At 42.9% G+C, this 132,309-nt stretch overlaps 2 protein-coding genes across 4 annotated transcripts in view; both read right to left on the minus strand.

The window, feature by feature from the left end:
* Positions 1-32,771, minus strand: part of DMRT1 (doublesex and mab-3 related transcription factor 1) — a 52,035-nt gene extending 19,264 nt beyond the window's left edge. The window contains exons 1-4 of the mRNA XM_065744183.1: positions 32,502-32,771; positions 30,583-30,757; positions 10,847-11,130; positions 3,236-3,398 (exon numbers count right to left, since the gene is read on the minus strand). Of these exons, the coding sequence (XP_065600255.1) occupies positions 3,236-3,398; positions 10,847-11,130; positions 30,583-30,757; positions 32,502-32,771 (892 nt within the window). The remainder of the gene's footprint in view (positions 1-3,235; positions 3,399-10,846; positions 11,131-30,582; positions 30,758-32,501) is intronic.
* Positions 32,772-46,521: 13,750 nt separating this feature from the next.
* On the minus strand, positions 46,522-94,839 carry KANK1 (KN motif and ankyrin repeat domains 1). 3 transcript variants are annotated; one of them, XM_065744162.1, is made up of 11 exons: positions 94,708-94,839; positions 70,028-72,673; positions 59,093-59,311; positions 58,174-58,282; positions 56,418-56,627; positions 55,993-56,080; positions 53,180-53,399; positions 50,354-50,496; positions 49,616-49,816; positions 48,145-48,243; positions 46,522-47,503 (listed from the first exon to the last, which is right to left on the minus strand). In XM_065744162.1, the coding sequence occupies exons 1-11, from the start codon at positions 94,742-94,744 to the stop codon at positions 47,441-47,443; spliced, it is 4,035 nt and encodes a 1,344-aa protein (XP_065600234.1). In that variant the 5' UTR covers positions 94,745-94,839; the 3' UTR covers positions 46,522-47,440. The 3 variants fall into 3 exon arrangements, with proteins under 3 accessions (XP_065600234.1, XP_065600236.1, XP_065600235.1); XM_065744164.1 differs by lacking the exon at positions 94,708-94,839 and adding an exon at positions 73,506-73,630; XM_065744163.1 differs by lacking the exon at positions 56,418-56,627 and having other exon boundaries at positions 94,708-94,824.
* Positions 94,840-132,309: the final 37,470 nt, after the last annotated feature.

Genomic DNA, 132,309 nt, shown 5'->3' on the forward strand with positions numbered 1-132,309 from the left:
CAGTGGTCAGCTAGCTCATCTCTCCTCCCTTTCAACATAACTAAAAAGGCAGTTAACTTAGCAGAACAAAATTAATGAAATGGTCTGACTAAAATACTGAGACAATATATGAAGTGGCAAAACCTCTATAAACCTGAAGTTACAGCTGAAGTGCAAGTAATAGACTGCATGTATTCTAAGACAATTTCTGACTTGTGGCTGGGAATTTAATAACCATTTGTGTTAAAGAGACTAGTTTCAGAAGCTTTAAAAATTTGGCTGCAAAATTAATTTATTTTTATTTTGACCTGTTGATTTTTCATATGTATTATTATATTCCCGTAAAGTTTCTCTGGGAACAGATGTTATTAAAAATAGTTTTGAGCTTGCTGCAAGAGCTATTAAATGAAGTTTTACAGTCTGCATTATACAATGTGTAAGATTAGATGCTCCTAATATTACATTCTGGTCCTAAAACCTATGCATACGAATTCACAGAAAGAAAACATGGTTCTGAGCATGGTCACCATTACAACTGCAGAAAATATGAGTTGCTCCTTTAAAACATGCTCTAGAGCTGTCTTAAGAAAGTAGCAATCACTAACCCTGTATAAAGTTCATATAAAGCAGTCAGGCATTGTACAAAAAGACCATCCAGCAATAAATGGAGAAAGGCGTTAAGCATGTGTCTTTTAAACGGGACGACATTTGCAGCAGAATAGTCAGTACTTTGGGGGATCTGCTGCTTACAGCCTGCTGGCTTATGCAGCATCCACACAAATGACAATGAAGAGGCAAAAAGCCTCACACTCTCTGAGGCCTGTGAAAAGCATTAGCGGGATATCCTGGAAGTGTAAATCATTGACTAACAGCCTGAGAATATTATGTTGTTTGTAGAGGGAAAAAGTAAAAGCAGTTATTTCCACCAAGAATGGGCATAATGAAAAAGAGGATGTCTCCAAGAAGCCCAAGAAACAGGTATGAACCTCCTCACGTGCTCAACTTTCTCACAAAAATATTTGTGCCTCTTTCACCCACTACCTCCCTGCTATGGAAAAACACTTCTTCAGAGTCTGGAAAATGCTGTTTGATCTCAGTAAATTACATCTCACTGCTTGTCGGTTTCTGATTGATGGTGTAACTTAGGGAACAATATCTGTGTGGGGAATATTGTCTGGAGAAGCAGTCAAGGATTATTGAAAATACAGTATTTATGCAGTTTAAAAATCAGTGGTACATTACGCACAACTTTTTTCTAGAGTGATGAAAAATTACTGAAGTGCATTTGGGAACAAAGGGTATAAGGTCTTTTGTCTATTTGTAAGAACACTCGACTGGTAAGACTTCTTAGTGAGTTAGTAGTGATGGATGCAAGAAAAAGTGTCAACTGCAGTTGAGCATAAAGCCAAATGGTTCTTTGACCAATCAGCAGAAAGAAAGACGTCATTGCTCAATGGTGGTCAGAGAAGGGGGAAGAAAATAAAACTGAAGAAAAGAGAAGGAAAATGAACCAAGGATCACTGATTTCTCTAAGCCATTTAGAACCACTGGAAAAGGAGAAAAAGCCTCAGGTTTTATCACACCATGTGTTGTTTCTTCATTTATCTGGTATGTCATGTTTAGTTGGAAAACTTTCAGAAATCAGCCACTCTGAAACAGCAGCCACCTCTTCCGCATAAATCATTCCAGAGTTACAGAATTCAAGGGCTCAGTGCTGATTTACACCAGCCACAAATATGACTTAAATACACTTCATCTTCCAAAACTTTTGAGTCTTTAAGGAGACACAACCACAACAAAGTTTTTCACCACAAATCAAGTGCACCAGGCACCAGCACATCAGCAACAAAATGGTCGTGACTGGAAACAGATAAGGTTTTCATCAGACATTAAAAAAGGGTCTGCACACATGCAGCAAGAGAAGATTCATACTCCAAGGGCTGTGTGCTCAGAGAAGCTGTGGATGCCCCATTCCTGGAAGTGTTCAAAGCCAGGCTGGATGGGCCTTGGGCAGTCTGACCTGGTGGGTAGCAGCCCTACGCATGGCTGGGGGTTGGAACCAAATGATCTTTAAGGTACCTACCAACCTAAACTGTTCTGTGACCCTATATGATTATCTTCACTGTCTAAATGCATCAAACAAGCAAATGGGTCTGGATGCTGTTGTCAACTGCTGCCATTCCATACGAAGAAAAAACACCACAAAAATTTGCCAGGTATGAAGCAAACCAAACAAAATACTTCCCACAGATCACATAAAGTTAAAACTGCCAAATTCACTGTTACAGGGAGACAAAAAGCACAAAAAGCATCTCGAAGGATTAGCTCATTTCATGGAGTGTAGGTCCATGCAGGTAACTGAAAATTATAGCTCAGAAGCAAACAACTCAGGACACCTTCAAATGCTGTAGCACAGAGAGAATTTTGGACATATGAAGTAGTGTCACTCTACTCTTTCTGTTTTTCTTCTCTCTCCCTATTATCCCTTACCAACCTGCTCCAGAGAGAAGGACGCAGCTACACAGAACTTGGTCTGCTCCAGCAGGGGCACTGTATTGGCATTTTAGTATTCTACCTGCTACAGGAGCATGAGAACAAGGAAGCAAGAGAAATTTCAGAAAACCACATTGTAAATTCACAAATTCTTTTCTAAAAACTAATGCAGATGATAACGATCTCAGAGATAGCCAGGACCACTAGATGTGAAAAGATACTTATCTGCTATAGTTTTAAGCAAAGCAGTATGATACAATGAGTTTGAAAGTAAACACAAAGGTGAGTCCATAAAGGGTGTAATGATACTGCTGGGATACAAGAATAGTTGTCACAAGCAGTTCAGAAGGCAGAGAACAGCAGAGGCTCTGTGGGGGGCTTGTGGATCCTGAGGGAGAAACTACAAACACAGTTTCTGAGAAGAAAAGAAAGACAACTTTTTAACTGCAGCATCTTTCTTGTGAGCAAACTGTGCAAAGCACGGACAGGAGCCATCTCTGGAGCCTTGTCACACAAATTGCAGGAACGCACACAGAACTACACCAACTAGATGCTCTATGCTATGAGACTTCTGAAATACAAGTTTGCCTCACCGTACAGAAACAGTCCCACTTTACCACTGCCATTCACAAATAAACCATCTGTCGTAGACTCCGTGGTACCTCCTGTCTGTCACCTACTTTCCTTCGCACCACCCACCCACTGTTTGTGCATGCCTATTCCAAGTCAAACTGGGATCTGAAGCCCCAGCAGATGCACCTACCTTTCACTTTCAGCTCTGAGTAGGAGGGGGTGTCCTCCGAAGTGAGCATCTGTGTGATGCAGGCAGGATTGCCAATCCCCTGGCCCAGGTGTGAGGCTGGCGGGTAGTAGGAGCACATCCGGTACTGGGAGCTCATGACATGGCAGTTCTCCATCTCTTTCATCTGTAGAGACAGAATTGCAACAGCTACCCATGAAAGCTGAGCCTCAGCACTGTGTACACACCCTTTGCCCTATGGGCACACATCTTCGAATGGGGCTACCATGAGGACTGCAGAAGCCAAATCCCTACACACTGACCTTAGATTTCTGCTGTATGTTGATGCCACCCAGCTCCAGGGGAGACGATCTGGTCTTATAAGAGATCAGCAGCATAGCAGTAGCATAGCCAACACGCAGACCCTGCCTTAGTTAAAGCTGCATCTGGCACATGGACACCTAACATCACAATGAGCTTCCTCACAAGTCCTCCACTTACAATGCCAGTGGCCTGCACGATGCTTTCCAAAGCCTTCGGTTATATGCAGCTGAGCAGTGTTCAGAGGAGGGGAGGAATCCACCCAGCCAGTACAGTCCCAAGGAGACCAAGAGGTCCCAGACCAGTGACACTCCTCCCCCAGGAGCTCACAGGACAGCTGAGACTGTTCTGCCTACCGACTTGTGTGAGACACCCAACTAAATCAGAGCACAGAACACACATAACCACCTGCTTTCCTTACAATTCAGTGAGACAGAGAAACATTTTCTCTGCTTACACAATGAAACTAAGAGGTGGAAAGCCTACAGAGCAGATCTGTGGCAAAGCTGTTACATGACAGAAGCTACCATGCTGGCTGTGTCAGCTCAGAGTCTGACAATGACCAGATAAGCCCACCTCCTTCCCAGACTGGCAGTCAAGTTGGCAGCACTCAGAAAACAAATCTTACTCCAACACCCTGCAATGATCCAAAGTGATCTCCATAAAGAGGTGGCAGTGCTCTTAATTTCTGTTTTACAAAAGACCTACCATCTACCATTATTTGTTCCAAAACTCCACAATGCAACATGGCCGCATAATGCTCAAAAAACAAAAGCAGCCAAATTTTTCACAAGATGATGTTTTTCATGAAGAAAGTTAGTGCTAGCTGATTATACCTCCATATGTTTTCTGTGCAGGGAACAACTGTAAGATGGGATGTTCTGTATCAGGCACAAAGGCAGCACTGCCAACGTCACTTCTGCAAGGCAAAGCCCTCTTTGCCTGCATTTCTACACACAATCCTGCCCTTGCTGGGGCAGGACGCTGGGCAGTATCCCTTTCTCAGATGTTCACCTCTCCCTCCTGCATGTTTACATACATACAGTTAAAAAAAAGTCACCTGATGGAGATGATGTTATCTTAGCTGCAACAAAATGGAGGGATGGCTCCCTGGCACAGAAACCATCACATACTTGCTTGCATTTTCTGTAGAGCATATGCAACGACCTGTTTCCTTTCAAACCTTTTTTTCAGGGTTTTTCTCCATTTCTTAAAAAACAACTCACCTAAAATCTCTGGATTCAATGAATTATTACTACTATTATTATTAGTGTGTGGTAGCTGGCTAGCAAGAGACATGTTTTATAATCTTATTACCCACACCAAGTCTATGAACCACAGTCCAACCGACAGTCAGAGACTTGTCTCTGCAAAGAATATGCTTGTGTATTAACCACTGAAGAAAATCTAAAAGCTTTAGGTTTTGTTTTATTAAACTGTTTAGAATACACACCACAGTAAATCCGAACCGTAAGGTTTCCTTTTTATAGTGCTTAGCAATCCTACTCTACAGTAACAATAAAAAAACAAGCAGACATAAAAATTCTTGACCTTAGTGCTGCATTAAAAAAGGGGTTTAGAAGATAATTACCCAGTGAGAAGGGGCATTTGATCTGTATTAACTCCTGCAGCTCTGCAGAGTCCTTGTGCTTTTTTTGAGTGCTACAGCCAGAAAGAGAATTAAGAAAAACCCAGAGGAGGCCAAGGGCTATGTGCGTCATTGCTAATTCAGGGCACTGCAGACTTCCAAAGGCTAGAGCTGGATGCCTTGTTGGGTACTGCTCCATGGGTCACTTCCTGAGAGAACACCAGGGTTTCAGCTCCAGATCGTAAGGCCTTAAAAAAAGAATGTGTACAGTGGAAATTCTTTCTCTGTCTGCTTGCAGAATCAATATGGGGAAACAAGAAGCATCAGCTTGTCAAGCTAGAAGCATGACTTGTCCATCATGGAGCACAACAGCCAGTGCAGCTCTATACTCTATATAGTGTGTATCAAGATAAAGCCTAGGAGGACACTCCAGAGAGTCCTGAAAAAAATCTTCTGAACAGCTGGTGGGAGAGCAGAGTGCTCCTCCTGGGTTGCTGGCAGCAGCTGCACAACCTCCGAACATCTTCCTTGTGAAGGAATATCCACAAGGAATAAGCAAAGACAGTGGTAGACTGAAAGAGAAGAGGTGAGGCAGGCACAGCTGTCGGCTTGCTTCTTCATCCAGCCCTGGCAGCAAGAAAATTGCCTACCCTTCCCAGATGGCAGTCTCTAGACAGTCTCTACCTGTGGCCAATTCTTTTATTTGTGGAAGCTGTGAGGTGCAACCTCCTTGCAAGTGAGCCAGTGCTACACCTAGTATGACCTGAACATTTTGCAACTGACCCTGACTACAGAGATTATTCTGAAGAAGAAAATGTGTGAGGTCACTAACCTAAACACACTAAAATGTGTAAGGACTCTAATCCAGGGTGACAAACAGTGCAAAGTATTCAGAACAGCAAAAGAGGTCACAGTCAATCTCTATCGTTTGGATGAGCTCTGTAAAACAAGCTGGCTCGAGCTTTCCTGGCACCTGCTTCACCCACAACTCATCAACAGCTGAGTTAGAACAAAACCAAAGATTATTGAAACACCACAGAAACTCTGTTAAGAGTTTGCACAATCTCCTCCTTGGTCTTAAAATTAAAGACAATTTTGGGGGGCATAAAATTTAATTTTGCATTTATTTCTAGTAATTTGCAAACAGATTCGCAGTCAATTTTCAGTGTGAGGTGAGAAGACAGCTGCTGGGGAGTGGAGCAGAAAGTCAGATGTCAAGGACTTCTGCTCCATCACCTGCTGCCTGTGTGACCTTGGGCAGGACAACAAACAATTCCCTGCCTCAATTTCCCAAACTGTGAAGGAGAGTCCCACTGCTCTCCCACCTGTAATGCTACTGCCTGTGAGCCGACCCCCTGCAAACGTGGCTGCACTCAGACTGCTCAAAGTGGTTTTTTCATTCCTAAAACCAACTAAGCATATTTTACAGCACGAGGAAAAACAGATTATGACACTCTGCCCTGACTTCCTTTGATTCTAGCATAGAAAATACAAGAGACATCTATATCTGTCCCTCCTTGATAGACAAACCTAATTAACCTTTGCTATTCTGTTCCAACCTATTCTTTGAGACAAAGGCAGTGACCCATAAACAATATGTTACCATCAGAATCTCAACTGCTGTGACATCTAGAGATATAGCCCTATCAGCAGTATCGGAAAACAAACTGCTTAGATTAGCTCCTCCAAGAAATATGGATTACATTCATGTCACACATGAGCTGTCAGAAACATTAGGATACTTTTAGCATAAATCTATACTGTGAAGGGTATGTTATGAATACAGTGTGTAATACACTGCTTATGCATAAAACCAGGACTGCATCGGGTGACTTGTACAATGTATACGTATGCGTACATGCACCAAAACACATTTTTAAACATTTTACATGTATTTGTGGAGAGTTTTTTTGCAGGACCAGGCTTACTGGAGGCAAAAACTAAGCTAGAAACAGGTTGCAGAAATCAAAAAGAGCTATCTTCCTTACAAGAGCAGATAGCTATTGTTAAGAGTTCAAATTGCTAGCTGCCCTTTCACAGACATGTTTCTTTGGACTTAGCTAAAGAGACTTTTACATGTCTGCTACTTTTTAAGAAATCCTTAAAAACAGTTCTTTAACTCAGCGATGTGAATTATTTCGCTTTCAAATGATAATGATATTAGAAAAAGTATTCAAATGTCTCAGTCCTACTCTCATTGTGTTTTTTATAGGTTTGCACTGAACTGGCTTAAAGAAAGAATTAAAAAACAGAGGTTCTGGAAGCAAAAATGCTGATTTGACGAAGTGCATTAAATAAAGACAAGAAAAAGAAACAACAAGCAACCAATCAGAAACCTTCAGCATTAAACATACTATATAAAATTCTGAAATTTGTCCAAACTTTAAGCCTTGCCCAAAGCAGGAATAACAGGAGTAATTACCAGAGTAACACAGGAAACTCCTGCAGTGCTGCCTAGGTGTGGGGGCACATTCAGCACTTGCAGATCTTTAGTGGCCTGGCTGCAGGAACCAGAACGGTTTCAACAGTTTTTTGGGGGGAACATCAATGCAGAAGGAGTCACAATGACCCTTATGTTGTTAGTCACACATCTCCAGTGCCACTGCTACCTCAGAGAACTTAAATCTGGTTAGATTTGGACTTGCCATACAGGTTTTCGATTTGTTTTTGTGGTTAAAAACAGACTGCAGTCACCTCAGTTTTGTTCCAGTTACTGCCCCCGTGTAGCTCAACAGACCAGTGCCAAAAGCATCAGCTTCCACTGTGTATTAATACACTGACTTACAATACTCATTTTAAGGAACTCATTTAACTCATTTAATTTAGTTAAGACTAAATGCAGGTAAAAGTCCTGCCATAATGAACAATAATTACAGATACATGGGAGGGTCCATGTGCTCACAGAGAATTAGAGGGAAGGGTGACTCACAGTAACCACACCTGCTACACTTCCCCTCACACCTCAGCCTGAGCTTTCTTAAGATGCAACATCAAGTATATCTGACCATCTGCTTTAGAACAGGGAGAAGCAGCAGAACGTGACTGGAAGGGTTACAGCTGAAGCCATCATATTCATTACATTTATCAAACCATGATGGATACAGCTTCTGGTGTAATTATATACAAACAAATAAAACCCACACAGAAATATCTCAAAAATGTACATCTCTATAAATCCACTGAAGTACATGAGCCTCTCTGCAAAGAACAAAGACTAATGAAATTTGACATTAATCTACATTAAAGATTCAGTGATTCAGTTTATTTGCTAAGGCTCAATGATGCATTAATCCTCATTCCTTCCCACACACGCTCACATGTTTCCTCCCTGACTTTTCTACCTTGCTCCTTAAATTCTCCAGCAGCAGACAGCCAGGCTGCTCAAGACCTGTCTGCACCCAGAAGTTACATTTCTTTAGGTATGCAATTCCCCTTGTGGCTGCAGCTGTTCCAGGACAAGCAAGCATCTGCCAGCTCACGTGGCTGGGTCTTGTCCACACTGCCTGAGACCTTCCGGCAAGCACAGAGCTGGTTTGTGCCAACACACACCTATTACAGCCCAGTAAGCCGCATGGCAGGCACTGTGCAGTGATGATTTGGGTAAAGGAGGAAAAAAACAAAAACCTTAATGAGAGCAGTCAGCACCAACAACCACACAAGCAGAATAATAACTAGAACAGGTTAAGAAAAGTTTTCTACCCCGAAACAAACCAATCAGTACAGGCAGACCAGAAAAATGCTCATGTAGACACACCTATGTGTTTTCTCTACCGAGAAGCAGCCTGCATAGGTTTGTCTGCAAGCCCCTTCAAGCTGAGAACAAGGTCTCCCTTTTCTTCATATATTGTACTTTGAGACTCTGGGAAGACCCTCACTGTACTTACATATCATATTTCTGCGATTTTCTTTTGTTAGTTTAATCATATGCAGCAGCTGAGATCTCATTCTTCTTACGACAAAAATAACTTCAGAACCACAAAGAGTTTTAGAATTTCAGCACTGCTGTACCTGCTGCCATCAACTATTAGCAGTCTAGCACTCACTGGAAAACTTTTAATAACTGTTTGTGAAATGCCATGCTGACACAATGCTATGCAAATCCTGTGATTTTTAACTCTTCCAGCATCAATAATATTTCTTGCAGATCAGTCTCTGAGAAAAAGCATGTAAGTGACAGGATACTGACCCTGAACTACACCTACTGCTACTGAGCAGCAGACGTGGGTTCTGGTTTGAGGCCACTTAGAATTCGGGGAGATAAAGATCGGACTACAATGCTTTCAAACCAATGATGAGATTACAGTAAATTTACATGAGTGTGTATGGAACTACATGATTTTTCCTGCAAGGTGGGAAGATGGGAATAAACACCCAAGGGTTGGAGACAGCTGGTGGAAGGAAATCAGTCCTCTTTGACAACAATCACATTTCTCCCTTATCATCTCCTTCATAAACCCCTAATTGGAATGGGACCCAAGTACAAGTTAGCTACAGGTTCTGCACAGTAAGAGTAAAATGCATGGAAAATAGGTAATTGCATTTATTTCTTTAAAGGGTATCCTCAAGAACAAATGTAGCTGTACATATATAATGTCTAGGATACTCAGTCATCGAATCACAGAGTCAGAAAACAGGTTATTTTTGAGGGATATGGATGACAATGCAAGATACAATTCATGGATTCACAGAATGACAAAATCCCTAGCATTGGAAGGGACCTTTGAAGGTCATCTAGTCCAACTTCCCTGCAATGAACAGGGACAACCACAGCTAGATCAGGTTGCCAGGCCCTTATCCAGCCTTGCCTTGAAAGCCTCCAGCAACAGGGCACCAACCACCTCTCTAAGCAACCTGTTCTAGTGCCTCATAGTCACATTAAAAGCTAATGGTAGGTGTCAAAAGTTAGGTAGGTGTCAAGAAACAGGCAGTCTCACAGTAAGCCAAAGGGCTCCAGGCCAGGGCTTATACAATTGCTTTATCTTTAGATTAAGTATAAGACAACAGAAGTGAGAGGACACGACTTTCAATCCTACACTTAGCATATAATAACATATCCTCAAGGGTCCCTATGCACAGTCTAGGATGTCAGTACACACTATTTACTTTCCTTTTTGCCAATCAAGTAAAAACACAGACTTTTCTATTGCTTGGAAGAATTGTGGAGCATGGGACTAAACCTGCAATAGCTTTCCTTTCACAACACAAATACACAAAAACAGCCCCTCATTTGTGTAGCGAGAATGTCTTCAAGCATCAGCATTAGTCTCTTCCTAATATAACATCATGTAAAAGCTTCAGAGAAATAACTTCTCTGAGTTACTTCAGTGCTCTGGATGTAAAAGCTGAAAAATTAAAAAAAAAAGACTGTTGAAGAGGAAAGCCTCTCCAAAATGATACTTGAAGCTCCCAGGATGCCATGCTGAGTAATTATGCAGGTTTTTTTCTTCATTTTTTGAAAACAGCCCATTCTCTACTATGATGTAAATAAGACAGAATCAACTGGGCGCTTTTCACCTGTGTCTGTAGTGATCTACCTAAGCCTGAACCATTGCTTTCATTGTACTGCATTAAACCCACCTATTTTGGCTAACTTTCTTACAGAGGGTCCCAATCCCACCCCACAATCTTGTTCTGGTGTTGCACTGCCATTAAACCAAATACACAAAGTCAGCTATCAGCTCATCATCCACTTCACTCCTCCGCACAACACGTCCATAACATCATACCTGCCATTGTTTTCCTGAGTGGCTTGACATGTATGCAGCAGGGAGGCTTCGAAGGCTGTTCTTCATGGCTGATCCTACAAACATACCCCCTGTCTCACTTGAGGAAGGCTCACTGGCCACCGCCATTTGGTACTGGGGGTAGCTGTACAGGTTGTTATAGTAAGGATACAGGGATTGCTGATAAAAACTGCTGCAGTAGGTGGAGTCCACAACCAAATCAGACGTGCTCTCCAAGTGCCCTCTGCTGGGGATGGAAGGGATGTCCTGAATGAGCATCTGCCCCTCTGGAAAAGAAATAACATAAAAACAAAACAAACAACAACAAAAATGCAAACAAACAAACAAATAAACAAAAAAACAATTATGAAACAGAAGGCTCCATAAAGAGCAAAGGTCCACCCTCTGGTATGCTACTGCTTCTCCCAAGGGCTGGACAGAGGGTGACAACTAGGAAGAGATGGGAGCTGAAACACTGCTGCATGTTTGGTGGAGGCTCAAGTGGTCTGATGCTCACTCAAAGCTTGAGCAGAACACTTTTACATACTCCAGGCCGCAAAACAAAACTGGCTGAAAGGTTAAGACAGCGCGCTGAGTCCTTAAGCAGCATTAAGCTGGTCTGATGATGATTTACACCAGCTAAGGATGCAACCTGCTGTTCTTTTTAAACAGTAACTGCATGCCACATCTCTGAATCCCTTGGAAGTAGATCCCTTGTTACTGCAGAACGCTTTCCCTACTAATCCCTCTCTGCCTGGCATGCTGCAGGGAAGAAGAAATTTTCTCAGTATGTCTTTAGAACTGGCAAATAGCAACAAAACCAAGCAAAACTGCAGCAGGAAATGCACAGCACCATCAGCCAAGGTGCCCCAGAAGCCCACATGCTAACCCTGAGCAGTGAGGCCCTCAGTTTTTGCCAGCCCCCATACCCAAATTTAGCTAATGTTTACCTACAAAATCACAAGGCAGAACAAGCTCCCACACCCTAGCAAAAGAGGAGGAGGGATTAAACTTGACGTGCTGCCTGCATTCTTCAGTGCCTCTGGACTGAAGGCCACACAGCTACACTCCCGCAGCCTGCTCAGCAAGGGTCTACTTCCACTGCCTCTCTCTAAGAAGGGTTGCTCCTTGAGGCTGACTAAAGTCCCATTTTCTTCATTTCAGTATCAGCTGGTGCCCTGTGATACTTCCAAAGATGAAAAAGAAAAGTACTCATGGTGTTGTTTAGCAGCCTAGTTTTGATATACTCCATCAGCTGCCCAGCCAAGCTAGATACAACAAACAGCAGCTACAACCTTAGAATGTCTAACCACATATTAAACACACATTTATAAGAACTCCTTTGAAAGCAATGCCTCCTATTTTATGATGTTGGCTCACCACAACAGAGGTGAATGTTGGCGATATGGCAGGAAAATCTGAACTTTCCCACCAATATCCCGTTACATGTTGCTGCCACATGACAGATGGCAGCACATGGGCACTCTGACAGAATGGCATCTGACAGGGAAGTGTGGATGAAGCCAAGCTGTGTCACTGAATTCCTTCATGCAGAATGCAAAATGGAACCTACTGACATTCACTGACACTTGCTGAATGTTTCTGGAGACCAAGCAGCAGATGTGAGCACAATGAGGTGGTGGGTGGTGTGTCTCACCAGGGGTGACAGCAGTAGTGGGTGACCTCCACTGGTGCAGGTTCTGAGCGCAGCATGCAGACTCTTGTTCACTGCTGACATAAATGAACAGCTAATGGTGGTGACTATGTTGAAAAATAGTGTTTTGCAGTTGAAAATTTGCTCTATCCAACAGTGTTATTATGCTCTTTGTATCTTTTGTAGTTTTCACGCAAATAAATAGGAGGCGTTACTTTCTGAGCGACCTACACATATGCTTTTCCTTGTCCAACTCTACCATGGAGGGAAAAATAATGTGGCTTAAATAAAGGCAATGAGATCTCAAGGGCTGTCAGTATCAAGACAAAGCAGCATGGAGAGCAGACACCAAACAAATAAAATCCCTAAGAGAAACAGATGTCAGTCAAGTGTCGTTTGTTTCCTCCTGTTCCTTACTCTTTGTATCTGTGTATCTTGGTTACTTACCTGTAAAAAGTCTTGCACGTTTACCAGACTCTCACAATTGGAATAACAGTTTCCATGGTACAGTGTATTAATCTGTACACTAGATTCAATAAAGCAGTTTTATCGATTATTTTATTATTCAACTTTTTTTCAGTTCTTCAGCTGTAATGAAAATTCTCTGCAGTCACAAGTAGTACCATCTCAGGTCAGCGACCCTGTTCAACTCTTGCTGACTTCTTACTGATGTCACTGAACTATGCATGTTTATTAGCAAAGAGTATCCTGTATCCGATTTTTCCACCACCCATCCCTAAGCAAGAGAACCTAGCAAGCTGGCTATTTTCAGAATATTTCTCACATTTGCCTGTGAGCCTGCAATGTCACTAAGGACTTCTTACAGTTTTTGCACTTTCATATAAAAAAAAATTAACATGGATATCATTCTGCTTCAAGACCATTTTGTCTGCATCTCTGACAAAATCAGAATGTAGAGTACTGTCACCTACAAACCAGCAATTCTTCCTCATAAATCAGGGCACCAGCCTGACGCTGCAGTATAGCTGTACTGCTCTTCATGCTGTAAATTAGAAGACAGAAGTAAAATTCCCCAATACTTTTCCTGCTGGGATACAGACTTCACATGAGATTGAGATATAAAGTCTGTAGGACTTACAGAAAGTCTATGTTATGCCTCACAGATGTGCAATCTCTTCTGAAATCTCTGCTAAGTCTTTGCACCTGTATCATTAGGAGGAATAACACATTCCCTCAAGAATACTGATACCAGAGATAAAAGCAAAACAGTGCCTCCATAAACTCAACCAAGGAGAGCTATCTTGAAATGCAAAGAGAAGAAAATGACGCTGTAGAAGACTTTGCTATGTTTGAAAAAAGCCTTTTGAAAAGGTCTCATAGAAGGGAGACCTGCCTATAATCATCACCAAAATCATAAAAGCGTTCTTGATATCCCTGTGATGTTCAGCTGGGTGGTAGTGCTGTGGTTGCTTCCTGCAGAAAAAGAATTAGTGGTAGTCCTTTGCTGCATTAAGTACGAGAAAAGTATGCTTTTTGCCTTTTCTCTCCCTCTCTACTTCCTACCTGTGGTTGGAGCCACAATTACTTGCCACCAGATGTATGTAAGCATTCAGTTGCTGTCACCCATTTTTCTTTTATCTCGTTATAAGGCAGCCCCCAGTGGCTCAGCAACTATAGAATCCACAGTCCTTGTATCATTCCTCACACATATCCACTCTTTTGTTATTCTGCTTAAATCCTGAGCCACATCATGATCCTGAAGATGGTCTGGTAACATCCACCAAAGAGTAAGAGAAAGTTGCTACATGCCACAACTCACATTTTCTTTCTGAACTTAAGAGATGAGTTTTTATTTTATGCTGTAAGTTGTGACATGTTTTTGCTTTTGTTTGGTAGCATCTGGAGCAGATTCAATGCTTCACTTGGGAGAAGGGAGACATTTCATGCAAGACAAGGTGTTTATGCAATCCACATAGCAGCCAGACAGGTCAGGCAAGTTCATCTCACTCCTGGCGTACTCTATGCATTCACAGTATTGAACAAGGCTGCCAGTATTTGCAGCTCTTCAGCAAGTACAGCACTTGTCAAGAGCCATGCTGCAATTGAGCCCCACACTTTTACACATTCATCCTGGCTGAATAATCTCTATTACCTACTATTAATGCACATATTTTACATATATAATGTGTATAGAACATACACAAATGTAAACATATTAAGGGGAAAGAGTTTTGTTAGTAAAAGAGTAAGCTTTCCAAGTCTTGAGGGTTTTTTTCTGAACCATATAATCTCAGAAAGAAGCGCAGATTGGAACAGCCAGTCCTGTAAGAGGTACCATCAAAAAAGTGCTAAGAAAAGGAAAAGAATTAACAGCTGAAGAGCACCACAAAACTGTCCTCTGAATAAAAGACACTCAGAGACCGGCTCCAGAAGATTTAGTTTTATTGTACATCCAATAGAGCTTTTTCTGAACCACACTGCTTCTTCACAGCTGAAGTCAGCAAGCTAGCAGGTGGAGAAAGTGTATTGCTTCAGGGCTACAACATCCACAACAAGGCCACAGCTTGGAGATCACAGCAGATCTGCTTCAAGCATTGGCTATAACTAAACGTGCAGCATGCGGCTCTTTGGTTTGTCTTTAGCTTGCAAGCAGTTCCAGACATGACACCCACCTACTGAGTGAACCTTCCCAGGGGTCTCACTTCCAACTGCTCAAGGAACAAACAAGGCATCCTACTGAAGGGACGCTGTTAGGCTTTGGCTGCATTTTCTGCCTGCATGGAGAGGATACCAAGGTCAAGAAGGCAGCTTTCAGCTGGCTTTTTTCCATGTGTAATTCAACACAGCTGAATAGCTCCACTTGCAAGGAAAGGGTCTTCCCCTGCTTCAGAGCCTGCCGCATTACAACACATGCACATGAGGGGTAGCCCTGAGGTTCACTGCTCTAAGGGGAGCAATTTTTGACAGGAATTAAGCTCTCAACAAGGTAACTGCTGCTGTGCCATGAGACTCCCACTCTGCCCCTCCAGTTGCTCTTTCAGAATAACAGGCTGCGCAAGACCTGAACTCTGGTCTCAGCAGCCTTCACTTTCCTTTAGGAAACACTAGGAAGGGGTTCTGGGTCTCTGAAGCAAGCAGGAGAAAAACGCCCAGCCACCAGACCCAAATATTACCATTTTTCAAGCTGTATCTAGGGTATGACTAAAAATATGGGGCTGAGCTTGTCTAAGAAGGAGCAGAAGCTGAATAGAAAAGCAAAGCTAGGGCTGTTGAAATTCTCACTTCACTTTTGGGACACTAAGTCTACAACGCAGGGATGTTGGAAGCCTTCCCTGTGTAAGTAGTACTCTGGCAATGAGATAATGGTATCACTTAATGCTTGTGCCTTTACACTTCCAGGCTCTTTTCCTTTTCTATATGTCTTAACTCCTGTAGAGAATCTATGCTACTTTTTTTGCACTATGTATACAGTATGAAATATGACCCACTCCTTCACAGAAGATCAATATGATGCATGGTAAATACTGCTATTGATCTTGCAGTGTTGTAGGCGACTCTCCAGCTCTATGGCATATTAATAGTAGTTAATCAGTAATTCATTTCAGGACAGCTAGGATTTTCTTTTAAGGAAGGTGAGCTCTCAGGGTCAGTCACAGATAAGGGTCTTACACGTTCAATAACTTGGGACAAGCTACTGCATTCGCTTAGTGCAGCACAGTGAAAAACAGTGGGCCAGTCCTCAGTTAATGCAAGCCAGTATCAGAACACTTCCAAAAGACAAGGCAATTTAGACAATCCGCAGATATACAAAGTAAAATCAGCAAAAAACCTGTGTATGATCATTCCTTCCCTTTTTAATTTTTCACCTGATACAGAAGACACTATAGGAAATTTTCAGGAATTTGTAACATCTCTATTTCAACTACGCAAATGTGTTTTTAAACATACAAACCATACACTACAAACACTGAATTTGTCTGTAACATGCACTCACCCTCACAGAGATCAGTTATACACTGTGCAATACACTGACATTAGTAATTTTAACACACTTGGGTGCGTTACTGATGCTGAGGACAAACACACAGGAGGTCTGTACTCAACTTCCTTAGCCTCTAGAGCATGTTGGCAGCTTTGCATTGCCCATAGGGCACAGTTACTGAACCATATTTAGGAATTCAGAGGACAGTACTAGCTTAAGACAGAAGCAAACTGGCAACCATTTTAAAAATCAGGACAGCACGTACAGTATAGTTTTAACGTCTGGGAGTGGACAGTAGCACACTTCAGCTCACTGATACGGCTGTAATAGCTGATTACACTATTTCTGACATGAGTTCTTTTATACATGAATGGTAACAGTAGTTCTTACTTATCCACCTGCAAAGAATCTATGCAAAGATGCACTGCTGAAAATGCAGAAGAAGTGCAACTATTCAGGTAGCACATTTACTCAAGGAATAGGAAAGCATAGCCAGGTTACAATGAGGAGAGTTTCAGCTTCTGGCACTCTTCATTTGCTGTAGGTTTCAATTCAGACTGATTGTACTCTCACAGCAGGTCTGCATCTATCTGCAAATCAGCCTCTGCTATGCTGTTAGAATTCCAAAAATCAATTGTTCAGCCAGGAAACACTTGGCTTCATACCTTAGGAGTCCTGGATTTGCACCCAACAATTTCCTCTTGCTCAGCGTATAAAGCACACTTACAGTCTATTAGCTGGCTTGGCAATACTAAGTCTTGCAAGGCCTTAATTCAATTCAGAGCTGGCTTTGAGGTTGGACAGTAGCCTTGAATAAGGCTGCTGTGAAATCACTCCCTAATGTAATAATCAGAAACACTGGAACAGTATGTTTCTCCCACCAGACAATCATGACAGAGCTATTTCAGATGTGAAAGAAAGCTGGCATCGCTACCTACTTTCTGTAGAGACATCCTTCAGGAAAAAAAATCACAAGCTGATTGAAAGGAGTTATTTCTCTTTTCTTTCCATTAGAAGTTGCAGATTATCTCCGGTTCCAGTGTTGAACTTTTAGCTTGCTATAAAGTTAATGTCCTAGACAATGTTCATTCCAGGCAAGGCTGTGGGGCTGTGTATTTTCTGCCACCCCCAAAAAAGGCCATTATCTGTAATTACCCATTACCATGCATAATTATTTCTTCCATTCTGGTCTATGGCCCCCAGGACTTTATGCTGTTACAGCTCACTGCATTATCTTATCAAATTTGTTAAGGAAGCTTTTTTGACCTTTTGAGCACTTGCCACAGCACATACAAAAGCTGGCAATAAATTGTCTAAGCATGTAATGTGTGATTTATTGTATGTACCCTGCATAGTGATACCATACAAAATATTACACACAGGTAACTCTTCTACTCTTCACTCCCTATAGCAGCTAAAAGAAAACCTCTCTAGGAAGAGAAGGGAAGGAAAGGGAAGAGGCTAGAGTCTCTCTGTGTGAATCTGAGGAAGGCAACAGCAACAAACGGCTAACCCTGACCACAGGCCTCCAGAGAAAGACTTGGCTTCCCTGTTGTGGTCTGTTTCTCACTCCCTTTCCCATGCTACCACCAAAGTACCTCCTCACAGCACTCTGATTCTTCACACGAGAAGCCCATTTGCTGACAGTTCAGCAAATGGAGAGGGAGCTTTAAACATGTTCTCTTCCCAATGCAGTATGAAGCCTTGAGTGTTAGAGACAGATTTGGTCCAATACTGGTTCTAGAGGTGTGTGTAGAAGGGACCAGGTCTTTTCCTCCCCTCCTCTCAAAGCTCCCAGATGGACCAGCTGCTGCCTTGCATGGCAGCATGATTTGCTTCTGCCAATAAGTCTCAGTGAATCAATGCACCATGTCACTCTGTTTTATTGAGACGGTGAGATCTGACCCTTGGAGAGAGACAGCACCCTCAAGAACAGGCAAAATGACTCCCTCTATCCCACATCACCTCTTTCATGTGACTGAATGCATAAAATTCTCAAGCCACATACCTATCTGAAAGGGATATTCAAGAAATTATCACTTAGGAAATCCCAGTGAAAACTATTCTGAAGATTGTGAATTGTGTGGTGGAAGAAACTTGTTAAGTATGGGATAATATGAAATACTTTTATGCCATTATGGTAACAATCAGTAAGCTGCAAGGGCTTTATACATACTTTCGCCTAAAGCTGTGCAGTATAATTTTAGCATAAAACACGCCTTTCTGCTTAAGACTTCTCCCTAAAAGTACAGCACAAAAAAAGGCAAGGGGACTTCCAGCCATGTCCCTGAATGTAGGCCTTAACAGATGGCTAGCTGAGCCTCTGCTGTGAGGAGAGAACTCTCCCCTGCAGCTTCCAATCATGGCTCTCTAACACTGGGGCACTGTGGACCAGAGCACTGGCACACAGAAGACATGGTGTTCTGGGCAGAGAAGGCACGAGCACAGCAGGTTGCACAGCAGCCTGGAGGACTGCACTGGACACAGTGCCACAGAGCCCAGCTCTGGTGTCATACTGGGCTGTATCACATTCATTCACCTATGGAAAACCAAATCTGCAGTTCTTCCACGTGTTGCAGTCACAAAGCACTCAAAAAAAATTGTGTTTTTTTCCCTCCCTTCCCTAACTGCCAACAACACTACAACCTTGTCTGGACCTCAGAAGCCAAATTAGCCATTCTTGCTCCTTCTTCCTGGGTATCACTCACCAAATAAGCTTGGATGCCCAGCTGTACTCTGAGCAACTTCTACCAGAGCAAGAGGTAAAAATATCTGTTACCAATTTAATCAGACACATGTACTGAAGACAGCTGTGTCTCCAGGCTTGGGAGATTAACCACAGCCAAAACAGCTTATTGCCACAGCAGCATCTAGGTACATCTCAGCCCATACCCAGGAACCCAACGAAGGCAGACACACTATTCTCTTTAAAGCTGAAATGCATAATAAAAATAAACTAAAGAACGGCAGTGCAACAACTCTGCCCATCCCAGGCTCCCTGCCCTTTCCCACACAGGGACACACCCCCACTCCCTCCTCTCACTCCCTATCAGGACACCTACCCCTGCCAGCCCCCTCCCACCCTCCCAGACACAGCAGTGGGCCGTGGCCTGCCCATGGCCCTGTTGCAGGTCTGTGTTACTGCTTGGCAGGCCTTATCAGCAGCAAGGCATAATGGAGCTCTGTCTGCAGCCCTGGCCTTATCCGCACAGACGTCAGTGGCTGGGCTCTCCTGCTTCTCAAGGTTTATTCCACTGCCAGAACAATACCCATCTTCACTCTATAGAAATAAATATTACTTAATTTTCCCCTCCTAAGGATGACTCTGGAGTCATGACTCAAGCAAGCACTGCCTGGAGCTCAGCTTTTCCAGTTCCACCTCCACAGGGCTACCAGTGCTAAAGGGGATAGTGCTTCTCCCACAAACAGCATTAGCCTGGAAGAAGCACTGCAGCATAAAGTTGATGCTGCAGAGACAGCACATTTCAAGAAAATTCAGGAGCTTCCAGACTTAAGGTTTTTTTCACTCTCTTGCTTGTGTCCTAACACACCATCTTTTCATAAGGTACTATTTTTGCTCTTAAAGTCAAAACCCATCTAGTGAAGACAAATAAAGCTCTAATTTGTGCTTGTCAAAGGCACAACCAGTTCAGAACAGTCACAGTGGGAATTAATTAAATCTTATGGGTTTGGGTCACTGAAGGGCAAAGTAAACTGCTATGTCTTCCTGTGTCTACACCCTGAGGCCTTCCAAGCAGCAGCAGCAGGTATGCTGGTTCAGACCATGGCTATGTATCTGTCCATAACAATAAACAGAAATCTAGAGGGCAAGCACCACCCTCACCCCCTCTCCCAGACTCCAACTTATTTAGCTCAGTGCTCCCGACCATGGAGTGGACTGGCTATTTAATATCCAAGGAGTCCCAAAAGTCCCACAGCCACCTCACCAACTTCAAGCACAGGAAGAACAATCATACATCAATCCTCAGCCATCCATTTCCAGCAGGAGCCACTATTATCCAACAGGCAACTGGCTTTTCTGCAGCAGCGTTACTGAGAAAGGACAGATTCTTCCACTTCTTAGTTCTGGTGAATGTTAAAATGCCTCTTTCCATGTGAATGAATATCTAACTAAGCTTTTCTGCATTGAAACTCTGTGTTCTGCGCTGCCAACAAACCCATGCACCTTTTTGTCACCTAGAAACACCACTGCAGGGATTCTAGTTTTGCTTACAAAGTGTCAGTGGAAGTGTTGCAGAGTTCAAAGACCAAAGCAGATTCCTGTAAGACTTTTTTTTATAAAGAATGCTGTGTTATGGCTCTCCATTGCCCACTCAGAACTACTATTTCAGACCAGCAGGATAATCCTTAAAACCGTTTAACTCACACAATATTTATTTTCCGTCAATTCAGTTTCCAAATTAAAACATCAGGAGATAGAAAATCAAATGCTTTACAGAATTTGACTGCATCAAAATATTTTCCTTTGGCAAGCAATTTTATAATGATAAAAGGTTACTAACTTGATACACTCTTTGACACACAGATTTCTGGCACTTCATGTTCTGAAAAGTATCCATTAATGGCTGTATTTCTCCCCCTACCACAAATTTCAGTCCACTGCAATCTGTTACACTGCTTCCACAAGAATTAACATCAGATTTACAGGATGTAGCCACTCAATCTAACCCATTTGCTCTTCTTTAATACTTCTATGACATCAGCTTTCTTCCAAGCCTTAGGCATTTCTTTAGTGCTAAAAGTCTACAGGAAATCATTATTAACAGATCAGAGAGATCCTCAGCCAGGTTTTCTACTTTTTAAGAAAAAAACTGCATAAAAGTTATCAAATCCTGCTGACTTTAGCTACTGCTGAGGATGGAAGCTGAATGTCACCATCTCTATTAACTGTGTCTTCCTCTCTTCCACATGTAGAATTATTGTCCCACACTGGGCCAAACTGCCATAAACTCCATGTGCGTGTGCTCCTGGCACAATTTTAAAACCTCACAATTTTAAGATTCTTACTACACATAAAACAATTCTTTCAAAGGAAAACTGAATTTGAGAGGGAAAAAAAATAGGGGGAGGAAGAACCCCAGCTAGAAGACTTCAGCTCAGCATAATAAATTTCCCGGTTATACACAAATTCCAATCCAACTCCAGCTAAGAGGAGTTAAAATACCACCACTGACTTCAGCAGAACTGGAAAAGGCACATTTTGTTCACATTTAGTGCGTACTCAATAAAAATGATCTGCTGCAAGCGTTTAGCAAGCAACTTAAAAATCCTCCTATTATGACTGAAGAAATAAAATCTACAGAAAGTAATTTTTATTTCCACACTTAAAGCAGACTTCAGGCCTTCAATAAGATGTCTGTGGCAGCAAATTCCACTTCCAAAATCTTCTGCAGCTAATCAGAGATAGGCAGCAGATCTTTCTAGGAAAGCTGGGGGACAATGTGTGCTGTTTTCTTACGTGCACTGTCTTTCTAGGACAGTTATGGCAACTACATTCAAAACTTTGCAAAAACGAACAAAAAAAAAAGGAAAGAAGCATTCAAAATCTTTGAATATTGTTTTGAATCTGTGAAAGTGAAACATACTTTCTGAATTCTACAGCCTATGTTTATTAAACTGAGACAGCAAAACAACTTAGAAATCTAATATTACATGAATGACAGCAGCACAAAAAACAAGCAGTTTTCAATCATCAGTGTAACCACCAAGAGAATATGTACATATATGTATGTATATATATATATTCCTCTTCATGTACAAACATTTAACTCACAATTTTACAGGCATACAACATACTACTTATGTGCATAAGAAAGCAAAATTTACGTTCAACTTTAGAAAAGAGTGGAAGGAATTAAAAGATAAAGGAAATCAGAGAAGGAAATCAGAATTCTAGACAGTCGTGGGAAAAAAAAAAAAAGAAAAACAAACAGCCCAAACACCTGCAGGTCCAAAGAAGCGAAACTGAGAGGAGGAGAAAGAAACTCAGTGTGGATTAAATGTAAAGGGATCTAAGTCATTAAAAGAAGATCAAAGAGACATGGCAAGGGAGGCAAGGCTTTACAAATATCTGAGATAGGAGACCTTGGAGGAAATATGACTGGGATAAAATCATTATGGCTCACACTAAAAAACTAAAGGGAGGAGTATGATGGCTGAAGTTAGCTAGTCCATGCTTGATTATAAGCTGTATGATGACAGAAACCCAGGTTTTTGCTAAGATCAAATAGAAAAGAAAAAAAAATCTTAAGTGCTATAAACTTCAGTATGGCAGAAAGACAATTGCTAGAGACACACACTGAGTCCAGCCTAGTGAACAAAAGCCATATGCATTCACATCACTACTGCACAGGATCCCTGCTTGGATGTAACACCATTTGGACCCAGAAAACCTGCCTTCATGAAAATGCAAGCTGATCACTGATTAATTTTCTTATGCTCAGCTGACAAAATGAAATGCACAGCAGTTGAACTACAATAGCTTACAACAGTCAGGGTTCTGGGATATCAGTAGCACTGTAGTACGGAACAGTTTGGTATCTCAGCTGTAATTACAGAGTTTCTACAGCAAATGGTAGCACAAGCTGTAAGCAATGCAAGTGGTATGAACAGAAACTAGAAGCAGCATTTAAAAAAAACAAAACAACTAAACACTTCAGCTTCCAGCCTCATTCCACAGGAAAAGAAGCTCAGAGCTTAACTGACCATTCACAAGCTCTTCAAGAAAAGCAGAGAAGTCCAAGAACCGTACTTGTTTGTACTTACATAACTGAACTATTAATAATAGTGATTCATGACAGAAGATACTAAAACACAGGAGAAAGTTTAGCAAAGTTTAGAGTTTAAGAATTTTGGAAATCTTCAAAACTGCATTTTTTGTCACCAGGTCATTAAATGATAAATCTTCTGAAAATGGCATGAGGCAGTAATGAAGCAAGTTTATAAATACAGCAAAATAATGTAGTCTTTAAGGTACTAGAAAGCATGTGAAAAAAGAAAGAAATCACACCACTGCTCAGTCAAGGAAGCGTGCAGTATGCCTTCACTCCCCACTTCTATCTCTTCTCAAAACAAGAAAGCCCCACACATTCAGATAAGCCATAATAACTGTTCCAAGGACACAAAAAGGAACAAGAGGATAGTTGTAGATAGCATTATAATATGCCCATGGATAGAAAATTCTCAGTACATCTATCACTTCTGCCTCAATCCTTATCTCAGTGCGTGCAATGACGAAAGGAAACCGCAAGACAACACAGATAATTCTGCAAATGTGAATGCACATATGCAAATATAAGTATTATGATGGAAGAACGTCCAAAGAACAAGGGCTTCCAACCAACCCCCTTGCTTTCTGCAGGATGAGAAGCCTGGAGAACCCAGCTCCTTGGACAATCCACATAGCTGCTACTGAAGTCAACTCAGTGCGGGCAGCTGCCACAAGCACAAGGTCTAGCTATAGCTAGTAGACATGGATCTGGAAACCACAGCCTCATGTGAAAAAAGCCAGGCAGAAAGATGCCACACACTCCAAAAGCCCTAGAATGAAAGATTCTGGAAAATGAAAATAGAAATAAAAACCTTCTATTTCCAGTTCTGTGGGGAAAACAACTCTTCTGAAATGTGGAAGGATGGAAACGCCTTCCAAGCTGCCTGCAGCACTCCACTTCCACTCCTACAGCCAAAGGCCTGCCACAGAAGCTCTGCTTCCAGAGCAAGCAGTCCTGTGGGGCAACTGCTGGGCCCCAGCCTCCTCTGCTCCATCCTGCCAAGACTCTCCCAGACCCTGACTGGTGCAGAAAGCCTTGGATGAGCCCTTAGATACCTCCTGCACAAGAAAATAAACACAAATGTTTCCGGAATTCTCACAATCCTTCCATGCTTCTACTTACACATCCACAAAAGTTCATACGCAATAGGGGAGATTCAGGCTGGATGTTAGGAAATACTACTTTTCCAAAAGAGTGGCCAGGCACTGGAATAGGCTGCCCAAGGAGGTGTTCAAGGAACATTCAGACATTATGTTTATGAACATGGTTTAGAGAGAACCACTGGTGACAGGTGGACAGTTGGACTGGATGATCTTGTAGGTCTTTTCCAACCTTGGTGATTCCACGACTCTGTGATCCTATGAAAAGCCTGAAGGGAAAAATAATTCATCATCTTTTAGTGGCTCGTCTCTGAAAATAACCACTAGCTTAATCTCTTTCACTAATACAGCAGAAATGCAGCACATTAGCAGTCTGTGCTTTGTTTAATAAGCATGTGTGACACTTCAGAAGTTAGTTCAGCGAAAAACAGGCACCTACACACATGGGAAGCTGCAAAGACAGTGAGAAATATTACCTGAAACGAGGAACTGCAAGCTTAGCAAGAATAAAGCAGAGAATTAACTGGAAACATCTAATCAGGGATGCAGAACCCTGCAACATAATGATTTATTTAACACAGTCAAACAGTGTCCACAGGCAATGCATCATGCAGGAAATGACAAAGCTGCAGGAGATTTCCGTCATCTAGCTTAACCTGCACATTGATCAGAATTTACCTTCATATTAATCACTTGAGAACGCAGTCTAACACTCTCTTAAACACCTCTCATGATTATGCTTCACTTAACTCCTTGTCCTTATGCAGGTCACTCCATTGCTAATTGCACTTCTAGTTAGGAGAAAAAGTGTCTACTGTCTAATTTAATTTTGTCTTTTTTAGTTTCAAGCCGTTGCTCCTTGTTATGCTGTCTCAAGCACTGTAAATAATCCTCCCCCTCCTTCATATTATTACCTCTCAAATATTTATAGACTGTTATATCCACCCTTAGTCTCCTTTTCTATGAGCCATACATCATTTCTGTCACCCTTCCCTCTATCCTTTCAGATTTATCTATGTCCTTTTATAATGAGATGCTCAAAACTCTTTTGTGGTGTTCCCAAGTAGGGCTAAACCGAAGCACTGGAGAGACAACCCCCCCCTTGCTTAACAAGCAATGCTTTTTTCAGGAACTCTGAGTAAAACACCTGTGATATCTATAGGAAGAGAACATACCACAGTCATGCTCAATGCACTGCTGAGTTCATTACAAAGCTACATCAGTCAGAAATGAAAGTAACTTTTTAGGGGAAAGCTTCACCCCAGACTGAAGAAAGCTTTCAGAAGTTTCCAGCCTGACATTTACACAACTGGGAAAACACCTTACAGGCAGAAGACCCTCTAGAAACTACTTCCCAACACAAAGCCTAATTTGCACTAATGTGAATGCAAGACTGCTGATGTTCATAAGCTCTTATATGACTGCCAAACAAACATTATTCCTTTTCTCTCATTTTAACCACCATCTTAACAAGTTAAGCTCTAGAAAAAGCAGATGTTATGGATAAAAAAGGTGTTACTCACAGTAAAATATGATTTTTTTTTTTTTTTGCATTTGTATGTCAGAATCACATTATCATTTGGGCTGGAAAAGACCTTCAAGATCACCAGGTCCAACCATGAGGAACAAGGGTAAAACATGCCAGCTGTTAGCAATGTAATTAGAGACATACCATGTTTCGTCTTGCTCTTTCATTTGAACAGAGATTTGTTGCCCATGGGAGAAACTAGGTAAAAATACCATGAAGCAATGGATGGGGCTTTGTGGCTCCCAGTGTTGAAGGAGAGTCAGCAGAACCAGAGAGCAGACAGCAAATGAAACTGGTAAAGTACTGGCAGCACACACAAGAGGAGAAAATGATAACTGGAAAGCAGAGGCAGCAATGATAACCAGAAAGCAAAGGATGAGGAAGCACTGATCACTGCGGACTCACCACGACCTGCAGCCACCATGCTAGGCAAAGCAGCTGACATCTTTCAGATTTCAGTATATTGACTTAATGTCAATAAGAAAAAAAAGTAGGCATTTTGAAGATTCACAGAATAGTTTCACTTGGAAGGGACCTCTGGAGCTGCCTTCACAGTTGGATTACGTGCTTAGGCATCATTCACTTGAACTTTAAGTCCCTCCACGGTAGAGACTTTTCAGCCTCTCTGGGCAGCCTGTTCCACTACTTGAGCACTCTTACTGGTGAAATGTTCATGGTACCTTCCTGATCTTGCTCATCAGTTGACCAGAATGAGACTTTTTTTTTTACAAAACTGAAATTCTGACTGCATATAACGCTATACTGTAAAGACTTCAAATTATTTTCTTCCAAAATAAAATTTATTGGTTTTTTTTATTAATAGACCACCACATCTTCCAATTATAATAGCTCATTTTTTCAACCGGTTACTTACACAGCAGTACAATGACCACGAGCTTTGTAGCAGCAATGTTTGAAATCAGAACTGTAGAAAAGGTCCATGAAAAACAGAATACCCAATTAGGTACAATCATGCTGAAAATGTAACAGATAAACAAAGGAAGAGAAAAGAAGACAAATTATCAAGACAAAACCCTCATCCACCCCTCACAGAGTTTCAACCTGAAGGGAGAAACTACATTCAACAAGGTAAGAACACTATTTTTTTTCAATCATGGTAAATGTAACAAAGGGAAATAACAAGTGAAGGGCTATTACTAGTACTTGCTGACAATACCTTTAACTTGTCAGCCAGTAATAGTACCAAGGCTTGTAAACAATGCTACAATTAACAGTGAAGCTAACAGGAAACAGGCCCCTGCAGAACAAATTAGAAAGAGCAGGTATGTAGGACCATACAGTAATTCTGTCTACACTGGATCCTTTGCAACTGGGCGAATAAAAGCACAGAAACAAAGAAAGAGCATTTTCCAGAATTCTCCGTCACCCATCTTGCAGCTACCCCACCTTGCAGAGGCCAAACACAACCCTCCACCTGTGATCAAAATGGAGGAAAGGCACAGCTCTGCATGTCTCCTTCATTCAGTGTGCACAGCCCTCATGTGAATTTCCTCCATGAATGACCACACTCTTTTCCTCGAGTGATATCTAAATAATTAAAATTGCAGAGATGGAAAACCAAACTGACGTGGATCTAAGAAGGATCCACTGAGACATCTTCAGGGCACATTTTAAGTACTGCTCTTTTCTCGAGGTTTCACACAGCCTAACCAAATATAGCAGCCCTGCACAAGGAAGGACAATTGCTTCAGATGCCCTGCAATCACAACTTGTCACTGCCCTATATAATTAGCCATTGTTTTCAAACAACCTGTAAAACACACAGAAACTGCAAAATGTGTTTTCAAGAGGTTCAGCTAATGCCTTGTCAGCACAGCCCATCCCCTTCCAACACCCAAAGATGCTCAGATTGCTGTTATTTCTCCTGGGGAACACATGTCCCTTCCAAAGGAAATGTGGTAGCTGAACCAGAGAAGGAAAATAGGCAAACCCCTTCATTATGACCGTAATAATTCATTTTTCCCCTCTTCAAAAACAGCGTGTCACAAAGGCATCTGAAAAACAGTCTCCAGCCTCTGCAGGTGCTGTAATATTTCTGATTTGCTGATAAAATGGATACAGTGAGGAAAGACTCTCTGCCTGGCACTGTGTCTGATTTGTGTGACTCCTTCACAAATTACTTCTCCTGTGCTCTGCGTGGTGGACTTCAAAAGACAAACGACTCCTGTGAAGCCGAAAACTTACCCAAGGAACAGAATTACCTCTGTCAAAATGATCTCTAACGCATATGATACAGGGATTGCATCTCTCCCAGGAGACCCTGACTTCCAGTGCTGGCAGGGAGCTGCTGGCTCCCACTGCAAAGAAAAGCTGGAGTCTGCCTTCATTAATTTCTGCCACTTCTTAGAAAATACACATCTCATCCTATCAAACTGAGGCACTATGAGACCTGCTCTGACATGAGTGTGAGACCTGCTGTGACTGAGCCACTTCTTGTTTCTTTAGTGTTGTGTCAATTTAGTTCAGTATATCCAAATAACCGCCACTGCTCCCTCCTTTCTCTGCTGAAGACTGGGTCTCCCACTTAGCCTGCCCATAGGGTGCCAGTAAAATGTCAGAGCAGCAATGAAAGAATAACAGAATCATAAAGGTTGGAAAAGACTTCTTACACCATCTAATCCAATTGTCAACCCATCCCCATCATGCTCACTGAAACATGCTCCTAAACGTCTTATCTACACTATTCTCCAACACCTCCATCAAGTACTTGGTCCTGAAACAGCCTGGTACTAGTAACTTATGTCACACCAAACCTTGTGGTTTCTCATCTGCCTCAGAAGATCTTTACATGACACAAAAACCACATGCCAAAAGGTATACGCAGATCTCTATGACTGAAAGAAAAGCACACCATACTTTGCAGATTCAAGCAGAATTCCACAGGGAAGAACTGGATTTTCCAATAACAATTCTGTATGCTGCCACCCAACAAAGCTACTCCAAAAGCCTGGCTCAAGCACAGTCCTTTCTGCCATCCAGTAGCATCACAGTGGCACTGAACCCACGCTCTCAAAGGAGTCAACAGGTGAGCCTGCCAAAACTACACAGTCCAGGGCTTCATGCACTGCAGATGGTCATAAGCTAAGCAAAATTTTCAGTTGCTACCTAGGTGTCTAACAGCAAAATTATAAACTCAATTTCGCATTCGTTCCCAGGTCCACGTGTTTCTGGTGAATAATGCTTGATTCTCCATTGGAATCAAGGGAGAATGAATTCAAGGTATTTTGAATGTCATTTATACACAGCTATTTAATAAAATGCTTGAGAAACGGAGTATTTAAGCTGATAAGAAAAATCCACTTTAATAAACTGATGACTGTAAGACACTTTTACTTTCATCTTTTCTCCCAAATTAATAATTAAAATGAACTTAAAATTAGCCATTTTCATGTTGTCAGGTCTCTATACAAGCATGCGATTGCCTTAAGCTTAATGAATGCTTCTCATTAAAATACTGTAACTTTATTAAATTTAATAAAAAATAGTATAGCAAGGCTAATCATTACCTCTGTTGATATTTTAAAATTATTATGATAAAATCTTATGAAAATAGGATGATTTCATTGCCTTGCCTTCCATAGTTAACTATTTACTGTTTTAACAGGTCTTCCAAAAGCTTCCCAAATAAATTTCTCCACATGGCCTGAAACGGCCTGTGAAGCAGGACACACATCCAGCTGCTGTGCTTTTATCACTTAATGCAAGGCACCGACCCCTTCAGAAGCACCCTTTAATCTCAAAAGAATATTCACCTATATAATTAACATCAGCACAGATGACTAAAAATGAATTACACTTCCCTTCCCTTTTTCTTTGCTTTATGGTTTGTTTTTATTTCTTTTCTTTCTTCTGTCACAGAACCATTAAGTTGGAAAAGACCAACACCAGCCCGTCCCCACCATGCTCACCAACCATGTCCCTCAGGCCCACATCTCCACAGTTCTTGAACACCTCCACAGGTAGTAACACCACAACCTCCCTGGGCAGCCCATTCTAATGCCTCACCACTCTTTGAGAAGAATTTTTTCACAATATCCAAACTTCCTATACAACAGAAGTCAATGACGGCAGTTTCATTTTCTTGTATGTTCAACTGCTCTACCTATCAGGCAGAAGCTCTGCAAGGGGAAAAGGATTTGCCTGGAGTCAGTACCTTTCTGTCCTGGTTGTACTCAGGCATAGTTTTACTACACCTGTGAACAAATGTAGTTTGTTTTTTGCTTTTTGTTTTTGCAAAAGTCAAACACAATACCAAAAGGCACAGGAGGGTGGAAGGACTACCACCAGCCCACTGTGGCTTAACACACCTGGCTGCACAGCACTGGGGCACCAACAGCTGATGGCAGCAGCTTTAAGCAGCTCCTGCACGACACTGCAGTTCTCCAGCTCTGCAGTCAAGCAGCAGGTCAACAAGTGGTTGCCAGGACTGGCAGAGGCACAGGAGGAAATGTGTTTGGGGAGAAAGGAGAAAACGAGTAAATCACTACCTGCAGGTCCACACCCTATGAAATTCAACACAATGCTGGTCTATTCTGAACTAATTTTATTTTTCGAGTGAAAATAACGAAACACGAGGGACTAATTTCCTCACTTTTGCTAACTGCACCAGAGAGGGGACACCAGCCCTGAGGCCCAGAGCAGTACGTGGAGCAGTAGTGCTGCCTAGGCAGTGAGGAGCTGCAGGTCCCTCACAGACACTGACCTGGTGGTGCTGCTGCTGCCACACTCATGGATTGTGCAGGACTGCTGCTGTCCTGCAGGAGACAGGAGCTGCTGCTGCTCCTCTTATTGACAACTGGCTCTGGGGCACTGGGCAGGGGCACAGGGTGGCTGATCCCCAGCTCCTCTTCCTGGGCTTGCTGCCTCCGCAGCGCAACCTGGGGACAAGAAGACAGACATCAGGCTCGAGCAGCGTGAAATGGCAGCAAAGCAAGGCTCAAAATTGAGGCAGCATTTTCTTCTCCATACTTTACAGTGCTGACATTATGATCCAGTCAGTGGGTATATGAAGATAAAAAGGCTACTATTTAAAGCTATTTAAAACCAACCCTTTTTCCATGCAAAAACATGTGAAGAAACCCATGAAATGCTGGGGCCACACATACAGTAAGGCTGACTGTACAGCTGCTTGTGGTTAGAGCATACGGTCAAAAGCAGCACTCTGCTGATAAACAGCTCCTGGGGACAAGAAAATGCTCTGATTCACTGTAACGCAGTTCTTTATGAGGGCTAATCCATGCAACCTGCTGCTCCTCCCTAGCCTGCTGGGCTGCCTTGCAGCTCCCTATTGGAAGCCACGGCAATTTGGAAACCAAGCACCCACAGACCTTGCTGGTACAAAACATGCTCTGGAGCAACACTAGTGCTGGGGAAGAAGCAGGAACTGCTGCTGCAGTGTGCAGTGCGTCTGACCTCACTGGGACACTGCAAGATGGCTCCCTGCCTCTTTCCTCCCTATGTGCCTCTGTATGCACTGTGCTCAGTACTCATTGAGGGCTCCCAGGAAGACCTCTGGGCAGCAGGGCAGTCCAGCGTGACTATGCTAAAGACAAGCCCCGGAACATGGCCTGGCAGTGTGCCTGCAGACATCTCCCCACATGGCTGCTGGCCTCCATCTACATCCGAATCCCAGGGGATCTGCCCCAAAATGCAGACTGCAGCCACGGGTTCCTTAGAGCTCTAAGTTCTCCTGGGTTATTCCCCAGGATTCCCCTCTACCCCCTGGCTATTCTCAACAACAATGCTGTTCTAACACGGTTATGGTGTACCACCAGAGAGAAATTAGCAACAGCTGGTGAAACACTTTCAGAGCAGACTGTGTAGGTGTGCATGCACTACAGGACTCAGCCCCTCTCCTTAGCCTGACTCCACAAGCTGACCTGTGGTGCAGAGGTACTGCTGCAGGGACACATCAAAAGGGGCACAGGCAGCACAGCTCCCGCTCCAACACAGCCCAGTGAGGGAGGGAGCGCCTCAGAGCCGCGTCCCAGTGATAAGCAAGGAGCAGCAACCGAGACATCACCTGCGTGGTGGCCTCATGGCCCCGTGACTGCAGCGTGGTTGTCTGATGAATACTCCTGCGCAGGACAGGTGGCAGCCTGCTCTGCTGCCCAGTGCCATGGGCTTGTCATTTAGACTATATACACTGAGCCTCTCTGCGTGACAAAAGGGCAGTTTTGAATACAATGTCCAAAAAAATCCGTCTTTTTAGAAATTAGCTCAACTAAAGCCACACAGGTTCAGGAACAAAACAAAACAAAAAGAAACAAACGGGTGTAGTAAGTGGAAAAGAGCTAGCAATAATTGGATGGCGAGACTACTGTCTAGCTAAAAGCCAGGTGAGGAGGGAAAGCCCAATGTGATGCTGATCAGAAGTCCTGCAACAGATGCAAGTGTGCAGGCGCACTGTGGTTTCGGCCGCTCTGAAAACAGAAGCGCGCGCAGATGCGCTCCAGGGGGCGCCGGGCGTGTCCCGCTGCCCCGCGGAGCGCGGAGGCGAAGCAGCCGCGACTTCGGCGTCGAGGAAACGCCGCGTTTCGGCGCGCAGACACAGACGGCGATCGCTGCCCGGGACTCCGCCGGCCCCGCTCGCCCCGGCCCCGCTCGCCCCGCGCCTCTCACCTGCGCAGCCATCACCCGTTGCCGCTCGGCGATCAGGCTGCACTTCTTGCACTTGCAGTCCCGCCACACGCAGAACCGCTTGTGCCCCTTCAGCGGCGAGGAGTAGCCGTGGTTGCGGCAGCGGGCACACTTGGGCAGACGCGATAGTTTCTTATCTGCCGCCGCCGGGCGGGCCGTCATTTGGGCCGCCGCTTTGACGAGGCCGCCCGCCTTGTGCCCCGGCTCGGCGACGTCCGAGGACTTGCTGACGGCCGGGGAGTCACCGGGCATGGCGGCCCGGCGAGGCTTCGGCGCGGCTCTGCCGGTCCGAGCCGCGTCCAGTCGCGCCCCGTCCCGTCCCGCCCCGCCACTCCCCGCGTTTTGGCGGGAGGCAGCAGCCCGGCCTCGCCCCACCCGCCACCCCCTCCTCTCCCCCCTCCCCCATCCGCCCCCGGTCCGCCGGCCCTCGCCTCCCCGCGAGCCGGGCTGTGGGGGGGGACGCCCTACCCGCCCTGCTCGCCCTGCCGAGTTCGGCCCTGCGCGCCGGACCCGGCCGCGCCGTCGGGGGGACCGTGCCGCGGAGCGCGGCGAGGCCGTCGGGAGCCCCCGCGAGCGGGGTTCGGCACGCGTGGGTCAGTGCTTCCGCGGGGCCACGGGGAGCCGGCCCGCTTGCTTCGTCCGGCCTCAGACGGCCAAAGCCGCGTGCTGCGGGGAGCCGGGGAAGACGCATTTCTCTTTGCCATAGGCTCCCGCTCAGCCCGGTGCGACGTGATTTACAGCTCCAGGCAGCTCTACAGATATTATTTACAGTATTAATATTTTCTCTGTTACACCTTTAAATCTTTCCGGCCTCAACCGTAGATGACGCTATCTTCATGCTGAAATGAAACTATTAAATTACATCTCCATCTAAGATGAATGACAACTGTCACAGGAGTGACTCGACAGAGATGAAGCAGAAAGCGCCTGAGATTACGCGGGGCTGATTTATAAAGATTGCATAAAGATTTCTATAACCCAGCTTCATGACTCAGCATATCGGATGGTAATAAGTTACAGTAGGTAGAAATTTATTTCTGCTGGAAGAAGCCAAGGAGAGCTTCCCCCTCCGCTCCCAGCAGCCCTCTCCTGCTGGCCCTGCACGAGCTCAGCCCGCAGACCGCCAGTCACCGGTGCCAGCCCCTCCGGGGAGAGCTGCGTGACCTGCTGCTTTGCAGCGCCGTCCGTTGAGCAGATGGGAACGTTTTATTGCTTGACACAGCGGTAGCTGATGCTTGCGGCAATGCCATCCTCACGCTGATGTGCCCTGGGTCAGCACAGCCGCGCCCCGCAGCGCGCGGTGCCGCCGACGGAGCGCCTGCGGGCGGTGACGGCGCAGGGAAGCGCCGGGTTGTGGTGTGACTGGGTGAGCGCTGTGCGGGGGCTCAGATGCAAATCGTCTGGAATGAAAAAGGAGGTGAAAAGGAGGCTTAAGTCGTCGGAAAAGGAAGCAAAACAAACGAAACGTCAGCAACAAAAAGTCGAAGTGTGGGAAGGTAGAAGAAGAAGAAAGAGGTCCGCAGAAATGACGGGGGGAGGAGGAAGAGAAAAGGTGGAAGGAGTGAAAAAGGAGAGAAGAAACACGGTTTGTGAAATGGGCAAAACCAGGCAGTAGCAGTAGTCACCAACTATAGAGGTTTTTGTTCTGTTTTGTTGCACTTAAGAACTATGCGAGACAGCTGAAAAATGACTCACAAGATGCAAGTAATGCAACAGTTCCCATAAGAACACAAATCCCCCTGTCCCTCATGTAAGTATTGCATACCCCTGCTTTCCAGAACGACAACACAGATTCCCACTATCCATGTTACATCACCTATTGGTGAGGAGTGAAGCATTAATTGGTTCTAAGCCAGTATTTTGTTTTCTGGGGGAATGGCACCGAGATGGTGAGGTGCCTGCAGAGTTCAAGGACACAGCCGAGCCTCCAGCTACGCGTCCCTTTGTTTTAGTTCTTTCATGCCACAGTTTGAATATAGTTTTAGCGTGTAACATTTGTCCCTACTTTTTTTTCACGAGCGTTTGGTGAGGATGTCAATGCATCCCTGGGCTATCTGTCCACTGATTTATGTGGAAGGGGAGATGGTTGTCACCTGCCAACAGCTGTAATACAGACCTTAGCAGTCTCACTGCAAGCCTTCAGGAAATGAGATTCGGTTGTTCAGTGCAAGTCTGGGTGGTTCTAATTTGATGCGAGCAGTGATGTCAGTGACTTAACATCACTGCTATTTGCTGACACATTTGGAAATAAGGACCTGTAAGAATTGTTTAGGATGAAGAATTGTAAGAAGAACCTTTCTGCTGTTCTTTGATGCTCTTGCACGAGTCTTTCAGGTACAAAATGTCATCTGTTTGCAATGATCTGCCTGATCTCGATGTCTTCTGATGATCTTCTGCACCTAGAAAAAGTTGCATTTGCTAACAGAACCGTTGACTCCAGGGGCAGCTGTGCCTGCACTATTTCATTTGACATGCCTGAGCAGCTGAGTAGAGACAACGCAAATTAAAAAGGTCCTAATTCTGACAATGTTGCTGGCAGAACAGAGACCACTGTTTTCACCAGCGTTAGCAGGTTGAGTGCATTCAGTTTCTTGCAGTGCTTGTCTCCCCCATAAAAAGTTTCCAAAAAGGTTTCTCTGTGTGGGTAGGAAACTGGCAGGAGACTGTATTGCTCCTGTATGTTCTGTGCCTAAACCAAGAGTGCTTCTTTCTAACGCTGTTCTGAAAATTAAATTCTTTTCTGACATTCGTAATCTGGAATTCTGTACTGAGTAAAGAATACCAATAATTCCTTATTTAAAGTAGCTGGAAGAAAGAATGCATCAGTCCGTGGCCACAGAGGTGTAGAGTTCTCCCCTCTCTTCTCAGTTCCTCCCTCAGACCCCGACCCTTGTGCTACAGCAAAGTGGTCATTACTTTCAGTGCAACCGTTATACGTATGTATGTGTTTGTTTGCAGGTAGTGGGTCAAACCAGTGGCTTTTTCTCATTTCTTTGCAGCAGATCTTCTTGACTCGCTTAGGTCATTTTACAGACCAAACCATAGGGGTATGTGAGGTCTCCTCCCTTAGGGAGTGGGAAGTGACAGAAATGTCCATAAACTTTCCACACACAGAGAACAAAATACCAGGAGATAGCCAGGCGGAGCCAAGAGAAGGAGAGAAATGCGCCGGCAATCCCTCGAGGCACTGGCTGTGACGGTGCGGCTCCTTGCTAGCTGGTTCCCGGTGCTGACCCCCAGCTTTCATCTGCAGGTGCAGGACTGTGAGTGTCCTGGTTGCCGTGCAGCCATTGGTCAGCAGAACAAGCAATGTACAAGCTGCCCCACCTCCAGTGCTCGAGCTGAGACAACCCTCACATGTCTGTTACATGTGGTCTTCTTCCTGTGTCCGTAGCTTCCCATGCACCCGCTGCAGGGATGGACCCCAGCAGGACTGTGACGACTGATACGAGGTGTACTTAAGATATCCCAAAGATAGTTCAGGAAAAATCCAGTAGGTGGCATAAAGAAGCCATGCATTTTTTTTATAATTTTTTTTTTTTTTTTGCTGTTTCACTTAATTCATTCATTCCTTATTTTAAACCTCCTGATGGTTTGTCTGCTGGCTCTTAAAACAACCCTGTGAGCAATGCTTTGTATTACAAGCACAGAATTTTCTTGATACTTTCTGGAAGTATATATATTTTTTGTGTCTTTACTTGTGCTTTGATAGAGGTTATGACTCCAGTACAGGTTGCATCAAAACCTAGAGGCGAGGATTTATTCTCAGAAAAGGCAGATCCAAACCTGAACCTTGCACTGAAATGCTCAGTGTCTGAAAGGGTTTAAAATCAGCTCTGGCATTGTCAGCTCAGACACCTCTCCATTACACTATGATATAGAGTTAGCTCCAGCAGCATCACTCAGCGTCGCTGGAATCTGGCAATCCCACTAACCACTTTTGCATTAATTTTAGCAAAATTAAGCTGTCTTTCATTCAGGCATAAGCTTCTGAGAGCTTCATTCTTCCTTGCTCCAAAAAGTGCTTCAATATACCTGCAGTGCTTCTCAATTGCTCATTTGTGCACCCAATCATCGGGTTTTTCCATGACTGAAAGTCAGATGTTGCGTTTATGTTTATAGGGCACGGTGCCTTCATGTGCCTGTAATCCCAATGTGCTGCTGGTCTTTAATATCCCATCTCTCTGCTGTAGCCAATTATTAGATGGTTAAAGCTAATTATTAAATGGTTAAAGCTAATTATTAAATGATTAAATTGTCTATTTGCAAGCATTATTAGGTGCAACTTTTTAAATACCCATGAAAAAGTGAGTGTGGGGAAACCACAGGATTGCTTCTTCTCAGTCTTCATTGCTCATTTTCAGCACACTTAAAAATTAATTGGATCCAGTGGCTTAGAACATTGAAGACTCTTGCATGACTCATTAAACTGACACTTCTAACGTTTGTAATTCACACTGTAAGAGTGATAGAATCACATAAGCCATCTATATGTTTGAGCTCTTTCATCAGGGTAGGACTAGCGCCGGGAATGCCCTTAGTTTTGACTGTCGGCATCAATTCAGCTCTAAGACATCTGTAATGGAGCCGAGTTTGATAGACTGCCAGAGTGTGACAAACCAAGCTCCAGCCTCTTAAAATCGCCAACACGATTAATTACTATTTTTTTTATTTATAGTCTTCAGTCTTTTAATGGATACTGTTAAATTCCCACTTCATTGAGCAAGTCCGTTGGTATTTAAAGGAACAAATAGATCATTTCAAATTATAAAGCACTTGCTTTATTACCTGCCTTCTTTTTTAATTGTGAAAGATTTAACATTAGATGTTGTAAAATCTTTAAATAAATAAGCAAATAAATAAGCTGACGGAGATCCAGGTTTCTAGGGATGCATTTAGCTGTTTTTCTGAGGTGACTGGCTGCCTGATTGTTTGCATTTCCCATAATTCCTGTGCTTGATAGAAGCAAACAAATGGTTACAGCAGCTTTCTGTGCATTTATTTTCACCGGGTGGTTTGGAGGAAGGACCCAAATCCTGACCCAGACCCCCATCCCTGGTCCCTGGAGTGGGGATCCCGGAGATACGAGCCCACCTGTCCATGGGACAGCCTCGAAGGGCGCTGTCAGGATGAAGATAACTACAGCACTCAATTGGCTCCCTCAGGTAAAGCTTTTCTACCACTATATGTCAGTCAGCATGTTGGGGTTGGTGATATCTGCACATCTTATATGCACGCTGGCTAATTAGGAGTAATTGAGTTTCTCCAGTTCTATTGGCTATAAGGTGCTAAGGAAGCTGGCACATTGTTACTAACAATTTAAACTGCCAGGCTATTAATCTTAATTAGGCTGGCTTTGTCTAGGTGTGAAGCTGCCTTGTCAGGTGATGGGGACATCCTGTGGAAAGTAATTAGGCCAACATTTTAATTTTCTGTCACCTCTATGCAAATAAGCTCCTGTAGATGCCAACATATAAGTATTTGAAGCCCAGCACTGTGATGCTGGCCAAGTTCACACAAATACTCATGTAGCCCAAATAAAATCTATTTGAATATGCTCGAATTTAGAATTGTATCAGATAGCCCACAATAAGGTTGAGAATAAAGAGCATCTTTGCAGTGTGATGCTTTAAGATGCCTGTTTTTGAGAAATGCATGGAGATTGCTTTCCCGATACTGAAAGGCTCCTTCCCTGAGCTCAGGGTGCCTGAAGGTGGGTGAGCCACAGCTCTAAAATGGCCCAAGCGTCCATTAACAACACAGACCCCGCTGTCGATGGGGACTCTCTACATTCAGAGTTCTGCTGCCTGTAAGTTCCTTAATCAGCAGCCGATCAGCCTTGTGTTCTGCTCTGCTAGGTTAGGAATACAGACAGTAGCCAACTCCAGCGATTGACTCTTAGGTGCTCCAATGAGAATTTTCTTGTCATTTAAAGCAAACAAAACAGACAATTAGAAACAAAATGAAAATTAACATTCCCCCCCCCCCCTTTTATTTTTTTTTTAAATACTTGCCTGTTCAGATGTTGACTTTCCCATTTGTTAATACAGTTGTCATAGTGTCTGGCAATGATGTTTCAAATAATACCTTGCATTTACCTTGACTTCCTATTCAGAGAAGGTCCCTAAAATTATTCCTGTTATCATTATTAAGATCTAACGGTCATGACTTTACCAATTTAATGAACACTAAGAGAAGACAGTGGAAATAACTTGTACCAGACAAGTGAGAGGTGACTGCACAGGTAGTTGTAGCTCACAGGTGGATGAGTACAAGTGATGGTGATGGGAGCAGGCAGCGCAGTCCAGCACCGTAGTTAGGAGCTCAGATGCTGTTTTGCACAGCCTCCTCCTGGTGGGAGCTGGAGGAGCAGCTCTCACACCCTTGGCAGTGTTGTTACAAAGCAGTGGGAAGGACAGATGCACAATGGTGAGAGATTCATTATTTTGCTCACAATTGACAATTGTAAAAAGTAGAGGAGCCAGAGTTGCATAATTCCTTGTTAATCTTCAGCCTGTGTTACATTTTGAATAAAGCTGATCTAGTTCCTCAGCTTGTTTGGTTCTGGAGCAGCATGTGCAATCCTACTGATCCTTATGTCCCTCAGTATTGCTTACCAGCAGTGGACTACAAAATTTGCTGAACAGTCCCAAGATATGCAGCCTGGTTTACGCAGCCTGTTTTCTTGATTTGTACCTATCTTTGAAGAACGTTTTCCTTGCAGACTTCTTCAAGAGGATTAGACACAAACTTCTATTTTGTTGGAAGAAGGCTTCAACTTTGTTCATCTGCTGCTATAAATTATAGCACTAGCTCTTTTGGTCTGGATGCTGGTCAGGGATCATAGAATGGCTTCGGTTGGAAGGGACCTTAAAGATCACCTCAGTTCCTCTAACTCTCCTGGAGTTATAGTCCTTGAGGACGTCATCATGTTATGTGAGGGAAGCTTCAGTTCCTGGAGCAGAGGTGGATTCTAGAGCCTGTCTTGTGGATAGCCTTACAAATCTTGTGCAGGCCAGTTCATCAAAAGCAAGAAAACACCACCCTTAGGTTTCCACGCAGGTAACACCAGGCTCACAAACCTCTTCCATGGTGAGCTGATGGGACACCTGCAGGGGCTTTGCAGCTTAGCACAGTGTTACATGGCATGGGCCTTTCTCTCTGTGGAACTCACACTTCTTGCAGCTCTTTTGCAGCTCTCTTCACTGCTTCCAAAGGCAGTGCTGGGACACAGGCCACAGCTTATGATCCTGTGTCTCAGGATAATGTGCCTAGGCAGAAGGAAAATAAATGGGAGCATAGCACAGCACTACAGAGCACGCACTCCTGGTCCAGTGGCCACTGCCAGAGGTGGCTGTGCCCAGGATCCCAGCCCGCTGCCATCTGCAGAGGTCCTCCCCGTAGTGCTCCTCCTGGCTGCATGTGTTCAGAGGCACGCAGACATACCTCTCATAGATACATTTGTCTGCTTGATCTGCAGTTCTTGACCCACCCTGGTGAAACACAAGTTGTCACATGAAGGCCGGAACATGCAGTCATCTTACTGTTACGGTTTTATGATTTTTGTTGTGTTGCTGATATTCCACATCATGACATCGTGTGGTGTATTGGGAGTTAAAGAGTTAATGCTCCAGCTCCGTGGATCATCGATTGTTCTGTCTCAGAAGAGAAGAACTCCATTCCCCAGAGGACTTTGCGATGCTTTGCATTTTTACATATTTCCGCCCAGAGGGAAAGATAAAAACTGTCTGCAGTCACGGGACTCTCTCTTCCCTTCGGGACCGAGCTCGGCAGTGGCTGTTTGTTGCAGCCATCTGCCTTCAGCGTTAGCGTAAGGCCTTCGGTCTATTGGACACTCTCTCTCTCTCTTGCTCATTTTATTTGATTCATTTGCCTCAGTTCCAACTATTATATATTATATTGTGTTTTTTTTTTTCCTTTCTGATATCTTATTTAGTAAATTAGCTTTCCTCCTCAGATCGTTGCCGCTGTTTTGTTCTTAGGCCCATCTCCCTTCTTCTTTTTCCCTTTTCCCCTTCTCCGGGGTGTGGGCCTGTGGGTCCCCTGCCTCAGTTGTCACAGTACCGGGTCAAACTGTCCCACAAACCAGTGACACAACAGCTAGAGATGATGGCAAGTTCATATTCTTTCAAAATTTTATCCATCTCAAGAGATAAACCCTCCTTTTTACAGAGCTAACCTGAGGAACTTCCCCACCTTTGGTTGTCTCTTAAGCCTTACTGCCCCTTTGGATATTGCCTGTACTGCACATTACTTCAGTAGTCACGTTCTGGGGGTGCGTTACATCCCTCATAGATAGGAGTCACCTCTGCAAAACAGTCTCCTTGTGAACATCTTGCAGAGGGCTGGGTGCAGAGATACTCTTGGGCTGTTTCTGCTCTCATCACTGCCAGCTCTTCCTTAACTTGCCCTCAGGCAACATCTCTCCCCATGTTACAGGTTTCCAGCTTTCTCCCACCCCCACAAACTTGCGCTATTTTCCCCTCAGTTTCAGTCTGATTTTCCTAATTCTCATTTCCAAATCGTTTTCTTTATTTTATCAGCCCATGTTTCTAATCTCCCTCAACCTCTTCATGCAGCTGCTGCGCTCACACCCCTCCCAAATCTGCATCCACCACAGAAGACATGAACCAGCTTCTTGCTCCTCCTGCTGCTAAACCACCTCCTGCAGGCTAAGCCACCACGAGTAATACATGTGGTCAGACTGGAAAATTCCCACAGCAAACTTGCAGGAATAGCTTTTCTCTGTGGGGAATATGTTTGCTGTCCATCTGCTACCTGCTGACACCTCCCCAGAGCCATGGTGCTCTGCAAGTCCCATACACCTCAGGACTGGAGAAATGTGGCTCCTCAGGCCCAAAGTGCCCAACAGCAGCACAGGCACATCACAGCTTGTTCATCACGGGCAGCACGTGGCTTGTAGTTGTCTGCAAGACACAGTGATTGACTTCTGCTCTTTGTGTCTGAAGGTGTTTAATAATACTCTGCTTAAGAGTATATTGTGTCCTTTATTTACAGATCTCCACTGCAGAGGTCTCTGAAGGGCGGCTTTATATAAAAAGGATTATTTAAAAGGCAGTGTGTCTTTGCTGGGGCTGCCTGTATTGGCTGACCAAACAGAACATGCATGGAAACGGAGCTCAGCAAGAACTGGCCAAGGGAAAGTGTATCACTCACCTGGGCAGTGGCACACGGGGAAGGAGTGGGTGGATAAAACAGCACTGGGAGATAAAGCCCATCGTGCTTCCCTGTGCCCCGCAGTCCCTGCAGAGTGCCAGCGGGTGCTGTCTGGAAGCTCCCATTCTTCCTGATGAACATCTCATTCGTGAGAGTCTGACAGGGACATGCATGAAATGGGTGTGTGCGGAAATAGGCTTATCTTTTCCTTTTAATGTGCAAAGCTGGAGGTGCGTATCATGATGGAAACAGAACACTTCCAGCAGAGCTCTTAAGGCACTGGATTCATTAATCACTCCTAACAAAGAACTGTCTGATGCATTGGCCAATGTATGCATACATTGCTTGCAAGGCAAGTGCTACTCCCAGTGTGACTGAATCTAGTGCATTGCTCCACTGCCTAAAAACCTGTCAGGAAACAGATGTGCTGTTCCATACACACTTTTAAGAAATTGCCACCATCATCTCTGTAAAAAAGTAGTTGCAGTGTTTCCTGCAAAATACCTTTTACAGGGGTTCCCAAACAGTTGCCATTCTGCAGCTGGTAAGAGCGCATTCCTGCCCAGTGCTACTCATGGAGAAGCAGCAAGGTATTGATGTGCTGGGTGATATCCAACCGAACTGTGCAGTAACTGGCAGAAACACACAGCAATTGATGGCTGAACTCTGACCGGGCACTTAGCTTCAGCACAGATGTGCAGAGTCACAGCTGCCAAACTCAGTGGGAGTCAGCAGGGATGTTTTCATTGACTTCACTCTGCACTACACCAGGCCTTCAGGAGTGAAGTCAGACAGTCCTGCAGTCCCCCACTGGAGCATGAAAGAAACCGAATCTGGGAGCCCCTTTCCTCTAATCTCATGGTCACCTCCTGGAATGTTTTACCCCAAATACCCCTTACATGTCCTCTGGCAATGCTGCCTGATCTCCTGCCTCTGCTCCCCTCTCAGGGGCAGACCCAGCACCCACACTTCACCCACACCCCAGGGATGCAGACCCAGTTTTGGCAACTTCTTTTCAGGGGGAAGGGTTTGTGGTTAGTCCTTCTGTCAGCGGGTCTGGATGCAGGCACAAAAGCAGGAAAAGGATGAAGCCTACAGACCCGCATGCAGACAGAGCCCAGCAGAGAGCTGCGCACAGCCAGTTCTGCTGCTGCTGCTGCTGCTAAGGCATGAGGATGTCTGTAGCCTTTGGGCTGCTTCCATCCCAGCAAAATGAGCCAGGCCTGTGCCAGGGACTGACGCCAAGCCTTGCGTTACTCACACCGGGCTCAACTGGACTCAGAGCAGCCCGGCTTCGCAGCCAAAAGCATGAGATACCAGGAGGAGCAGACAGAAGTCTGTTTCTGAAATAACATCAGTTCTTGCAGTTCCATCAAAATAAAAGCTCTCACAGTGTGCCTTGCAAAAATGCATTTAGATCAGTTGCCAGCATGTAAAGATTGGTACAAGTAACTCACTTCTTGTCCCTTAAGAGTGATTGTAAGCAGCATTCAGCTTCACTTCACGTATAACAGTGTAACTGGAAAAGACAGTAAAGTCCTTTACAGCCTTGAAAAAGTGGTAGGGATTTTATATATTTACTAAGGCTTGGAGTTCAAAGTCAACCATCATCTCATCTCAACTGGAAAACAAACGGCTGGGAGGGTGTGTGGGGGGAGTTCAACTGAAAGCTGGTATGCATGGTAAACCCTTAATCCCAGCACCTGTGATAAATGTTCTCCAGCACTAGTGGGTGGAATTCAGCTCGCCTGCACAGGGCCCTGGAGGATACAAGTGTTCTTGGGAACCTCCCAACTATTTCCTGGGGAAGACACTGACATTCACAGCGTCAGCTACTTCATGTGCCAACCTCCTGGGGACAAGAGATCCATCAAAGAGAACAAACGCTGAAGGAAGTAACTATTATGTGAAGGTATATGTATTAATAAATTACTATTTTTCCTATTTTAGACTTCTCAATACACTACATCTCCCCTAATGGGATTTTGGATCAGAGGTAACATTCACTGGCTCACTGAACATCCCGCGTTGGAAGGGACCCACAAGGATCATCAGGTTTGTCATGGTTTTATGATTTTTGGTACTGGTATTCCACATCATAACATCATGTAGTGCATTTAGAGTTAAAGAGTTAATGCTCCAGCTCCGTGGATCATCAATAGTTCCAGGTATACCTGTCTCAGAAGAGAAGAAGAACTCCATTCCCCAGAGGACTTTGCGATGCTTTGCGTTCTTACGTGTTTACGCTCAGAGGGAAAGATAAAAACTGTCTGCGGTCACGGGACACTCTCTTTCCTTTGGGATCGACTCAGCAGTGGGTGCTCGCTGCCGTCCGCCTTCAGCGTTAGCGTAAGGCCTTCGGTTTATCGGACACTCTCTCTTGCTCATTTTATTTGATTTATTAGCTTTAATTCCAATTATATTGTATTATATTGTGTTATTTTGCTTTCTGATATCTTATTTAGTAAATTAGCTTTCCTCCTCAGATCGTTGCCGCTGTTTTGTTCCTAGGCCCATCTCCCTTTTCCCTTCTCCCTTTCCCCCTTCCCCTTTCCTGGGGCGTGGGTCCGTGGGTCCCCCGCACCAATCGTCACGGAACCGGGCTGAACCTGCCCGTAAACCGTTGACATGGTTCAATTCCCAGCTCCACACAGCACAATGCAGATTTCATGCCCTCTGTCTGAGAGCATTGTCCAAAGACTCTCTGAACTCCATCACTCAGAGCCATGCCCACTGCCCTCTGGTGAGAAACCCTTCCCTAGCCCCAACCTGCTCCACCTTGAGGTTTATGTATGCCCTTTGTTCCATCCTTTTCACTTGAATCCACCAAAACATCCAAAGCTATGGTTACTTTTCACAGTTCTCCTGAGGTGGCATTGCACAAAGGACTACTGCAGCATAATGATACAACTGGAGGCACTTTGCTTTCCATTTTAGTCCAGGACAATGAGTCTTTGGGAAGAAACTGGACTGTGCACGGAATGCAGAATCCAGAGCTTCCCCTAGAGGTTTTTAAGCTCTTGTTGGTCAATTACAGGCCAACCCTATTGCTTCTGAGAGTGGCACCTAGATAAACCTCAGGCTATGTGATGTAGAAATAGGCATGTATCCACAGTAGCAGTATAGTAATGCAGCATGAAAAACAAGGTTTGAAAAACTTTTGGTGACAGAAACCTGTTGGACATGCTGCTGTGCTTCCAAAGGTATCTGCAAGAGCAAAACAGACACTATCCAAGAGGATATTGCCAGATGGCTCAAGAAACTCTTGGAGAAAGTCAGATCTTGGAGTGATCTACAGGCTTTAAAGCTGCTGTCACGAGATGAAAGCCAGAGTTAAGGGCACAATTACTGATTTCCTTAAGGAAGCACAATGAAATGGCTTCAGCACTAAATAGAAGTTATACTCATGGTAAAATAGAAAGCAGGAGCCTGTCCGTGGTCCAGATCCTGTCCTGTTGATAGAACATCTTTCCACTACAGAAGAATTTAATCCATTAGATTCAGGCAGGCATGTATAAAGAGCGAGCCTGGATTTTCTGTGAAATCAGAAACATGTTGATTATAACGTGTTCTGGAGGCAGATTAAATCAGTCACCCTTTTTATTTTTCCATTTTACCTGGATGATTTGTTTAGCACCATCACAGCATACATCGTAAGCTCCCAAGGACAAGAGCAAACCATCTTGGCTCTGGTGCATTTCCCAGTCAGCTGTCCAAATGGTGGCAAGAGATGGCAGACCAACAATTCTAAAAACAAAAGCTTGTGCCTTGCTGACCCAGCCCAGCTCTGGCAGTGTCTGCCCTCATGGCTCATTCTCTTCCACCCCACTGTCAATGATGCCTGGTGTTTTTGGCAGGGGATTTTGGCAATGTCCAAGGGGACAAATGCTTTCTTTCTCATGCTCCGACAGGAGAGGGCTGTGGAGGGACCCAGCTTCCACTACTTTTGTTCAACTAGGTGCTCCCCCAGTGCCAACACTAGCATGAAATCTGTAAGGAAGCCCATGCTGGTGTCACACACTGCACGTGCCCCATTTTCAGGCAGAAGCACTGCTACATTATGGATTGGAGGCAGCTGCTTTGGAGGTCCTGCTGACAATGGGTACTGCTTTGTGGCACCACTGGCGGCTGCACATGTGGGGCACACCTCAGCTCTGGCACACTGCATGCACCAACTGACTCCAACCGAGTGCAGCTGGCAAAGCAAGGGGCAGGTATTTTTCTTAAGTGCTGCTGCTGTTTGCTGTTGGTGTGGTGTCAGACAGGAGATCTTGATTTCACAATCACTTGGCTAACTCGTGACATACCTCTGTAACTAGCAGAGAGATAAGTCAGGTAAGAATCCACACAAAATTGGATGCCAAGAGGAATGAGAAGTGTGACATCCAGAGGGTGCAGCAGCAAAAACTGACTGATCATGAAATGGAGGAGCTTTTGTGGGACTACTACATTGAGATACGTACTCTTGGAAGATAAAAGCCCAAGGGCTTTCATTTCAGTTGGTAACTGCTTTACAAAGAGCTATGTGAAATCACCTGAGCCTCCCCACAGTGCCTCACATGGACAGCACATAGACCAGGTCTCTCCATCCAGATGTTCACAAGATAGTGAAAGCAGGTATCTTAGGCAAAGCTTTTCACTCTGCCAACGTGGGCATTGATGCTGTCTGCATTAGCAGTCCCCAAGGGTTGAAACGATCCAGTCCTCGCTGCCTTGACTTACCACTCCATCCTGTTTTGCTGCTGCCTGTATGACCTGCAGCATTTCTGGATGATGTCAAAACACACGTAAAACAGGAGAGGGATAAAACAGCATAATGAAATTTTATTCTGAAAATATGGCAAGAGTCTAAGGCACTTCAAACATTTAAATACACATGACTAAAGTGAATGTGACAAGGTAGTAGCATTCCATAAATATGCACTGAGAACTACACTCATTTCCACTCACGGGGAACATACAGCTGGTACCTCTAATTTTACTCTCCAATAAACATGAATGGATCTTATACACTGACACAGTTAATAAAAATATGGTAACATGACGTAATTCTTCATGTAGTTTTTAATTACTAAGGAATATAAAATGTTGAAAATACTGTGCGAGTTAACTTTATAGATATTATCATCTTCCATATAAAAGTTATACATTATCCCCAATTAGCAACAAGTTACTTAGTGAACTTCTGAACTCACGGGAGGATCTATCCCCAACATCTAATTCAGTCACCCACCAGCTCAAGCTTCACGGAGCTCACTATATAAGCATCTGCAACTTCTCAATTTTGAAATAATTAAAAATATCAAAATTGTGTTGGAATGAAATTTATGAGAAGGTTACTGTGATAACGTTTAGGCACAGTAAATGTAAATGTTTTAGAATGATTTAAAACAAGCCACCAGGACCCCCCTGCAAGGACAGCTTTAGACCTCTTAGGCAGTACATAACACAGGGAAAGACAATCTAAAAGAAAAACAGCATTAATGCCAGTGTATGGAAAGATGAGCAGAAAGAACAGTTCTGGCTAAGGCTCTCAGCTGAGTACTACCTAACTATACGCTTGCTTCAAGTTTAAGGTTTTTATCTTTAGCACTAGGTCTCTGCTTTCACTTTGCTGGTGAGTTCAGGCACAAGACAATTACATTCAGTATCTGTCTCAGTAAAACAGTAACATTTAGCAGCTTAAAGATGGCATTGCGATTTTTACAGGTATTCATGCAGCACTACTCAAACGTAGCTCTGTGGGTAGGACCGGGAGATGTCTTTCTGCTAAGTCTAGGAGTGCCCTAGGAAAAAAGGAAAGAACAATTAATCAAAAGGAAAATATGTTAGCCTGCCCAATGCAGCACTCACAAGCTCTCTGTTCAATTGCTTCCCTTCTACTGCACAATTCATCTTTTCTTTCTCTCCCAATTTTTGGAAGAACAGTACTAGCTATCATACAACCAACTAACCAAGAGTAGAAGTTGTTTGCAGTTGAGCACTTAGCAGTAGTTTATCAGGAGATTGAGTCAGGCCTCTAAGAACAAGTGGATATCTAGCAGAACATTCAGGACTATTTTAACTCAAAACAGCTTTGTTTTCATGTCCAGGTGAATAATCACAGGAATTACACTGTATTACACTGATGCAAGAGCACCTCTGCATGCTAGCCAGATTTGTGAACCCCAACCATGAGCTGCTTTTACTGCTACAACAGGGTGGACAGTAGTATACTTGGCCAGGAATCAGGCTAATGGAGTCAGTCTGTATTTAAAAATATACATTTCTTACCAGCATAAATTTTTCCGACAAATAAACCTGAAATTTCATGTGCTGTACAGATCAAGTGGGTTTTGTTTTTTGCTCATGCTCTACTAATGCAGTCAGGAACATCAAGTTAAAACGTAAAGTGCATCTGAAAATACTCAGTAGGCTGTGTACCTACCGGTGACTGGGTTTTGGAAAAGTTGACGTGTGCATAAAGGAGAACTGCTATGTCCTTATGTCCAGCTTCCAGGGCTATTGAAAGTGCTGTGCTGCCATCCTGAGAGAAAAAAAAATAGTGAAGAAATAAGACAATTACCTCTTGTGTCCTCTCAATGGTCTCTTAAAAGCCCCAGAGCTCACAGAGAAGCAGTGATCCTACTTTTGGACAGCTGGGTTAATTTACAGCCTTGTTCTATTTCTTATATTATAATTAAGTGACAACAAACCTTTGCATTGCTGTTTTATGAGACAATTCAATTGTCAGAGGCCTCATAATTTCTCTCAACAAGGAGAAAAGATTACTGCTGAGCAGGAATGAGCATGCCATTATTGCAATGTTACATGTAGTGCTCTGAAAGAGTTGTGATTTTGGGAAGTCTGGTCTGAGAAAAACTGCTGTATCAAGCATGTAATATAAGAGAGGGATAAATGCTTATGAAGTATCATGGTAACTGTGGTGTTATGATAATCATTGTTATGTTCTAACTGCCATTAACACTCTGAACACTGGCATTCATAGATCCAAATGCATGGCTCTCAATGACGGCAGTCTAACAACACCAACACATGAACTGGTCAGCTATGCACCTCAGCTTCTCAGGAACTACTGTTTCTTTCAGATACCACAGTCCTGAAGCTGCTAAAAGCAGAGTGCTGCTCTCCCAGGGACCGCTGCGTATGTTGGCTCCCTGAGTGCAGCACTATTTCCAGCCACCGCTGTAGCTCTGCTATTGAAAAGGTCACCACCAGTTTAGGGAAGACGTAAACCATTTCTCCAGCCTTGGACATGAATACACAGCATCCAAGTAGAAAGGTTCCACACGAATGTGTGCAAGAACTTCTTTACGGTGAGGGTGACGGAGCACTGGCACAGCTGCACAGGGGGGTGTGGAGTCTCCTTCTCTGGAGATATTCAAGACCCGCCTGGACGCCTACCTGTGCGACCTGGTGTAGGGAACCTGCTTTGGCAGGGGGGTTGGACTCAATGATCTCTTGAGGTCCCTTCCAGCCCCTATGATCATAGTATCATAGAATCACAGGGGTTGGAAGGGACCTCAAGAGATCATCGAGTCCAACCCCCAAAAAGCGTGTTTGAAAACTGGAAGACTCCTGAGAAACAAGGACAGGAAGTGAGAAGGATGTTTTATCATAACCTAGCAAATGGTTTCTCTTCTGGTCACTGTGCACCTACAGCTACCCACAAAAATGGCTGCCAGGAAGGTCAGTTGTAACAGCAAAAGTAACAAGCAGGCAAATGATCAGAGCAGCTCACAAAACAGGATTTACACATTTGGTATTGTGGTGCTGTGAGTCAAGGATTCCCCTCAGCAGACTTCAGCAGCTTTTCACAGAGCCCAAGAACTAAATCAGAAAAACATTTTGGAGTGGAGAAGCTATCTAATGAAGCACTATCTGGAAAGGCAACTCACATTGTCCTCCAGGGTGCCATTACACCCAGGCTGAGCCAGCAAAAGTTTGACGATTTCAACATGTCCGTGTTCGCTAGCACACATCAGAGCTGTAGAACCCTCATCATCCTGGATATTGACATCTGCACCACAGGCCAGCAAAGCTTTAACCATATCTATTCGTCCATGACTCACAGCAAGCATCAGTGCAGTCTGACCAGCCTGCAAAAAAAGGAGAAGAAAACAAACCAACACGAAGACATTCAGTGCAAAGCATGCACATCTTTTGTTGTTGGCACTCTGCTTTCTCTGGGGGTAAGGGGTGCGAAAGCATTTCTTTTATAGGACTATAACATCTCTGCCTGTCATTATTTGAATATCTTATACATATCCAACATTTGCATAGCTATTTAATAAATTAATGAAAACATCACACTCATTTCCAGACATGTGGAACTAAATGCTGCAGAATTCAGAAGTGCTTCCCAAAATTCCTCTGTAATGGCTTTTTCATATAATTCTTTATGTATTTACAGAAGACATACAGAGCTAATGCTCAAGTGTTGTTCCATGGCTCCATTTTGTATAAAGCAATAAAAAAGAAATCAATATAAAAAAACGAATCTGAATATTTGAAGGGTAAGAGTGAATGAGTGCAAAAGCAGTACCAATGGAGCAAGGAACGGAACGTGGAAGGAAAGGAAAAAAAGAATAAAATCACAGGAATGAGAACGCTGTCTTGTGAACCATTTGGCTGACCTGACTGGCTTTTGCATTCACATCTCCACAGCTGAACAACTCCTCCACTATCCTCATGTCCTTCTCAGCCTCCACAGCTGCGAGAGCGGCGAGCATGATGGGCGTATAGCCGGCCTTGTTCTGATGATTTACATTACAGACATCTGCAGAGGGATGAGATAATTTCTTTGGAAAGCAGGAACCCAAAAAGCAGCAATTGTGCTAATGAACTGAATAAACTGTTAGCAGAGCAGCCCACTACAGAAAAAAAAAGGCATCAGTTGCTCTCATAATGGAAGTGATTCAAGGAGAAGTGGAGAGGAAAAAATAAACAGGGGTGCTCTTGAGCCTGAGAAAGAAAATGATCCTTTTATAATATGTGTGTGACACAAAGGAGAATACAAAGACATTTTATATGTTATCATTTAGAGTTATGGTTTTCTTTTATAAAAACAAGTGGTCTGAAATTTGACATGACCTTCGGGGTCATGGGTCCAAACATTAGGAACAGAATCAGTACAGTCTTTAAGCTCCTCTCCTGAAGGCAAGCCCACTGCAAATGGAAAACAGTCCAGTAACACTGTCAGTGGAAAAGCTACTTCTCCACAGTGCAAACATTTTTCCTGTAACCGGTGCTATTTTTAAGATCTGTAAGTATTCTGACATGTTCTGGGACTGTAGAAAAGATCTTACAATTAAATGCTGCTTCCAGCTCCGTCAAGTATTTTACTCTGGAAAAAAAAACAAAGGCGTTCTGGGAACAAATAGAAGGAAGTCATCTGACTAGTGCTGGAAGCTGAAAAGAGCTCCTCTTTTCATTCACTTCTAACCTCCAAATCTCTCTCTCTTCCTAACAATCTGCAGAAATCCAGCAGGTCTTAACTGTTCAACAGAAAGCAGGGCTTTTAGTGCCTTGGATAGAAAGGACTCAGACTTGAGTTATATAAACAATAACTGACTATAATGCAACTGTAGTGTAATTGTAGCTGTATAATATAACTAGTAATAGTTAATAACTGAGTTATATAAACAATACATCTAGACCTAGGACTAAATATCACCACAGGTATCACAACAAGAAAACCTGTTTCAGGAAATTCTTCAGATTTTTGCCTAGAGTGTTTTGTTTTTTTAAGAGACAAGAACATTGCAGAAGCACTCAAGTGCAGGTCTAAGAAAATACACATATTTTTCCATGTTCCACAGCCATCACCTGTCCTACCTTACAGCTGGAAACACAACCTTTCTTTCAGAAGTCACTCTTGGGAAGCCATTCAAACCCCAGAACATAACACTCTCCTACATGTATTACTTCAAGAGTAATTAATAACTGTTGAAAATCATGTTCTCCTTCCCTGACTAAACTACTTCAGCAGAGGTGTATTTCCTGAGGTCACACTTCAGTTCCTATTCTATATGGCTAATGAAAGGTGAAAGGGTATTTTCTAAATTTACTCTTTGGGTAACCCTGTGTGGTGATGCAGGAACCTCCTGTCTCAACTGCTCTTCTCACCAAACATAGAGACATTGTGCTCCAGGACTGAGAAGCTGCCTGTGCTACATGCAGACTGCCAAGCTGACTGTGGTCACCACTCAGACATCACACAGGTGAAGACTAAAACCTGTAGAAAAGACATTTAAATTATTTTCCAAGTGATGATGGGTGCAGCATGCTCCCACTCATATGGCACCAGCCATGGCTGTATTTTGCTGTTAAGAACTTCTGTTTGCATAGGGATACACACGATTGGTATAAAACACAGCAGTCCTGACTTAACAGCAAAATGACCATGCTCATGCTGCCTTAGCAGACCCCCTGAAGCAGAAAAGCAGCCTCTTTCCACCCTGCAGCCCTGCCCATGTGCTTCAGTGTCCCCCCAACATTCCCTGCATTCCCCTACCATGAGTCACACTCCTCCTATGTGGCTGCCTGCACACAGACCCAGGGATTTCAAGGTGGTGTTTGCTTTCCAGCTGAGGAAGTCTTAGCCTCTGTGACAGACAAGCTGGAATATTAAATCTGAGATCTGTATCACTAAGGTCCTTATTTATCCAGTTTTGCACTTTCAGATTTGTGAACATTTCCAGCTTATGAGCACTGCCATTTCAATCCATCCAGGCCTCTGGCCTAGTTGAGCTGTGCAACCATGACAGGTTTTATAACCAGCTTTCAGAAAGAAACCTCAGTCAGGAAGCAAAATTAGGCTTAAACAGATAACATCCTGCTTAGTATCTGCTCTGTGACAGCTCTTGTTCACTGCCCTCTGGTTTAGCACTCGTGTGGTACCATGTGTGTTCCATGAGGACTGAGAGAAAGAAGAAACAACTAAAAACAACAGAATGCAGTTTCATCATGTTGTTCACATAACAGGGAAATACACTTGTATGGCAAACTGCCACATCATTTCTCAGGAGAGCAGTAAAGACATGCCACAGTGTCGGTCAGAAACAGCTCTGTACTGCTCTAGTGAGATAAGGCCAGACTGATTTAAGTGTTTAACACGGATGTTTATATCTGAAAGCATCTTTCCCCAGCGGCACTCAACTTCTGGCTGAGCAGCAGCTGCGCTGCTTCCAAAGGAAAATGCTAGAGGCTGATACTGCTGAAGCTGATACAGTCTGAGAGACAGGGGTGTTTCCTTAAGGTGTTTTGTTAACCAACAAAAGAGAGCCATCACTTCCAAAGCCAGCAAGAGAAACAAGGATTCTATAATATCCAAGCAAGACACCATGTAACTATTAATAGTAAACTATTTTGCTGCTGGAGGAAGCCTGAACTTCATCTCTCACTCATTGAGAGAACCTGTGAGAACTATAATAAAAAAAATATGCCAACAGTCAACCTACTTGCATCCAAAAGCAGCTTTACAATTTCAAAGTTAGAATGTGAGACGCTGTAATGCAGAGCTGTGTTTCCATTTCCATCTGCCACATTGATGATATGTCTGAGGACAGCAGGAGAGATCTCTTCAAAAGCAGTTATGTAGTCTCCAACCATTTCAGGAACAGCCGACTTCTGACTTGAGACACGAAACCACTCGTGCTGGATGGTATTTAAACAAAACCTCTGCCAAAAAGGAAGACAGAAGAATTTACATATGGGCATTCCATTTAAAGGACTTGCCACACCACAAGTCAGCGATGTGGGAGACGAGGCCTTTTTTAGTCAAACGTGGGAAGAAAGTATTCAGCTCACAAACAATATGCATGGACTGAAGCTTTTCCTCTGACCAAACCTCTCTTTCAGTTAAACCCATTTCCACACATATTTTCAGAAATGGTATAATCTCTGAAGGCACTGCATTTTAAGGTGGGTTACCTCCAGAACAAGACAAAGAGCCAGAGCAAAGAGAACAGACATTTTCCAAGTATTAAAACAATCGCATGCAAAGCCAATTTGGTGCAGTCCTGAGTGGCCTATCAAACACAGTATCAAATACACAAAGTATAGGAGAGTTGGCTGAACAGCAACTCTGCAAGACAAGAGCTAGGCTCTGCAGGCAATCATAGATTGAACCAGCCATGAAACAGGCAAACTGTTTTGTAATAAACAGTTTGCAGAGTATGCAGTGGAGTCCCTTCTCTGTGAACACAACTGCTGGACAACCTTATCCTGTCTGATGACTGAACAGCAAGAAATATTCACTCAAAATGGTTCCAAGAGTAAGCACTAAGAATGACCATTAGTCAAGGAAATCTGGCCTGCAGGAGACTGAAGGACTGGAGATGCTTTGCTGAAAGAACAACCAGGGAAAGGGACACAACAACATTTTTGCAGTGCAAAAGGCTGTTGTAAGGAGAAAAGAAGAACCAGTTTTTCACCTTCAGGATGGGCAAGTTGTAATGGACTTAAGCTCCAACAAGAGATGCAGGTTAGACACTCAGGATAAACTTTCCCACTGGAATGAAGGAGTAGGGAGCCCCATAGTCCAGACAGCTGTCTGCTGGGAATCACCTAGGTACAGCAGTCCCAGCCATGTGCCACAGGGGCTTCTACAGCCACTGTCAGCTCTTATTTTCTGAACCAGTTTCTTAGAAACTGGAGTTCCTGTGAGAGGATCATCATGTCCATCCTCTCTTCCCACAATCTCCCACTTGCATACTGACCAATGAGTTTAAGAACAGCTCTTCAGAGAAGATACTCAGCATGCTTCTCTAGCTTTTAGAAACAAGAGAAAGGACCAGTACCAGCAGCGCTAGCTGCTAGTACATGCCCTAGCTCATGTCTGGTGAAGGCAGAATATTTTACTTTCACCTACATTAGTACTCCTTCATAAAAGCTTGTAAGGTCTAACTCATTTGAATTAAGAACACACATATCATGAGTTGAAACACAAATGTGGTCATAAAGTGACACAGTATGACTTTTGTGTTTTTGTTGTTGTTCTGTTTTTGTTTTTTAATTTCATAAATAATCTAGAGCAAAGTATCACTTGGAATTTATTCTTTGCGGTCACGGTACCATAAGCATAACTGAAAGGGACAATTTTTTACTCCAGTAACCTATGACATCCTTACTGGGCTTCAGCTCCTTCTAGCATAAACAGCTGCTGCAATTGTTGAGGGTGTTGGAAAAGGCTGGGCAAATTTATATCCCTAACTGTACTAAAGTTTGCCCTTTTTGGACAAGATTTCTTTATCAACAGCTAGACAGAGAACAAGAGCTGATTAGTTTGCCATTTCCAGCTACAAAGCACCACTTGTGCTGGCAAATACTTCAAGCAGAAAAAAGTAATGTGTAAATTCATATCACACTTTCAAGGCAGAGATTATCACCTGATTATGCAATTTTGACACTTTAAACTCCAGCTGGGCCAAAGAGCCTTTGTTCTCTGAATGCCTAATTCCTGAAGGACTGACACAGGATGAAATTACCCCTTACATCTATATTAACCCACCTTCCTAAATGTTCCTGACACATTAAGTGTCAGAATTATACACACAGCATTAATTTATCTAGGAAGCTGCAGATGCTTCATAACAGAGGAGACTGGTACTGGATTCCTGCATTTTATATCCCAGCACCACTGCAGCAGATGTGAAATGCAGTTTTATATCACTCAGTGGTGACTGGTGTTTGTTTGCTTTGAGGTCATCCTCAGAAAACAGCACAGGCAAACTGTTATGCAGCAAACACAACTGTGTTTCTTGAGTCAGTATTAGCAACAAATCCTCCACTGCCCCTGCTGCACACTACACAAAAGCTACCAGCACAGCAAGAAAAACAGAAGGAAGCATGCATCTCTGCCTTTAAGAGGAAGGAGCTTGTTTACATTCAGATCAGACCCTGGGCTTTTGTCATTGGTGGAAACAGCCCCCTCATCCCATGTGTCTCACAATCTGAGGACTGAGTGCCATCAGCAGCAGGGCTACAGCAACACTACAGAAATAACACAGGAATGCACAGATGTGTTGAACCACACTTTCACATTACTATTTTTATGTGTGTGCTTTAGGACAATGACACCATAGCACATCAAGCACAAGCACATTTTCTAGTCAAACGTCTCCTGATAGAAAAAGCATTTAGAGACTCCTCCAGGAAAGAAGATATCCTCTTCTGTCTAGCCAGTGTGGTTCCAGCCATATAAAACAGGAAGCTAAACCTCCCAATAATTTCCCTGTGTAGCTCAAAGAGAATTTTGCTCTGCAATGCTTACCACGTCTTTGTTGGTCAATGCCTTGGGGTCATCAATGTTGTTTTTCAGCAGGTGACAAGCAGAAAGCATCTTTTCACTTAGTTCGTACCTGAGAGAGACACACAGCACAACACATGGCATACTTAAATTCTCCTCTCAGCATTTCAACATCCAAGCATTTACCTTTCTAAGAACTTTGAGGGAATGTGAGTTTCTGGGCTGGCTGCAAAGCAGGAGCTGTTGTGGCAGCCGCTCTTCCAGGGCTGGGAGATGCTCCTACTTACCAGCCTGCATGCTCTGTCCCATGTGGCTCCACAGGCTGCCACTTCTCACACAGCTCCACCAAACAGCCAGATTGAAAAGAACAGGCTTCTCACATACATGAGGCCGCCTAAACCATCCCACTGCCCCTCTCTGCCATCACCCCTTTGCAGGGAACACCCTACCTCTCCCTGATCTCCACCTCCTCGGCCTCACACTCCAGGGGAGGCTCGTCCTTCGCAGTCCCTGTAGCGCTCGTCTCTGGGGGGCCAAGCACAGGGTGCTCCCCCTCTGTACCACGGCCATGGGGGTATGTGTGGCCCTCACACTCCTCCTCTGAGTCGGAGGAGGAGCTCTCCTCAGAGCTGGAGTCATCACTGGATGTAGTTTCGTACCTGGGGTAGGACAAAATGCTGTTTCAGCTGTGTTCAGTAATGTTTGGTACCCATCTGTCTTCTCTTCAGAAAACTGAAGGCACTTAATTCCTTATTAAGCACCAGGGCAACTTAGAGGGGCTTTTGTTTGTTTCATGTTTTAAAAATAGTAGGTAGTCAAACAACTGTCCCAAAGCTTATGCTAGCAGACACTCACTGCAAAAAGTGCTTTAGAAGGTATGAATGCACACTTAAGTACAATCAATGTAAATCACCCTAATTGGAAAGCTCATTTTTAGAACACCACCAAAATGGGACAGCAGAAACCCACAGTGTGTCACTCTCTGCTGCTAGCTATGGAAGTACAGAGAAAGCATGAGGAAGCCATTCTTCTCATAATGATTTTTCTTACCTGAAACAGCAAAACTAAATGTCTCTTTTTTTCTTTTTCTTTTTTTAAATCTGACTACTTATTATGTTACCGCCAACTGAGATCTCATCACAAATCCCTTCATTCTGTCATTCTGATTACTAGGTGCATGAAATGTAATAAAAGGAGGAAAAGTATTTAAAAATGAAAGTCTTTACACCCTGTCACACTTGCTTTAGCTCATAGATGAAATTACTCTTGTTTAGAGTAAATTATGTTGTCTTGGTAGGCAAGTAGAAAAAGAGCTTTCTAAAGACAACAGCCATTTTTCTGTGAAGATCAAAAACATGTTGATGCTTTAGGTGAAAACTAAGTGATTTGGATAATTATAATGTTGATGGTAAAGAATTGCCTTAACTCATCAACTTCAACACCTGATGAATTAATGTACTGTGGCTATTTTTCTAATGCACAATGGTGATTGATGAGTGACAACATTCCTTCACTATAAGTAATGACATTTTTAGCCAATATGTATGAAATGAATTGCAATATTTAGGCTATATACAGCACCAAGCACTTTTACTAAGGAAAACTTTAAAGAGCTTACAAAGCTATATGAAAACAACTTGATGAAACAATTTCAAAGATCTTTGCAACATTCTGCTAAGCTGAAGTAATATTCATTATGATTCCTTATTTATCTAGCCCCAGACCAGAAAGGTTAATTCTTACACAAAGCCATTCCTTCCTGCATTGTTCTACAGCAGAATGCTGCCAAAGACATTCTGAAGTTTGACTTACTGAGAAGCACTCCCATGACTCTTGGAGTGTGTCTGCTTTATTCTCCCATTAAATTAGGCAGTGACCTAAGGTACAGGTACTCCAGACTGACTCCAAGTAAAGCTTCCACTTAAAGATAACACACGTACATAGACACAGTGTTCAGTTCTGTTCTCCTATCCTTAAACTCAGGGGATGTGCATCAGATGTACGGACAGGCAAAACCCATGTGTAAACTCACAGACTTTTCCCTTCCTTCCCCACTGTGACAGCACTACAATGACTTGACTAGACATGTTTTAAGACAGGCTCCTTCTACAACCTGGTGTAGGGAACCTGTTTGGCAGGGGGTTGGACTCAATGATCTCTAGAGGTCCCTTCCAAGCCCTAGGATTCTGTGACTCTGATTCTTACCCGCCATTAATGCCGACAAACTGCAGGTTCTTCTTGGCGTTGCTCAAATCCTTTTTTCCATCCCTTTTCTTCATTATAGACTTGAGTGTGTTTTCACTGTTACTACATACTGTTGAAAGATAGGCAAAACACATATTTCAGTACAAATCTGTAGTCAGCTTTCATGGCTGCCGCTTTTAGTTTTTCAAAACAAACAGCTTGCTGTTTATCAGCTGAGCTGGGCTTTGTGATCCTTTTATATATATTGTCATGGCATTATATGCATCTGAACACTTCCAAAACCAACTCTGTAACCAGAAGACTTAAAGAAGCCAGCCTTCTTACCCTCTCACACACTGACAATCTTTATGACGTTTCAAGAAAACTTTAAGAAAAGGTTTATTTTTTTTTATTTGCTGCCTGAGGGAGATTTCCAATACTGAAAAGGATTATTCTGCTCTGCCAAAAAAATCTTAATTCTTGGTGTAAAATGACAGCAGCCCACTACAAGAACTAATTCATTAGCTCATTAGTACAAACAGCATGGTTATCAATAACCTATTCAGCAGTATGGTGAATTTTAGTCAAGGTTGTTTTTTTATATTTTTAGTATTAACCACAATTATTTTAACACCAATCTGTAGCCATAAAAGTGGAAAAACTTTCATAAAAGTTCCAATTTTATTTTGTTTTGAAGTTATTTTATTAATCCCTTCTCTCACAGTACAGTCTTATGTAAGAATTAAATGGTATTTCACTGACACACTGAATTCTTTCACTTTTAAATTAACCAGTATCTGTACATAAAAGGCACCATTTTCCCTATAACTTCGAGTTTTTCTGCCTTCACTGTTTTAGAAATCCTGAAGACTTGCTTTAACTGTGTTTCATATTCAAACTCCATCAGCATGATGAAAGGTTAATGTGAGACAGTTATTACCATAAAGGCCAGAGGCAAGCTGGTCATCTGTCAGGTTAATTGCAGCCAGAGTTTTGTCCTGAGAAGAAAAGGACTTCCTTCCCCGAGCAGCTTCCACAAGAGGAGTCTTCTTCTCCTCCTGAGCAGGCACTGTGTCCTGCTCCAATTTCAGTGCTCTCAAATTTGAAGTTAAGTGGGTGTTTGCAAGTTGGCCGTGAGGGATGTATTCCAAGGTAGCACCTGCTGGGGAAGACAGCACGGACCATGGAGAAGTCAGACCAAATCCTTTTTTTTTATATATTGTTAAGGACAGGACTGCACTGAGCTAGTAGTCGCACTTAAATCAAATCCCAAAGATTTAGGTTGTACTTTTTTTTTCTAATTTGCTGGCATCCTCTCATTTTTTTCCCTCTGTGTGTTTAAAAGGCAGCACTAATTACGCACAGACCCTTTTATAGATTCCCTGGAGTTCCTCCAGCTGTGCTATTATGACTGCTCTGCAAAGCTGCACAAACACTTCTGTTTGCAAAACATTTTTTTTGTAAATGCACACATTATTCTTTAAGTAATCTTCCTGGTATTTTGAGGGAAAAAAAAAAAAAAAACAACCCTGGGATTTAGTTTGCTTTGAAATGTTACTGCTTCTTTTCAAAGCTTGATCAAACTTTCAGGGGAGGAGGAAATTATTCTGTGTATGTAATGAATTAAGATACAGCTTCCTCATTCAAAAAGAACAGTGACACTGAAGAGGATGCAAATGTGATGCATCAATGTGAATTTCAAGTATTCTCTTATATAACAAAACACATCTGACATCTTCATTGATCTTGCTAGACAGCCTTTCCCTCTTCTGGTTACATCACACTTTTTTTCCTCTGTAACAGGACACAGCATAGTTCATCTTTCCAAATCCTCTAACTTCACTACAGTTTCTTCCTCTGGCCAGTCCCCATCCACACCCCCCAGGCTATGTACTCTCAGCCAAAGTGCACTTCTAAGGTGTCTTTTCCAGACACTGGAACTATTGCCAATTCCACCACTGCTTATAGCTTCTCCAAACTACAATAAAATTAAACTGACCCTTGATTACATTTCTACCACTGCCAGTGCCCAGCAACGACCAGCACTGGTACTGTGCCAGTCATCTTTCAGCCTGCTGACATCTGAACACTAGCAGAGAAAGGCAGGTTGTCTGCTGATAAAAGTGGCATGGTATCAGCAAACACCTCACTACCGGTTGCATCACTAATCAGACACCAAAAAGCTTTTGTCTCATGAGAAGCTGAAAGGTTTTCTCCAGGATGAGTTTCCCTTTACCAAGGGCAAGCCTCAAGCCCTCTAGTGATGTATGGATGTTTATGCAAGACCACGATGGGCTGAAAACCTCAGCAGTCTCACTAAAATGCTGGATGAAAGCTAGGGCAACCCCTGTGACCTGCAGCAGCACCAGCTCCTGCAGCAATGCTCCTGCACGCCCAGGTTGGAGCAGCAGTCCCCAAAACTCAAAGGCTCACCACATGGCCAAATCTGGCCTCGCTTCCCCACCCATCCTCACTTTCACAGCAGGACTGAGATTAGGTCTCAATAAGCACTACCCCTTATCAGCCAGCCACAGAACCACGCAAGAGGGAGACATTAATGTATGGAAGACTGAGCCAAAACCAACAGATTTTTGAACTGAAAAACAAGGAAACCACCTCCTTTCTCTCCACTTGCTTGGAGCAGTGACAGCTGTAATTAAAGACTGCCAAACAAAGCAGTTTCCAAACAAAGAAGTTTAATGCTTCCCATAGCCACTGTCGGTAGATTGCCTTGTCCACTGAGTTATAAATACGATGTTGGTGCTGAGCCAACAGCCCTGCCCTGGCAGCTGGGCACAGATAGTCCCTCTGCACCAAGACACACCACACCTAGCGGGAGGATGCACAACAGGAATGCTGGCATGGGCTGGCATGGGCTGGGCTACCCCTTCTCCTCCAGTGCAACCCCAGCCCAGCTCCCCTGGCATGGTGCAGAAGGCAAGTTCACTGGGCTTGCAAGGCAGAGCAGCAGCTCTGGACAAGAGGAAAAACAAATCCAAGAAACTCCATGTGCTTCAGCCTTGACACACTGCTGTGAGGAGGACATGAAGGAGAAATAGAGCGAGCCTGCTTTACAGCAGCGGAGTTGCAGTGCCTCAAAAGTTGCTCTAGTGTGTCAGCTGAAGCCTCTGCCAGGCCTCAGGGCAAGCAGGAGGGCTCTGGCAGGATGAACTGATGGCACCTGGGTGCAACCTGCCATGTCCATAAGCCATGTCAAGCCTGAGGGCAATACTGCATCAGGCCTACCTGGGGTCTTCTCAGGAGCCTCCCTTCAGAGCTTTGGGTAGGACAGAAAAGCAGAATGGCAGTGAGCAGACTTCCTTCCTTTGTGTCACAACCTCTCTCCTGGCTAAACCTGCCAGTGATGGAACAAAATCTGAACTAGACATGTTCAGGGTGTTATCTGGGGCATCTTATCTGTGAATTGTAATGAAGAAGAAAGCTGCTCTGCTTGGCCTCCTGCACCTGACAAAAGGGTCTGACACAAACATGTGGAGGAGCACATAAGAACAACTTTGCCTTAGACAAAATGGGTCAATACATCCACTCTCCCAGCTGTAAGACGTGGGCACCCTCTGTGCCTACAGAACCCAAGGTTCAAGGAAATAGAACTTAGGGCACCACTCAGCACTAATGCTCTATGCTATTTGCTAGCATTTACTATCAGCATTCAGTTCTCACCCTTTGCAAAACAGCCTAAATCTTGACAAAGATGTTTAGAAAGCAGCAGCTGAAAAAGGGGTTAAGGAAGCTGCTGTGCTCCCCAGAACCACTGCCAACAATTCAAGTTTCAGAAAGTGTCATGAGCCAAGTCCCCCCCCCCCTTCCTTGGCCAGGCTGCAGGTTGGGGACAGGGCTGTGCTGCAAGCTCCCCATGGGCGGAAATGAAGCCCTGACTGAGGATTACCATGAGTCCACATGGGCCTTAAAATAGACTCTTCATTTCAGCACATGCAGATCTCAGGCATGCCCACTCGATCTCACCCTGCCTGCAAGAAGGCTGCCCTTCATCCTTGCCAAGCAATACTTGAGGAAGCTGTGGGGCAAAGAAGTGAAAGCCTCGCACACAATTCTTTCAAGCTGTCATCACATTGATCACAGCTATACGTGCTCTCAGGCTGCCATTCAGGTACACTTACCATGCTGATTTTTGTTTGTTTAATCTTGTGGGCAAACATGGCAAATTTCATATAAGATTCCAAGAACTGGTCTAGAGTTGTTAACCGCAACCATTATCTGCCAGGAATTTTCTAAGTGTATTCTGCAATATAGTAAAGGATCTTCCAGAAGTTCGTAAGTCACTTAGAAGCATGATAAAATATGAAACTTGCAGACTTCAATCATTCATAAACCCACATGCAGGAAAGCTGCTCTCATCAATTTCAGAGGGAGACAAGTGCCTAAAGTCTCTTCACTGGTCCAGACCCAGTGTTTTGAAGAAACAAGCACACCTGTTTTTAATTTTTCAGAATTAACCTTCTCTCCTAAATCACTTGTGTTTCTTTGGTACATCTCATCAGTTTAAACCAGAGGGACACCAAAACTGCTATACATCAACATCAGATTAACAGATGCCACCTCTGGCACCTAAGAACTGTTTTTGTTACTAACACGCTACATCCTTTCCTAACTGCAGACCTCACCTCCCATCTATCACAGCGTAAGCAGCCATGAAGACACATGGTAGGCTGGTTCAGGGAACTGGCTGGAACAAAGAGTCCTTTTTTTCCCTGGATTTGTGCTCAATTAATGGCAGTCTGGCCTACACCAAGTTTTGAAACTCCATTAAAGCTACTGTGTAAGTGTTGTCTGTCGTATATACAGCAACAAAATTTCTCTAACATACTGCATGAACTTTTTGTTATGGCACTCAGCTATGAAATTACTGCAGTCAAGAAATATTCCACAATGGTCTTAATATTTATTAAGCTCCTTTCTCCTTAACAAGTTATTTTTTGACATAAACTTTAGTCCACTTACTATTTAGTCTGTGCATCAGAACTATTAATGGAAAACAAAAATAACAACATTCTGCTAAGGCAAATAAAGAAGCAGAGATGAGCAAACATACCCTGTTTAAACATCCACAACAACTAATATTAACTCAATCTCAATGTCAATCTCAAAAATGTGTCATCTTCAAAACAATAACTGCAGTTTTGTTTTAAAAGGTATTTTTCAGCTAATGTAGGTTAAAGGTCAGTAGATTTAAAATTTCAGAACAAAAAATTGCCACACTTAGCCTTCTTAAATGATAAGCTGAAAGAAGAGAGCCATTTCAGGCCCTGGCAGATGTTGTAACTATCAGTGGGACCCAAGGATACCACCGCTCCTTTTAACAGGCTGCTCCAAAAGTAATACCTCCTATTTATTTCCATGGAAACTACAACAGATAAAAAGAGCAATAACATTGTTTGATAGAGCAAATTCTCAGCTACAAAACACTTTTTCAGTATAGTCACCACCATTAGCAATGCACTCTTGACAGCGATGAACAAGAGCTTGCATGCTGCACTCATAATTATCCACACCAGCAGAGGTGACCTTCTGTTTCACAGGTGCTACGACAGCATCAATGATAGGAAAATGTTGCCCACAGAGTCCTTCTTTCACCAACCCGAACAGATGAAACCCGAACTTTATGGTGGGTGCAGCGGGACAGTCCAGCCAAGACTGGCAATGTGCTCCACATCTTCAAACTGGTGTGGGGTCTGGCATTTCCATGTGGCAAGAGAAACATTTCTTCTTTTCTGGCCTGACTCTGGAAGTTGAAGCCTTCAGCTTAGACAGTATCGCGATGTAGTGGTCAGAGCTGATGGTTTGTCCAGGTCCCAGGAAGTCTGGAAGCACCATCCCTTTCCTATCCCAAAGACAGTGCACATTACTTTAACCACTGAGTGCTAAAACCTGAACTTCGTCCATGATGAGGAATTCACGTTACCGCTCCATGGACTGTCGTTTCGACTCTTAACTCATGGTAGTGACACCATGTAATGTCACTGGTAAAAAAGTGATCCAGGACTGTCACCTTCAGCCTTGTACTACAGAGGTTCAAGAGGTCCTGACAAACTTGCATATGGAGTTCCTGTGTGAGCATTCATGGGACCCACCTGGTGCAAGCATTTCAACATTCCAACATTGCCACCATTGCCTACAATGCACTGAAGCCAATATTCACCTTCATACACAATTCCCTAGCCATAATCCACCAATTCATGCAGATAAACTGATTGAGATGCTCTTCATTCTGCACTATAACAGCTGGGCAAGGCCAAAAGGAACATGGCTTTCATTTCACTGTCACCACAGCTGTAACATACCATGCACCACCTCACTGTGTTCATCTCCACTGGCTGGTCTCCAGAAACGTTCACTGAGTGTTGATGAATGTCAGTGGGTGCCATTTTTCAACATGGAGGAATACAATTACACACCTTTGCTTCATGAGCACATCCATGTCAGGTGCCATTCTGTCAGAATGCCCCTCTGCTACTATCTACCACATGGCAACAGAAAGTAATGGGATATGGGAGGGAAGGTTCAGACTCTACTGTCACACCACTAACATCCACTCCTGACATCATGGACCACCCTAATATAATAGGAGACATTACTTTTGGAGCATCCCTCATACAAAGCCTCTAGTCTTATTTGGATAGGAGAAGGGGAAATGGCCATAAACTTGAGCACAGGAATTTCCACACCAATATTCAAAGCAACTTCCTCACAGTGAGGGTGATGGAGCACTGGAACAGGTTGCCCAGGAAGGTTGTGGATTCTACTTCTCTGGAGACATTCAAGACACCTACCTGTGCAATCAGGTCTAGGAAGCTGCTTTGGCAGGGGGTTGGACTTGATGATCTCTTAAGAGGTCCCTTCCAACCCCTACAATTCTGAGATTCTGTGACTCTACGATTTATGAAATCCTCACCTGTCCCTCACCAACGCACGTGGAGGTAAGTGTTTTCCTACCCTGTTTTCCCTAATAAGTGGTGGATCAAACCATTTCATGATGCTGAGCACAACAAGAATCAATGTGATTTTCCTTATTTTCCTCCCTCAGCTTTACTTTCTCCTCAGTTTATCTTCTCAGCTGATGCTTTATTGTATTTTGAATATGACAGCACTTGCTTGGAAATACATGACTCTTCTCACATTAAATATGCATAGAAGTGCCCATTACCATGGGAACTCACAACAAAGCTCGGTGCCGGAACATCATGCTCCTGTGCCACAGTGTAGGGAGGAAACAGGAATTTTACCAAAGCCATTCCAGCAGGGAAACCAGTATTCTGTCTAAGGCAGCAATTCAGGAACAAACACAAGCAAACAAAAACAAAACTACCACTTGCAAATTCTACTCTTTATTAGCTGTAGCAGAAATGAGAAAATAGTTAAACATTTCACGCTGCTACTGAATGAAAACAGCCAACGTTCTGATGATAATAATGATAGCAGCAATAAGCTTGTGTTAACACATGACCAAGGATGGCATGTCAAACCTCTTTAAAGAGGTTTATGGAGATTAACTTGAATAATATCTTTACAGGACAATTACTGACCAGATCTCTGCTTCTCTTCTGATACAAATGGCTGGGTATTTAAAACAGAACAAAACCAAGCTAAACCCCTCAACTCCTAATACAGAGGTCACTACCATTTTCAAATGACATGGGAATTCAAGCTTTACGTAGTGCCACTACCAGCAGGCCAGTAGATGCAGAAAAATGTACAAGAGGCACCGTATTTCTGAAGATGCTAAACAGACACACACGAAGAATTACAGTTCATATGGAATACAGATGGGCCATCTGTGTGACTGCTTTGCACAATGCCTTGCCTTTCAGGGAGTATTTAAAACATCTATATCATTCCACCTCTTCCCAGCAGTGACAGCAGAGGTAACAAGCACATCTGTGCAGAAACCTAAACCCAATTAAGATATGCATTTGTATCAAAAGCTGAAGCTGAAAGTTTCATCTAGTTGCCCAGAAGTAGGTAATTACTGTGGGCTACAGTGGTTATGTCAGCACCTTGAACAGACCCCTGAGCCTCAGGCAAGCCTCAAGTCTTCAGCTGCACTAGCATGATGACCCATACTGCTAGGATTAGGGCTAGTGATCACCAAGGGCAGTCTCTTTAGACAGAAGGCTACAAATCTGTCATGTAGGAGAGTAGTGAAATAAAAACACCTTTCCCCAGTTCACTCCTCTTTTTGCATGACAAATGATACCAAGAGTGAGATAACCATGGCTTCAGTACCTCACCAGCTCTGGACAATGAAAGGCATCTCATACTATTCTGATGTTGCTCTGCTTGCATTCTCAGCTCTCCGTGAAAGCTGGAGTAGAAAACCTTGAAAGATCTTTTCACCAGATGGCATGTCACGTTCTCATAAGCCTCACAAGGCTTTCCAAAACCATTTGATTCCTACTTTATTCTCTTCCTCAGATCTTTATTTCCAGAAGTTAACCTCCTTTCTTGCAAATACCAGTGGCTGTTTCAAAAAGTGAATGTAAAATTGAAACTGAGGCCAAGAATCAGCCATTTTCAGGCCAAACGTGCTCAGGAAATTTTTCACTGCAAGAGTAGAACAGTTGTTTTAAACAATCTTGCCCATTATTTGTCTGTGAAAGACATTCACCTATAAGACTTCTTTGAGAATAGTTCATGCAATAAAAAAAATCCTCTGCAAGTCACATTAAGCTTCTGGCTAATGTTTTGCAAAATGCATCACAAGCAGACAAATGTAACTTTTAGAAACTTGTAGACAATTCTTTAACAATAAATAAACAAAGCAATCTTTCCTCTCTTTCAGTCCTGTAGTCTAGTTGCACTAAGAATTAAGATCACGAAGCATCAAGGATTGTGACCCACATCTGTATAATCCAGCTGGATAGACACGGTGCCCGAGTGGAAACTGGTTTGTCTGGGCAATGGGATTGATTTCTCTGACACCACTTAGGGCTTTTGAAAGACAGCACCTATGTAAATAGGAGTTGCTGAGTTACGGAAGTGAAGATTTTGTTTTGCAGCACCCAATACACAGATTGCTGACAGACCCACTTCCGAGATAATCCCATACTGGGATTGCTTCCAGGAAGGGCAGACACAGACACAGCCCATGCTCCACTTCACCTGGCCCAGCTCTGTTATCACCTGTACTGCCATCACTGCTCACAAACCTTTATGAGCTGTGGGACCAGAGGCACTTCTGCCTTTTCTCCACAAGGGTAAAGGAGAAAAATCTGTACAAAGAACGGAATTTGACTGATGTGCTAACTCAGACATCTGTAGCCATAACATCTCACTTTTAACAGGGCAAACTGTCCAGATGCTGCTGTGGATACCTAAACTACACGTCTCATAGACAGCTTCAGCGCATTTGTCCAACACGTACCTAGGCACTTTCTAAGGAACCTTTCTTCAAACACATATTAACTCTGACACTCCTGCTGCCAATCAGAAAACAGCTGCTTCTGCCTCTGTGTTCAGCCCGTTTTCCCAAGAAACCAACATTTGTGAGGCCATACCTCTTTCAATAATTCAGACTTAAATTTCTGGTATTTATACAAGCTTCGGATATATTAGGCTGAGATACCTGGCATGGAAAAATGGGTACTGTTTGAGTTCACATACAAGATGCCCCAAAAGCCCTATCCAAATAAATCAAGTGGAAAGACACTGTAAGAGCTCAGAACTTATGTGAGGTCAATCTGTGAGGACAAACTTTATTAGTTTCACTGCTTGCAGAAGTAAACATTCACCAAAATGCCTTCCACAAAAGAAAAGGAAACTGTGACCTGGAAAACCACTGATATAAGCAGAAGGAATGGGAGATCACTGTAAAAAAATATTTTCAAAATTAACAGGAAGATAAGGGAAAACATTTCAGGCTTATGACCTCTTCTTACTCTAATTCTTCATGGGTCTAAACAGTTATAGCCCAAAGCGTGATTTATGCACTAAGTCAAAGCATTTACTTCTCACCAAGGACTAAAAATAAAAGAGATTTTTCACTAGCATTTGCCACTAAAGATAATAGCATCACATGTTAAAATAAAATTATTCCAAAATAATTTTGTCAAGAATGTGAAATCTGAATCCAAGTGAGAATATCTTTAGTAAAACATGATCCGTTACTCCACTTGTGTCTAAATACTTTTGAGCCTCTAGACTACACATTTGATACTGTGCAGTAAAAGGAGGGAAAGGAACTGAGGATTTACAGCTATTAAAAAGCCTGGCTTGCTGTTTTTAAAGACACTCTCGGTATTTGGTAGATACTCTATATTATTTATAAGAAGCCCAAAATATAAAATGAATACCAGAAGGATAGTAAAACTGCAGATACAGTTATCATATTAAATGTGTACAGGCAGGGTATCATACATTTTCTTTACTGCTACATAAATGTTGCTTATTGCTTTTCTATGGGAAGCTAAAATCTTTACTTCACAGAATAAATGGATGGTTCAATTTAGTATATGAACATTGAAAGTAACCAGATGTACCAAGCTGCCTTTTAACAGGAACAGGGAACTTCTAAGACAGTAAATAAGCTGGAAGAGCTTTATACAGCAATGCAATAGCCAATGATATTATGCTGACATTATACAGTATTCACTATCTTTTTTTTTTTTTTTTCCAATTCAGAACCCATAATACAGATGCATTTGCACACATTTTTTTCCATTTACTTAACTTCTCACCGTGTGGAGAGAGCAAGAAGACTCCAAGTCATTGCCATAGTCACTCCCTCCTCATGTCCAGTAAGCTAACATTAACACATTTAATAGTAATGTGGCTGGATTCACCAGCAGGGCATTTATTAAAATTACACTATCAGACCTTTTCCCCCTCTAATCACCCCCCACCTCCCCCCCCCCCCCCAAAAAAAAAAGCAAAAAGAACAAAAACAAATAAACAAACAACAACAAAAAAAACACCCAAAAAACAAACAAAACCAAAGCAATCCAAATAATCAAATGAACAACAACAACAAAAACGAACAAACAAAAAACAACAACGACCAAAAAAAAAAACCCAACAACAAACAGATACAACATTACCCCAGGGAACAAAGAAATCCCTCAAATTAACTGTATGGATTTCACAGTTAATACCTAAAATGGAAGGAGTATTTAAACCTCAATTCCTGCTTTTCCTGACTGTCACCAAAACCTCCAAAAGTAATTATTGCTTACACCTCTCAAACATGAAGCTCTAATTAGGGATTAGGACAAGCACTTACTGGAATAGAGAAAACACAAGATGTGGTTTCTGTGAAGCCACTCTGGAGTTGCGTATTAAAAAGCAATTTACACTGCTGGAAAGGGGAAAGCACCTCACAGCTCCCTGACTGCAAAGAATATGGAATGGAGGATACAGGATAAACACTAAACTCTGTGGAAACAAGTCAGCTTGACACAGGTGCTGAATGTAACTTATAGCTCTGACAAATACAACATGACTTCTTAACTTTTTAAAACTGCATGCCAAATTTAAGAGAAAGATAAGACTCCAGACAGACAGTAACCCTGATACACTCGGTTATAAAATGGACTCAGTGCCTTGGATAGCAGACCTTCACATACTTCTCTTGCACACCCCACACTTGATCCCCCAGTCATCATCCCCTTTAGAGCCTGGCTTCTGTGAGACAGCTAACTGCCTCCAGTTCTTGAGATCCGCTCTCCAGCAGTGGGTTGTAGAGAACAATGAACAGGTCCATGCAACAGCAACTCCTCCTGCATTTCATCTGACTGGACTACACACTTGCTCCCACGCTATGTGGGAGCTGTTACAGCTGACAGACCCACCATGCTAGGAGGAGAAAAGAGTGGCACATACACATGCCAAACACTCAGCTTACCTGATGCAGTACTTTTTTCCATGCACTGTTTCTGAAGGTCCAGGCTCCGCAGTTCCTCTGTACTGGCGTATTTCATGACGGAATTGATGGATGTGAGGGTACTGATCAGCTGCGAATTCAGAGATCCAATCTGGGAATGTGGTTCACCAAAGGCTTCTGCCAATTCGCTGTAATTTTCGGCAAGCAGCATCTGCTGTTCCTGTAGCAGCTTCTGCACACGCTCGATGTAGTGATCCAAGCCTGTCCTCAGCTCAGGTGGAGGGAGCGGGCTTTCCAGGAGGCTGCTCACGGGCTCGCACACTGGCTCACCACCAACACCAATGCTCCTGGTACTGGTCGGTACAGCCACCAGAGGAGGGGGACCGCAGGCAATGCTTCTCATTTTAAGACCAACTAGATAATTCTCATTAATGTTTATCTGCCCAACACCGCAGTCTTTGGTTTTTATCACAGAGAGTTTTTCAAAGCCAGGGTGACTGGAAAGCAAAGTCCCTACTCCAACCGAACGCGTTTTAGCAGATGCGTGTATGTCTTTCACGCGCCCATCCCCAACTGCCACAGTCCGCATCTCTACACTCACTGTGCTGGTTTGCTGGTCACGGCTGCTTGGAACAGTGCTGGTAGCACAGTCCACTGCCACCGGTGCCTCAGTACTTGTGCACCGGCTCACCATCTCCACAGCTGTGCTGGTCTGCTGGGTGGCTGTGGAAGGCACAGCCATGACTGTGGCTTCTGCCCTGCCCACAGCCTCTGTGGCTGTCTGGCGGGAGATGCACTCCTTTGGGGCACAAACAATCACATCCACTGAGCAGTCCCCGCAGCCGATCGACCTTGTCTCCCGGACCTCCTGCACCGTCCTGCAGAGACTCAGCTCACCCACAGACTCCTCTGTGTTGACACCTGTCTCACAGACGCTGGTTTCCACACCCACCTTCTTGTCGAGCAGCTCCACACACCTGCCCGTGCACTGGTCTCGCATCTCTGCCCTCTCCCTCACAAGCCAGCGGCTCATGAGCAGCTCAGGGCCCGCTGCTGTGCTCCGTACTGCCGGCCTGCAGGAGGTGCCCACGCTGCTCATTTGCAAATGGCTGCCTACAGACGAATCAGCAACATGCACGTGGTCTCCCACCATTTGGTCTCTCATTTGTACTACAGCCTCCACCATTCTGCTGATGACAAGTGGCTGTGCCATCACGGCTTTATCTACTTTTTTTCTAGATCCAGCCGCCTGCAGCTCCTGTTTTAATTTGGTCATTTCCCTGTCATGAGTTGTCTCCTTTAACTGAACCTCCAGCCTGTAAATCTTTTCCTTAAGGGCTTCAATGGTCTGCTGCTGAAGCTCTATTTCTTTCTCAACTTCTGTTGACAAGCCAAGCATGGCCTCTGTCACCCCAACCCCACTCTCTCTCACTTCTTTCTCTGTCCCCACAGCTACTTCCCTGTGCTGCCTTGAAGATCTGTTGTAGATAACCACATCGTTCATGTTTTCATCAGCACCAACAGCAACAGATCGGCTTTCCTTTGTCAGGCTTTCTCTAAGGTTCAATGGAACCTCATAGTTGCTGTCCTGGATTTTTTTCTCCAGAGCCTGCATTTCAGCAGTCAACTGCCTGAACTCCTCTACCCTCCGAGAGCTCTGCTCCACACTCTCCATCTCATCCTCACAGTCAATATAAAGTTCTCCACCTCGTCGCACCTGAGATAGGTGCTCCCACTGCTCCACATTCCCTGCACTGTAAGATCTTTTTCTGAAGCCATACGTGTCATTTTGACAGGTTTTCCTTTGGCTTTTGAGTTCTGCCATCATGTGCCTCTTTTCCTCCTGTAACACTGAGATTTTGACCTGCAGCACAGGAATGGTCTTGACTTGCTCCTCAAGCTCCTTGAGGCGCTTGAGGGCAATTGCCATTTGTTCTCTGATCTGCTGTAGATGCACTGGGCTCACATTGGTGACTGGTGTGGAAATTCCTGAACTCATTGGGCTGTGCCGGATGGAACTGCCCAAGGAGGAGCCGAAACAGACTCCAAAGTCTCCATTCCCCTGATAGCCATTGTGGAGCTGTTGGGGCAAGTGACTGTACCCACTGGACCCGACAAAAGAAGGCAGGGAGCTTGTGGAGCCCATGCCCCCAAAGCTGGAAAGTCGGGGCCTACGGACATCTCCTGGAATGACCTGCATCATTCTCTCTTGTTCAAGTCGTCTGCGTGTTTCCATGAGGGTCTTTGTCACATGGAGGTTGTGCCGAGGAAGTTGTGGGGAAGGAGGAGGGAGCTGCTTACTCTCAGGGACAGTTAAGTAGGAGGAAGATGCCTCAAGGGAAGTCAGTGGTCTCACAGCCACTGATGAGGTTACTTGACTCCTTGTTGCCAAGAAAGACTGCTTGTTCTCATCACTGTTTGAAGAAGAGAGAGACTCCGTGGAAGTCCAGTCACTACAATGGCCACCAGAGTTCTTGGTACCTGTGGAGGCTGGTACTGCTTTCCTCTTCTTTTGGATGTTTAATTTCTTAATGGTATTCCCCTTCTGTATGTCATCCACGTACTTCAGAAAATCCAAGTCTAGCTGGTAGCCATAAGGTGTTTCCACAAAATAGGGGTATTTCCGTTCATTGTCATCTTTTCCATTTATAATAACTTCCTCCTTTTCTGGAAGAAAAGAAACAAAAGGAGCACAGATAAGAAACTATGTCTCAGTAAACCAGGCACTGACACAAACATACCAGGAACGGTGCTCACAGCGCTGGAGGCACAAGCACATCTGCAGCTCAGAGCAAAACAGCATCCTGCTGATTTACCCACAGTACTACGTCTTATTTAACTTCCAGAAAGCTAAGGAGGAGGTTTAAATGAGAAGTACACACAGGTATAGACAGGGACATGTACACACCAGCAGCTTTCGCCACCTGAGCAGTACAGAAGTGGCAGAGCAAGCAAATGAAAGCAGTCCCTCCCTGAGTCCCCGCAGCCCTCCCCATGGAACACTATGCCATCAGATGAAGACCCTGGGAGCACGTTGCACTGACTGGCTTATCTGGAGGGTAGATTCAAACTGTGGGAACAGGAACTCCAACCTTCTCCTTATACAACTGGTGCCATCAGGCGTCAGACAGACCCGCAGTTGTTCTACTGCCTGCAGAATCGCAGATGCAGGAGCAGCAACGCTGGTTTGCTCCTGCTGGATAACTCCACCAGTGCTCCCAGTCTACACCAAGACCCCACACTGGGACCCTCAGTCCCACAGCTGTGAGGGAAAGTAGCGGTCCCACAGCAAGGAACAGTGCCTGCAGCCCTAATACAGGACTCGCCCGTCCCGCAGCTCTGGGAACAGAGCTGCACCAGGTCTGCTGGGCTTCTGCGGGCTGAGTATTTATGCACAGCCCTGCTATGCAGCCTGCTGCTCCTGTCCCACTGGAGAAAAACAACTGCTGCGAGACACGAGAGGCACCGGAGGAATAACAGAATACAGCTTTCCTGTTACCTGAATTAGCCACACGCCTCTGCCCCCATGCTGTAAGTTTCCAGCCACGTATCGCTAGGCCTTCGGTACGGCTCCGTGCTGTCCCGGCTGCGTGTGCCACAAAACAGTTCCCCAGAGCCTGCCGCTCGCCCCTTCCTCACCCCATAAGGAAAAAAAAACAAACTCTCACGCCGGCGCAAACCTGGCCTGGCAGGGCAAGATTTCACAGGCTGTGCTCCCACCGCTGGAAAGCAGCTCTTCCCCACGCACTCGGCGCTGCCGCACAGCCGCGGCCGGGGAACAGTTAAGGGCTGCCAGGCACGGCGCCGCCGCTCCGCCCCGCGCCACAGACCCCGCTCCTGCCCCGGCAGCAGCCTCCGTCGGGTTTGTTCCTAACCAGCCTGCGTCCTCTTAAAGGAATATAAGCCTCGGGGGAAAAAGAAAAAAAAGAAAAAGAAAAAAAAAGGAGAAAAAAAAAATCTGCTTACTGCAGCTTACAGGAAGTGACTTAATGTTTAACTGAAAGGGTTCAGGAGGGAAGGAGAAAAAAAAAAGGTGCCTGTTTTTCCAGTTCCCTTCGCGTGCTTAAGGAAGGCTGCTCGGTCTGCAGACATCGTAACTGCTTTCATGACAGTCTCTTCTGGCTACCGCAGGACACCTCGAAGCAGGATGCTGTGCGGGGACGCTGCCTATCCCGGCACCAGGTGAGCGTGGGACGCCAACCAGGGCAGGCAGAGAGCACCCTGCAGTCGCGGTCCTGCAAGCACTGCGTGTGGAGCCACTGCTCGAGGGACACGAACAACCCTCCCCACCCAGACCACATGTTTCTGCTGGAAGACCACAGTCTCCGTATGCCATGGTATTTACTTATAGATGCACCCAAAATAGCCTATTGAATGCCATAGTGGAAGCAAAAATACACGTATACATGCATACTCCAAGTGCAGAAACACACAGCCCATTCGAGCAGGTCTGCCTCAAGGGTCGGCAGGGAAAAGGTCTCCACAGAATGCCAACGGGAGGGAATGAGACACAGCAGCTCCCCGAATTACCCGGTCTTCCTCCCCAAATTCAGCATGCTGTCCACAGATTCTCATCCTGGCTCTATCCCTTTCCAGCAGTCATCTTTCCACCGCTCCCTGCCCTAGGCTAGTTACCCTTCATTCTCCCTCTAGCCCTAAGGTTTGCATCCACTCTCACTCCAGCTCCCCCTGCCTGTAGTTTCCTGGTCATTTTCTTCCTACTTCCCACGCTTGGAATTTCTCATCCATTTTCTCAACTTTCATCCAGTTGCCTGTTCTATAAAATCTAACCCCAAACATGGTTATACCTTCATCCTTCATCCTGGCCTTGGATGAAGATAGGTCCCTTCATCCAGTCCTTGTAAATTCAAGCTCCATTTTATCAACTTTACTTGTGCTGTCTTTCTTCCCAGATGCTTCCCTCTGCTTGTTGGTTACTTGTTTTCCTATACAATGACATCCCTGGTTCTCCAATTACTACACCACTGAAGTTAGGCAGCCCCTGACAAACTCTTTTTGGGCTCAGTGCATAAGTGCTGGATGGGGGAAGAAGAAACAGGCTCTTTGGAAATCCCAGGACATAAGAATTAATGCATCTATGGAAAAAAATATTCATAAACTCTCTATAAAGACATGTAAATTTCAAGTTAAGTCATAAGCACCAAACTGGAATCTCAGATAATTTTTTATTCTTCATTAAATAGTACTAAGATCACTTGACATAAAAACCTCAATAATAAATAGCTAAAACAACTCACAGCAACTCAACCCCTCACTAAACCTCTCCGCAACACCTGCAGGCAGTTACTTGCCTTCACAAAGAAATAAATCACAGAATCGTTTTGAGTTGGAAGGGACATTTAAAGTTCATCTAGTCCAGCTCCCCTGCAATGAACAGGGACACCCACAGCTAGATCAGGTGCTCAGAACCCCGTCCAGCCTGACCTCAAGTGTCTCCAGGGATGGGGCATCCACCACCTCTCTGGGCAACCTGTTCCATTGCCTTGCTACTCTTGCTGTAAAAAATTTTTTTATATCCAACTTAAATCTCCTCTCTTTTAGTTTGAAACCATTTCCCCATGTCCTATCACAACAGACTCTGCTGAAGAATCCATCCCCTTCCTTCTTACAGCTCCCTTTTAGATACTGAAAGGTCGCTATCAAGTCTCCCTGGAGCCCTGTCATCTCCAAGCTGGACAGCCCCTGTCCTCGTTGGAGGGGTGCTCCATTTCTTGCATCATTTTTGTGGCCCTCCTCTGGATACACTCCAACAGGTCCACATCTCTTCTGTACTGAGGACTCCACAGCTGGATGCAGTACCCCAGGTAAGGCCTCACCAGCAGATTAGAGCGGCAGGATCGCTTCCCTTGCCATGCTGGCCATGCCTCTGATGCAGCCCAGGGTCCTGTTGTCTTTCTTGGCTACATGGGCACATTGCTGGCTCATGTCCCATCTACGAGGACCAAATTCATGTGGTACTCAGCTTAGGCTGTCAGTGCACACTGTTGGTATCTGCCACTCCATAAGCACAAGGCTGTGTGTTGAGCTGACTTTGCATATGACTTCTCTTTAAGACAACACAATGAACACTCCATGAACACAATCTCAGCATTAAGAGGATCTTTAGAGATATTTCTTGATATGCTAAGACAAATGAGCATCAAGAATGCAAACTAACAACAAGGCACTGTGATGTGGCACACAGGAGCTGTGCCAAGCCTCTGTGCGTTTTGCTGTCTCAGAGAAAGGGCTAGAATGGGTGTGCCTGCTAAGCCTATAACAAAGCAAAATGGATGGCTGTTTTCAGGCAATAAAAATGGCTTTGTTGGTTCCAAAGGAAAAAATGTGCTTCCAAAAAGGAAATGGATAAACACCTGATAAGAGTACAGACCTTGTTCCTTTCAGCCATTGGATGAACCATGGATGCCTTTACCCTCTAGCTTCGGAAGGTGAGTACGAAGTGCTCTACAAGCAGTACCTCAGAGGAAGCTGCATCTGTGTGCTCTTCTGCCAGAACAGCAAATTTTCATGAAGAGAGTTCAAGTGAGCAAGCTTCCTACCCCATTCACCCCAACACAGAGAAGTACAGCATCAATACCATGACAAGACAAATTCTCTTGTTAGGCTTCCCATCCCATCCTTGGCCAGCTGATCAGAGGTGCCAGTGAAACCAGGACTGTTCCCCACTCTCTACAGTATCTCAGGCTAATTTTAATCACAGTGTTGTGTTACGCTGTAGAAGGATGTGAAGACACACAAAGACACATGCTGTGAAAACGTTGTAGACATTTTCTTCTGAAATGTTTTCAAATGCAATGAGATTCCACTTGCAAAGACATTCCACGTTCAGGTGAGAACCTATGAAGATACTCTGTGCAGCACAGAACCCTCGTGTTACTGTCATTATTAATGCATCTCTCCTAAAGTATGCAAAACTTCCATGGAATCATAGACAAGACACAAGCAACATTTAAAAAATGCACTCTTCTGATCTCTCCTCCTGCACTGCTGGGACTGGCTCTGTCCAAACATTCCAGTCTTGCCAACTTCCATGAAATTATATCCTATCCAGTGCACTACACAAGAAAATCAGTATATTAAAATATTGAGTCAACTTTACCCAAGTCCACACTAATCATGCTGCTCCCAGACCAGGAGGACTGGAAAAAAAACAGGGCATTTAGTTGATGTGCTTAAAGACTTTCGGGAAAAGAAAAGAGTGAAGTAGAGAAAATGTGTGCAGACCAGAGTTTTGGTTCTGTAAGTCTGGAAAGCTTTATTGGAATGCCATCTTGGAGGGTCTAGAAAGAGCAAAGAGAAGCAAATGAAAAAGTATTTCTGAAGTAAAAAGGCTAAGGTGCCTTAAAAAATATAGACCTCGCATCTAAAGCCTTTTTTCCCCATCTGGTTATGGTATCTGCTCTAAGGCATTTTTATCTTGGATCTGACTCCTATTAAAGAAGTCTTTTCCACTATAAAAGCATTATGAATAACAGTGTCTCCTCCCAGAGTTATATCATAAGACAATTCATAAGGAATGCTGCAAAGAAAAAAGGCAGAACCAATAGCTGGTGTAAATAGAATAGATTCCATGTCTCTCTGTTGCTGAGCTTCAGTACTGAAAATCATCTGGTGATGGAGGAGAACAATAAAAGTTCTGACTTTTGATTCTTTACTGCAACAGAAAATAAATTAACAGTTTTCCCCTTCTCCTCTCACCCCATACTACTTTGTTCTTTCTTCCCTGGTTGTCAGCAAATGCCAATGAGTCTCAGACTTCTGAAAAGAACCAACACATGTGAAACTGAGTATTTGTTTAAAAAGAAAAAGCAGAACTAGCCAGCATTCTTTGATTTTCCTTTTCAGGTGTTAGTCTTTCAATAAAACTTTAATTAAATTAAAAAAGAACATGGAGAAAAGACATTAGTCCTGCAACATATACATGTGGTCAGGTTTCTTTTCGGTAGAGATACATAGAGTTGAAGCTTCTCAAAGAATTTCAAGGAAAAATGAGGAGCAAAAGGATTGTAAGATATCAGTTTTTTAGACTGCTCTCAGTTTGTGAGAGATTTAGATATTCACTAACATGTGAATATAAACAGCGGCAGTGTTTAAGAAAAATGGTTCAGATGACTGCTGTGTTTTGTTTGCACTGTGAATGCAAAGACTAGGATACTGGTCTACAAAGTCACAGTCACTGCAGACCAGTGAAAGCAGAAGGCAGCTGAGAACTCTGCTGCCTTAATACTTTTTCTAAAAGAACTGGGATTATTATAATAACACAGGAATAAACTCAAATCATAGCCACAGTGCAAAAGCATTCATGTCTTTCCATTGACTTGACTGGGCTTTGGATTAACCCAGTGGGAAACATCTGTCTCAGGCAGTTAAGCTTCTCTGAAGATAAAAAATCCTAGTTGCTTAGAGTAACACTAAGGTTATCCTTACAATAAAAACATAATAAAATTTTTGATTGCTTAGTGTGATAGCAAAAACAGAGACCCAGATTTCACCTTTGTACTGGTAATCAGATGGCTGCAGTAGCCTGAATGTCCCACAGCCTCCTCAAGGTTCAACTCCTAAACCACACTCTCACAGAAACAGTTTTGACTTCTCTCACTTTTCTCCTATTGCTATCTAATTACAAACTGTTCATGGCTATGAAAAACAGGGTGTTAACATAAAAAGCACTTGTAATGCTCACCAGTCAGCTATGCAAAGGCCTCTTGGTGTTTGGACAGCCTTTCAAGGTCACGTGATTTTTTTTTTCTTAACATATGGTTACAGGTTTTCTTTCCCATGATAAAAAAAGTTACCAACGAAGTTTAAAGGACAACAGTGTATGACTATAACCAACCATTATTTCTGCAAGCCATCGACAGAAAACAGCTTTCAAAAAACATATTCCCCCAGCCTTTCCAGTATTTTTAATGTCCAAACCTTTTATTTCAAGAATTCCTGAACAGAAAACTTGCAGCTCAAACACTGCAATTAAAATTAAAAAACAAGCAAACAAAAATGATATGTCATGCAAATCAATTAACTATGAATAAAAGGCTGACCTTGTTTGTGAGAAACCTATTTCTGAAAATAATACTGAGTGACTGTAAGATGTCCCCTCATCAGAATTCACAAAACCTTTATTTTCTTGATAACTCCCTTACTCGAGGTCTGTAACATCTCCCTTTCAACTGCAGCCACTTTCTGGGAATAGATCTAGTTCTGTCTGCTCTGTGGTGGGACATTTCATGTGTTTACCACCTCAGGGCTGCTCACTACGAAAACTCAAAACTAACAGTCTAGTCTGTTTTGCTCCCATCCCAGTTTCTGACTCACAGATCCCAGGGGAAATCAAACTAAGGCTGGCAAGGGAAAGCTGGTAGCTTATTCCAGCTTGCCCCACCAGCAGTAAGGAAAAGCTTGTGCAGAAACCATGGTAGAGGCTGCTCAAGAGTGCTGCTGTAAAAACAGAAGATAGAGTGCACAGATCAGTCTGTGGCTGCAGTAACAGTGATGATGTGAGCCAACAGCTGCACTTTCTTTCTTGGCCTGAAACTAGGGGCATATCTCAGTCCCTTTTACTGGGTTTTGAAAACCAGATATCAACAAGGGAAGTTCAAAACAGATAAATTTATACTTGCCAAGCACTTGACTTTATGTTCATTTATTTTTTTCATCTTGCATTATTTGTCTGTTTAAGAATTGCCCTTCATTCCCTGAAGCATTTCTTCTATTCTCTACTATGCATACAGCTACACATCTGTGACAAAGCACAGAATCACACAATTATGAATGAAGTGTGTTCAATTTAAAGACACTTTCCAAATCTGACTAACTTAGGCCTAGCAAAACTACGTAAGTTATGGCAAGCAGTAAATACCAACCTGCAGTCTAGGAGAAAGCTTTGCCATGTGTGCTGCCCACCACAATGGGAGAGCACTGGGTGACAGCCCAGCAAAGCCCTCCTTGCTAACTACACATACCACCAGATCTGGGCCAACTGGATGGGCTGGTGATGCTGCTAAACATGAGGTAGGGCAGCTTGCTGTTCTCTGTTGCAGAATAGAAACCCTGAAGTTTCGTTATGCCCCCTGACAGTGTGTCACACCTGTCACATCACTGTCACCAATAATATCACTATGGAAAAAAGGATGACAAAGATCAAGGCATCCATACACTCAGTAGGATGTGATTCACAAAATCCCCATGGAATGTTGGCAAAGCAAAAGAGGGCAAATCTTCACATTTTTTTCTTCCTTCCCCACTCATCCATCCATCCACATCCACAGCCCCCTCAGGAGTCATGGATGCAAGCCAAGCTTGTGCCTGAAAATGTCTCAGCACAACAGTGTCTCAGTGTTACCTGCTGCAAGTTCAAGTAAAGAAGGTTAAATTTGCTTTCTATCCTGTGAGAACTGATTCACCAATTTAGATTTATAATATAATTATCTTTCTGCATCTGTAAATTTCTGAAGAGATGAGAAGCAGAGAAGAGACGTGTAGTTATTGTAACAGGAGTAACCATCCTTAAAGAACCTAGATTCCTCAAGTATAAACCTGCCACAGCATATTAAAACTGATTTACAGTTTTAGTTTGGTCTTGCAGTGCAGAAGGTGGAAAAAAAAAAAAAGGAAGAACTGTCTTCCACAAGAATAATTTTATAAACATTTGTATTTATGAGTCCTGGAAGGACTGTATTTTGTAGCATGTTTATTCTCCATCAGGAAAATGCTTTATGCTGCATAATCAGTATGATATTTCAAATACCTGGAATTGTTCCCTCCTATCCCTTTGATACTAATCTCATATTGATTAATTGTGTGAAATATGACAGTGTTGCCTTCCAAACTTCAAAAGCATGTGTGATCTGCTTTTTCCGAAAACACTGAGGAGTTTTCTCTCTGCACTTGAAATAGTTCAGACTGGTAAACCAGTTTTGTCCAAGAAGTTAAAAATGCAGTAATAAGAGAAAATAAGGAAAACGCCAGTTTAGAAATAATTCTTATGTGCATTTTAAATAGCTAAAACCAGTGGCTTATAGTTGAGAACCTATGAACAACACTGAAATTGAGCAACTTGAAGCTACCATTCTTCTACCAGAATGATAGCTCTGTGTAAACAGACACAGGACTCTATTCACTTAAATGTACAGAACCCAGATCTCCCAACTAGAAAATTGGCATTTATTGAGGAAAAGGAACTCCTTAATGCATAATAACAAAACCAAGGAGGTGCCAGAGGTGCATGAAACTGTAGGTGCACAGTCCCTTCAGATGACAGCTTAGAAGTGTGCACCTGAGAGAGAACTGAGAAAACCAAGAATTGTTAGAAAAGAAAAAGCACCCAATTTGAAAGGCATACATTACTCAACATAGAAAATCAGCAGCCAGGGCAGATTTTCAGCAGTGTTACCCAAATATGAACCCTCGCACCCTTCTCACAGATTTACACAGTACCAGTAGCCAGTCTCTTGCATCTTACCTCTCCTTGTCTGTGCTAGGGTCTCCTTTACTGATCCGCTGAGAAGCAATTGTTGAATGCTGCAGTGTTTAGTTTTTCAGGAAATTAAGTCTGAAGCACACTTTCCTTTGCCTTAAAGGGAATGCATGCTCCTGACACATCAGCAGGCAAGAAGCCCAGAGGCTGCTACAGAGAATTTATTTATACTCATTTGGAATTTCCTGACAAAATCCTAGCCCGCCTGCTAGCCTGCCTGCCAGGGCAGCTTAACACCAGTGTTTTCCTTCACGTCATTTCAGATGGTGCTCTGTGCTTCAGGCTGCTCCCAAAGGGTTAAATGCAAGAAATGAACAGATGCACAAACATGGCTGTACCAAACTGTATGCTAAAAAAAAAATACTGTCCTTTGATGGAAGACAGATTTAATCCCCAAGTAGGAACTATAAGTTCAGGTGACTTTTCTCACTCTTCCCTTCCCAATCCCTTCGCCTCTACCCACGTCTCTCACTCTCACATAAGAGTACACAGGGAGCACAGAAAGGTTCATTGATACAATTTGGGTACAGCAATTACCTCTGTTGTAACTAGCACTGGCTGCAAATCTGTCTGTGTTACATTCAATCCCTTCTTGTTTACTCTTCTCAAATGCAACTTATAATTTGAGGGATAAAAATAAGAAGTTGATAATGCAAAGTTACATTTTTTTCTTCTCTGAAACGTATTCAAAGTACTAGTGCACACATGTGTGAAACGATGCATTTGAGTTTTCCATATGTTTCCATAATGTTCTTGCTTTCACAGAACAAAATGAATAACTTAAGGAAAGATAACTGGAAATTCAGATTAAAAAAAAAAAAGAGAGAAAAAAATACTTCTCAGCATCATAAAGAGACTCAAAGTCCGAAACTCTCTTCACCTCTTCTTACAATAATGATTGCTGTTGTAAAGCCAAGCAAGGACTCCAAAAGCAAATGAACACTGTGAGAGGTTAATTTAACAACAGTAACAGTGCTAAGTCTTCACAGAACTAAAGGAAAATAATTACTACTATGCTTTCCATTCAGATTCCCAAGAGCAATAGAAAAAAAAATAGAAATAAAATAATGGCACAAATTGTTGAAATAATTTCCAAGATTACTGCATGATGAAAGAGCTTTGCTGAAAACAGAAGTGGGATCTTGCACTGAAGTGCAGGAGAGGCCTACAAGTCTTCCACAGTGCCTTCAGCTAAAATGGCACAAACTTCCAAAAAAATGTTTCCTGAACATGTCTTGCAGCTTCAGTAGTATTTAATAGAAAGCAAAATAATATTTAATACTACAAGGCATTAGCTTTTGCTTGGATTGGAAGGGACCTTTAAGTGCCAGTTCCAAAACCCCTGCCATGGGCAGGGCTGCCCTGAGCCCATCCAACCCCACCCTGAGTGCCTCCAGGGATGGGGCATCCACTGATTCTCTGGTCAATATGTTCTAGCTCCTCATCACATTCTAAGTAAAAAATTTCCACCTAGTATTTAAAACTTGGACCTCCTTTCTTTTAGTTTAAAACCATTCCACCTTGTCCTATCATTATATTCCCCACTAGAGTCCTTCTCCAGCTTTCCTGTAGGCTCATTTATGCACTTGGAAGGCTGCAGTGGGTCTCCTTGGAGCTTCTTCTTCAAACTGAACAAGCTCTCTCAACCTGTCTTCATAGGAGGGGTGCTCCAGCCCTCTGATCATCATTGTGGCCCTCTCTGGACCCGCTCCAACAGCTCCATGTTCTTATGCTACAAGCCTCAGAGCTGAACACAGTACTCCAAATACAGTCTCACAAGGACTGGGTCCTTCCCTCTACATTTATCTGCAGACAATTTTACATTTATTAGACCTACCAAAAAATGCAGCAGAAACCAAAACCTTGTATCTGCGTTCATCCCTTGTCCAGCAATTCAAAATGGAAGCATATGTCTGGGGTCAGACATGGTAAAGCCTGAAGGCAAAAGGCATGCATGTATTTATCCTCCTGACCTTTAAGACCATTATGGTGCCAAATAAACTCACTCAGTTACTGTTTATAGTGGAAACAAAACTGAGGTCAGGGTGCAGCTCCCCAGAGACCAAAAAGACCTGACATGGTCCGTAGCAGAACAAATGTAAGATTTAGTGCACAGGCAGCCATTCAGATGGTAAAAGTTCTTATCTAAAAACCAAGTCATTTAACACTTCTTTTTTTTTTTTTTTTTGGAGGGGGAAAACAAGGCAGAGAGAGCAGAGTGAATCTGAGAAAGATAAAGGCCTTGGAAGGAACACAGTCCTTTCAGCACTTGACTCCAAGAGACCATTTCTTCAGCACTGAAGTAGCTGTGTGGAAGGAATGAAGTAATCTGACCCAACACAGTGATGAGTCTGAGGTGGGGAGAGTGTGCACAGCTTAGCCTGGATCTATACTGACAGGTTTATGCTTAGGGTCCTTTTGGTGTTTCCCTTTCCCTTTCCCTCCCTCCCTCCTTCCCTTAAACCTCTTAATCCTCCTTCCACTTAAAACTTCTAAGAAAGACTTCTCAAGCTACAGGTAGGTCCCTCACTACTAGTTAACATCTTCTCAGAGAGAGAATGCAACTGAACAGTTTGCCTTACATAATCATTAACTGTCCAGCTGGTTTAATTTCACACAATGTTAGCAACTTGATTTTTCACAGGTCCCACATCACAACTGGTGACCTCTACTCATGTCCTAATATGACTATTTGGAAAAGATTACGAGAAAGTAGTCTTACTGCAGCAATGAGTAGGACATTCAGGCCTTCACACCGCTTTAAATCCTTTTTTTCTTTCTCACACAGATGTGATCAGATATTGTTGCTTGAACTTATTCAGGAGTTAGGACTAAGTGAGCTAGCATCCCAGAAGGGCTTTTTACATACCAGATTTACTTTCTTATTTTGCAGAAATGAAGGTGAAATACACAATGAGCATGAACACAAACACAAAAGAAAATTAAAATTCATGGATGTAAAGAAATAAATATATTCTCAAATGTTGATATATATGTACAGGTTTCCTGGGCTTTGGACATACAAATGTGTAAACTGAACTACAGTCTGTTGGGAACTCAAGACATCTAGTTGTGGTCTCCAGGTGCATTGTGACACCAGCATACTGATTCATTTGGGATAAAGTGACTGATCCTTACAGTGTGGGAGGTGACCAAATCCTTCAGAGTCACCCCCACTTCCTCAGCTGAGCCAAGGAGGAAGGAATTGACAGCTTTGCCAGGGAGACAATCTAGGCTCTGTTTTAAAGAATCTCCTTGCTTTCCTCTTGTAGCATTACTCTGCAATCAAACACCATGGACTTATAGTAACTGCTAATCCATACATACTGCATTTCTACCCTCAATAACATTATGATTATACAAAAGGTTGAGGCAGTGAACACAGCCACACAACATAGGGAAAAAGCATGTGCTACCCTGCTAATTAGGAGCCACAGACAAGACTTTACATGTTCCTTATTAATGTATCGTGTTAAGTGATGAACAATCTCCCATACTTCTGGGAGCTAGCACCGAGATCCCCGCTGTACCTGCTGTCTTATCCTACAAGGATATGGGCTGAGATGCTCTGGCCAAGCCATGAATGTGACTGCTAGAATCATGATGTCCTTATGACTTCTTTGCAAAGTGACAGCAACTTTCTTCAATAATTGTCAACAATGCATTTTCCACTGCAGTCAAGACAGGTTGAGAGTGAAGACTGAGTATTAAAGGCAGACCATATCAGTGGAGTTGGTGGAGGTAACGGAGCAAAAAGGAAAATGGCAGACACACTGTCTGAGAGAAGAGGAACGGAAAAGAACTGTAGCTGACAATAGCAAGAGAATGGTGGAAGGGTAACAGGTGTCACAGTGGATGCATAGACTCCTGAGCACATTCAAGTACAGGCAAGCTTAAAAACTAACATCCATCTGTCTCCATGAAGTAAAAACAGAAGAGAAATACATAAGAGAAAAATACTAAATTATGCCTTTTTTCCCCCCAGTCTTTAAACTTTAGATATAGAAAAACAAACCCATCTTAAATTAATTTAAGAATCACAATTTCTTCTGGAGGGAGAAAGGAAGAAAGGGCTTAGCCAAGGGCTGCTTGAAGTTAAAAAACACCGTTGATCCTCATAATCCCTTAAAACATGACTGCTCTGATCTAGTCTTTGTGCTTTTATCAGATACAATACCTACTGTTCTAACCACAACCATGCATTTTATTATGTTTACTTGTACTCTGCTTCTGCCTTGAAAAAAAAAACAAAAAACAAAAAAGCTTCACAGTTTAAATTTGTCAAGTAGCATAAGTAAGACCTTAAAACTTGACCTCTTTGCTAGGATTAGACCTGAAACTCCAGTAAAGCAGGCAAGTTCCACAAGTGCACTTTTTTTTATTACAAGATCAGCAATCCATACAGTGGTGTTCCAAGCAGAGGGATTGGTTTTTTTTGAAGAGAAGGTAGGAAAAGGTGAGTACACCAACAAACATGCCGCTCAGCAATAACTACTCCAGACCATCAATGTCTGGTTTGCATAAGAACAATCTGTTCCCAATTATCAGTTCATTTGATCCTCACTCTAATCTGACCAAACCTTCAAACCAAGCTATTAGAAGCTGTTTCCCACCCTCCCTCCCCACTCCTCCTTTCAAACAAGTACTGAAGGGCAACAGAGGAATATCAGTGGTAGGACTAGTAACACTGAAGGAAAGCAAAATGTTGTCATGCAGAAAAAATATCTAGGAACATATAAACGAAAAAGTAGAAGACATAAAACATGTATTACAGTGAGAGATAACTAGGGAGGAGAAATCAAGCAAGAAAAGGCAAAGGCTGGGGAGGGGGGCAAGGGCCACATTATAGTTTCTGCACCAAGTAGGGAAGGATGCCAGCGTGTAAAGATGGACTGAAAGAGCAGAAGAGGACAACAGAATCTCACACTCAACCACATCTGCACACCTGCATACCTGCCTGTGTTAAAAGTCTGTGTGAAGAGTCAGGTAAAAAAAAATATCTCAAGAAGCTAACGTAGTATGTTATGAAGAGTCTTAGAAAACAAAGCAACATGACAGGGGGAAAGTCCTGTTTGTACATGGTTGATCTGCTGTACCCCATACACTGCAAGCTGCAAGTTGCATCAGACAGTGGAAGTCAACCATCACATTCAAACAACGCAGCAAATGTGATTTCTGGACGAGGTCAGAAGGAAAGGAAAGGATCAGAATGGAAGAATGAAAAGGGAGGATGGTCACAGGCAAGCTTCAGTGTGGCAGCTCAGAGCTGGTCACCTGGGGACACCCTGGCAGGGACTCATCCTCTGCCACCAAAGGGGAGTCATATTTCCAGAGGAAGGAAATGGAGAAAGAGCATCAGTGCCAATGTGGGCAGCTTCTTAGCCCCTAGATCTGCTGTGAAAACATGATACGGGAAGGAATGCCTTTCTGTCATCTCTAGTCCAAAGCCTTACAAACAGCACAGAAAGGAGGAGGAGTAAGGTGGCTGCTGCAGTAATCTTCCAGAGTACTTCCGCTCAAGCATTAGCCCAGGAAGGAACACAGAATCATAGAATCATAGAATATCTCAAGTTGGAATGAACCCAGAAAGATCAGAGTCCACCTCCTGGCTCCACACAGGACTGCCCAAAAATCAACCATACCTCTGAGGCTGTCGTCCAAAATAGTAAGATGGTGCCTACCCAGCAAGGTCTGCCCCCAACAGGGTCACCCTTGAGCAAGCATTCATCATTCTTAGGCAGAAGACAACTAGCTGTAATCAAGTTTCTGCATCCTAACAATTTCCCTGGAGGACTATAAAGGCTACAGAATCACCTCCCTTCACAAAGGGACACTGGGCACTCAGTTTCATACAAATTGTTCCAAAGGTGCTACAGCAGAATCTGGGATAGCAGGGAGGAATACTGCAGAACTATTCTGAAAACAAAATGTATTCTTTAAGGTTAAATGAACACAAGAATATTTGCTGAGTTCTGTGTTTAAAGAAGGAAGAAGCAGAGAGGATTTCTCATTGCTAGGAAAGCTATAGCTTTTCTTGTAACACATGCCTGCCGCAGTACTGGTGCCTGCATACCACCCAAGCCCCACAGGCTGCTTCTCTGTATCCACACCACATACCACACAGCCATCAGTGCAAAGTTCTGACTTTTACAAAATGTAAAGGCTTTTATCACAGAATAGCTGAGGCTGGAAGGGACCTCTGCAGGTCATCCGTTTCAACCCCCTGCTCCAGCAGGGACACAGAGCAGGTGACAACTATTAATCAACACCAATTCAGTGAAATTACAGGGTGCCATGAACAGCAAAGTGGGTCTCTTTATGTCCCTATAGCATTACTGGTTATAAAATGAAGTACCAGCATCCTTTTCTGCCTATGGGAGTGTGGAGGGCTTGTACTGGCAGCATAAACAGGCCACATGAGGAGGTGTAGTTACAGCCTGCGCAGGGACATCTCAGCAGCTTAGGCAAGGAAAAGTGTGCAAGCATCCACAAGCAAGCCTGCATCAGACATGTATGAAAAGAAGCCTTCTGTCTAGATGAGATGCCAGAAATCTCTAGGAAGCTGCTTCAGGTAACACAAGACAGCCCTAATCAATTTGCTCTACTTCTCATGGCACTTAGTCTTGCATCAGTTGGCTTTGTGCTTAGGCCATCTACTTCCCAACAAGCCCAAATGTCATTTCTAAGGACTGGCCTACCTGGAGGTACCTCAGCCATTATGTCCTCAGCTCTGTTCAGGACCCTTTCACATTGCTCGTTTCCCTTCCAGCAGACTGCAAGATCAGTCCCAAAAGCAACAAGATCCATGGAAAAAAAAAAAAAAAAGGTGCATGATCCCTGCACCTCTAGGGTCTAATGAAAGCCTCTAGGCTGGACAAACACATAAGTTCATAAGTTCATAAGGTTGGAAAGGACCTATAAGATCATCTAGTCCAACCATCCTCCTATCACTATCTCTACCCAACTACTAAATTAAGTCCTTTAGCACCTCATCTAAACGCTTCTTGAACAGCGCTAGGGATGGTGCCTCAACCACCTCCCTAGGCAGGCCATTCCAGTGCCTGACCACTCTTTCAGAAAAGAAATGCTTCCTCAGGTCTAATCTAAATCTTCCCCGGCGCAACTTGTGGCCATTCCCTCTCGTCCTGTCATTACTTATCAGGGAGAAGAGCCCTACCCCCTCCTCACCACAACCCCCCTTCAGGAAGTGGTAGAGTGCAATAAGGTCTCCTCTGAGCCTCCTCTTCTCCAGACGAAACAATCCCAGCTCCCTCAGCCGCTCCTCATAAGACTTGTGCTCCAGGCCCCTCACCAGTTTTGTTGCCCTTCTCTGAACACGCTCCAGGGCCTCAATGTCCTTCTTGTAGTGAGGGGCCTAAAACTGAACACAGTACTCGAGGTGCGGCCGCACCAGAGCTGAGTACAGGGGGATGATCACCTCCCTGCTCCTGCTGGCTACACTATTTCTAATACAGGCCAGGATGCTGTTGGCCTACTTGGCCACCTGGGCACACTGCCGGCTCATGTTGAGCCGAGCATCAACCAACACCCCCAGGTCCTTTTCCTCTCTACATTCTTCAAGCCATTCTGCCCCAAGCCTATAGCATTGCATGGGGTTATTGTGGCCAAGGTGCAGGACCCGGCACTTGGTCTTATTGAACCTCATCCCATTTTGCTCAGCCCAGCTGTTCAGCCTATCCAAATCCCTCTGAAGGGCCTCCCTACCCTCAGGCAGTTTGACACATCCTCCCAGCTTTGTGTCATCTGCAAACTTACTGAGCTTACACTCAATTCCCTCGTCTAGGTCATCAATAAAGATATTAAACAAGATGGGCCCCAAAACTGACCCTTGGGGGACACCACTCGTTACAGGATGCCAGCTGGACTTAACTCCATTAACCACTACCCTCTGGGCACGGCCCTCCAGCCAGTTCTCCACCTAGAGAAGAGTGAACCTGTCCACACCACGGGCTGCCAGTTTCCTTAGGAGAATACTGTGGGAGACCGTGTCGAAGGCCTTGCTGAAGTCCAGGTAGACTACATCAACAGCCTTTCCCTCATCTACCTGTCTGGTCACCCAGTCATAGAAGGAGATGAGGTTGGACAAGCACGACCTGCCCCTGGTGAACCCGTGCTGGCTGGGTCTGATCCCTTTATTGCCATGCACGTGTCGTGTGATCTCCCTCAAGATCATCTGTTCCATAACTTTCCCTGATACCGAGGTCAGGCTGACAGGCCTGTAGTTCCCCGGGTCTTCCTTACGGCCTTTCTTGTAGATGGGAGTCACATCGGCAAGCCTCCAATCTTGTGGGACCTCTCCAGATAACCAGGAATGCTGATAGATGGCAGAAAGTGGCTCGGCAATCACCTCTGCTAGCTCCCTCAGCACCCTTGGGTGGATCCCATCTGGCCCCATGGACTTGTTGAAAACACAACTCATTGTGTTTTCAACTGTTCTATTGTGGCAGCAGCTGCAACACTGCACTGCAGGTATCAACTAGCAATTGCAGAAGAAACAATTATTAATCCAATTAGAAAGTTGGCATTGGCTTTGAGATGATGAGCTGCATCTCCAGCCATCTGTCCTGAAGGCGGATCTGGCATATAATAGCATAATGAAGGAAGTTTGGTACTCTTTATGATAAAGCTGATGTGAAATCACTGGAGGTTCACTCACCCTTCACCCTAAGTATTTCAGGGTCCCTCCCTTGCCTGATTTTAAATACTGGGCACCGCCAAAGTGACTCACCAAATCACTCTTGGGTGAGGCAGGAACAAGACATCAGTGACAGCACTGCATTTCATCTGCCCATCCAGAAAGTACTAGCCTGTGTGGCAATTCAATGGTCCCTCAATAGCAAACATTCTTCCAGCTGCTAAAGCACACCTTTGGCATAGATGTGTCCCTGCTAAACTTTTAATTGACTGAGGATCAGTGAAAAATAGTGGATATTCAGCTAAAATTGGGAGTAGTGGTAATGTTCTGGAGCACAGCTCTTTCTTCTTTGACTACACCTCAGATCATTAGGCTGGGAACCATGCAAAACTCCATATACACTGCCAAAGATTATTTGCATTAGGAAAATCAAATCATGAAAGAGAAACTCAAATAAACCTGTAGCTGAAAGCTGTGTCTACAAATGTTAGGTAGGAATTCTTACACATCAGTGTGGAGAGTAAGAAAAACATTTACTGTAAGTAGATATGTGTTCTGCAGAGTAACTGTCCACATATAAAAAATCAGGACACTAGGCTCCAGCACAGAGACCAGTACTACCAGTTTATATGTCCACCTACAAATGCCCCACAGTCCCACAGTCCAGATCTGGTGGAGCTGACAAGTCTGAGCAGGCTGGACTCTCACCCTGTAACTTCCATTCACAGACATGCTCACTCACTGGATGCTGCAGAGAAGGAAAAAGGGGATAGTTTGCTTAACCCATGCAAAGGCAACAGAGACAGTGATGGTGAAGTGGCTCTGGCAACTGTGTAGGAGTATGAAGGAGGTACAGCACGTAAGTCAAGCATACAATTTGAATGAATCTGTGTGAGAAGTATGCTCCTCTTAAAAGTGGGATGGGAAGGCATGAAAACAAATCCTTAAAAAACGTAACGAGGAAGGCTGAGAGAAAAGGCAGAAAAGAGAAAGGATGAGGAAAGTACAGGTGCTATGTACAGAAAGCAGTATGCATCTCCTTTACAGCAAAGTAGAGAGGGTTTGTGCAACAGCCTTGTTATACTGACCCCTGCAGCTCATCCTGCTCAGGAAAACTAGAAAAGCTTTTCCTCTTCAAAAAAGCTTTTTTTTGTGTGTGTCACTGTTAAAGAGGTAACTAAGAATTCTGCAAGCTCTGGAGACAGAGCACGAGGTACTTAGGGAAGTCAAATAAAACAGTTGTTTTTATTACAGTTAGAAACAAATATGTTTTTTAAACATTTATCTCTCTAAATCAGTTTCCTATGTTTCTTTTCCCACTTCCTTGTTTTCTATAACAAAAACAAATGGAATTGCACTGGAATTTCACACCATTCCATGCCTTTCATGAAGTGTTTTGAAAACAAAGTTTCAGCAGATCAGATGTTAGTGAAAGTAACTGAAAATAGCTCTGGCTTGGTTTTAAACTGTCTGGCAAGTTTCTGACAGGTACATAATGTGCTTTTCAGAGCTGACTGGAGACCCTTCTACAAATATCACTTATACAAACGTTTGCAAAGCCTCATTAGATAAGGTGATTTATTCATCAGTCCTACCAAACTAACAATTACTGGAAGTTTCGCCTAGCAATTAATGAAGACATTAATCCTATTTTGGAAAACAAATACTTTTGTTTTTTTAAATATGTCCCCCATTAGCCCTGCACAGACACAGAGTATGTCTCAGCTCTTGCTGAGTTTTTTCTGCAAGTGTCAGTTCATCTACCAGCAGTGTTAGAAGAATCTAAGCAATTTCCAAGTACACAGCAGAACTCTGAAAGAGCTTACTTCAAACATCAGAACTAAGTCTCTAAGTCAGTTTCCAAAATGCAGACTATACACTTGCAGCTTACAGAAATACAGCCCACATTTGTGAAAGTGTGATTAAAGTTTAAGTTACCAATTCAGCAGTAAACAAAACTGCTGACAAACAGCACTGAAGTCTGTATCACAACTTCTGTTATTTAATAGCTGTGTTTAAAGTACGTCTTGACTGAAATATGCAAGAAGCGGTCAAATTTATGTTCGGTTCTTTCATGGAAGTCATCATTTGTTTTGCACTTTATCTCACAGGCATACTCAACAGACAATATTTACAGTAAACGTACTTTCAAGAAACATTCTTTAAAAAGTCCTCTATACAAATGCAGAATAGCCTAATCCTTTCATGCAAACAAGTTCCAAATTCAAGCATTCCTCTACAGATTTTATCTGCAACAGCAGTAGTCCATTTAGACTTGTATAATTTTTAAAAATTACCAAAATATCATGTAGGCATAACCATTAAACAGTGAAAGTACTCACATTCTGGAGTTAACCAAAGCAAATCACTGCTCCTTAGTCACTTCGTACTTGAATCACAGCTGAACATGTGGTCAAACTTGCCCAGAAAATTCAAGTAACATGAAGGTTAGCAGTCCATAACAAGTATTTCTCGTTCTTTTCCTTGCTGCTGATTGATTCCACCAGTGCGGAAGACACCACACCAGAAGTCTGTCTTTCCACTCTTAAGAGTTCTGTGCAATTAAGAAGCTTGCTTCAATACCTGCAACGCCCATATCAGTTCCTGCTCATCCAGAGGCATTCTCTCCCAGGCGTTCAGCAGGATAACAGATCACATGTACCTGCAGCCCAATACTCCGTCCATTATGAAATGCTTGGAGACACAGGCATATGTAGCTGCATGTTAGAATGCTGGCCTCAAGGGTTTGCAAAGCCAACAAGTCCTGACAGTCTCCACAAAATGTTCTCCAGTTTAGTTCTGAATTAAATACTTGCAATTCATTATAGTGTCTTTCTGCGATTAAGGGAACAAACAGCTCCTATCCTGCAAGAAGTCTTGCTCGCATAACAATTCTGAAAGTAAAACTTAATCTTGCATTAACACATCCCCTGTACAAGCATTTAGCTTTTTTCTTCTCAAATACATGCTTACTAAACTTTTCTGATTGACCATACTACTGAGCAGGGAATGTGTACGGAGGAATAGCAAACCAATCAGTAACAGTCTGTGCACAATTTTTCTTTCCATATAAGCAGAGGAAATTGTTCTGCATGACTTAAGTTAAAAGCATACTACTGAAAAAAAGCAAATTATGGGAGAGTTTAGGCAGCAAACAGCTACAGTTAAGTCACACAGCAGAGGATTTGAAGTTTGATTTCTCAAAAATCATCACAGAAAGTTGTAAAGGACACAGTTCCTTTCTTAGAAAATATACTTCTACTTGCAAAAAATATATAGAAGAGGGGGGAGGAGGGAGAAAATACCCTTTTTCAAAATTTAACAGTATTGTTAGATTCAGCTTTAAATAATCTACAGATTGATGACTTCAACGTTTTCACTTAACTTCCACTAGCCTTTAAAAAAGGTTTCTTGTTTTGCATAAATTGCAGGTAAAAACACTCCATATTTCCAGTTTTCTACCTGCAAGATAGTTTAATCCCTTCCACTAATTAGAAAAATTCTAGAGTAAGCATACCCAACAACTTAGGATTTGTTTCCATAACAGAGCAGAACTGCTAAAATCCACCAGATATGCAAGTTCTCAGTACCTGCATGTCATGATCCATGGAGTATCAGTAGAATGTGAGTACATGAGCCTTACCAATAAAGAATCTAAAATTTGTGTAGATGCACATAAAAAAAGAAGTACTTAAGGTTCTGCTGAATGCATGAACTTTCAGCATGCTTGGATTAATCCCAGCCACCCACGCCTGTATTGATGAATCTGTTTCCCACCATACCTACATCAAGATGTCTCAGAAGAGCACCCACAAACTCCTGCTATGCACTTGAAATTTTCCATGTAATCCCTCTGTGGAAGCTTGAGCTTTAGTGGGCTAAAGTTGTTTGTGGAGCAATCAGGAGAGCAGGAAAATATTGACACAACTGCAAGAGGAACACGGCAGCCGTGCTTTTATCAGTCATTCTGCAATCTCTGCCCTTTCCTGACCTGCCAGGCATTCCCAGCAACCTTTGAATATGCCAACTATCTATTCCAGAGTGTCACCCAACCAAAACAGACATCTCAGCAGCCTTCTGAAATAACAAAACACTGAAGCCCTCCTGTTGCTGCTGCTTGCTTAGAATCAATTAAGTAAATTTAAATTAGCCAAACCCATATGGGCAGTCAGGAAAGGCTGGATATTCTATGCTGGTTGATCTCACAAAGAATTACAGGCATAGGATAACAACCACACGATTTCCTGCAGCAAAGCCCCAGCCCACTCAGAGTGGTGCCAGCCTGTGTAGGTCTGTGAAAGTGGACAGCACTATGAGCTGACAGACTGAGGTGCCAGCTCCTCCTGTTTCACATACTGCTTTCACGCTTAATATATAAAAGATTATTGGAAGGATGGAGACTAGGCATGGAAGAAGAACCAAGAAAAGTAGTTTTCAGTGTTTAGTTTTGACTCTAACCATTTTCCCTTTCTGCTGCTTTCTCAGTGTAAGAAAATGCAAGCCAGAAAACATAATGGTACAAAATGGGAAAAACATCTGATGAGTTACCTGCAGCACTGCTGTTAGTATTTGCTGGGAAGGCCATGTTTGCTCAGTGACACATCCAGAGCTAGGTTGTTAGCCGTCATGCAAATGTCATGCTTCAAGTCCAACCAGACATGCAACCTGAAACAAATGAGAAAAAGGCAGTTAAAAACAAATAGTTTTAGAAGTTAAGCACATTAAGCAGTAGACATTCTTGAGTGCTTAAAGTCTTATCTTCAGTGCAAACTTCAGCAGAGCAGTCACACAATTTCACTTAATTAGTCCTAGCTATCACACTGACAGCACCCAAGGAGGACCAGCTGAAATAACATTTTTTGGAGGTCTATCTTCAGCTTTCCTGCTGTTTTTTTTTTCTACACAAAATATTCCTCCCATTTGCTTGCACACATTAAGTTCTAGAGTATCCTGCAGTTTACAGGGTTAGAGGGTGCTACATGAAGACTGCCTCCTTCTGTGCTGCTCCCACACCCATACCAACACAGCTGAACAAATGTTGGCACTGATGGCCCTTTGTGAGCTCAGACATCACCCAAGAGAGGTAAGGGCAGAAGATTCCTGCCCAAGACATGGCCATGACCTGATCAACTACTTGGACAAGAGCTGCCTCATGGAACACTGGCACATGGAGCTGGCATGGACTCCTGGCCAGGGAAGTACACAGCAAGACCAGGGCCTAGACACCACTATGTTTGGTATTTGGATGCTTTGTTTTCAGCCCCTGTATGGCAGATCCAATAGGAGCAGATAAGCTCTGGCCAAGTGTTGCTTTAAGAAGCAGAGCCCATCTGAAGCTCAGGCTGCAGGAGGGAGTAACCGTGGCCCTTGTGGGTGACTGCAGAACAGAAGCCAAACAAATGGCTATTCTGCTCGCTGCAAAGGTAACCTGTCTGCTGCCCTCATCCTCAGTGCAACAGAATTTAACTCAACCCATACTGCTGAGAAGTCTCCTCCTTGGCTCATCTTCAAGCTTTCTACAATCCAAACAGCACTGCATTTTGTTGACTCAGAAAGGTGGAGCTTAGGTGTATGAAGAACACCATGCTTCTACGACCCCAGTCTGACTCATGCTGACAGCTCCAGTCACATTTTTCCAATTATATTTGATTTGGCTCTGACAGTACATGCATGGAAGTATTTAAAAGCTAAGAAGATTAGTCCAGTAAAAAAAAAAATCCAGGAAAGAATTAATGGAAACAGTGTGTATTCTGAGTCAAAGATAAACCAGTGGACAGAAACTAGTTGCCTCTTACAAGTGACAACACTCCATCAGGAAACCCAATATAGCTTAGCTTTCCCCTTCAGAGAACCCAGGCACAAATCACTTCATTTTTAGTACAGTCTCAACATTAATTGCCCAAGAATGTAGAAAGACCTCCATTAAGAGTCTTCCTCCCCAAGCTCTGCTATGTATTCTTAAATTAATGATCTCTTGCTGAAAAAAATGGCAGGGACACAAACCTGTTAGAAAGACCATGCCAATAAAAGGCTAGGAGTAAAATAAAAACAAAAGCAGGCATCCAGCATAATCTGTGACGCAAAATGGCCCATCACAAGGTTGCAGACATAATACAGTAAAGTATCTAGCTGGCTGTGCTTGCAGCTGGGATCAAAGTTTGAAATCTGTGAGCTTTTAGCAACATATTAACTACTTCCTTCCAAAGGGAGGAATTCTAAAGCATTATTCCCCTCTCTGCCACTGCAACCAGGAGATGCTGCAAGTTCAAAATACTGTTTTTAGAGAGGCACAGCGAACACACAGTGAAAAACTATCATCTTTCCATTTCCCTTTCTCAGGACAGGTTTCATGTAGCTGGACACCCGGCACTGCCAGCAGCACATGGAAGGGTAGACAGGGATGAACTGATTCACACATTCTGTATTAGCTCTAATTCTCTGTGCTACTCTCTGGCACAGTAACAGGCCTCCCTACTTTCACTATGTACTTCTACTGTGTGCAGCTGCAGCACTGCAAAGCAACCCAGCTTTATCAGGCAGCTTATGTCTGATATGCTTGTCCATCACCTCCTATGAAACTGGAAGCACATAATGCTCAAGGGAGATTGCAAGGAAGCCTGACCACAGGGTCCCATCTCCAAGATCCTTTGGGGTAGCTCCATGTCACCATGGCTCAGTCAGGTTGCCTTGCTCTCCTCACTGTTTCTTATGGAAACAGCATTCAGCACTAGATGCAGAGTTTTTGGCTGGGAAAGAGCTGGCTTTGGTTTTGTGTTGTTTTTCTAAAGGTGCAATTTTAGAGCTGACTGTCTGCTTCAAGAACAGCAGCCACTGCCACAAGTATGCATGAGGAGAATTTTCTGATAGTAAGAAGCAAATGCACTTGAGGTCAGAGTCATCAAAATTAATAAGGCACTGCTGAAAGCCAAAATAGGGCTTCAGGTCTGCATTTTATTGTAGCTTGAAGAGACATAACTGACCCAGCACAACCTCTCTTCTGGGTCCTCTTATGTTGGTTTCAGAGTTGCGCAGATTAAAGTACCTCTGGTAACTGGCAAACTTGCCCTTAGTTAAGACAGTACTGCTTCTGAGCTTAAACAAAGATAAAGGAAATAATTTAGGAAGTAAACTCAGCCCAACAAAAACAGAAAAAAAAAAGACTCATATTCATATAGAGTCTAATTATTTACTACCTGAAGTAACTGGAAATATTGTTTTTGTGCATGTGTTTTGTTGTCTTGTGTTATTTATTTATTTATTACGAAATGCAACTGCAGTTGGCAATCTGGTTATTAAATAGCTGTCAAGGTATGGAAGAAAAATCTAGCCTAGCTCAGCAGGCTCACAGAGGATAGGAATTCATGCTGTTTTGAGCTGTAACAACATAGAGAACTGAATTTCTTACAACACCATTTTTATTAAGAAACTCTCACCAGAAAAGCTGCACTTTGACAGAAGGTTCTTTTGTAAGCAGGCACAGGACAACACAGGAAGTCACTTAAAATACACAGAAGAGAAAAACCTAGCCTGCTCTGCCACAGCACGTTCTGCAGTACAGACATCATACAAAAGAAAACTGGGAGTGCTTATATATTCCCTTCCCATCTCTTCAGCTTTCTGCCCATGTGTTTTTACATGCTCACCCCATGCCTGCCTGCGAATTCTGTGATTTACAGACCCCGGGGCAAATGTAAGACAAGCACAGACTAGCTATACCAAGAGTTCTGCTCAGTACTGCAGTGGTTTCAAGTGTTTTGAATTAGATATTCAAACTCTCTCTTCTGCCCTGAGGTTCAATAGCAGCAACCTTACACACACAATCCTCAGTTTCTACAAACTATCACGACACCCCAGCATCTACAGGTTTTTCCAGTAAGGTTATTCCTTAGACAAAACAAAGTCTATGTCCTAATCACAAGGGACAGGAACCTTAGTCTTCCTTTGTACCGCATCTCATCAGGACACCTACACCCATGCTAGGTATTTCTGAGCCAGAAATACCTGAGCATACACCAGTCCTAGCATCTACACAGCAGAGCTGTTGACACAGAGGCACAGAGCATGTAGAAAGTACATGCTTCCACTGAGGTGCTTTAAAAAAAATAATTTTGGTCAGATTTAGAAGCATGGTATGTAGTATGGCATGGTGGTAGCACTTAATAGAAGAGAAAGGTAACTCTGCTCTTAACCCAGAAAAGCAAAACAAAACAAACAAACAACAACAACAAAACAGAAATTGTTTCTGACCAGGGGCCACAGTCACAAATGGGAAATGGTGATGCACAAGCACTCCTTTGTGGGATTTAGCAAGCCAGTCTTTGGCTTCCCAGGCAGCACAGCTTTAGTCTAAGTAGATACGCAGATAGCTTTCCTTTTTTCTTATGGCATGCATAAATGCTAAAATTAAATAGACATATCAGTCACTGAATACAAGCTCCAAATCTGCAAATAATCTGAACCACTGTGACTGCGTACAGATGCAACACTAAGATGCTGTTACTTAAGATTTGGACCCAAAATGGGACAGCAGTGGGACGCAGTGGTGCAGGATCCAAAGGTACTGGCTCCCAGATGCTCACTCAGACTCCATGGGGTGGCCTCAGAAGAAAAACTAATCTATTTAGCAAGCGCAAAGTAGTGATTTGGCAGGGAAAGAACTTAACACAGTAAGTCATCCATGACAAAGAATACTTCAAGAACTGGTACTGCTCCATTTTTGCTGTAGATTAGTACTAAACTTATTCCTGACACCTTCCTCTCAACATGTTCATCATCCAAGCAGTAGAACTTGTCCAGTTTCATTCTGCAAGACAGATTACATTTGCAACCAAGACACAAGATGCAAGATCCATCTAAACACATGGTTGTTAAATTCTCTAACTGCAAGAGGAACTGGCACTGGAAAACCCTCTTCCTGCTCAGCCAGAGGGGCAAGCACTTTCCAAAGCTGTGCAGCTCTGCAGGAAATAGGATCATCTGCAGCCTAATTCACATTCTCAACCAAATATGCCAGATGCTATTTAAATGAAGCAAGGACTAAAGCCAGCAGCAGTTAAGAGAAGGAATGTGGGGAGTTGTGCTTGGTATCTACCACGGGAGAACGTCTCTGTAGATAGTGATACTCTCTTTGCAATGCTATCTGCCCTGTGTTTGGGTTTTTTTATCCGTATGTTTATCAATATAGGTGGCAAAAAAGCAGAGAGGCAAGACCTGTAAGGAAGAAATCATTTTTGTTGTTGTTGCTGTCCTTTATAATTAGATAAACTTAAAAATGAGGAGAGAATGCCGTTACATGAGGATTTTTTTCAGGTCAGATGCAGAGCAGGTTAAGTGTAGACAAGGAGCAATTTTAAGTTTTACTTTTATGTAGCAATTAACCAGCATTCACATTCTTTCAAAAGATAATGTCTTTTTGATGTTATTATCCACATCACAAGCAAAACCATGCAACTTCAGGTCCTACTTAAATCTCACTAACTTAAGAAAATAAATCACTAACACGGGCTGTTTTGCCTAGGCCACCCTTTAAAATGCAAAGGTATAATTCTCTTAGATTTGTGTTTCCTGTAGATTCTTAGGCAACAATCTGCTCTGGTTCAGCCTCCTCCAACAACAGAGATTATTCTTACTAAATGTGATAGGATAGGCAATCGATTTTGGACTGTGTTTGAACAGGCAATCAAAAGAGATCCAGCTCTTACAGTGATATCCATTTCTTTTTCCTCCAAGATCTAAAGAAACATGGGAGCAGAAGAAGCCTTGCAATAATTTCAGGAAGCTAATTAATTAATAAGATACAGCTAGAGTCATCATGAATTTACCTGCCTGCCTTCCTCACTCCCTCCACTCAATAGCATTTGCCTTAAAAGGTCTCTGTACAGCAGAGCTCCAGGCAAAAGCTGAGCTCTGTTGAGAAGAAAAAGAGCGATAGCTCAAACTCTGAGATCTGAGTCAGCAAGCTGAATGTGAGAACAGCTAAAGCACTCATTATGAGGACTCCCTTCTGTCACAGAAACAAAAATCAGAACCAATTCTAAGCTTTGTCAATTTTGAACAGCAAATTCCCAGCCAATGCAATGTCAGGCTCTAATTCTGAAATGGTGCAGTTAACCATGGGTCACTCCCATCAGGATGTCATGAACTGTCTTCCCCTCACCCAAGCAGACTTACACTAAGCGATCTGCCTGCCATGTTATTTCCACGAGCAATGAATATATTTACAGCCTTCACTATAATCAGTCTAACATTTTCTTCTTTCGCCTATTTCTGCAGAGCTTCTGCTTCACTCTTTCAAACCACTATCTACTGCATAGGAGCAGGGCTTTGTTGGACTGCTTTAAGTACAGAAGATGCCTTGGAAAATGGACATTTACAGGAATCTTTCAAAGGCATCTAACTACCCTAAGAAACACAGTGGTTTTCTGAATCTATTCCAGTATTGCTCTGTTGCAAAGGTGCTTTAACACCAGCCATTAGCTCTTTGTTTTCCTTCATATGGAGTTATCCCATGGGTCTGAGGGATCTAGAAAAGAAATCAACTGTTCTACATAAACCAAGCAACAGGGGAACTATTTCAAAATAGTACCCATCAGACACAAATATAAGCAGCATCCTGTAGAGACAAATAGTCTACCCAGACTTATTTCCAACAGTAGCAACAGGAGACACTATTTAAAGATTTAAAGATATTTAAAGACTCACGCCTGATTATAAGTTCATGTCCACGCTTCTTGTGCTCTCTCAGCACCTAAAATTGACAGACTGGTAATTTCAGAAGATATTTCCATACTTCACACATCATGTAAGTTGCTTGCAAACTTCTCCAGGATCATTCTGGTGCTGTTAATACAAGAAACTCGCTGCCTCATGGGGCAGGAAGCTCTGTAGAAAGAAGCACTTTCTTGCCTGCTTCAAACTGATGTCCTACAGACTTTACAGAGCATCACCAAATTCTTGTATTAGAGGACTCTGTGAAGATCATCTCAGATCCCATCTTTCCCAACCTCTCAGTTCCTTGACTATCCTCAATTTTCTGTCACAGCCCACATGGAAACTCCATCCTTAAATCATTTTACTTGTCCTATTTGTACACATATTACATATGCTAACCATGTGGAAGACTCTCATCATGAACAGCATGTTACTAATAAGCAGTCTGCAAGAATTGTTTCATAAAATGGGACAAAGTACATCTGTTACTTTTCTTATCATTACCAAACTTGGCCATGGAACTCAGTAATACATGGGAAATAAAATCTCATTTTTAGTGATTTTTGACAAGAAAGAAAAGAGTTAAAACAGAATACACCTGCAACAGAAGCAGCTTTACCTCAGCCAGAGAGCAGACACAACCGTCTATGTGCACATGAGGTAGGCCTATCTAATGGATTTTAAATAAGCATGCTTGTTCAAGGTCCACCAAATCCAGTGCTACTCAGAAGCAGTTCTCACCGTGAGGGGCAATATCTTACTGAAAGGAAGTCTTCATATGGATTATGTATAATTGTGACTACCATCACAAAAAGGGTCCTAAGGAGGATCTGGAGAACTACAGGCCTGTCAGCCTGACCTCAGTGCCAGGGAAGACTATGGAGTACATCATCTTGAGGGAGATCACACAGCATGTGGGACAACCAGGGGATTTGGCCTCGCCAGCATGGGTTCATGAAGGGCAGGTCCTGCTTGACCAACCCGATCTCCTTCTATGACCTAGTGACCCGTCTGGTGGATGAAGAAAAGGCTGTTGAAGTGTTCTATGTGGACTTCAGCAAAACCTTCAAAACTATTACCCATGATATTCTCCTAGAGAAGCTGGCAGCCCGTGGCTAGGACAGGTACACTCTTTGCTGGGAAAAGAACTGGAGGAGGGAGTGGTGCTCTCCAGGGGTCGGTACTGGGACCTGTCCTCTTCAGTATCTTTACCGATGACCTGGATGATGTCATTGAATGCACCCTCAGTTTGCAGATGACACCATGTTGGGAGGAAGCGTTGATCTCCCTGGGGGTAGTGAGGCCCTACAGAAGGATCTGGACTCGCTGGATAGCTGGGCTGAAGCCAATGAGATGAGGTTCAAAAAGACCAGGTCCTGCACTTTGGCCACAGCAACCCAGCAGCACTCCAGGCGTGGGGCAGAGTGGCTGCAAGACTGTGCAGAGGAAATGGACCTAGGGGTATTGGCTGATGCTCAGATGAACATGAGTCAGCAATGTGCCCAGGTGGCCAAGAAGGTCAATGGCATCCTAGCTTGCATCAGAAAGAGTGCTGCCAGCAGAAGCTGGGAAGTAATTGTCCCCCTGTACTCAGCACTGGTGCGGCTGCACCTTGAGTATTGTGTTCAGCTTCTGGGCCCTTCACTGCAAGAAAGACATTGAGGCCCTGGAGTGTGTCCAGAAAAGGGCAGTGAAGCTGGTGAGGGGTCTGGAGCACAACCTTATGAGCAACGGTGAAGGAGTTCAGACTGGAGAAGAGGAGGCTCAGGGGAGACCTTACTGCTAACTAGAACTACCTGAAGGGAGGTTGTAGTGAGCTGGGGATAGCCTCTTCTTTCATGCAACTGGTGACAGGACTAGAGGGAATGGCTTCAAGTTGTGCCAGAGGAGATTCAGGCTGGAGGTCAGGAAATACTACTACTCCAAAAGAGAAGTCAGGCGCTGGAAGGGGCTGCCCAGGGAGGTGGTGGAGCCATCAACCTTGAAGGTGTTCAAGGAACGTTTTAGACATTGTGTTGAGGGACATGGTTTAGAGAGAACTATTGGTGACAGGTGTACGATTGGACTGGATGATCTTGTAGGTCTTTTCCAACCTTGGTGACTTGATTCTATGCATAGGTGTTATGCTTTTGCCACTTCTGATAAAGACAACACCAAGTCTAGATGGCATTGGGCTAAAATCTTCTTGCTCTTCCCAGTCTGTTGACTTGATGGCCCACATCCAACATGCTAGAGTATGATCTTGCCTCATCTGCTGTGAGCCTGAGCACAGACAGGCATGTTTGGATGATACCCATCACACAGTGTTATCGGGACACTCTTTTACCACTGCAACCTTGTCTAGGAAGCCCTTGGCAGGAGGGTTGGACTCAATGATCTCTAGAGGTCCCTTCCAACCCCTACAATTCCATGATTCTGTTCTAGAAGTCACTCCCAAAAACATTACAGTCATCACAATACACACTGTTGTAACTCATAAACCAATTTCTGTTTAGATTGGGGCAAAAGCATTGCAAAAAGAAATATAATCCACAGTCAAAAAAAAACCCTTTTTTATGCCTGAAATTCCTAATGCATGATGTAGAAGACACTCCCTTTAGTTCATGCGTATGTATAATGAGTCACATTAAAGCACATAAATTCTGGCCAATACAAGATTGCAACAGCTTGTAATGTTTGCTGTGACGGGGAGCCAAGGGACTCAACTGGGATATCTACTTTTTTTTATTTTTCATGGTAAAGTGGGAGAGATGAGACTTTCAGGGTTTGAGGCAGTTCAGTTCATCGTTCTAGTGGGAAACAAAACAACATGTAGGTTGAGCAGTGCTTTTTTCCACCATGACAAAGACCCAAATACAGCACCAGTAACAAAGGAGAAGGCTTCCAAAACCAGTGTTAATCTATGACAGGAATGAATGCATGATGGGAGCTATGCACACATCAGATGCAGTATATTGTTGACCTCCCAGGTGCTGACAAACCTGGAGCTGCTGTGCCTGGCACAAGAAGCAGTTCCACTTTCTCCTCTCTAATTGTACATGATCTACCAGTCACATCCATCCACTCAGTGGGGCAAGACATCACAGTAATCTTATTACAATCTTGGCTTATGCAGTAAAAACTGGAATAAAGCACACGTGTACATCCCAGTCATTTGAAATATTTTTGCTTGTTTAAAGGGTAGATGAAGGTTGAGGTGAACATATTAATTGTGGATGTTTATAAACATGAAATACATTTAAGACAAGCTGCAAGTATTTTAATGCACAAACTCTGCTAAACAAACAGATTTAACTCATGTATAAAGTGTCCAAATATTTAGGTTTCACTTGCATTTTATGATCAGCACAAACATGAAACATTTTAGAAACAGACAGACAAATCTCAGTCTGTCCCTTCTTCTCATTTTAGGCCTGAGAAGCTAAACATAGCACAACAATAAATCTGCTATGACAAATGGGTGGCATGATTGCAACCATGATGTGGCAGCACAGTTGCTGACTTAAATCCAGCATATCTACCTCCCCACAACTCTTCCTGTGCACTGGGGCCACAAACACACAGCTTCCTCTTGGCCAGGGAACACATCCAAGACACTCTGCAGGCTGCTTTCCCCAGCTATCCTTTGGGAACAGCCAGTGTGTGCATGCTGCTTCTTGTCTCCTCCTCTGGCCACAGACTATCTCTCTGAGGCTTATTCCTTCTTCTTCAAAGCAGCACCTGGCAGTAAACCAGTGCAGATGCTCATCTCACAGTTTGCATTCATCCCAAGGGCATCCAAGTTGCTCACATTCCTCTTCCAGAGCCATATCCACACCACACCAAGCCTGCACACTTCTGTGGGAGACGAGATTTCACAGCAACAAGAACTTGTGCGTCATCCCACTGCATACAAAAATTGCCTCTTATTACTGAGCATGCAGTGAGCCACAAAGCTAGCTAACACTTCAGCCTGGAGTTGGAATGTGCTAACTGGAGGCTGTCTGGAAGCAGCTGCTGCAGACCACAGCAAAGGCAGGCTGGTTGGGTATTCTCAAAATCTTTCTGCTGAACAGCTCACTGAGAAAGACTCAATTCTGTGCAAGTATCACACTGCTTTGAAGGCAGTCAAAAGCAAGCTGCCTGGGGAGCACCTACCCACCAAAGGAGAGGACTGCAAGTTGGGACAAGGTCCCTGTTCCTTAGAAAGGCATTCCTCCTCCATCAAACCAAGGTTAGAGCAACCTCTTACACTTGGGGACTCTATCATCTAATCTGAGTAACGTAACAGCATCCAGTTCTCATGCTCTTTTTGCTGATGCTCATATCAACTACCTAGAGCACCTTCTCATGACCAGGCTTCCCTTCTTATTCAGACATCTACTCTGGCAAATTCTGAGAAGTGCCAGGACTGAGGAAAGTATACTCATTAACTAATAACACAACATTTTTTTATGTTTGGGAGACAGATACTAGAACTTCATTTGTTACTTCTTTCACTTAGGAGCTCTAGCAGAGCCATGCTCTGGCATGATGCTTGCACACACTGCCATGGGGAGCTGTGAAGGAGAGTTGCTCACACACATGCAGCTCTTCAGATGTTTGGATGTATACAGTACTACTGCAACGTGCAGGACCACTGCCTGCAGTACTGAGAGGTTTTTTTGTTCATCAGTTTCAAAACAGTACTCTCAGCCTTCACTCCAACTGTCTGTCAGCCAGATGACATCTCAGCACTGACATGAGCAGGGACTTAATGAGCAAGGGACCATCTGTATCTCAGGGCACTGAGGGAAATGGTTAGTGGGCATGGTGGGGATGGGCTGACATTTGTACACGATGTTAGACGTCTTTTCTAGCCTTCATGATTCTTCAGTTCTATGGTTTTGCCAGATGCCAAACTGCAACCAAAACTAATTCCCCAAGTGACTTATGGACCGATGCTATAACCCTGAGATAACAGAACAAGACCAGCACAGACTGAAAAAAAGTATACCTGCCTATGTGCATCCATAAATATGCTATCTTTACAATCTTTAAGTCACCATATTAGAATAGAATATAAACAGAATCTTTTCTTTGACCACTAACCAAATTCTGTGGAAAATGCAAGATAAATACTCTTCTAAACAGCAACACACCAGAACAGTCCATGAAACAATGCTTCTTCCATGTGATGTATGTCTTTCTCTGTAAAGTGGAAAACTATGTGAATGTGTCAAAACTAAATTGGATAATCTTAGTAATAATAGAATGACTTTCATATTCTGTCATGTTATCTGGAGAGAAAGATAACTCTCTGCACTATTATCTACACCTTCCACTTCTCACGCTATAACACGCTGCTTCCCTAAGAAGATAAGCATGTTATCATCCAAGCTCTTCCTACTCCCAATACAAGGATCTTCTATAAACTCCCAGCTGAGATGTAGCCCTGTGCTGCCCAGTGAAAGAACCAACACAGAGCTAAAATCAGATTCCTATGTCTTCCTGGAAGAATTGCAAGAATTGTGTATATATACACAAATATATATACACACACACAACTTGTTTACCTGCTGTATCTCCCCCTCCTCAGCCCATGTATAATGAAGAACAGAACAGCTAAATTTTAGTGTGGTCTGTCCATCAGAAAAAAAAAAAGGAAGAAGCTTTTAAGACTTTGGTTCCAGTTTTCTGGATTGATGTGGAACCTAAAACTCTCTTCTATAGCAGTATAATTTCCATACAGTATTCTGTACAAAGGAGGATTTTTCAGTCATCTTGCTCTGATTTTAAGCCTTGATAAGTGTTTTGATGAGGAAAGTCCTAACATAGACATCTTATCACAGGATTTGTTCCAAAGCATGCTGAAGATCTTTTCCCCTAGCTCACTTATTTGGAGAAACTACTTATTTTCAGCATTTCTGTCATCAAGGATGCATGCACCTTACCTAGACATAACTAGCCCCAATATCCACCTGCTCCCATTCCTCAAAGCAGCAAGCGCAATGCCAAAAAGCAGGTAATGGGAACATCAGTTCATACACGTTTCCTTTTACTGAGAGGGAAGAGATAAACAACCAAAAATGTTACAAGGTGGCATAACACATTAAGATTAAAGAGCTTTCAGAGTACCCTTCCTACTATTACTTTTGATCTCTTAATTTTCTAAAGCTATGTAACTACCATACTGGGAAATACTACCTTCTACCCTTTGCTCCTCCCCACTGCACTGGAATGACTTTTACCTTTTCCCTCATAATACAAGATCAAAACCAAGCACAGAAGTTACAACTGAACTTCTGCTGAAACACTGATTGCTAATTATTAATCCATGTTTTGCCCTTTGTTTTTGACGATGTTCTGACATGACAGTAGTAGTAACCTATTGCCAAGAAACTGAACCAAGACAGCATGCTGATGTTAGAGCATGCAGTGATGCTCCAAAGCTGAAAAGGTGTAATCTAGGCAAAAGTTTCCTCTAGTAAACATTTCACTTTCTCTGCTTCCAAACTAAGTTATTTCTTATTTCTAGCTCGTTAACAGGACAACTTCTCCAACACACTGAAGGATAACAACTTCAAGAACAACATTCAAGAAGACAGAAAAATTGAAAGAGAAGGAGAAAAACTGCCAGACAATGCTAAGGTAAAGTTTGTGGAAGCGACACCTTATGTAATGCAATGCTGAAAACAGTATACAAATTCTTTATTTAAAAGCTTAAAATAAGTACAGCTTATTTATGTAACTGAATACAATTAAAGCATTAATTTTTGCTATGTGATAATTATTTCACAGCATATCTGAGGAAAAAATCACAAAAAGGAAGAAAGGAATAGGCGATGTTCATATCCAAGTGTATGAACAGGCTGCAGTATGCTTCTTACCTGCTGCCATCACATTGTGTACTGACTGGTATCAATATAGGACATTACCAAGAATGAGAAATGCTGAGTTAGGTCACACATCAAAATAAAGTCCTTCAAGGGTGAAAGCCAGCACTAGTCCCCTTCTAAGTATAGCTAAAATTCATCATAGCTCAGGCACACAAGCCTACAGGGACACACGGACAGCCGCTGTTTTCATGAGCAGCTGTAAAGTCACACTCCTTAAAAGCCAACTCCAAGAGAGATAAATGCCACTTACATAGCAAAACTCCTCTGAAAACATATTCACTTTGCAATGTCTCCTCTCCCACCAAAGCAATTTGAAACTAGATGGTAAACAAGGACCAATCTAAGCTGTTGCTGGGTCAGCCTGAGTAGGCACCACACAGATCCCAAGTTGATGTGCTGAGTCACTCCACACTGTGCTCACAGCAAAATAAAGAGCTGGAAGATCACAAACTTCACCTTCCATGTCCTGTAGCTGCAGCATAAAACTGGACAGTTTTGTATGGGTATCTCTGCTAAAATAAAAAAGCCCTCAAAACTAGTTTTAAGAGAACAGTGGTATTTGTCTTCTGTTGCATACCACATAACAACAGTTGCTGTGGTATTTTTTTATTTAAAACAACAAAAACATGGGGAGGATTTAACATACCACAGAGCATGACAAGTCACAAGCCACCACATTACAGTGACATCTCAGATACCGGCATATATCCAAGTGTGACAGAAACAGTAGGTTAATGTTAACTTTTCAGTAGGGACTGTAACTACCAAAAGTAGACTGCAGAATTCTGGAGGTATTTGGTTCTTCATTTGTCTGAGGAAGCTCATGAAAGAACAGCAACAACACGACTCAGTGTACTCAGAAAGGGATGATAATTACAACAGGGAATTCCCAAGCAGCACTAGATGGGAATAATCCTCTCAATGACCTAGTCTGCTCTCAGGGGTAAGGAGGTAAGTATCACAAAAAGCTGCTATACAAACAGTTTTTTGTTTTTTTTTTCCAGATCAATTTCAACAGCATCAATTTCTTGCACTGTAATCTGTGGATTTTTATCTGAATTAAGAAGCTGCTTGTGACACCAAGGGTTATAAAAATGCATACATATTTTCAGAGCAGAGGTTGGTAGCAAGTCCTCCCTGACCATTCAAGGTGCCTCCTGCCACTGCTTCCCCATGAGCTCAGTGAGATGAACAGCTCTCTGCAGCACTCACAGCATCTACCAGTGCTGTTCCCCATTCTCTCTGGATCTGCCAGCACACATCCTGCTCCTCAAGACCTGAGGAACATCACTGCAGCAATATGAGTAAATACTGAAGTAGCAGTACCAGTAGCTCCTGGTGTAAAGGCAAGTGATTTCTAATCACTATCAGGTGGAACCTGCACAGTTTGTTTCCAAATTTGCTACAAACGCTTAGTGGGCACAGCAGCCATTGAAGTCTGATGGGAAACAGGCATCAAGCTTTTTGATGCAGCAGGCCCTGGAGGATATTGCACTAGCTTGCACTTAATGCATACATGGGTGGAAATTTGCATTGGTTGGAAGTAGGAGGAATAATTAACAGAATAAAAGATAACCAAATCTCCCTGTGAGTGTGTTTCAATTATTTCCTGCCAACTCTCTCACACCAATGTCTAATTCTAGACAAGATTATTTATTAATCATATTGATTTAATTTATTGTCTTAATTTCCTAATCAGTCTAATCTTGACCTTATCAGATCTGCTGATTAAAGGAATGTTACTGAAGCATATTGTGAAGTCCGTCTGCAGCAGACTTATGCTGGTTTTAACAAATTTTCTTTAGAAAAATTTTGAGTCTGTTTATGGGTACAGTCAGGCAAATATCTTTGCTCTTGGCTAGATGACAGTTCCTGCCCCTTCACCACAAGTGCTGCAGTAACAGCACAATTCAAAGTAAAACTGGATGAAGAGATGAGTATCAAGCCAAGAGGTATGACATTTTTGGCAGGAACATTTCCTACCCACATACAGAGACTCCTCAGTTGATGAGCGGCAGAAATGATGAGGACCTTTTTTGAATTTCAAGAGGTATGAATCCACTAAAATTGTCACACCATATTCAGAAAGTAATTTTATGAGAGTTGGGGTAGTAACCTGCTAGATAGGCATTCTGCAGCTTTACACTCCTGTCAAAAGCCTCTGAGTTTTGGCCCAACCATCTACAAGGTATGCTTTCTATATCTTTTGTGGGAAAAGCCATTATACAAGTAAACACTTCCCTAAAGAGGCATTTATATGTGACACTATTTGCTTCATCTCTCTTAACACTAGAAAATATGCAATCTTGGCATTTCCTAAGTTCAGATCACTTGATTTTGCAAACATTGGTCTTTCAAGAATGAATGTCCTTAACAAACCGGTGCTGTCACCAGACAGGCCTTCACCTATGTGCTCACCTATGTGTGATCCATGTTTTCTTACTACCTAAGCTAACGGGCAAGGAACGGCTGTAAGACTCATTGAGAAGGCAGAATCTTGAGATGGTGGCTGTCAGGTGTTGCAATGAGCAGGATTCAGTGGCAATGCTGGTGGAGTCTGTGCTCTAAGCTGAGGAAGGCAGCATTTTTAGCTTTAGCCTTTCCTAGGACAGCTGGAAGAAGACAGCCTGTACATCTTCCCTGGCTTTATGGGAAGAGTTTCACAAAAGTTGACAATGGGACTTCAGCTCCTCCACCAATTGGCCCCACTTCCAACTACTGCTCTCCAGCCCAGACATTTCTTTCAGCTAAAGTCAGGGAGCTCACGCACTGAAAGCTAATGCCAAGCACCAGTTTCAGAGGGTGTCATGGAGAATGCTAACAATAGGCAAGTACAGGATGCAGAACACTTACTTTCCCACGCACTAGCAATAGAAATGTACAAGAACTTAAGGCAGCTAACTGATAAGCAACTGCCACATGCAGGATCAGGGCTGCAACCACAGCTCCCAGGAACAGCATGGCTGTTCTGTGTTGGCATCTTTCTCACCACATAACAACACTGAAATTATTTAAACTGCCCAATGACTGACAGATTGGACTCTTATGAGAGGCCAAAAATATCAGAAAAAAAAAAGAACATTTTATTCCCTTTCTCAAACAGGAAAATGTTAGGTTATTAGCTTGTTTGTTGTTGTTGTTTTCTTTTCTTTTTTGGGGGGGGGTAGGAGGTTGGCGTGAGCTAGTTTTCTTCTTCCTGCTTGCTTTCAATGGGGGGAGGTGTACTTTTCAGCACCATTGTAAAAGGCTTATCCTATCTCCAACATAGTAAGACTGATAAGTTGACTTGAAATTATTTCAGAAATGCTTTCCTAGCATTTCCATAAGAAGTTAAAAGTTCAACAGATTCTTAGAAAAACAGACCATATTTATGCTCTGGAAAGTGCTGCCTGGCAGCAACAAATCCTCAAAGCTGCTTTCTTTAACACTGCTCCTCACTTCCTACACTTGGTCAGCCCTTCTAGCAAAGCACTTATGCTGACCAACTCACCCAGCTGCCAGTGCCTCTGGTACTTGCAAGGTGCAGCAGCTTACAGAGCCATCTTGGTTCTCAACAATTCCAAAAACAAGGTCTTTCTCAGAGAGAGAGAATATATATATATGACATGCAAATTCATAATGTGTTCCATGCTTTTTTTTTTCTAAAAGAAAGACACTGAGGCCCTGGATTGTGTCCAAAGAAGGGTAAAGCTGTGAAGGGTCTGCAGCACAAGTTTTATGAGGAGTGGCTGAGGGATCTGGAATTGTTAAGTCTGGAGAAGAGGCAGCTCACCAGAGACCTTTAATGCTGTCTATAACTACCTAAAGGGGTGTTGTGGCAAGGGGGGGATAAGCCTCTCTTCTCACATAACAGTGATAGGATAGGAGATAATGGCCTTAGTTGCACAAGGAGAGGATCAGACTGGCTTTTAAGAAACATTTCTGAGAAAGAGTGGTAAAGCACAGGATGCCCAGGGAGGCAATGGGAGTCACCATCCCTGGAAGCGTTAAGATGTAGCACTAAGGAACATGGTTAGTGGATATAGTGGGGATGGGCTGATGGTTGGACTAGATGATCACAGTGATCTTTTCCAACTTTAATAGTGCTAGGAACCTATGTTTCTCTGATCAGTCTGTAAAACAAAGAGCTCTTCAACACAGTTTAAAAACTAGCAAAGTCAGCATAAAAATTGATAGTAACTAGACAGTAAATGAAAACTGGGACCATGTGAGCCTAACGAGGTTCAACAAGGCCAAGTACAAGGTGCTGCACTTCTATTTAGGCAACTTCAGATATGAGTACAGACTAGGAGAAGAACTCCTTGAGAACAGCCCTAACAAGAAAGATTTAGGGGACCCGGTGGACAAAAAACTTGTAGCTTGGAAGGTCAACAGTACCCAGGGCCGCAACATGAGATGGGTAGCAGGTGGGACAGGAAGGTGATTGTCTCCCTCTACACTGCCTTTGTGAGGCCCCATCTGGAGTACTGCATTCAGGCCTGGAGCCCCCAACACAGACAGTGAAGTTTTTCGAGTGAGTCCAGAAAAGCACCCATCCTGTGAAGACAGGCTGTAGGAGTTGGGCTTGTTCAATCTGGAGAAGAGAAGGGAGCAGGGAGACCTCACTGTGGTCTTGCAGTTCTTAAAGAGACCTTATAAACATAAAGGAAATCAACTTTTTACACAGAGTGTAGTGGTAAAACAAAGGAGAAGAGTTTTAAACTAAAAGAAAGGAGATTTAGATTAGATGCCAGGAAAAGTGTTTAACTGAGAGGGTCCTGAGGTGCTGGCATAGACTGCCCAGAGAAGCTGTGGATGCCCTGTTCCTGGAAGTGCTCGAGGCCAGGTTGGATAGACTTCTGGGCAGCCTGATCTGGTGGGTGGCAACCCTGCCAGGGGGAGGGGGGTTGGAACCAGATCATCTTTGAGGTCCATTCCAGTCCAAGCCATTCTATGATTCTAATATTATATACTGTGAAATGGTAAATAATTAACACAAAGGTAGAAATGACCAAAAGTGTCATTTTCCAGCACTCTGGCTGGTGCTTCAGAAAACTCTCTGCTCCCCTTCAGTCAGTTCAAATTAGTTCAACCAATAATGAAAACATCTTGAAAATCTGCGCTAAAAGCATCAGGCAGTTTTCTTTGGCGTAAATGAAGTTATCTTTCCAGAGGCTTCACTACTACAAGAAACCATTCAACACTGAGACAGCTGCAAAACTCAAGCTTCCCTTTGCTGCTGGTAAAAACCCATGAGTTCAGCAAGTGTTCCTGTCAAAAAACTCCTCCTTTGTTACTCACAGAAATATGTGACTTAAAGCACACTCAGCCCAGTGGTTATTGCATAATGCAAACCAGTTATTACCCAATTTTCCATAACTGTTATATTATAGTATGCATGTATTTCCATTTATCTTTGGTAGACCACAACCTTTTCATCATCACAGTTAGTTTTTTTAAGGTCATATGTTGGTCTAAATTGGGAGGAGGGGTTGATGCTTTTGCTTGTTTGCTCAGTACCACAGTGTGAAACAAATACCAGTGATTCTTAATAAGCAGCCCTAGGGAACAAATACTGTGGAGTATACTAGCAGAGGAGATGAAAAAAGAATGGGAGAGAGGGGTAGTTTTCTACTTGAAAAACAGATCAGAAAGAGTAGCCCCTACAGCTATTAACTCTTTTCCAATACAAGACAGACATAGAAATCAGTCAAAAGTAGAGGTGAAAAATCAAAATGTTCTACTTTCACTTTTTTTTTCTTTTTAACCAAAAAAAGCTCAGGCATGCTGTGGAGTTTACAGACAAACTCAATTACATCTTCTTCAGACAGGATGCATACACATCAAGGGAAGTGATCCTCCCCTCCTACTCTGCCCTGCTGAGGCCTCATTTACACTACTGTGTCCAGTTTTGGGCTCCCCAGTTCAGAAAAGACAGGGATCTCCTAGATGGAGTCCAGCAGAAGGCCACAAAGATGATAAAGGACCTGGAGCACCTCTCAATATGAGGAAAGGCTGATTAACCCAGGTCTGTTCAGCCTAGGAAAGAAGACTGAGAGGGCATCTGATTAATCTTTATAAATTTCTAAAGGGAGGTGGGAGGCAAATGGACGAGTCCAGTGTCTTCTCAGTGGTGAACAGTAATAGAACAAGAAGGAATGGCATACATAGAAGTTTCATAAAAACATTTAGAACAACTTCCTTAAAGTAAAGGTGATGGAACAGGTTGCCCACAGAGGCTGTGGAATCTTCTTCTACGGAGATGACTATTCAAGACTCATCTGGATGCCTACCTGTGCGACCTTAAATGCTTTAGCAGCAGGACTGGACTTGATCTCTAGAAGTCCTTTCAGACCCTGAAATTCTGTATTTTCTTAACATTTTCTATAAAACATATCATTGTTTATTCATTTCAGTATGCCAGCAAGACACTTACATAAATGTAAACTTGACTTTGTGGTTGCATCCCAGTTACCTATCTCAAAACAAAACAGTAAGCATATCTGTTCGTTTTATGAAGCAAAATCCTAGCCCTTTAAAACAAACAAACGAACAAACAACCTCTTATGACGATTACAGCTGAACAAATTGCATTTCTGAATAAACCACTAGGACATTAGCTTAACATTTTAGAAAAACAAGAAATTTTATAAGTGGGTGAAAATCCAATTTTATTAACAGCACACAAGACTACAGCCTCTAGGACGGCTATGAATTGCAGAGGCACATATAGAGGACTGTAAATCAGGGAGTGACCCCGGTATCACAGAGCAGTAGCAACTCTGACCAGCAACCATGAGAACTGCCAGAAAAGTTAAGTAAGGCAGCAAACAGGCTGTGTTTAGAAATGACATGCTCCTTCAACAAGAGGCTAATCTTTGTCTATGTTTCATTTATCTTCTTCTTACAAAAAGAAGGTTCTGTTCCAACAACAAATATTCCCCATGGTAGCAAGATAAAGAGTTTCACATTCAAGTGACAATTCTTTTACACAGCCCTCTATGACTCTGCTGCTCAAAATAGGGCAACCGTACAACAAGTTCCCTTGTAGACTCTGTGCTCCTAATTTACTGGCTGTGTTTTCCCACAGCTACACTTTATACCTCTGCTGAGAGCTGAGACATAAAAATATCAGTAAATATAAATTTTCACTCTTTATAGAGAAATCGAGACCAGTTCACAGCACTGTTCCTTTCAATTGTACAGACAGTGAATAAATTGAATCCAATTTGCTTTCCTCATTTAAAAGAAATTAAATTCTTATTTGCATTTAATTATCTAATCCAGTCTGTATCACATTGCAATTTTTGCCTCATTAGCCAAGAAACTTAAAAGAAGCGTGGCCAAATAGCAATGGGAGACAGGGAAATAGCTAATCATTCCAATAATGTAAGTTTGAGGATAAACTCTCAATTGTATTTAGGCCTGTTTTTAGCAGTGTTCCTCAGGGGTCAGTGCTGGGTCTGGTCCTGTTCAACGTCTTTATCAGTGACCTTGATGAGGGGATAGAGTCCACCCTCAAGAAGTTTGCTGATGATACAAAGCTGGGAGGAATGACTTGACACACCAAAGGCTGTGCTGCCATTCAGTGAGACCTGGACAGGCTGGAGAGTTGGGAAGAAAGGAACCAGATGAGGTTTAACAAGAGCAAGTATAGAGCCTTGCACCTAGGGAAGAATAACCGCATGCATTGATACAGGTTGGTGGGATGACCTGATGGAGAAGAGCTCTGAGGAGAGGGACTTGGATGTCCTGGTGGATAACAGGTTGGCAGTATGCTTTGGTGGCCATGAAGCCTAATGGGATCCTGGGGTGCATTAAAAAGAACATGGCTAGCAGGTTGAGGGAGGTCATCCTCCCCCTCTACCCTCCCCTGGTGTGGCTTCACCTGGAGTACTGTGTCCAGTTCTGGGCTCCCCAGTACAAAAAAGACAGGGATCTCCTTGAAAGAGTCCAGCAGATGGACACAGAGATGATAAAGGGTGTGGAGCAGCTCTCTTATGAGAAAAGGCTGAGACCTGGGTCTGTTCAGCCTTGAGAAATGAAGACTCTGAGGGGATCTGATCCACAACTATAAATATCTAATTGAGACACAGGGATGAGTGTGTGGTGTGTGGCAACAGAACAAGGGGAAACTGCCACAAACTGAAGCATAGGAAGTTCTGTAGAAATGTGTGTGGGAACATCTTCACAGTGCAGTGACGGAGCAGTGGCACAGCTGCACAGAGAGGTGGTGGAGTCTCCTTCTCTGGAGATGTTCAAGACCCGCCTGGGCTAAGGAGCTGCTTTGACACGGGTGTTGGACTAAATCTCTAGAGATCCCTTCCAACCCCTACAGTTCTGTGATTCTGTATTCAAATTAAGGAATAACTACATGTGTCAACTGGCAACCATCTAAAAGAGGCAGATTCTGTGTCTTTTAGAGAAAGAATAAAGAAGCTTTTTAATAAAGAAGCTCATTTCAGCCACTCTATTTCTACTTAACTAGTTTTAAGTAGTACAGCTTTTTTTAGTAGAAACATCACCAAGATCAAGAACACCAATTATTTCATTTATTTCTTCCCCAAACTGCTATCCTTCTCAGTATTGTTAAAAAAAATAAAATAAACATAACTGCATTTTTATTTGAAAGCTTTTCTTATGTAGACATCATAGCATATGTATTAATGAGCTTTTGCTTCATAGATGTCAGATGTGATAGTTTGTAAGCCAAAGTTTATTCTGTTACCTCATGCAGCTTGCACAAGTCCTCCAGGAAAGATTCCTTCAGTACAGCATAAGAACAGCTGCATACTCAATGTCTATTTGTGATTAAAGATTTCATAATTCACTCTTCTACCCATGTCATTAACTTGGCCTTAAAACTTCCTGATATAGTCTCAAATCACTGATTTTAATGTCTTATTTGAATTACATATAAGATAAATGACATCCCACAAGACACCTGGTGAAACACACTTCTGAATGTTTAAGTAAAAGTTTTTCACTGAGGTGCCTGCGTGTTACTTTTTCTATCTGAGCAACCTCTTAAACATAATTCAAAATGTCTTCTTACATTTGACAGCAGCTTGTTTGTTTTTTCCCTAACTTGTAATAAAAACGCAAGTGGATTTGTCATTGATTACTGTGGGTTCCTTTCAAGGAGAAATCCCAAGTACTGTTAAGGACAAAACATACAGATGCAAACTAAGCCATCATAAAGATAGAAATGCTTTGTCATAAACGTCTGAGAAGAACATAGACCTTTAACTTTGTCAGCATCTGAAAGGTTGCCGAGAGGAACCACTTCTCAATTCAGGTCTGGTCTTCCAGTGACACACTGAAACATGTGGACCCTCAAATACAGGACAATGTCTTGTTATTTAGCTAGGTTTAGTTACTATGCTTAATATTTTATATATGGAAATATGTCATTTTTCATTACTGTGACTTGAGATGCTCCTTCAGGATACCTGTGCTTGGTATATCTACAGCCAACACATGGCCAGGAATCTGCAATCATAGCAGATAAGAATAATTTTAGTGCATTTCTAAGCAATTCAGTAATCGTCCCTACTCTTTCCCCAGAATTGTCCTCAAGGGTTATGCATGGAGGACGGCAACACTGGCACCAGCACGTCTTTAAAAGTGAGTGGATGAATCCTCAGCCCTACAGGAATTCAGCAGTTTAGAAAGGCAAGAAAAAGCAAAAAGTAAACAAAACAAAACAAACCCAGCCAATTAAACAACACAATTATTTGTGATTTTGAGGATAGGTGCCTCCTACCAAAGCTTTTCAGACCTGGAGTCCCCACTTCTCAAATAGCATGTATCAGACAAAGTGAATGGTGCTCAGTGCAGAATGATTTTTATGCTGAATACTATTAATTCCTGTCATTATTACAATTTCTGCAATTAAAACCAAGTTTCCTATAGAGCTATCCACACTGCCACCTAGTGCAAAGAGGTGTGGGGGTGTTTTTTTGTTTTATTTTTTCCTAAAAGAAAGCTGTAACTGTTAATTTTAAGGGAGAAGGTTGCCAGTGTTTCTTCCACACGTAACAGTGAAAGGGGATATGAACTGCACACCTTTCATCTCCTCTATATTCAGTGGCCAACATAGACCTCTCTCCTTTGATAACTGCAGACCACAGTACAAGGGAGATAAACTTGTTCACAGATAGAAATGAGTTTATTACTGAATTGGGTATTGGGAACAGAAGAGGTTTCTCTGCTCCCTTTTTAATAAGCACACCAATTGCATAGAAACCAGGGTGTGTCTGGGAACCTAATGAAATGCATTCAGCAAGTGTCAGCCCAGAGGGAAAACATGCAGCCTCACCCCAAGAGGGTGGCAGATGTTACGACAAAATTACTGTTTGTATGTTACACTAATCATTATGCTATGGCTAATGCCAAAGTAGTGCTGGCTGTATAGCTGTCTCCAGAAGTAACCAACACCAAGAGTTAAACGTTAGAGTAAACGCAGCCACTTCCCTGCTGCACTCCACCAAGTCGCAAAGGAAAAAAACAAACCCATTTCCAAATCAGGTGCCTTAGTTGCATGATGATTTAATATCCCTATGGTCCACATCTCAGACTGTGTACAGCAACACTTCTGTGGGACAACTGAAAGCATTTAGCTCTTAGCAGCTTGCTGTCTCTCGCTGCTGAACAGCAAGAGTGTTTGTGTATAGAACAACACCCTCACCCTTGGTAATGAGACACCTTGAAAGAGACACCTGTATCAGTAAAAGCTTTGTTTAAATCAGCACCCTGCTCAACGCCATTATTTTGATTTTCTATGCCCCACATTAGTCATTGAAGTTGTTCAAGGAGATCTGGTGTCCATGTAAGCTGGCCCACTAGAGGCTTTCAGGCACAGTGCTCGTGCAGTTAGCTTGCTCAGAACCTTTGGGAGAGCAACCAGAGTGGCCTTCCTGCTTTGGAAGCTCCTCAGAATCACAGCCTTCTGCCCAGCTTTCCCCAGCACAAAGCATCTGTCTCTCAGTGGCATCCTGGAGCAAAACTGAAAGCTCTTTGGCTTCCTTATAAAGAAGTTCCACCAATTTACCAAAAACACAGAGGCAGGGGAAGAGGCTCGAAGAGCAGGACCTGCATATTAATAGGTATCTAAAGCTTTTCTTAAAGAAACAGACAAACAAAAGCACAACCACCTTTGCTACTGGCAGTCTGGGAGCAATTCTGCATTGTGATCAAACTGATAGAGGTTTTGTGTTGCACTTTAAAAATCCTCAGGAAGAAAAACAGTACACTTAAAAGTGGAACGTGGTTGCCTTCACTCTGCTCAATCAGTGAACAGCCATAAAAGGCCTGATCATTAGTCAATGGACAAGCACCAGGCTGACACCTTCCTTCTGTGCTCTCTCTTGGTAATAGGATAGAGCTTCATTCAGAGAAATAGATGACACTACAGGGAGGGATGTGCAACAGCCCACAACACTGACAGCCACTGGAAATATTCAGACACATACATGCCCAGAAGAGCAAGTGTTGCTAAAGGAGGACAAGGCAGGAGTCTCTTCTATGTAGAGCTGTCTTGTCCTTCAGCAACAGAAAAGCTCTGTTAAAATTGACTGGACCCATTCCAATTCTTTTTCTTAAAAACCTACCTTTCCCAACTTACTGAAACATAAGTAGAAGGCTAACAGGTCCATCTGGAAGACACCATGGTGAGAGGACAGCATTAGCCTCCTGGAAGTCACATGTGAGTCAGCTCTAAGGGCCATAGTCACTATCTCTTACAGCCAAAGTCTCAGCAGTCAGCTGTCATCATGACTTTAAGAAACATGAACTTCACCTGCAGCTCCACTCTGCTGTACCTGCACCCATGCTAGCCAGTCTGTGGCCACCTAACCACCACACAAAGGGACACTATTTGGATCTCTTAATAGCAAGAGCTTTCAACGGTGTTTCTCCCAGCAACAATTTCTACTTGAAAGGCAATCAGACAAAGGTGAGGGAAACAGCAGTGCCCAGCTCACAGCATTGGAAATTCCAGGTTTCACCATCTGAAGTCAGAGCTGATGAGTGGTGACACTGATGATATCATGACAATTAATAGACCAAACCTGAGCAGCAAGGAGGGAGAGGAACATTCCTGGCAGACAGTAATGTTTCCTCCTCTCTCACACTTACCAAGCGCTATGAAAAGAAAAGCAACTCCTTCTTAAATATGTAAAATCCCTGCTCTTTCTGCTAATGTATGCACAAACAGAACAGGATCTCCTTGATTCTTGCTCTCCTCCTCCTTTTTCAGGGCTAGAAACTCTCAGAATGGAATACAAAAATGTATTTAAGAGTTTCTTGATTGTGTTTTTACCAGTTTAACAACAAGCCTCTGGCAACAGCAAGAATAACCACATTTTTCCCAGTACTTAGCTGGGAGAGATACATAAGAATGGAGAAGAGGTGGTATTTACTACACTAAGAACACTTCTTTTCAGTATGAATACAGAGTTTTCTTCTTTTCAGTATGAATACAGAGTTTTCAAGTTTACTTTGAAATGTAACTGATTTATATGAAAAAATGAACATTCATTTAATAGAAAAAGATACTAAGGAAAAGATGAACTTTGGAAAAGTTGATATACTCACTTTGGAAAAGATGAACAGGGAATCAATGTTTCCATACTTCTAATACACTCAAGCAAAAAATGTAGAAATGAGGCACATTCATACACCATACAGATAAAGGTATGGATACCCTTGCTACAAGCTGTTGACCACGATGAAGATCCACACCTACATAAAAACTAGATAGGAAAAAAAATCATGATGCATTTGTACACTAACAGCTACTGGAAATGCAAAAAACCCATACATTTTCTCTGTCTTGAGTAAGCTCCAGACCACAGATTGCTGGAAGCTGGAATCTATGGTCCGAATGCAAAATGTGCCTGCCCTGTTCTTGTGTGCCTTGGGCACTCTGGTCACTGTCAGACAAGGCTGAACCCTATGGGCCAAATAGGTCATAACAGAGGCAAGCCATCACTCCAGTTTGTTTCTTCCACCACCACCATTAGTAGAAGTGGTATAAAGTTATGGTGTTATTTTTCAGCTTCATCTTTTTTATAGACAAATGCTTAACTTTACAGGTCTGGAAAGTATCTAAGAACAGAATGAAGAGCTTGTATTTCACAGGGTATTCCAGACAAAGATTTTTCTATTTTGTTTGTTTTTAATAAGCACAGCATTCCCAAGTGATTTGCAACTACATTTCAAAGGAGGATACAGAATTTGTGCCTATCTCCACAGACACATGCCAAAACTTATCCAGAATTGCAAACTCAATTTCAAAGGCATGGAAATACTTGACTAGCTCTGTCAGGTTGTACGAGAGTGCCCACAGATGGAACTCACCTTGTGCAGCACGATATTGTTCATCTACGAATAGGGTATTTTACAAAAGAAATACCTACTCAAAGTCATGTTTTTTGAGAGAAGCTCAGCAAACATAGGGATTCCCACTGACTAGTAAATAAAGGCCGTTTCTGCACCCACAACATGCTGTATAGAAAAATTTGTTCTTCTTAGACAGATGACAGGAAAATCTGCTCATCTTTCTAATTAGCATTGTTTATTTATATACACCGTATGTTATGAAAACGTGTTTGTAAAGGAGGCCATCCTGTTGAACAGAGAGAACACCCTTCAGGGCAGATTTACAGAGATACTACCTGATTGCTCAGTCCTAACGCAACCTAGCTCTTGAGAAAAACAGAAGCGTTCGCTGCCAACTGTGTCTCCTACTCACTGTCACAGCAGTTACAGAGAGACTCCTAACAACCCCCAAAGCTTTCTTTTTTAGTTTGTGGCTTTTCTTTCTCACTAAGTTGCCTATCTCGATTTCTCTGTGCAATACATTTCGTTGTTTTTTGCTATTAAGCTACCTAATACATGAGCCAGGACTTCTGGTCTGGTACAGATCAGACCCTATAGGAAAACCAGGTCTCCATAAACTATTCTGAGCAGAAAAAAGCTACTAAGATTTCACAAACCAAAGCCTTTAACACATTTCTTCTGCCTTTTATCACCTGCAGGCTACCTGTTCCTGGTGTCAGGGCAGTGCGGCAGCCCTCTGACCAGAGGTAGCTGTCACACAAAACCAACCCTGAGGATTTGTCCGCAACTCTTCGGGGATGTTGAGCTGCATGTTTATGGCCATGGCTTGAAGCAGCCCACATTCAGACCCTCAGTTTCAGACCAGCTGTTCAGCAGCACTGCAAGCAGAAGGCATCAAACAGCAAGACTCAGAAGTGCAGCACTGCCTCTCTGACAAAACTTGCATTCCCATCACAAATGCCACAGGGCAATATCCAGATCCAGTAACTGTACTTACTGCACAAGCTTATGAAACCCACCTGTATTCACCCTTCAGCCCAGTTTGCCCCTTGAGGCTTTCATACTAGGAGACAGCAAGACTAGCAAAATGAGTCACATCCCAACCCTTAGACTAATTCACTCATAAATGGTGCTGGTGTCAAAGCAAATTATTTGTATGGAACTAATTTTGTGTGTAGTGTTAACACAACATGTTATTATTTAGTTTATTACTCTTTAGAACCCAAAGCAGGCTAGTTTAAGAGCAATCCCACTTCCACAGGGGTCTGAACTCTGGTAGCCTTGCCTGGCTAGCACATCACAGGGACATCAAGAGATCAAGCACAACCCCCCCATAAATGCAACCCCTAATTAAAACAGGTAAAGACCAGTCCACATGCAGTATGTTTCTCAGGGGCTGTAACTCCTCCCTGGGCTTGCTTAGGGCATTCTGAATACACTGACCAGAGGATGCTCTGCCTTGCAAAGCAGACATTGCTGGGGGGTAAAGAAACACTGCACTGAGGCAGCAGAAGGGTGTAGAGCACCCCAGGCTAACACTGCACCAACTGCTGAGCCAAGCTGAAGAGGCAGTGCTCCACTGGTACACCAGAGGCCATGCTGCATGCTAGAAAGAGCATGAACACAACTGGAACATTTGTCAATGCAGGCTGCTCAGCAAAAAGTATCACACAGTGATAAGACAGCACTACATCCTGTCAGGTTCACAGACATATGCAGACAGGCACAGAAGAACAACAACAGCAACAGCCAGTGAACGGCCATTGTGGCTGCTGGAGGCTTGCTTTTGCCCACAGCTCAGGGGAGTCGCCAGGAACTATGAAGAATACTGAGAAAGCTTGATGTGACCACCTTCCCCACAGAGCAAGAAGGCAAAAGAGGTTTAGAGGTCCTACAGGGATGACTGCAGCAGGAAGCTGGGATGCAGCCTGCTTGGGCACTGCTTGGCAGAGGTACCACAGTGCATCTCTGTTGTCCTTGTAGTCCCAGACTGTAGGCATCAAAAGACCCAAAATGAGCACCAAGGACTGCCTGCTCCCTGTTCTCCCAGTAAAAACGTTTCTGGCAGGGCTGATACAGGTGGCTGCTGATAGAGAAACCCCGGGATCCTTCCCATAATAAATCCTTGCCTTTAATGCTTTCATCCATGAAGTGAGCCAGGCTTCTGACACCCTGCAGCCTAGTTAGAAAACTTGCTATTATTCTGGAAGCAGCTTGTGCTTTTATGCATAAATACCAGGAGACAGTAGTTCAGTTCTTCAGTTCTGCTGAAGACTTCAACACAAACATATGCAAAGACTAGCACAGAAATGCAGGTAAAAGGAGTTCTATTTCTATCCTTGCTGTTATCCAATACCTAGAAGATCATTTAATCCTCATTAAAATAAAGTCTGCAGTAAGCAATGTTAACAAAAATAGAAACAGACTTTCAGCCCAGCCAAGCACAATAAAGCAACTAAATTATCTTTCCTGTATAGACAGTTTAGACTAATTTTCCCATAATGACTGTGTGCCTAAGGTTTTCTGTTTCTTTCATACATCATATGCATATGCACCTGGTGACAGGCTTATAACAAAGATTTATGAAAATACTCTGAAGCGTAAAGCAGAACACTGTTGAGATAATACTTTGATAAGAAAAAAACACTTCCATCCACTGAAACAATTGTCAATTGCTAGACTGAAATGACTGAAGCTCTGTAGCAAACTTATTCTACATCCACATATCCTGTGCAGAGTATCATGTATACAAACCATCTTTTAAAAATTAAAGCATTCCACCAGTGTTATATACTGTGAATCTGCATGTACTGCCACAGAAGACATCAGGGGAATCACACACACCACATGCAGTATAAAGTTTCTATGTCTGCTGAAATAAAAGAAAGTTATCTACATACTGTCTGTAAGGCGCCATAAAGGCACCAAAGCCACAAGAAATAGCACTAGTCCTTACAGCTTATCTCTGCATTGGAGGTTCTCAGGATCTGATTCTTTAGTGCTTATCTCCTCCCTTACAGAAACCTAAGCTAGCATCCAACTTCCCTTCAGAATGACATTTGATACAAGCAGCTGAAGAGGCAAGTTCCAGTTTCCTTCAAGGCTTCTACACCTATTAAGTGATCTGTGCACAGGCAAGAGAGTTGTTAGGCAGAGCAAACTGCCAGGTGTCCTGCTAGCTTCCTTATACCCTCTAGATAGAGAGAGCAGTGTGCCACTCCTTCCACTCCCCCACAAAGTAAAGGTCTGTCTCATGCAATGCAAGCCTTCTCCTTGGAATCCCACAAAAATCTAATCTGAAGGAGGGATCCATAACACCTACAAATAATACCCAAAGTTACGCTGTACTGCTGTCTGAGTGGTGAGGGTGGTGGGGGAATACCAAAAAGCTTTAATCTTACTCCCTTCCCAAACCCTTAGAGCAGTACCAGTAGCAGTGCCCATGTCCAGCAGCATTCCCTCTGCAGGGAAGACAGCCTAGCCAGGTGAGAAAGCATGTACAGTCCATCCAATCATCAGATATTTGAATTGTAATCATTCTACAGAACTGCTTGTGGAATGGGATAGGATGGATTACTCCACTCAGTGGATGCTCCAGTATGCCTGCAGATTGAAAGGCACATATATCCCCTTCTACTTTGAATGGGGCTGCCTTATTCCCATAGCAGATTTCAATTTTAAGAGCAAGTGCTGAGTTTTAAAGCAGATTGCTCCATTTAGGTAGGATTTGTAATCCCCTTGGTGCTTTCACTGCCTTTTCAGCTTCTTATGAAAAGCATGATTTCCATAAACAAACAGCGTATTCATCTTCCAGTGCCTCAGAACAGGCAATAGTGCTATCTTCTAGTTATCTTATCTCAGTTGTAGAGACTAACAAAACAGTTTGTAAACAGCAGAAGAAAGATAATTCAGGGCAGTATTGTAGAGCTGTTCAGAAGACAAAAAAAGCTGCTAGTGTTTGATGAAGTGTGAAGTTCTGACCTCTTCTTGTGCTCACATTTGTGTGACTGGACACAAACAGAGCTAATGCCTTTTAATGCTAGCCCTTAATCAGTTGTAGGCATAACATAGTCACACGATGGGCACTGCAGGCTACATCCACACAGCACAAGTCCCATCTTTAGAACAAATTTCTTCAATAAGTGGTTGTGACTTCCTCCTGCAGAACTGCATGCAAGTTTGGGACCTGGGCCACAAAAATCTCCTCCTCCTGAACTGCACAGTAATTTGCCTCTTCAAAAAAGAAATTTAGTTTAAGTAAAAAAAAAGCATAGTCGCAGTTTGCTGTGAAAAAGCTGATTTCCCTTGTCAAACATGTATTTTTATATGAACGATGTTAAAAGAACCCTTAACAAAAAGCAATCAGATTTCAAGTCTCCAGGTCACTCCTAAAGTAATGCCACCTATTTATTTCCATGGCAAATACAACAAAGAACACAATAACACTACTTGATAGATCAAACTCTCAGCTACAAAACACTTTCTTATATAGTCACCACCACTGACTAATTCACACACGAGCTGACTGAGACACCCTTCACCTTGCAGTGATAGCTGTGCATGGCCATCCAGAATGTGGCCTTTCACATTGGTGTTGCCACTGATAAAATGTACAACTCACCTCCTCCCTATGCTCACATTCTCTGCTTGGTCTCCAGAAACATTCAGCAAGTATTGATGAATGTCAGTAGGTGCCTTTTTTTTCCCCTGTATGGAGATATCCAGTGACACACCTTTGCTTCATATGCACTTCCATGTCAGACACCATTTTGTCAGAGTACCCCTCTGCACCATCTGTCACAGAGCAACCACATGTAACAGGATACTGGTGGAAAGTTTCAGTTTCAACTGCTGTACCACCAACATCCACCTCTGCTGTGGTAGGCCAACATAAAAATGGAGGCACTGGTTTTAGATATTTACTTATTAGGACAGCTCCAACAGTACCCTGCGTGCAGCAGAAGTGCTCAGAGAGCTCTCTGCAGGGATCCTGACTTTTGCTGTGTGATATAGAGGTCACAGGTACCTGAGATACAACAGTCAGATGGAAAGAGCTTTTATCACTTACAATAGATGAAAAAGAGAATGAATGCAAGACCTTGGATGTGCTTCTCTCTAAAAGAATATGCTGATGGACTTGAATATGAACAGCTACTACCTCTTAAAATTAAACTCTAATTTCACTCTCCATTGTCTGAAAATTGAAACTGCTTTTGCAGCTGTACATCGAAACCCCATACACAGCAATTCCATGAATTGCTGTGCAAAGAAAAAACAATATCAAAACAAAACAATTAAAATAAACTGCTGTTACCACACAGTTCTGTCCTGTTCCTTACATAGGTTCTGGTTAAGTCTTGCTCATCCGATTTATTTCGCCACACCACACGTTTGTTCTGGCAGGTCAGTCTCTGCTGAGCAGCATGCTGCACTAGCATCTCTCCCTTTCTGAACTGCCTTGACAACTCCCCAGCTCTGACCTAGACAAGGAAACCCCACCAGCTAGAAGTTCAAGCTCCTGCAGCTACATCTGTTCCTGTTTACTTTTTAAGTCTTTTCCACATTTATTCTGCAATGCAATACATTGAGTGATGTAGTACTAACACAGCTCTGAATGACAGCTCATTTCATTTAATTGTTAATCCACTTCATTGACATCACTTCTTTCTTCTTCAGCAGGGACAATGAAAAAAAGAACATGCTGTAGTAATATCTGTGGATAGAATATAATAGTGTCAAAATGCCTTTCCAAAGCTTTCAGTGGAAAAAATACAAAGACAACAAAAAACCCCAGGGAAAACTTTAAAAAAATCTTATGAGACAGGAGCCATCTTCAACAAACCAATTAAGTACACTCCACATTTCTTGTATTCTCAGTGTATCTTGTTGTTTTCCCAACTTTATTCATTTCTTCAGTCCAACCACTGTACTTATTGAGGTTTACAGAGACAAAAACAGCTGTGGGCTATACAGATTACCTGTATATCAACACATTCCCTACTACAAACGATTCTAACCACATTATTACTACAGAGAAACTCCCATAACTTATATTTTGGATTTTAAAATTATAATAAATTAAATGTCTTCCATAATTTTACAATTTTTTTCCCAATAAATTCCTTCCTGAACTGATTAAAGACAGCCATTCCTGTCCAAGGATGCATCCTCTCCACTGCTAGTAACTCAAAGAAGTTATCTGCTGTGCAGCCTCTGTTCAATACTCCTCTTTATCTAAGCTCTTAAGATTGTCCTTTTATGTGGTCCTGCCTTTATATTCATTATTCATATGAAGAACACATGCATCTGGAACTTATGGTTCAGAGTTCTGTGGATTACAACTGCTGTAGTCAGCTCATACAACTTGCACAAATTATCTGTACCATCACTCTCAAAAAGCCTTTCAGACATGGCAACCTAAGAACAGAAAATTTTGACACAGTGAGGAAACCCTCAGTCACCTACACAAGAAGTAGGAAAGCCAACCTCTGAAGCTGAAATAATGCTTATCACATTCCTTTCAAACTCTGGGCTTTGAGTATGTGTTGCTCAATATATTAGCAATCAGAAAATCAAGAACCTCAAGAACCATTGCCCATCTCTAAAGCAAATGCACACATGTCCATGAAGTAATTCCATTTGCATTCAAAAAAAAGCTCTGTGCAGATAGGTTAATATCACAGATAATGCTGGACTCTCATGAGTAGGGTAGGTACTCCTCTTCTGTGGGGAAAGCCACACTGCAAAAGAGCTGTGTGAGGAGTGAACCAGAAGAAAATGTTTCCTTTAAACTTGTTCAAACCACAGTTCATTGCTTATGCATGTCCCATGTTCTTTTGTTTGTTCTTGCCATCAAGATTCCCCGAACTACTGAGCACTTCATTTTCTTAACTATCTAAAGAGAAAGCTTATTTCCAATACCATGCAATTACTCAGCAACCATTGGCAGATCATAAATTGTTTTAGATACCTTGCAAAGGACACAACCCCTCAACAACCTCCTCTTTTCAACACAGATGTTGCTGCACTGTCCAAAGCGAGATTCAACTTAGAAATGACTAATTCTTATTCCTGTGCATTTTCAATTAAAATGCAATCCCAGTTAGCCAGCCTTAACCAAGCTACATTATTATATGTTTAAATCCACACTTACCTGCTTAATCTGATCTCAGCCATGACTAAAAGGAATCTTATAGGCACATTTAACGCACAGCTGAAAGTTAATATACACGCAGAAAATGAGATGCATATTTCTGCTGCCTGGTTACATCAAACATGCCAAACTCCTCCCTGACTAGAAATTCCATTAATTACTACAAGTTTGAAAGGTGCTCTCCTGCCTTTCTCCATTTCTCTTTAAAGTGCCACGAGTTTTCTTGAAATACACCATCTTCTCCCCCTCTTAAAACAGTGGGAAGTTGGCACTTAATTTTATACTAAAGAATTCAGAACAAAATGAAGAGAGCAGTTAACATGAAGTGATGTGACAGAAACAAGTTGAGGTATCAGCATTACTCACAAATAAGGAGTAACCTGTCAGAAAACACCTTCCCCTCCTTTCTACAATTTTTAATTTGGCCAGAACATGTAATAATCCATCCTTCCCCAAAGGCAGATTTAAAATGAGATGTCTTGCCACCCTTCTGCATTTGGCATGAGAACTGTTTTTCCCTTTGGGAGTCATGGCCAGATTCCAGCATCTCTGAAAATATATTTTCCACCCACTCTTTTGAAGGTGTTCAGTAGCTTGAAAATTAGTTTGGGAAAAAAAAAAATCAGAAAGACAACATTAACTACTCACTTTTCAGAGAAGTGACTCAGAGGTTTTAGAATATTATAAACACCAATAACTTATTATTCACTACTAATACTGGGCCTTCTATATTGTGCTGTGCAAATGTTCCCCTCTGTCCTGCAAGAGAACTAGCAGAGCAACACACACCACAGGGGGAGAAGCTACTGGAGAAGGGACCCAGAGCCTCAGGTTCCTGATAACTAGGCTGCACTCTGCTATGACAATCCTTAAGTCCCTGTGCTTAGCTCTCTCTGGCATGCCTGTCACATTGTTAATATCTGGACTTTCACCCATTTGTGAAGCAACAGCACACATCTAATTCCCTGTGTAGCCTTCATTACCAAGGAAAACATGTTTTACCACAGTGATGCACCTCTACTAAGGCAGCTGAGTCCCTCATCAAGTGCCACTGCATGACAGCAAGGCAGCAAATGATGTCAGAACATTTGAGGTCAGCATAAAGCAGGTAGTGAAAGCCAGAATGCAACTCACTTAAGTCACTTTTGATTTCACTCCAAATGAAGTCTCACACCTCCATCTCAGAAGCCCAGGTGATGATTCCTGAAAAACAGTTACTTATTTCAAAACTATTGGGGAAAAACTTCCTTAGGCCTCACAATACATTAAGCCCTGTCACTATGGATGCTCTCTTAGAACAGGAGCTCTCCAGCCACAAAAACCTATTCCGGATTTAGCTTTACTTCCCAGCACTGCTTTTCTTACATAGGCACTAAAGGCACCTTTCAAGAACACAACATAAACAGAGCAACATAAATAAAATCTACATTGTATAGCACAACAAACCAGGTGCATAAGAATATCCTTGATTAAACTAGAATGAAGCCAAGTATGGAACACTGAAGAGTAACTCAGGATTATGCTAGATCCAAAACTTACATTTGAAAACAGACTGGAACACTAGAAAATCATGCTTCAGATACTCAGTTTGCAGTGAGGCAACTCCTAACTGCTTGTTCAATTATTTTGTAATTAGTTGGAGGCACAACTGTTCTCTCAAACAACATAGCACAGTTTCTACCTACACAGCACTTCTCCTGCTACTTCTTACCACATATGTTCATACCACATACAGCTCAGCCACATTTGCATTAATGCACACTAGGAAAATCTGTGCACCCATTCTAGCATACCTCATTGAAAGCAGCATGAAAAGGGAGATGGGGGAAGAAGAGGTAAAGGACAGGAGAGCACCCAGAGGCTGTATGTGCTATATATAACAGATGGTGTTATACCCCTTGGCATACTGTTGACTCTCCAGTCAGAAGGGTTGTTGGGAGAGGAGGGCTGAGAACTTTTCTCCACAGAAGGAAAGGGCTCACCAACTTCACTGCACAAATACAGCTTCTAGAAGGACAAAGCGTGGTTAGTTAAAGTCGTTAGGCAAGGACATATCTCCACTTGCTGTAAGTTTTACAGAAAATTCATTGTTCTCACAGCTGAAAGTTAGTTTGGGCTAAGTCTTTATTGAAATTATTATAGGTTCTGACTAAGAATCAGTTTACATCACTCATTCCTCTGTAGGATTCCTCTGAGCAGGTAGTAGTATTATTATAATGATAATTCCCTAAAATAAGCAAGCAATTAATCATCATTCAGATTTACTGAAGAGAACACAACATATCGAGAAAAAAAACAGAACAGATTTTACAGCTGTACCTGTGAGACATAAGTACCCTATGATCTGGCAGGAAGAGCTGGTGTCTTGGACTACAGACAAGAACTGAGCTGCACTCTGCAAGAAGTGCTGATCCCACCCAGGCCTTCACATGGTGGTGTGGCAACAGGCTGCCACACTGCAGGCTTAAAACAGGGAGGCAACCAGCACACAAGGCAGCTGCATTCCAAACAAGACAGGTTTTGCAGTGCTAATCAAGCCAAAAAGAGGCCACTGAAATTTTGTCCAACCCAAACGAGTTTTATGCATCTTTTTGTACCAAGAGAAAGGAGAATGGAAAGAACAGGCGTCTTCCTTCTTGTATTATGGCATGCAGCAACTTGCCATAGACAGAGCACTTGGTGCTACATCTGGGTGGGTATGGGTGCAACCACACAGGTTTTACCTACCCCATGCTTTCAAAAACAGTATTTTGACTCAGCACCTTTCCAAAAACTAAATAAATACTGAAGAATGTTTTCAATTCCTATACTGGACATAAACCCTCTGTTTTAGAAGCAAGTCCAATTGCTTTTATTTTCTCTAGAATCAAATCAATTTTCTACCAGTACAGAATTTTCAGTTGCCTACATTATGTCAGTATTACAGACATTTCATCCACTGGATGACATCAGTGGATTCAATCAGATGGTATGTGGAAAGCCTCCTATTTCCCTTCTACAGCAACTTTCTAAACAAGCCACAACATTCATGATCTTGGTTATCAAAACAATCTTCTTCAAACTGTTGTCGCTTTTGTTTAAATCCTCACAGCACCAAGATCTCCTGAAGATAAATGACTTGGTGTTATTACTGAAGGAGTTAGATTTACAAAGTCGGTAAGAATTCTGCATTTTAATCGTCTGAATTTGATTTACCCTACGATTTCCATCAGAAAATAAAAAACTTGAAGAATGAATTATTCTTGATGTAAATCCCTAGCAGGACTCTCAATCATGTTAGACCTTCCATCTGTAAATTTTTCCTGCCTCCTGAATGAAACTACGTAACAAGTCTCATTACTTTGTTATTTAAAAGTTTTCATCTTTAAAGGCTGTAAAAATAGAGAAAGCTAAACTAATGCATAGCAATTCCACACAGAACAAAGCATTATAAACTCAGTATAGCGTATGAAGATAGTGTATATTTGTGCTTTGCCATCTTAACATTCCATTAAAAAAATCCATACACAGAGGTTTTGAACACTTCTACTGAAGAAAATCTACTCAGAAAAGAGAGCAAAGTAAGTCACTATCCAAAGACAGTATTTGTTTGCCACAAATTGTACATTCTTAATGTGATATAGGAATAATCCGCAGGAAGCTACCTTTCCAGAAGTTATAGCATAAAAAGAAGCTTCAGTGTTATTTGGCAAACTTGGATAGACTTGCTGATAAGTTTTTTTTATTTATTTTATCACTGCTTTATTAACTTCCTGTCTGTTCAGCAGCTCATTGTTTTTGTTCAACTAGAGAAAGAACTACTCAGTTTACAGCTTTATGTATAAATCAAGCTCTGTAGACACTCTACTCATCTTATGTGTCAACAGAGAAAAACATCTTGAGAAATTTAAGACCATTGAGATTTTTTTAATAAACTTTGAAGGAACGCTGTTATTACAAAGCACACCTGGCTCACAGTAAAGCACTTCCTCTAAGCATGTGCCAAATCATGTATATTAAAGGATTTATTTATGCTGAAATTTACTGTGACAACTTACGCTTCATTTTCCATTTTTTTTTTAGTTCTGTGACAATTTTAAGAAGTTCTACCTTCTGCATACAGTCAGA

This window comes from Cyrtonyx montezumae, unplaced genomic scaffold (genome assembly GCF_038088225.1).
Source record: "Cyrtonyx montezumae isolate F1298 unplaced genomic scaffold, pur_monq_1.0 scaffold_30, whole genome shotgun sequence".
Classification (NCBI taxonomy): domain Eukaryota; kingdom Metazoa; phylum Chordata; class Aves; order Galliformes; family Odontophoridae; genus Cyrtonyx; species Cyrtonyx montezumae.

Coding starts and splice junctions, on each gene's coding strand:
- KANK1 (XM_065744162.1), bottom strand. CDS start 94,744: ATGGCCTTCCCAGCAAATACTAACAGCAGTGCTGCAG. Junction 56,081..56,417: donor GAGGTGGAGATCAGGGAGAG/GTAGGGTGTTCC, acceptor TGTCTCTCTCAG/GTACGAACTAAGTGAAAAGA. Junction 53,400..55,992: donor CATTGACCAACAAAGACGTG/GTAAGCATTGCA, acceptor CCTTTTTGGCAG/AGGTTTTGTTTAAATACCAT.